At 38.6% G+C, this 116,095-nt stretch overlaps 5 protein-coding genes across 8 annotated transcripts; 3 read left to right on the top strand and 2 right to left on the bottom strand.

Annotated features, from left to right (window-relative positions):
• Window positions 1–10,558: 10,558 nt before the first annotated feature.
• Window positions 10,559–17,388, top strand: LOC131952723 (vesicular integral-membrane protein VIP36). The gene is made up of 9 exons (XM_059315525.1): window positions 10,559–10,802; window positions 11,903–12,018; window positions 12,420–12,534; window positions 12,658–12,740; window positions 13,713–13,874; window positions 13,952–14,066; window positions 14,163–14,212; window positions 14,449–14,509; window positions 14,722–17,388. The coding sequence occupies exons 1-9, from the start codon at window positions 10,667–10,669 to the stop codon at window positions 14,883–14,885; spliced, it is 1,002 nt and encodes a 333-aa protein (XP_059171508.1). The 5' UTR covers window positions 10,559–10,666; the 3' UTR covers window positions 14,886–17,388.
• Window positions 17,389–17,470: 82 nt separating this feature from the next.
• LOC131952722 (uncharacterized) lies at window positions 17,471–64,564 on the bottom strand. Of its 3 annotated transcripts, none has more exons than XM_059315522.1 (10): window positions 64,383–64,564; window positions 51,165–51,856; window positions 48,988–49,116; window positions 48,247–48,399; window positions 47,916–48,050; window positions 46,138–46,315; window positions 24,877–25,035; window positions 20,701–20,852; window positions 20,340–20,450; window positions 17,471–19,790 (listed from the first exon to the last, which is right to left on the bottom strand). In XM_059315522.1, exons 2-10 carry the CDS (start codon window positions 51,423–51,425, stop codon window positions 19,578–19,580), a joined length of 1,491 nt encoding a protein of 496 aa, XP_059171505.1. In that variant the 5' UTR covers window positions 51,426–51,856; window positions 64,383–64,564; the 3' UTR covers window positions 17,471–19,577. The 3 variants fall into 3 exon arrangements, with proteins under 3 accessions (XP_059171505.1, XP_059171507.1, XP_059171506.1); XM_059315524.1 differs by lacking the exon at window positions 64,383–64,564 and adding an exon at window positions 58,429–58,447; XM_059315523.1 differs by lacking the exon at window positions 64,383–64,564 and adding an exon at window positions 54,200–54,409.
• A 5,787-nt stretch (window positions 64,565–70,351) lies between these two features.
• LOC131952747 (polypeptide N-acetylgalactosaminyltransferase-like 6) lies at window positions 70,352–73,767 on the top strand. The gene is made up of 2 exons (XM_059315565.1): window positions 70,352–70,591; window positions 71,154–73,767. Exons 1-2 carry the CDS (start codon window positions 70,472–70,474, stop codon window positions 72,954–72,956), a joined length of 1,923 nt encoding a protein of 640 aa, XP_059171548.1. The 5' UTR covers window positions 70,352–70,471; the 3' UTR covers window positions 72,957–73,767.
• Window positions 73,768–73,796: 29 nt separating this feature from the next.
• LOC131952746 (exportin-7) lies at window positions 73,797–84,918 on the bottom strand. 2 transcript variants are annotated; one of them, XM_059315563.1, is made up of 30 exons: window positions 84,869–84,918; window positions 83,410–83,556; window positions 83,137–83,230; window positions 82,981–83,051; window positions 82,758–82,853; window positions 82,542–82,619; window positions 82,305–82,454; window positions 81,988–82,114; window positions 81,826–81,899; window positions 81,595–81,714; window positions 81,205–81,351; window positions 80,640–80,812; window positions 80,406–80,463; window positions 80,150–80,279; window positions 79,870–79,975; window positions 79,557–79,692; window positions 79,304–79,377; window positions 79,027–79,171; window positions 78,784–78,940; window positions 78,132–78,199; window positions 77,916–78,004; window positions 77,552–77,668; window positions 77,201–77,283; window positions 77,029–77,081; window positions 76,657–76,818; window positions 76,243–76,381; window positions 75,893–76,050; window positions 75,452–75,550; window positions 75,034–75,161; window positions 73,797–74,616 (listed from the first exon to the last, which is right to left on the bottom strand). In XM_059315563.1, exons 1-30 carry the CDS (start codon window positions 84,881–84,883, stop codon window positions 74,520–74,522), a joined length of 3,291 nt encoding a protein of 1,096 aa, XP_059171546.1. In that variant the 5' UTR covers window positions 84,884–84,918; the 3' UTR covers window positions 73,797–74,519. The 2 variants fall into 2 exon arrangements, with proteins under 2 accessions (XP_059171546.1, XP_059171547.1); XM_059315564.1 differs by having other exon boundaries at window positions 77,552–77,659.
• Window positions 84,919–85,384: 466 nt separating this feature from the next.
• Window positions 85,385–93,115, top strand: LOC131952816 (sulfate transporter). The gene is made up of 2 exons (XM_059315675.1): window positions 85,385–85,490; window positions 88,721–93,115. Exon 2 carries the CDS (start codon window positions 88,747–88,749, stop codon window positions 90,883–90,885), a length of 2,139 nt encoding a protein of 712 aa, XP_059171658.1. The 5' UTR covers window positions 85,385–85,490; window positions 88,721–88,746; the 3' UTR covers window positions 90,886–93,115.
• The last annotated feature ends 22,980 nt before the right edge of the window (window positions 93,116–116,095 follow it).

Raw genomic sequence — 116,095 nt, 5'->3', positions numbered from 1 at the left:
ACTAGAAAAAAAGGGCCACCCCGCAAAGAAATTTTTTGGGCCCCATATAATATATATATATATATATATATATATATATATATATATATATATATATATATATATATATATATATATATATATATATATATATATATATATATATATATATATACTAGAATACCCGTCATCCGTTGGATAACTGTGGGTTTCGGGGGTCATCCATCAAAAAACATCACGTCTGTCACTCAGAGGCATAGCGACCCTTCCCGGCGCCCGGGGACAAAGTTTTCGATTTGAACCCCCCCCCCCTCAAACTTTTGATGTGCACCCCCCCCCCCCACTCAAACTTTCAATTTGAACCCCCCTCAACCTATCAATTTATTTTTCCAAACCATTTTGGCGCCCCAACATATGTCCCCCCCCCCTTCCCCCCTCCACCTCCCCACCCCCCCTTCCCCCCCCCCCCCCCGCCTCCCCTCCCCACCCCCCGCCTCCCCTCCCCACCCCCCGCCTCCCCTCCCCACCCCCCGCCTCCCCTCCCCTACCGTCCCCCCCCCCTCCTCGGTACGCTACTGCAGTGTCACTTATCGTCACAAAAAACAGACCCCACATTCAAATATATGTTTTTTATCTTTTAAAAACACCGAAAACACCGATTTCGGACTATCCCTTCATAAACTGACGTCACAGGTGACCTACTCAACTCTACTTCACCTGCCCAGTGTCCTGCCAAGTCTCAGACAACATGTTTTTATCGTTTAAAAAACAATTCCAGCCGAGCATGTATCTGACCACACTATCCTTTCATATGCTTAGGACAAAGAAACAGATGAACTCTACTTCACCTGCCCTGTATCTTGCCAAGTTCAGATAGGCAACGTTATCATTCACATCTAAAAAAAAAAAAAATTGAAAAAAAAAATTTCATTGACATATTGGTCTAGAACCGTGCCTCCTGCATGAGAGCTGACTACGCTACCATTTTAGCTATTTACTCGTGACGTCACAAGTGAATTTTTATACTATACTATGTGTCTCCTTATGCAACTTGATTTACGCGTATAGATTCTAGATCTAGATCTAAAAATAAGTCTAGTAGTACTAACTTTCAAATTAAATTTTATCTTAAATAAGCCAAACAAAGATTTATATAAAATAATTAAGGCCTGAAATAGATTCTAGATGTAGAATTTACATTGAATCTAGTGACCTACATCTAGGCTAGATCTAGATCTAGGCTAGATTCATAAATTTCCTTCGATAGCTGATCTTTAGATCTAGAGAAATTTATCGTAAAACTAAATGAAAAAGACAGTTGAAAATTGATATAAGTGTTGGAACGTAATAAATACAGCAAACGGACGTATTGTTAAAGTTATGACCGACAGAAAATTAGATTTAGAACGCGTTAAACTTTTGAATGGGAACACAATTTTCTTCAATAGACGCCGCCATTTTATTGTACTAAAGAGTAAACAAAAACCTGTGACGTCACTATTCCCACAAAGTTTAGTCAAGGTTTTAACATTTTAAAAAAAAATGGGTTATTCTGCGTAGGAATAAATCAATAAATTAATTAACGTCTTTAAATAAATTTGTGATCAACAGTCTGTCTGCATTAAAAAATTATTCTCTACCTGCATACCATTTTACAGCTTTCCAGATAGAGTCGAACATATCACAATTTTCGATCAGGCAAACAAATAAATATTCAAACATGTAAACAAACTTGACTTTTAGTAGTATACTAGAATACCCGTCATCCGTTGGATAACTGTGGGTTTCGGGGGTCATCCATAAAAAAACATCACGTCTGTCACTCAGAGGCATAGCGACCCTTCCCGGCGCCCGGGGACAAACTTTTCGATTTTAACCCCCCCCCCCCAAGATTTCGATTTTCAACCTCCCCCCCCCCCTCAAACTTTTGATGTGCACCCCCCCCCCCCACTCAAACTTTCGATTTGAACCCCCCTCAACCTTTCAATTTATTTTTCCAAACCATTTTGGCGCCCCAACATATGTCCCCCCCCCCCCTTCCCCCCTTCCCCCCGCCTCCCCTTCCCCCCCCGCATCCCCCCCCCGCCCCCCCCCCCCCCCCGCCTCCCCTCCCGCCTCCCCTCCCGCCCCCCCCCCCCCTCCTCGCTACGCTACTGCAGTGTCACTTATCGTCACAAAAAACAGACCCCACATTCAAAAATATGTTTCTTATCTTTTAAAAACACCGAAAACACCGATTTCGGACTATCCCTTCATATACTGACGTCACATGTGACCTACTCAACTCTACTTCACCTGCCCAGTGTCCCGCCAAGTCTCAGACAACATGTTTCTATCGTTTAAAAAACGATTCCAGCCGAGCATGTCTCTGACCACACTATCCTTTCATATGCTTAGGACAAAGAAACAGATGAACTCTACTTCACCTGCCCTGTATCCTGGCAAGTTCAGATAGGCAACTTTATCATTCACATCTAAAAAAAAAAATTGAAAAAAATATCTTTGACATATTGGTCTAAAACCTGTGCCACCCACATGAGAGCGGGCTACGCTACCAACTTAGCTATTTACTCGTGACATCACAAATGAATTTTTATACTATACTTTTGAGTCTCCGCGCATAGATCTAGATATTAGGCTAGTAGTAGTAACTTTCAAATTAAATTTAATCTTAAATTAGCCAAACAAAGATTTATATAAAATAAAGAAGTTCTGAAATTAGCTAGATCTAGATAATTCTATCTAGATCTATATTCTACGACTCGCTTGCTTAGGTCTTAAGTTTAGTTTTTCTTGCTAGATCTAGATCTAATCATTAGCTACGCTGATAGGCCCGGAGCGAGCATTTCAAAATTACCATATTCCAAACAAAGATTTATATAAAATAATAAAGGTCTAAGATAGTTTAGTATATAGAAAATCATTATTATCTAAATCTAGATAGAATTATCTATATTTTAGATATACGACTGAGCTATATCTAGAGTTTACGTCTATAATTTTGCACACTTAGTGGTATAGAAGCCGCGTATGAATCTTAAGCTACGCAAATAGATCTAGGCCCTGACTCCAGCACTTCAAAATTTGCATAGGGGCCTAGTCAAAACAAAGATTTATACAAAACAATAAAGGTCTAAAATATTTTAGTATATAGAAACTCATTATTATCTAAATCTAGATAGAATTATCTATATTCTAGATCTACGACTGGTTTGCTTAAGTCTCGTTTCTTTTTTGGTTTGTATTAAGATCTAGGGTAAAGGAGGGCGTTAAGAGCCGTGTGGTATTAAGCCCCAATCAACACCCCACCCCCACAAAACCCCCAATAACACTGCTAATCTACTTCTGAGGTAACAACCACTGCTGTTCTTTGATAACAGAGAAGCAGAGGATTCATTTTATGTAATTTATGACCCAATTGGTCCAATAGGGAGAGGATGAGACAGGATTTAATCCCACTGCTCTTTCCCTAAAATTTCTCATCTCCATAAAACCATTTTGTGAACTTTTTTTCCAAATAGACATAACTTGGGAAACTTCACTTTGTAATAAACCAAATGAGTTTTTCAAGCCCATTCTTTGTTCCTGTATTAGAGCATTGGTTGTTGTACATTTTAACACTATTTTTATAGCTATGGCTAGAATAGTTTTATTTTGGTGAATTTTTTTGCACAGTGATTATTGGTGCCAAAACAAAATGGCCGACATTTGTCCCATTTTACCATGCTATAAAGTTTTTATCATTATCAGAGTAAAACTTGACTGATTATTACCATAATGGTTTTATTTGTTAGATAATAACTAAATCTACATGAATACATTAATTTTGTCCACTAGCTTGCCTGTTTAGAAAAGTTATAACAGATACTGTTATGTGGCTCTTGAAACCCTAAGTGCAAGTTTCTCATTTATTAGACCACTGAATATGACACTGGTATAGGAATAGTTAACACAAAATGTATTAATTGTTAAACAGACTTGTGTCTAAATGATAGAAATACAATTCTAACCTGCTAAAAAGTAAAAATTCAGCCATCTGATGTTAGCAAGGTAATTTTTAAAATGGTACACGTACTTATTACCCCTAAGGGGCAATACAGCCGACTCAGCCCCCACCTGTTTCTAACCAACCATAAAACTTCTAATCTCTTTGTAGGTAACAGGAATAAATGCTCATGGGTCTCAGCCAATCTGGGGTGGTATGTTATGTAATTTATGATCCTCATGGTCCAGCAGGGAAGTAAACAGACACACTAATACCACTGTTCCCCCCTTACAATTTCTTACCCCCATGATACCCAGCCCCCACCAGTTTCTGGCCCACTATAAAACTTCATCTCTTTGTAGGTAACATGGATTACAGTTACAGATCTCAGACAATCTGGGGTGGCATGTTATGTAATATATGACCTTCATGGTCTAGCAGGGTGGAGACCAAAGAGGAATCAGTACCACTGCTCTCCCCTCACAATTTCTCACCCCCATGATACCCAGACCCCACCTGTATCTAACCCACCATAAAACTTCATCTCTTTGTAGGTAACATGGACTAAGTTCTTAGATCTCAGGCAACCAGAGATAGCATCTCCTTATGTAATGTATGGCCCTCAGGGTCCAGCAAGGAGAAAAAAGGGGAAACCAGTACCACTGCTCTCCCCTCACAATTTCTCACCCCCATGATACCCAGGCCCCACCTATATCTAACCCACCTTAAAACTTATCTCTTTGTAGGTAGTATGGACTTAGTTCTTAGATCTCAGCCAACCAGAGATAGCATCTCCTTATGTAATTTATGGCCCTCAGGGTCCAGCAAGGAGAACAAAGGGGAAACCAGTACAACTGCTCTCCCCTCAACATTTCTCACCTCCATGTCATGTTATGTAATGTATAGCACACATGGCTTATCAGGGGAAAACATTAAGGCAGATTAGTTAGTACCACCCCTTTTTACATACAAGAATGTTAACTCTGGACAGCTACACACTAGTATACTAGCTACACACTAGGCATACTAATGTGCCTACTGTAAACTACAAACTTTAGGGCTTAGGCCCTATGTACACCTGCAATTGTATCAATTGTAGAATGGGCCCATTGGGGCCTAGTGATAGCTAGTATCAGTTAAAGTGTGTGTACACAGCATTAATTATTTTGGGGTTAAAAATTAATTATTTTTATTGCGGAGTTAGTCTAAACTAGGAGATAATACTTATTGCCCCATTGCCTGGCTCCTTTCACCCCAAATGCTGATTTTGGGGGTATGACAATAAATGTTCAATTAAACTCATTTAAAGTATATTTAATACACTTTGTTATTATTTTTATATTGTGTAAGATATGTTAGAATAATTTTGCCATATTTTCAATACTAAAAAATTCTTAGATTAGTAGAAATCTTAAAAAATGTACAGGTGCTAAAAAGTGTGGCTCTTAACGCCCTCCTTTACCCTATAACTAATAAATTTTTGATTTGACCTAGATTTAGATTCTAGATCTAGATCTATAAATAAATAACTTACTTGGACAGATTGTAGATCTAGAGAAATTTATTGTAAAACTAAATGAAAAAAGACAGTTGAAAATTGATATAAGTGTTGGAACGTAATAAATACAGCAAACGGACGTATTGTTAAAGTTATGACCGACAGAAAATTAGATTTGATTTGACCTAGATTCTAGATCTATAAATAACTTTCCTTTGACAGCTGATCTTTAGATCTAGAGAAATTTATTGTAAAACTAAATGAAAAAAGACAGTTTAAAATTGATATAAGTGTTGGAACGTAATAAATACAGCAAACGGACGTATTGTTTAAGTTATAGCCGGCAGAAAATTAGCTTTGTAACGCGTGAAACTTTTGAATGGGCCACAAAGTCTATGATGGGGTCCGCCATTTTTATTGTACCAAAAATGTAAACACATCAAGGGACGTCACTATCCCCACAAAGTTTATTCAAAGTATTAACATTTTTAAAAAAAATATGGTTAATTTAACTATGAATAAATCAATAAATTAATTAACGTCTTTAAATAAATTTGTGATTAACAGTCTGTCTTAAAACAAAAATTGTTCTCTACCTACATACTATTTTACAGCTTTCCACGATGAGTGCAACCATGCGAGATAGTCGATCAGGCAAACAAACAAACAAATAAATATTCAAACATGTAAACAAACTTGACTTTTAGTAGTATACTAGAATACCCGTCATCCGTTGGATAACTGTGGGTTTCGGGGGTCATCCATCAAAAAACATCACGTCTGTCACTCAGAGGCATAGCGACCCTTCCCGGCGCCCGGGGACAAAGTTTTCGATTTGAACCCCCCCCCCTCAAACTTTTGATGTGCACCCCCCCCCCCCCACTCAAACTTTCGATTTGAACCCCCCTCAACCTATCAATTTATTTTTCCAAACCATTTTGGCGCCCCAACATATGTCCCCCCCCCCCTTCCCCCCTCCACCTCCCCACCCCCCCCCTTCCCCCCCCCGCCTCCCCTCCCCACCCCCGCCTCCCCTCCCCACCCCCCGCCTCCCCTCCCCACCCCCCGCCTCCCCTCCCCTACCGCCCCCCCCCCTCCTCGGTACGCTACTGCAGTGTCACTTATCGTCACAAAAAACAGACCCCACATTCAAATATATGTTTTTTTATCTTTTAAAAACACCGAAAACACCGATTTCGGACTATCCCTTCATAAACTGACGTCACAGGTGACCTACTCAACTCTACTTCACCTGCCCAGTGTCCTGCCAAGTCTCAGACAACATTTTTTTATCGTTTAAAAAACAATTCCAGCCGAGCATGTATCTGACCACACTATCCTTTCATATGCTTAGGACAAAGAAACAGATGAACTCTACTTCACCTGCCCTGTATCTTGCCAAGTTCAGATAGGCAACGTTATCATTCACATCTAAAAAAAAAATTGAAAAAAAAAATTTCATTGACATATTGGTCTAGAACCCGTGCCTCCTGCATGAGAGCTGACTACGCTACCATTTTAGCTATTTACTCGTGACGTCACAAGTGAATTTTTATACTATACTATGTGTCTCCTTATGCAACTTGATTTACGCGTATAGATTCTAGATCTAGATCTAAAAATAAGTCTAGTAGTACTAACTTTCAAATTAAATTTTATCTTAAATAAGCCAAACAAAGATTTATATAAAATAATTAAGGCCTGAAATAGATTCTAGATGTAGAATTTACATTGAATCTAGTGACCTACATCTAGGCTAGATCTAGATCTAGATCTAGGCTAGATTCATAAATTTCCTTCGATAGCTGATCTTTAGATCTAGAGAAATTTATCGTAAAACTAAATGAAAAAGACAGTTGAAAATTGATATAAGTGTTGGAACGTAATAAATACAGCAAACGGACGTATTGTTAAAGTTATGACCGACAGAAAATTAGATTTAGAACGCGTTAAACTTTTGAATGGGAACACAATTTTCTTCAATAGACGCCGCCATTTTATTGTACTAAAGAGTAAACAAAAACCTGTGACGTCACGGTCCCGCCGAGTCTAGTGGCTTTTCAAATATTTTTAAAAAAAATGGGTTATTCTGCGTAGGAATAAATCAATAAATTAATTAACGTCTTTAAATAAATTTGTGATCAACAGTCTGTCTGCATTAAAAAATTATTCTCTACCTGCATACCATTTTACAGCTTTCCAGATAGAGTCGAACATATCACAATTTTCGATCAGGCAAACAAACAAATAAATATTCAAACATGTAAACAAACTTGACTTTTAGTAGTATATAGATAGATAGATATATATATATATATATATATATATATATATATATATATATATATATATATATATATATATGTATACGAAGATATTAACACAGAATATTCATTTCGGGCTTGTTCGAAATTTGAGAAAAATCACTAAACATACTTAGTTTTCATTAAAAAGTTAAAACACGTTACAACAGGTCATTTGTGCGACTGCTATTAGTATATTTTGAAAATCTCTGTTTTAACATATTAATATGATGCCTCCATGAGCAAGTCGGTCGAAATAATATAAAGCATGAAAGCTGTGTATGTGTAATGGTTTCTAGCCTTATGTTTATTTTTATGTTTTTTTTCTTATTATATTATTAGTTTTGAGTGCATTTCCTTTTTATGCTTTGTTATTCTTTATTATGTATTTTTTTTAAAATAATAATTAAGAGAAGTAATTGCATTTTAATTTGTTTAGTGCAATTTTATTAAAAGGTGCTTAAGAGCACACATATTTGACTATTTAGAAAAGGGAAATAAGTCATGGAAGAGGTTTGAACAATTGCGTATCTTTCACGCGATGGGTTTATTTTCAAAAGAATTTTGCCGGCAACAGCGTGTGTTTGATTGTAGGAGAAAGAAGACTTGAGATGGTGTCTATAGAATAAAGATAATCCAACCGCAGCTGCAGTATTCTTTTTACAAAACAACCATGAAGTAAAAAATGAAAGAAGATTATTTTTTTTTAACTGTAAAAAAATTGATTATGGTCGGCTGCGGGCCCCTAAACGTCCCGGCCCCCCCCCCCCCCCCGCAATGCGGGGTCTGGCGGCACTGTAGTTCCGCCCCTGGATTGGGCATCCTGTGAGCACTATGGCGCCTAAGTTCGTTTTGAATAGTGCGATAGACTATGTAATATGTATGGATAAGATGGGTTTTATAGTCGTTCACTAAATCGAATCAGGTGCGTTCGCCGGCGCCCCGGGTTATCATCTAACATTCGGTGATTAAACCGAGCCAGGGGCCGTACGCGGCGCCCCTTCGGTAGTGTAACCGGAGGCTCTACGTCCCTAACACCTGGACTTTCGACGAAGTGCCTTCAACCTCACTATTTAACAGAGAGTGATTAACGTACATTCACAGCTTTCATACATCAAGCCTTGGAACGTGCTGGGCAGTAGAAAGGGCTAACCAGTGCCCCAATAAATATGACCCAAGAAATATAGCGCAGGCGTTGTTTGCATATTCAATTTTAGAAAACAAGGTCACAAGTATAAGAATTATAGGTTTGGTAACGCATTAATGAAACCCTCTTAAAATATTGCGTCAGATTTTCTTCTGAGATCGCGGCAACGCGCGGAACGGGCACGCAAGCAGCATATATTTTAATGGTACACAAAATGAACCGTGCATCAACATCACTGTGTTCAAAACACAAAACCGTTAAAATATGATTTTCACAAAAAAAATAAAAGCATTATAATGTTATAATGAATATTTACTGCAAACCAGTGTGACCTCTACCAGTGGCGTCGCCAGGTCGGGTGTCACCTGGTGCGACACTTCGTGGTGTCATATACACACATATATATATATATATATATATATATATATATATATATATATATATATATATATATATATATATATATATATATATATATATGTGTGTGTGTGTGTGTGTGTGTGTAGACATTATTGTTAATCCATTTTTGATTACTTAAACTTTTTAAAATAGAATAGAATCGCGTAGAAAAAAGAATTGCGCAATATTATTAGTACTTTATAAATTCACACGCGTTTTTTTGAGAAATCGGAAATAGCGTAAATTACTACTTCCGGTCAACGGAAATTACTCAAAATTTGACAGAAGGCAGAGTATTAGATCTTTTAGTTATATGTGAAATTTCATTTATCTATCTGAAATAGTACTCAAGTTATAGGCTTTTGAAAAATTGAAAGTAGATAAAGTTCCACTTCCGGTTATCGGAAATCGCTCAAAAGTTGATACAGATCTACGATTTTGATAAAATACTTATATATGAAATTTCATCAACCTAGCTGTAACGGTACTCAAGTTATCTTGTTTACACACAGACAGACAGACACACACATACACACACAGACACACAGACATATGGACAAGACTTTCTCTATACTTCGTATATACGAGAAAGTAAAAAGAGACTATGATGATCTATCTATGAATGGATTCGTGTTTAAATATTGACAGTTTCGATCAATTTTTAATGGATCATTTTCTTTCAAAATTTTAAGATGTGCATCCCCAATTACAAGAAGAAAATCTAATTAAAAATTTAATTCCAACCACTTAATGACTCTGGTGAGCTATAAATTGACGTCACACTTTTTAGGAGGGGGAGAGGGTGAATGAACTTATGTTGCGTTTTGTGACGAGGGAGTGGTTGGGGGGGGGGGATAAGTCAGTAAGCTATGTCGTCAAAAGGGAGAGGGGTTTGACTTTTTGTGACCGTGTGTGCCATGGTTAGAGAGTTTAAAATTGACAAAAGTGTCAAAAGCGTGACGTCATTTATTGACGACCCGTATTAAGAACGATTGTCTGGGGAAAAATAAAAAACAAAATAATAATGCAATAAAGTATAAGTGTCGTTTGCAAATTATAACATTGGAAAGATTTTTTAAAGCGGTCAATCGTGTTACTTTTATATTTTGGCTAACTAAAATGTAGGCCTATAGCTTATATAAATGTACACAGTATGGCTACACTAGTTTCTATACTCTCTGGTCTATGCACTCTCTAGTCTTCTCGCTATTTCAGCAAAATTGTTTTGTTGCGATAAGCGCTGCATGCGTTTTTAATGGTAGGAAACACGGCCTTAGACGTGTAGAAATCAAAAGTCGGTAGACCTAGGCCTAGTGTCATTGAGCAACAAACTTTATTTATTTTTAGAAATCAAAATGGCTGTTCACGTGCCTAAATTCGTTTTATTTTCCTTTATAATCACAACGTTTTTGCATTCAATTGCCACGGAAGGAGATTGGAATACTAAAGATTTCCAAAGAAGAGAGCACAGTCTAACCAAGCCGTACCAGGGTAAAACTTCAATTAATTTATTTTTTTATAAGAACATTTTATTTACTGAGACAGTCTCAGTGAGACTAGATCTAGATTTCTACTTCTAGTCTAGATCTAGAATCTAGATCTAGATTCTGATTATTCTAGCTAGAATCTAGATCTAGACTAGATTGTCTACTATTAGTCTACTAAGTACTCTAGGTAGTAGCTAGATTCTCTAGATCTAGATTTTTCTAGAAGAGAATAGTTAGTTAGTTAGTTAGTAACTTAGTAGCTGCCGCTGCAGCTAAGTTAGAGATCCAGATTCTAGCGAGTAGATCATAGATCAGTGGTTCTTGACATATATTCACCAAACCCTTCTTAATTATTAATTAATAATTAATAGGCCTAGGTAAAATAAAATTCAAAACATTGTCATAGGGCACATAGGAGGAGCCTAAGATTTTAGTTTTAGTGTATGTTATTCGCTGCTTCACTTTCTCCAGTTGAAATTTTGGATGATATTTTGAATTATTTTGAGTCGTCCCTTTGAATCCCGGTCAGAACGTCCCCCCGTCGTGACCTCAACCAACCGGCGGACTTGTTGCATTGAGTTAAATATAAACTCAAAACAATCTCCTTTCAGTCGGTCAGGCCACATACCACGCACGCATACAAATAACTTAGTGTGTGTAGGCCTAATCAATTCTGTCCCCACTTTTTATTATCAATTATCTTTTGTATTTCAATGAAAGCTGCTAGCCTAAAAGTCTTGAATTCAGATCCTGGGCTCTGAGCCCACTCAGTTCTAATGGGTACCTGACTTACATCAGGGAAAGTAAAGGCCGCTGGGCATACTGCTTCTCACACTATCCCTTATGTGCTGAGGCCATAGAAACAGATGAACTCTATATCATCTGCTCTATAGACTGCCAGGTCTGAATGGGTAACTCACTTTCCTTAAATGTATCTGAGGCAGAGTAATATCTATTATAATAATAAGCATAGGCCCATTACGAAATTATTTGTATATAGTGATTACTGTAAAGCCACTAGTATATGGCATATGATTTAATCAGCTCCAAGAAGTACGCACAACTCCATTGAACTAACTTTCACACTACATTTTTAACACAAAGGATCTGGAATGGGTATCCCTCATTGGGATATGCTGGGAAGTACGATGGTTACCAATAACTACATACGCCTGACTCCAGATCGGCAGAGTAAAATGGGAGCCATCTGGAATAATGTGGTACGCCTAGTTTTAGAAAATTTGTTAGGTTCATTGATTTTATTGAAAATTTTATTAAGTTAAAAAGATCACTTTTTTTTAAAAAGTAAAAACAATCTGTTAATCTGAAATCAATTCTACTATTGTTGCAAATCATTTTTATTCTGTTTTTTTTTAATAGTGATACTTTTTGTTGGTATATTAGATTATTGTTATAGGCTATACTGAATACTGAACTGGCTGTTTTATTATCGATGACCATTATAGTGTTGTTTTACTTTAATGATAATTTCATAGGAAAATGAATGCTGCTATTTATTCAAGATGTATTTTAGAGCTGTATTAAATTTCACTTACGAGTTCAAATGTTTTAAATAAGGCCTTATTATCTTGACAATTCTAATACCTTTAAACTTTTTCAGCCATGCTTTGTCAGAAACTGGGAAGTACATGTCCAGTTTGAAGTACATGGTAGTGGGAAATCCTTGTTTGGTGATGGCTTTGCTGTTTGGTACACTAAAGACAGAATGTTGCCAGGTTAGTAAACCTGATTAAGTTATTTAAATATGATGATGGCCTAAACTTGAAAATTTAATACACTAATTCCTTTTTTAAGCTAAATACACACTTTGATGGAAAATGTTTCTTTTGTTTATGCAGGAAATGTTTTTGGTAACGCAGATCCTTTTGTTGGTTTGGCAGTCTTTTTGGATACGTACAGTAATCACAATGGACCTCACAATGTATGTGGATGTTTTTTATTAAGTTGAATTATACTAAAATGAATAATTCCATTTAGAAGCAAATATGATTGTATGTACGTGGAGATGTAGTGGTAGAAGGTTTTAAAGCATTAGTCACAACAAAAAAATGTGGTAAGTTTTGTAACACATTCCACTCAGTTAAGATGTTGTCTTTGGGTACAGGGTCCTTTTGATCAACCTGACATCTCTTATTTCTTAACCAGCAATATAAATATATCTTTTCCACCATTCTGTCATCTGTTTCAGTTAGGGGTCGGTGTGGTCGAGTCGGTAAAGCTCATGGTTGCTAAACCGAAAAGTCTCGAGTTCGAACCCTCGGGCAGATGAGGCTCGTTAGCCACTCTTCTAGGAGAGACAACTCCAAAATCAAACAACTGCTGCCTTCTAGTTTGTTCTTGGTTGGACAAAGGCTATGGAAGCAAATCCAAAAAGAAAAGCAGGCTGAAATCGGAGTCAATGGCCTCAATGGCGCATAACCAGTTGACACGTAATCCTTAATTGTGATTGAAGCATGGTCGAGTCGGCAAATCTCATGGTTGATAAATTAAAAAAAAAAGTCTTGAGTTCAAACCCTCTGGCAGATAAGGCTCGATCCCTCCCAACACTAAAAATTAAGAACGAAGAAGAAGAAGTTATTGATCAATTGCGAAACAATTTAAAAGTGAAGACATCTCTTTTCTTTCAAATTGTCTGGGAAGTTGATGCAGAACTGTCTTAAATTTACTGACTGACACATAAACTAAATTATTCTGTTTTATATTTCAGTTTGTTAGCACTGCAATTCTCAATATGCTAAATAACTTTTAAAATATTTTGATGATATATTGACATATTTTTCATTTGGTTATAAAAAGTTAGCACATTGCAAAATTTTTAAAAAAGTTTTTTTTAATTGCTTTTTAATTGATATGCTTGTTATATTTTACATACTCCATCAATTTTTTTTGTCAGCATAACCACCCTTACATCTCAGCTATGGTGAACAACGGAAGTCTGACCTATGATCATGACACTGATGGCACCCATACCCAACTTGCAGGATGTGAATCCCAGTTCAGGAACAAGAAATATGACACGTTTCTGGCCATAAGATATGAAGGCAACACATTAACAGTAAGTGACAGTTGGTTAGTGGTACTCAAGATATGCTGAGCTGATTGCGATGTGCTAATTTGTTACTATTTTTGCAGGTGTCTGTTGATATTGACAACAAGAATGGCTGGAAGGAATGCTTCTCTGTGTCAGGTATTAAGCTGCCTGTGGGATACTTCTTTGGTCTATCAGCAGCCACTGGGGACTTAGCGGGTAAACACATTTATTTTTTACTTCATCTTCATAAGTAAAAGTTTATTGTTAGTTATTGTCTTAGTTTTATTTTCTTACCATTTTTGTTTGTTCCAGACAATCATGACATCATTTCCGTTAAGTTTTATGAACTTGCAACAGATTCTGTAAGTATATTTACTGAAACTTATTGCATACTTGAAATAATTTTATTTCCTTACAGCTGCATTCTTTAAATCTTTCAACTGTAATTTGAAAATCAACTGTGGCTCAGATTGTAATTTTTCTAGCCTAGCTTACATTAGCACCCTAATTCAACCTATATTGTAACACAGGTTATAAGTAATTTATCTAGCCTAGCTTACATCTAGCACCCTAATTCAACCTTCAATCTTTTGATCAGAAAGAACAAGAAGCCGTGTATGATGGATTACCAGAGGCCCAGTCTATGGAGCCACCAAGAGGTTGGTATTGGCACACAGCTAGTGTATCTGTCTTATTGTCCTGTTGCTGATATTGGCACACAGCTAGTATTTCAGTTTTGATACACTAGTTATGTGCCAATAGAAGCAACATTACAGTTCTAATGTGTTGTTGTTATTAGGATCTTACCTTTATATTTAGTGTATTTTTGAAAATGCATATAAAATAATTCTCTTAATGTTATAATCAACAGATAGAGTGGATGATAACAAAGGATCTTATCTGCTGGGCAACCTGACGGGCTGGAAGCTGCTCGTCATTATAATTCTGCTCATTATTGGTGTGGGCGTCTGTGTAATGGTTGGAATCATCATATTTCAAAAGCAGCAGGAGAATTCACGGAAAAGATTTTATTAAGGAACAAATTATAACCTGCTGTTTTGATAAGTTTATTTTATTTTTCTTTTGGAAGTTTTAGTCAAGTTTCAACATTTTAGAACCTAGAGTTTTAAAATAGTATTTTCAAAATATTAGCTTTTTCGTTAAAAATGCTTTTTTTTTTTTTCTAAATTTTTATTTTGAAGTGTTTAAACCATTACGAGCTACATTAATAATGTTCAATGTTTTTCCACATTAAGGCTCAATATACATTAATATTTTATACGATTTTTCAAAGACAATTTAGTCACATTTTCATCATGAACATTTTTAATGTCCAAAGGAATTAGAGGTGGTTATGTTTCAATTAAAGCCATCATTGTGATTTAAGTCAGATATCACATATGCTATTGTAAAAGATGTTTCTGCAATAATTGTTGAGGCAACTATTTGCAGTCATGAGAGTTTTTAAAGCGTTAACCTTATTGGACAGAGCAAATGATATTAAGGAAAACAGCTCATGTTTTCTTTGATCACTAAGCCTAAAGCAGTATGTGTTGTTGAGCTATACACAATTTGATGACTTGTTACTTATTGGTTGTTATATTGCGCATATTGATTTTAAGTGTTCTGAAGTATGGAAGCCAAAATGAATTGCGCATAATCTAGTAAATTTGAAGTAACTTATCTATAGTGTTTACTATTGCTACATTCATTACAAGTAACTAATATGAAGTACATTGAGTAGCTAAATTAAGTAAAGTTGATTATTATATCACAGTCAAATTTTATTTGACCATTTTTAAAATGCCTTGCATCTTGCTCTTGAAAAAGGAAATTCTGGTTTTTAATCTCCACCACAAAGAGTGAATGTTAAGAAAATTCTACAATTTCAACACCAACCACTCTTAGGATGCCAGATAAAAATAGGTCATCTCTAAATTATACTGCCTGAGACATAATGGTTAATTCTTAATCAGGTTTTATATTGAAATCAACGAAACAAGTTAAATATGAGGGTTACACTGTTTTTTTAAATGTGTGCCAGAGTGTGTAACCTTTTTTTTCACGTGTTCATTTTTTTACACTGTTTGATTATTAACAAAATTTGTTAAAGATTCTTTTCGTTAAGTATTTAAAATTTTCATTACAAGATTGATTAACATAAACCACATTTTTGACACATGTTAAGTGATTGAAAAATTTGCCAGGCAAATTTGTGTCGATACAAATGAACACATCAGTGTGTTTTAGTCAGATATAAAAACTTAACAGATGTATAGACACTTAACTGTTTGCTGATTATCTTTGCTATCTCTGAATGAATGCTCAACTCCGCTGCGCATAACTTTCTATGAAAGCGGGTTGTTTTATAGTCCTATTGTTTAGCTTATAACCACACCACTGGGTAGGTGGTTACAGTGTGGCAACCTCAACACATTCCAAAATTTATATTTAAGCTAATGGACAAAATTGATTCCCTATTTCTCTTTTTGAAGTACAAGTTTAGAAATAAGTAACATCATATAGTTTAGACTGTTATGACAGTGTCTAAAAAAATTTGAAATATCAGTGAAAATATTGTGTTCTACGTTTTGTCATGACCTGTTGTAAAGTTACAAGTCACTTTCATTCGTTGTCCACTTGTTAAGTATGTTTATTTTAAATTTGTTACTCATCATGTACTTGATGAATAAAAGCCTTAATGTTGACAGTATTATCAATCTGTCAAATCCATTGCCTGAAATATCTTACTTGCATTTATTTCTTTCATAATGTGGGTTTGATAATCATGTGTGATTAACATTTTTGCTAATGTACCCAATATTTTATTCATTGAGTAGCCATATCAAAATTTCTTAAAAAGAATGCAGAAATAGCCTGCTTGTTCAGTATTTCATCTGTTTGGGTTGCTTGTCCCAAATTAAATTTAAAAATGTAATAACAGTAGTAATAACAATTGTAAGCAATACCTTCCTACATACAAAGTGTTTAGTTTTTTCTTGAAACCCTGTTTCTTCTCATTGCTTGTTAGCTTGTTTTTTAATACAAATTTTATCACTGTTGCTGAACAAATGGTTGAATGGATGTAGGCCTACCATATATGAATCTGCAATAAAGTATTTATCTAAACATGTCTGTAGTTTCAGTGTATAAGTATGTATGTATGTGGTTTTAGAAGCCTGTGTGGATGTGGTTTTACTGTCTATAAGCCTTTGTGGATATGGTTTTACTGTTAAGCCTCTGTGGATGTGGTTTTACTGTCTACAAGCCTGTGTGGATGTGGTTTTAATGTCTATAAGCCTGTGTGGTTATGGTTTTACTGTCTATAAGCCTGTGTGGTTGTGGTTTTACTGTCTACAAGCCTGTGTGGATGTGGTTTTATTGTCTATAAGCCTGTGTGGATGTGGTTTTATCATCTGTATAAGCTTAAATGAATTTTACAGAAGTGAAAAAAAAATAAACTATATATCTAGACATGTTTGTAGTTTACTGTCTTACTGATATTAATGAAATAAAGGTTTGAATAAAACAATTGTAAAAAAGCTTTAAGCTTGTACAGTATGTTTTGAATGGCATGAGTTTGGAAGTGGTATGGTCATGTAACAAGAAAACACAAACTCCACTAGTTTCAGATTTATTACAACAAAATCTAATTTGACCAGAATATGAGAGCTTATTGATGTTAAATAGCGCTGGGTAGAGTTAAACAATACTATAAAAAGTTTAACATACACAGCTATAAACATACAACAAAATCATACAATGTAGTGCTAAGTAATAGATTGAAACTGTTAGGATTATTTACAATTAACAATGTGCATGAATATATTTTCTAACAATGCATACAAATAACATGCACAGTTTAGAGAAATGTGTTAACATCTGCAGTTTAGTGTATACATGTGGGCTGAACAATAAGGCACAACTGAAATAACAGTGTACATTATTGGGGAAGAAAATGATACTTTAAATTATTAAATCTTATTGAAATTAAATAAGAGATCTGTTTATTTACAAAAGAAATGACATAAAATTTAATGGAGACAAGCGAGTTGATGAGATTCCTTCCATAGTGTTGTTGACATGGAATAAAAACGTGCTTTTTAGATTTAGACCGTAAAAAAAAATAAAAAATAAAAACTTAAGCCTAAAATTAATTTAGAAATTTTATATTTTTAGAATAAATGCTATAAAAGTTGCAAATCCAGAGAACTTGAAAATAATTTGTTGAGTTTAAGGCTACATTTCTATTTATTTTCATCAAGCCTAAGTTATAACCGGATGTTTCACTTTCGTAAGACAAATATTGATTGGCTGTACAGTAACTTAGCGATCGATGACTATTTGTTTACAAAACTTTGCAGATCAAGTTTTTAAATAACAATGCAAATTTAAAACCCCATGACCTAGTTTTCTATTTTTAGCTTACAATGTGTACAATAAAATTATGTCGGCCTATCCAATAGCAGGATGCCATTGTTTATGTCGCCATTACACGTGAAAACCAAATTGTTTTTGCTTTTTTTTAAATTTTTATTTAGTTACCGAAAATATTAAAAACATCAAATACGTCCAATCTTTAGTAAAGTCCGAAAAAAACCAGACAGACATAATTTTATAACCATATTAATTGTAACTACGACGTGCAAGATTTTTAAATTAATTTATGTACCTCTCAAATACCTTTGAGACTTTTCTCGCTTGTGTCCATTGGGGGTTCAGAAATTAAAGTTTAAAAGGTCTTCTAGAAAAGCAGGTTACATAATTGTTAAGCATCAGTCACACTAAAAAATTTTTTTTAATGAAATAGATTGCAGTTTAGTCAGTAAAATTTTTTTTTTTTAAATTTCAAAACCCCTAAAGAAACCTAGAGAATACAAAGTTTTTGTGTTTTTGTTGAAATACATTTAAATACATAGTTGCAAGTCAAACAAGAAAAAGACAAATAGTCCAAAAAATTAAAAAGAGAAAGACTTAGCTTTATTTTCTTTGGGTTATTATATGCAACATACTTAGGTTCTAGTTTGCCCCAGTTAATTTGTGTGTGTTTTAGTTAACAGTCAAAAGAGACTATGTCTATGACTCTAAGGACATTCTATGACTCTAATGACCTGTGTCTATTGTATGATAATTTCTGAAGTGAACAATTGATTTGATTTACTTGTTTTTATAGCTTTCCATGTTGAACAGGCCAGTTGATTTATTTTTATACCAGGCCTTATAAACGAATGCTAATACATACCACACTAAACCTGCCATAATTCCCAGGCTAATCTATGCTATTTGTTTACTTAGAGATGAGTCATCAGATGAACCAAGAAACAGGTGTAAAGTGATTAATAGCAGTATAAAAATGTGTCTACTTTACAAGATGATACCTAGAGTTGACAGCCTGAGTTAGAATTCAATTGCACATGACTTTGCTGGCTGTTAAAATAAACATTCATTTAGGAGAGAATAAAATGGCTGATAAAATGTCATAAACACTTCACACTGTGCTAACTATGTGGGTTATACAAAAGTGATCTGTACAAAAAAATGTGAGAATAGCTGTAATTGTTCTCCCACACAACTTTGTTACATCTACAATAAATATCAAACACCTGCTATTGGTTGTCAAACGTTCTGTGCTTTGAGTCTTGATTTAGATACTCCATAAGAGCTCTTCCTCAGTTTGTTGAGAACTCTGTGAGTGCTGATAGCAGAGTTGTAAAACAATTCACTTTACTACTGGGCTGGTTTAGGCTTACTTTCTTTCTTTGTTTTCTTGCGGATTTTCCTGGCAAATATTTTGCCTTCGCTTGCAACAGACGTTGAGTTGATTGAGACTTTGACTGGGGTAACCCTCTGGTCCAATGGGCAAGGTCCATCGGTTACACTGACATCGTCAATGGCCATATCTCCTTGGTAACCACTTTCAGTGATCCCCTCAAATGCAATCTGGCAAGTGAAATAGACTTTATATATCTAACATTAATAATGGAAGATCCACTAAAAAATGAATATCTACAAGTAAGCCTCTAGAAGATAAATAAAACTTTGAAAAATATAAAGGTCTGATAAACATAGGAATGCACAGGATTTTTGTGTGTGTTTAATTACATTTTCTGAATAGCTAAATAAATTCACCTAGCCATAGGGACTCTTTAAAGGTTGTTAATTCAATAGCTTTTAAAGTTATGTTTTTAGGTTACCTGATAGCCAGCCATAGCTAATTCTTGTGGTATGGCTAGCTTAGCATTGGTTACTTTACCTGATAGCCAGCCATAGCTAATTCTTGTGGTATGGCTAGCTTAGCATTGGTTACTTTACCTGATAGCCAGCCATAACTAATTCTTGTGGTATGGCTAGCTTAGCATTGGTTACTTTACCTGATAGCCAGCCATAACTAATTCTTGTGGTATAGCTAGCTTAACATTGGTTACTTTACCTGATAGCCAGCCATAGCTAATTCTTGTGGTATGGCTAGCTTAGCATTGGTTACTTTACCTGATAGCCAGCCATAGCTAATTCTTGTGGTATGGCTAGCTTAGCATTAGTCCACACGTCCCCTTGGTTACCGTAGGCCCTCCACACTGACCTAAGGACATCACCCCTCGCCTAGGACAGAACAAATGGTTTTGTTACATTTTTGCAGCTAGATTGATACAACCCCCCTCCCCCAAATTTAAGTGTCAAGATCAAAGAAACAGACAATGAGACATCAGCCAATTTGACCAGCAGGTTGGAAAAGATTTCTTATAATGACCCACCAATATAATTTATTCAATATTCAAACACGTTTTATTTTACAAATTTTTTTTTTATTAAAAAATGGATATGTTGTGTCATTATTGAGGTGTCTATGTACCTGTGCATACACATTCAGCGTCCCTATGTGCTTGCCATACATGTGGTAGAAGAACTCCACACATTGTTCCACCATCCCACGGTACAGTGGAGAGTACAAAATTGCGTTATTTCCCTTTCCTTTGGCTGAAGCCTCGATGTACATAAAGTGACCTGAAAAGATAAAATAAAACTTTAGAAGTTGTGTCCCTTGTTGTTATTTGTTATGTCGCCTTTTACATGCTGTCATCTATCATAGTGAATCGACTTTATTTTTTGTAAAAAAAATTAATTATGTAACCAATAAACACTTCATTGTGCATGTTAATTACGTTTAATTTGAAACAGATAATTAATTGAAGACCTCTAACTTATCCTAACTACCGCCGATTGATTGGAGTAAACATTTTCTGTTTTTCAGACATTATCTGTTAATAATGAAAGAACGATGGATATATGATTTCCGGTGCACTTTTTCAATTTTTCCTATTTAAAAAAAATTAAAATCCAAATTATGAAACTATTGCTAAGCAACGGAGTGCATATTTGAAGCCTAATTTGACATCTTTTGGCATAAAGAACCGTAACTCTTTCGCAGGTAAAGGAGTAATCAGCATTCTCTCCCTTTAATCAAAGCGACATACAGCACTTACCATGTTTTTAAAACACTTTGTACCAGCTAATTCAGTTTATGAAACAATTATCAGTTTAAACAAACAGCTTTTGTGATAGAATTTTTGAGATCAACAACTAGTTTTAGAAGCTGATTTAGTCATCCTTGTGTTTATTAAAACTGGGACGACGCCTTCAGGTCTTTACAAAAAGTAAACACCGCTCCATTTTAAACAAATATTTACATTCCAGTTTAGCCTGTATAAAATTCATTTAAAAAGGCATCTTGAAAATGTATGCGAAACGAAACAAAATCTTTGAGATGGGACTTGGGGCTGCGCCTAAGGAAAGATCCCTGGGCAGGTCTGAGTTTACTCTGTCGTCTGTGTACATACAGGGGCTGCTGGTCTGGCTACTTCTGATCAAACAGATTAGTTTCAACTTTACAATAAAAAAATTATCAACGGAATTTTCTCATGTATAACTGAGAAGGGAGGTATCCGGTATATCATGTAACATAGAAATCAGTATACACGTAGTCTATAACATAACAGTTTAGCTAGACGCTGACAGACTGGATGTACAAATAAAAGCTAAATCCCCTACACGGTTTCGCTAAGCAAGGGTAGGATTTTTGTCCGTCTTTTATGGCTGTTACGAGTTGACTTGACTATTGGAATGGCAGGATCGCAACAAGTTATTTTGTTTATATATTACTGTTAAATACTAACGACTGTTCTGTGTACATTTTGTTTGAGTTACATTTAGGTCTAAAGGGACTGATGATGGATATGAGTTGGCTGTTGGATGATTATATATATATATATATATATATATATATATATATATATATATATATATATATATATATATATATATATATATATATATATATATATATATATATATATATGTGTGTGTGTGTGTGTGTGTGTATTTCACGTGATGTATTTTATTCCCCTTTTTCAACAATTTGTAAATGAAACCAATGCCATATATACGACATGAGACATTTAGGTGGGGTTATCATTACCCGCCAAGTTTCTTTAGAAGGGATTCGTCATCTCTCACCTATTTGAAGAATAGTTTTCTATTCAGCGCGTATAAATATTGAAATACCACAAGACTCTTTTTTTTTTCAAAACTCATGAATGTTCAAAATCTTTAACAACCTTCTGCGATCCTAGCCCTTTATTTGTTGATGATATAAGGGAGGTACTCCATTTACTACGGGGGATAACTCGACCAGATAAAAACTAGCGGAAAGAATAAAGAATATTTTTTTAAAATACATACACACACTAACAATAAAATGTTAAGGAAACCGTATTTTAAATGATGTTGGCAAAAACATAAAACGTCTCAAAAAAACGTAATTATTTTTTTCATAACATTGACGTTCTGTCTTTCAAGCGTGTTTTAATGGGTTCTAGTTATGTTTTGAGTTATCTAACCTCGTGAGAAGATACCCAGATAGTAAGCACAGCAAGGAATTATTAATCTAACGCTCGGGGAAAAAATATCATCGTAATGATTGTTGTGGTGTGAAACTCTCTTTGTGGTTTCTTTGTTGTTACGTTGTGTGGTGATTGGTTAAGGCTTTGTACAATAAGATTTATGGCAGCCAATTAACAAACGGCACAGCTTACGTTAAACCACGTGATGAAAGAGGAAGGTGGAGATTGGATGATGCAAGGATAACATAAAACACAATAATTGGTTTGCTTTTAATTAGTTTTTTTTTTACAATAGAGAAGTGCAAATAGAGGAAAGCTGGTTGGGGATAGACTGCGGTGTAGGTTTGTTGGCAGTTGATGCAGGTTGGCAGTAGAGGCAGGATGGTAGAAAAGTAGGTTGTCAGTAGATGGAGGCTGATAGTTGAGGCGGGTTGTCAGTAGGGGCGGGGTGGTAGGGGAGGTAGTAGCCCTTGGAGTCTACACAGTTTGAATAAATTAAAATATCCGATCTTATCATCTTTAAGTTTCCACTTGACATGTGTTGGTGCTGTATCTGTAGACGTAAATATGTTCTATCCTAAAGACGACAGATGATCGTCTGCTGTGGTTGATCTTAGAGTTACTCCCCTTATTGAGACCTCGCTCCTCAATAATCCCCTCGTCAAAACATAATCAGCTCCTCATTTACCGATCTATGGGGTAACTCGACTAATGACTTAAACAGACACACCACCAATAAACACCGGAACTTAACTAATTTTCGTTTCTTCCGAGTTTTCCCCGTTGTCTGGATGGTCTAGCCAATTTTATGCCGTTAGAATAATTTGTTTTATTGTCTCTCCGAGCGTGGCGGTCAAAGGAGTGTTTTACCAAGGTGAAGGTTGTCTAAGTGCAAGGTCATAACGCCATTGTACCGAACATAATGAAAAATATCTCGGATCAGGGTTAAATCTTTATTGTAAAAGGTGAAGGCTGCAGTGCTTTGAGTGTAAATTAATGATCAGCTCATATTTCTATTTTTTGTATGCAGCCCAAGAACAGCAAACATTTGTTTTACCCCAAACACAACAAAAAAAGGAAGCCGCCCCACTTTTTAAAAACAACAAACACAAAACACACCCGTCATGCCCAAGCTCCGTAACTTGTGAGTTAATAACCTGGTAACCCTTGCACTGGATGCCCGTTACGTTTGGATAGATATGAGGTTAAGCTCCTCGTTTACCAAACTCTGGCACATTTGGATTCTGTCAAGACTAAAGCCACTACATTGTTTTACAAGACACACGCATTAACTAGTCTCATCCCCCCTCCATAGCGCCCCCTTCCTGTGTAAACAAAACATTGCTATAAACACACCATCGATTCATCAGGTGCCCCCCCCCCCTACCCTAGCCACTACATTGTTTTACAAGACACGCGCATTAACTAGTATTATCATCCCCCCTATCGCCTCCTTCCCGTATAAACAAAACACGACTATAAACACACCATGCCTTCATGGTGTCGCCCCCCCCCCTTCACTGTTGTGGTCCTTGGACGGTGTTGTTGTCCCCCCCCCCCCCCCAGAGGCGTAGCGACCCTTCCCGGCGCCCGGGGTCAAACTTTTCGATTTGCACCGCCCCCCCCCCCCCTCAAGATTTCGATTTGCACCCCCCTCAAACTTTCGATTTGCACCCCCCTCAAGATTTTGATTTGCACCCCCTCCCTCAAACTTTCGATTTGCACCCCCCCTCAAACTTTCGATTTGCACCCCCTCACCCTTTCAATTTTTCCAACCCATTTTGGCGCCCCCCTAAGGTCGGCGCCCGGGGACATATGTCCGCCCCCCCTTCGCTACGCTACTGCCCCCCTCCCTCCTAGCGTCACCTACCTGTAGGGCCATCACACGTGTGGTCCTTGGACGGCCCAGTTTTGCCGGACGGTGTGTCCCCCCCCCCCTAGCCCCTAGCGCCACCTACCTGTAGGGCCATCACACGTGTGGTCCTTGGACGGTCCAGTTTTGCCTGACGGTGTCGTCCCCCCCCCCACCCTAGCGTCACCTACCTGTAGGACCATCACACGTGTGGTCCTTGGACGGCCCAGTTTTGCCGGACGGTGTCGTCCCCCCCCCCCACCCTAGCGTCACCTACCTGTCGGGCCATCACACGTGTGGTCCTTGGACGGTCCAGTTTTGCCGGACGGTGTCGTGCCCTGGATCCTCTCCCAGTCGAAGTAGTCAGTGGTGTCGTTGATGTTGGTGAAGCCGCACAGCTTAGGGTCCTCGAACCCACAGAAGGTGCTGGTCTTGGCTGGGGATGAGAGCAGAGGTCAAAGGTTAATTTGAAAGGTCAAACAGTAATTTGTGTGAACTGGATGGAAAGGCAAAAATCAATTTATAAGTGAACTGGGGGTGGGACAAGGTCAAGGTGAAATTCAGAAGGAAGTGGGAGAGAACGAAAGAGGAGAGGTTTTTTTTTCCAAAAGGTAAATTAAAAACATAATGAATATTACAATATTGGAGGAGTTAAACAAATATATCATGCTATGATAAGTTATAACTATAACTTCGTCTTTTTTGGTAATATTCAATTACAATACATATATAGAAATCTTTATAAACCAACTATATTTTAAATAATTTAAAGGAGACAATTTTGGCCTCTATTACAAAAATATATGTAATTAATATCATAAATGTCTGTAACGTAATTAAATCATTAATTGTTAATTTTAAAAAAAAACAACTTGCAGCCTTAAAATAACCTAACAATCCTAACATTTTGGAGATTTTCTTACACCGCAATCAAATAAAAACAAAGATTGAGAACTGCGATTCAACTTTTTAAATTTCCTACAACACAACGAAATAAAAACTTGATCTACGTTTCAACTTTTTAAATTTACCACCCCTCCCAACTGTAACACGAGCGTACTTGTAGGAAAACATGTTGTACAACAGATGTCTTGAGCCGTACAACAAGCTTGTCGGACGTGGGATGGATGTCAGGATTACCTTTCGTCATGCATGACTAGCTTACACTGGCCGGCGCGTGCAGTGATCCCCCTAATTAACCACTGACGTACCTGGTTCACGCGGTACCGTACTACCCTCAAAAACTGTACACTGTTGTATGAAAGGTTAACATACACTGATTGCGTTTTAATTACAGAAAGTTCATTAAATATAGTTTATATAATTATACCAGGAAGTTGTAGTCATTAAATTTTATGACATCATTAAGTCATTAAGCAAGAAGAGGAAAAAGAAAAATTACTGTAATTACAGTTAACATTAGCAAATTTTTAAAAATATTTCAAGCTTTTTTTGTTAATCTTAAAAAACAAACAAAAAAAAAACAAACAAAAAAAACAAACGTGTTTGTAAAGAAAGTTGTAAAGCAAGAAAACACCTGTTTTTAGAAAACAAAATGCTTGTCAGTTTAAACAGGTCAGGGTTAAGGGTATAGATGTCAGGGAATACTAAAAGACAATGGGTCAAATCTTGGTCAAGATGTTCGCAAGAGGATTAGGTCTGTCAAGACTGGACCAACTGACGTCATTAAATAAAAATCGAACGTGAAGTATAAACAAATTTATTCGAAAGTAAAGACGGAAATAGCTTCATGAAACATCTGCGCAAGAGGTCATGTAGATGACCCTTGACCTAGCAGGTAGTAACCAAAGTAAGAACCACCTGCTGCACGTCAGTTGAAAAACTTGAGCATAACCTGGTAGTTAGTGGTAGTTAGTGGTGCACACGGGAGATGTACTCGGTACACTCACCTGACTTTAAGCACGAGGTGTGGGGGGGGGGGGGGGATAGACCTGGTCCTAGGGTGTAGGGATACACCGACCCTGGGGTGCGGGGATAAAACCTGAACCTAGGGTGCGGGGGATACACCGACCCTCGGGGTTCAAGTATCTACCTGATCCTGTGATGTGGGGATAGAACCCTGACACTGTGGGAGAAGATCTTTTGAGACACAATTAACTTCCCTAGCCTCTTTAACAAAAGTGAAAATCTTTTTTAGACAGTTTTAGGATGCAAAGTTTATACCCCCCCCCCTCAACTTAAGCCCACTTCACTCTATTTCCTTAGTTTAATACCCCCATAAAACATGCCCACTTCACTCCTTTGGATTGAATTATTGTTCTAAATTATACCGGTACTTAAAGTAAGGTAAATATGAAAAAAAAGATTGCACTTCAATAGGAACTCTAAGGGCAGCCATAAAAATAGATTTGCCCGATACGCTAGTAGCTCATGGATTTAAATTGTAGTAAAGTAAAAGTTAATAACTGAGTCACGTCATGTCCAACTTCTAAACCATGCCACATAAACGGCAGGATAGAAGCTACCCAAGATCAAGGCAGTCTCGTATAAAAAAACAAAGGCTACCTATATCTAGACCAAACCAAGGCTACACCTTCCTAGATAACACACGGCCAAAGCAAGGCTACCCATGCCTAGATAAGACCAAAGCAAGGCTACCCATACCTAGATAAGACCAAAGCAAGGCTACCCATGCCTAGATAAGACCAAAGCAAGGCTACCCATACCTAGATAAGACCAAAGCAAGGCTACCCATGCCTAGATAAGACCAAATCAAGGCTACCCATGCCTAGATAAGACCAAACCAAGGCTACCCATGCCTAGATAAGACCAAAGCAAGGCTACCCATACCTAGATAAGACCAAAGCAAAGCTACCCATGCCTAGATACGACCAAAGCAAATCTACCCATACCTAGATAAGACCAAACCAAGGCTACCCATGCCTAGATACGACCAAAGCAAATCTACCCATACCTAGATAAGACCAAAGCAAAGCTACCCATGCCTAGATACGACCAAAGCAAATCTACCCATACCTAGATAAGACCAAAGCTACCCATACCAAGATAAGACCAAATCAAGGCTACCCATACCAAGATAAGACCAAATCAAGGCTACCCATACCTAGATAAGACCAAACCAAGGCTACCCATACCTAGATAAGACCAAACCAAGGCTACACACAAACACGGACACAGCAGCCATTTGTTTTGAGATTACTGACAACTAAATGATACTGTCTTTTTGACGGGATATTTCTGGCTGTCATAAAGACTACATACCCCCTCCCCCCCCCCCCCCCGGATCGGGAGACTTCCGGTAGATAACAATAGATGTGATTATCATCAAATGTCAGACACGGGCTGTACGACATCACAAGATGACATTACGTGCCACGTGACATTATATGTCAGTGTCAGGTTCATTTCTGCTGGGCTGGGTATTTCTACATAAAAATATCCTCGTTTTAAAACGGTATTTGTTCAGCTTTTATTTGCTTGGTGTTTTTGCTTTGACACGAAATATGGAATAGAATGTTGTATGGTTTAAAATATGTACACACGCAACAACAAATAATTAACAAATAATCGAAACAAAATTAAGGTACGTTTCGAACAGAATTAAAAACAAGCCAATGCATTCGACTACTTATCACACACATGTGCATCTTTTGCACATCGAACAATCACCGTGCATCGAATTATCATTTACACATAGGTGCAAATATTGCATATCGGAGCAACCAATTGCACATTAGCGCCCCCTAGAATCCACTGCGTTTTTTTAGGTTTTTTTTTACTTAATGCTGGTGTGTGTGTATGTGTGTGTGTGTGTGTGTGTGTGTTCTGTGGAACAACTAAATATTTCTCTACTGAACAATGATTAAATTATTGTTGACAATGTCAAAGTTAAGTGAAGAAACTTCTGTTAGTGTTAGCTTGAAGTAACTTGGTAGTTTGAAACGTCTGTATTTTTTCAAACAACACAGCGACATCCTCAGTAAATTGAATTACAGTGAAAAGTCTGGCTAAAATTTCTCATTTAAACTATCACGAAAACAGAGATAACCTCGACCCCACTGGATAATGCCGAGTTAAAAATGGCGTCACTTATCTGGTACTTACAGAGTTGTCGCTCAAGTAAAGGGGTAGCACACCCCCCCCCCCCCCCCAGTAAAACAGAAACCACATAAACCAATATCTCATAAACCATTATGACGAAAGCAACTATATTTGTTATGTATCATAATTTTCCTTAACTTGATTATTTTACGCTGATCACAGTCCTGATAAATGCTTATAAACATAGCTATTACGTAATGATAGGGGCAGATGAATGGCATATGCCCTACCTATGATGGAATCAGGCATTGTAGTAAAGTTCTCAAATACAGACGTGAATCGAAGGTCAACATTGTTTTTATCTCAAGGTCACCGCAAACCTTACAACAACATCGCATAAATTCAAAATAAATTCAATTTCTGTTCCCTATCTCACCAGCCTGAGGTTTGCAGTTATGTTCGGTGTCTGCCTAGTCTATCTTTAGTCTGCCGCTAGTCTATCTTTAGTGTGCCGCTAGTCTATCTTTAGTCTGCCGCTAGTCTATCTTTAGTCTGCCGCTAGTCTGCCTCTAGTCTGCACAGACGCGTGTACTCTAACAATGGCTTCTGGTGCCAGCTGAAACCATTCACGTCTGCTACATTTATTAACTTCCATCCAAGTCTACACAAGAATGTTAATTAAAAAAAAAACTTTCCTCAACATTAAACACAGACCATGATCCAATTGTTTTCTTCAAAAGTTTGTCTAGAGATAGACTCAGCAAAGTCGCGTTAAAAATAACCGACCTTTTAAACATTTCAACATATTATCGCTTTTTAGATAAAGAAACGAAGATAATAATAATTAGGCAAAAACTATAATGAGAATGTTTTTTAAACAGGTGTATGGATGGAGTTATGTAACTTTTCTCGGTGGAGAATGTAAAACTAGGAATTAAATCATGCTGAGGCGCGTCACGGTGAACATACAAAAAATTATCCCTAGATTTTTTTCCTCCTATTAATTACACTGCGCAACATTGAGAGTTAACTCGGGAAAAAATGGTCGAAGAAGTCGTCAATCAACATGTTTCCACGGGTCATGTGTTCACGCCATAAATCAAATGTTGTGCGCGTTTTAAATGAGATCTGGGGACGTTTCACACATTTGCGAGACAAAAAATAAACCCGAAATGTGTGTCTTCATATAGCGCAGAGATATACGAACGGTTTTGCAGCAAAGTTGATATAAAATATGACGGAGCAAGTGCGCTAAAGGCTTTTGTATTTTCCCACCATTCTAACTAGAATGTTTTCCGTCCTTACGTTATTCACTCATCGGTATAGACACTAGTACTTCGTCGGTCTGGTAGGATGACATATTTATTTAGAAGTGCATTCCATTGGAGAGTACAGTTTGGCATCCAAGGAAACATTTTTAAAACACTGTGAAAATTTCTACGCAGCAGCGCAAATATTTAACGAATGGGGAGTTTTAGTCAGGAGCGATGGTAAAAAAATTAACCGTTAACCTATCATTTATTGGCTTCAATGATCATTTTAAGTGAGATACACTGACCTAACGGTCGCTAGCGAGGTCTTTCTGCAGGCCTGAATAGGTCAATTCTAAGCAACAATTCAAACATTCACTTCCAACTTTTGAACAGTTGGTAAATTAAACACAAAAACAAAGATTTGGTATTAACCTATGAAAGTATGGCACTGTTTAACACAAAAAAAAAGCAACAACAAATCAAATCAGCCCGTCTAGAAATGACGGACCCCACTTTCTAATAATTAAAAAAATGATCTAAAACAATGGATACTGAATAACGAGAGCAATGTTGTAGCATTTGGTCAATAGTAAATACACACTCAATATAAATACAATTCGGCAATGTGTAAGGGAATGCAAAACTCACAGGGAATATAATTCGGCAATTTGTAAGTGGATACAATCCACCCCTAGGATAATGGATTACTTTGTGTTAGCTGCAATACGTTGTGGATGAGCGAGAGTTCAAGTACTTCCCCGCATTATGACAGGGATCAGAACGTTTTTTGCCAATCAATTAACTAAAGCTCCAGAATGTTTTTTTTATAGCCAAGCCATTTGACGTCAGTGTTTGTGTGTGGAAGGGGTGGTGGGGGTGGGGGGGGGGGACAGGTTCAAAAGTCATAAATCAAGGTGAGGCCTGATGCTCCTGGTGCCACAGATTGCTGACCTCCTTTCCGGTGGTGTCGTCATGATACGTCACAGGAGGCTGAACTTTGACCTTTTGTGCTCAATGCCAGGTCGTAAAAGAGAAAACAGCATACAAGAAGTGTGTGACAGGGTGGTAGACAGCAGACGTTCATGTTGGTGTGGGGGTACGGGAGCAGGGTGGTAGACAGCAGACGTTCATGTTGGTGTGGGGGTACGGGAGAAGGGTGGTAGACAGCAGACGTTCATGTTGGTGTGGGGGTATGGGAGCAGGGTGGTAGACAGCAGACGTTCATGTTGGTGTGGGGGTATGGGAGCAGGGTGGTAGACAGCAGACGTTCATGTTGGTGTGGGGGTACGGGAGCAGGGTGGTAGACAGCAGACGTTCATGTTGGTGTGGGGGTATGGGAGCAGGGTGGTAGACAGCAGACGTTCATGTTGGTGTGGGGGTATGGGAGCAGGGTGGTAGACAGCAGACGTTCATGTTGGTGTGGGGGTACGGGAGCAGGGTGGTAGACAGCAGACGTTCATGTTGGTGTGGGGGTATGGGAGCAGGGTGGTAGACAGCAGACGTTCATGTTGGTGTGGGGGTACGGGAGCAGGGTGGTAGACAGCAGACGTTCATGTTGGTGTGGGGGTATGGGATCAGGGTGGTAGACAGCAGACGTTCATGTTGGTGTGGGGGTATGGGAGCAGGGTGGTAGACAGCAGACGTTCATGTTGGTGTGGGGGTACGGGAGAAGGGTGGTAGACAGCAGACGTTCATGTTGGTGTGGGGGTACGGGAGAAGGGTGGTAGACAGTAGACGTTCATGTTGGTGTGGGGGTACGGGAGCAGGGTGGTAGACAGCAGACGTTCATGTTGGTGTGGGGGTACGGGAGAAGGGTGGTAGACAGCAGACGTTCATGTTGGTGTGGGGGTACGGGAGAAGGGTGGTAGACAGTAGACGTTCATGTTGGTGTGGGGGTACGGGAGCAGTTTGGTAGACAGCAGACGTTCATGTTGGTGTGGGGGTACGGGAGCAGGGTGGTAGACAGTAGACGTTCATGTTGGTGTGGGGGTACGGGAGCAGTTTGGTAGACAGCAGACGTTCATGTTGGTGTGGGGGTACGGGATCAGGGACGTCTCAGAACAGTGAGGGTATATTTAGATAGTTGGCCATCATACTAGCGTATCAGAACATTGAGGGTAGTTTAAGGTATTTGGCCATCATACTAGCGTATCAGAACATTGAGGGTAGTTTAAGGTATTTGGCCATCATACTAGCGTATTAGAACATTGAGGGTAGTTTAAGGTATTTGGCCATCATACTAGCGTATCAGAACATTGAGGGTAGTTTAAGGTATTTGGAAATCATACTAGCGTATCAGAACATTGAGGGTAGTTTAAGGTATTTGGCCATCATACTTGCGTATCAGAACATTGAGGGTAGTTTAAGGTATTTGGCCATCATACTAGCGTATCAGAACATTGAGGGTAGTTTAAGGTATTTGGCCATCATACTTGCGTATCAGAACATTGAGGGTAGTTTAAGGTATTTGGCCATCATACTAGCCTATCAGAACATTGAGGGTAGTTTAAGGTATTTGGCCATCATACAGGCATATCAGACGAGTCTGTGTAGTTCTTAACCAATCTCTGGCCATACCCAGGATGTAAGAGAGTTTAAAATCAAACTTTAGGTATTTCATGAACGAAAAACAAAATTTAAAACTTTTACGTTTCAAGCTTTGACCATTTCATGGACGCACCAGAAACATGAAAGTTCCAATAGTTGGCAGTTCGTGTGTGTGTGTGTGTGTGTGTGTGTGTGTGTGTGTGTGCGTGTGCGCGCGCGTGGTGTGTGTGTGTGTGTGTGTGTGTGTGTGTGTGTGTGTGTGTGTGTGTGTGTGTAACACAGAAATTGTGATAGTGATTGTTCTTTCCTGTGAGTGATTGTGTTTCCTGTCTCAAACTTTTTCTTCTCAAACTTTTTCTTCCCGAAGTGTAGCATGTTGTGAAAACTATTATCCCATCGCTTTTATGCACAGTTTTGGAATCTTCCGTGTACATTAAAGAGATCAAGGTATACAGAAACACATTACGGGTATATAATATACGTTTATTTTGTTACATCAGAACTCTGTAAGACGCTGAAACGTTTGCAAATCCTTTTGATGCTGAATTTCTTTTTTATTTTTATTAATCCAAATTGAAGGAAGACAAAGAAACCCCCAACTGCCTTTTGTTTCTAGTTTAATCTTAGATCTAAACATTCAACAATAGTATTGATCTGTTTATCGTAGTTTTATTTGTAGTTTCATAGAACACCGGTTACTGTAGCTGCGTGTAGTGGTTAGCTATCGAACATGTAGCTCTATGTATTTTATGTGCTTCCCAGAAAGATGCGCAACGGGAAAAAAGCGCAACGGAAAAGCGCACAAAAATATGCGCTACGGAAAACAGAAAAATGCGCAAAGAAAAAAAATGCGCAAACAGAAAATTGCGCACACAGAAAACTGCGCAAATAAAAAAAATATGCACACAGAAAATGACACAGATTTTTTATCAATTATGAGTTTGTCAATGTATATATATATATATATATATATATATATATATATATATATATATATATATATATATATATATATATATATATATATATATATATATATATATATATATATATATATATATATATATATATATATGAGTCTGACAATGTATATATATATATATATATATATATATATATATATATATATATATATATATATATATATATATATATATATATACACTCGTAGACGTATATATTTCATTCTCACTCCTCTGTATTTTAATTTAAAAAATGACTTAAGGGACCCACACTTTTGATTTCGGAGTTTTCTCTTCTAGATAGGTTGTTGTCCCCAGTTATCGAGTCTGTTCTGTCAGGCGGTTCGAACTTGCGACTTTTTAGTTTAGAGACCAATCATGTTCCCGGCCCGACCACGCCGACACCAAGCAGATCAACACAAGTTGAAATAAAAAGGTTATGGATATCCTTTTACATCTGATGAAACGAATTCTCACACAATATCTTTATTGTGATGTATCTCTCAAAGATGCTAATGTCCCAAATAACATCTTTATTGTGATGTTCTCTAAATGCTGATGACGCAAATCTTGATTATTCTAAAAGAAATCAGAGGAAAGATCTCTGAGGATGTCGTTTTTTGAGTGCATCATTAGCCCCCCCCCCCCTAGTCGTCAGCCATATTTACAAACAGCACACCTGTTGCTGACGGGATACAGTTGGTGCTCATTAGCACACGCACTGACGTACTCACGCACACACATACACATACGCAAACAATCGCATACTCTCACACCTACATACATAGGGCCTACCCCCTAATTCGGGTACTTACATACACGCATTAAATGATTTTATTTTAGAATTCGCCGATAAATGAACTATGACATATTGTCATGTGAAAAATAAAGAATATGGACTCGAGAGCCCCCCCCCCCCCCCCCCCCCCTCCCCACTTTAAACATCTGCTGTAGAAATGGTTACCTCCAAGACAGCAAGGCTTTTCTTTAGTGAAGATCACAACATATTTTGTTTATCTACAAATTATATGTGGAATGCAGCTGCGCAGCTTATGGAATACTTTTCTCAAAATAAAATCAAAATATTGGGATTTAACTATAACACAATGCCTCTAACTTGCAGTTTGTTGTTGAGACTCTCAGCTTGGCAATGTCATATATTCTAGTAAATTAATGTCGATAACTAATTGTTAATAAAGTCACGTGATGTTTTGGTAAAAAATAGCAGTTAAAATTGAGTATAGCTAGGATATCGATATGAACCAAGAGCAGGTTTTAAACAGGGATGTTTAGAGAGTTCCCCTCAGGCAGAGAGATGTGGAGATCCGATGGTGAGTGAATGCGATCTTACGGCAGGTTAGAGGGAGCTTAGCGGGAGGTTAGAACAGGTGGAAGGAGGAAGTTTACTAACACAACGTTGTAGGTAAGGAGGGAAGTTCAAGTAAAAACAATGTAAATCATGCCCGCCATTTAAACAAAGTTTTGTGAGTGATGAACTTTTAGAAGTTGTTTACACACGATGTGCCCTGATGGTCAACTACTCGTGGTGGTTATGTTCAAGTTTTGAGTAGGTTTGTACTCAAGAAGTTCATATGGGCCATCGTGTGTTGAGAACAGTGGCCATCGTTTGTTGTAAACATAGTCCCTTGTCTGTTTTATGGGGGGGGGGGGTAGATTTTAGATAGCGATATATATATATATATATATATATATATATATATATATATATATATATATATATATATATATATATATATCGCTATATATATATATATACATATATATATATATATATATATATATATATATATATATATATATATATATATATATATATATGTGTGTGTGTGTGTGTATGTATGTGTGTATGTGTGTGTCTGTGTTTTAAACGGATAAAATTGCACTTCAAAGTTGCAAATGTCGTTGAGGTCAGCGCATGAAATAACTGTGAGAACGTTTCACGTAGATTTATGATTAGTGGGCGTGTCAAAGTTCATCGGGGGCGTGTCAAAGTTCACGTTGAGATTTAGCCTCTCTTAAATGGACTCAACTGTTTCAGACTTTGAATATATATATATATATATATATATATATATATATATATATATATATATATATATATATATATATATATATATATATATATATATATATATATATATACCAGTGGCGTAGCGAGGTCGGGTGTCACCCGGTGCGGCACTTAATGGTGTCACCCCCCCAGAGGCGTAGCGATCCTTCCCGGGGACAAACTTTCAAGTTTTCGATTTGCACCCCCCCCCTCAAGTTTTTCTCTATATATTTTGTTTTTATTTGCCATGGTGTCACCCCCCTAAATGGTGTCACCCGGTGCGGTCCGCACCCCCCGCCCCCCCCCCCCCTCGCTACGCCCCTTATATATATATATATATATATATATATATATATATATATATATATATATATATATATATATATATATATATATATATATATATATATATGTATGTATGTATTTAGCATATGTGATTTAACCAAGGAATTAGAGGTCATGGTATGGTGGTTTAGGCTGCGTGAGCGACGGTCAGTCTGACTGAAGTTTTAATGTCACATCTAACAAATGGATACTGATACAGACACTTCTAACACACAGACATTGATACAAACAAACACACAGACGCATCTAACACACAAAAATTGATGCAGACATATCCAACACACCTGTATGAAATACAGACACCTAACAGTGTCGTTGAACTACTTATCTCTCAAGTTAGGCAATGTCCTTCAGTCAGGCAAACAAATGACATAAGCAAACCAACATTCCTACCTGAAAGCTTACTTTCTCACGTCTTCATGACATACACACAAAACAAATACACCACCATAAGTATATCTGCACCCCCACCCTAGACACATGCTTCTCACAACCCCCTCCTCCCCCCATCTCAAACAGAACTACAAACACACAATAAAACAAACATACTAAAGTCATTTATTGCATTTTCATTTCGCGCCCTACATACCAATTCGTTATACCCCCCTCCCACACACACAGAGATACACACACAGACACAGAGAGGGAGACACACAGACAGACACTAACAGTGCCAGAACGATTGATGACGTCACCGACGTTACCGTACGGCTGAGTTAGCAGACGACCAAAGATGACTTTACCAAACAGCTGAATGACATAACAATCTGCTCCCGGGGTGGGAACTACCAGCAGACGTCTAGAAGTGCAAATGTTCTGGTGTCCAGACACTAGGTCACCGAGATTTCAAGGCTGTTCGGTCAAGCCATACTGTGCCTAAAATTACTATCACAGGATCAACTGAACAAGACTCTAGGTTAAACCCCGAACAGCAATAGGTTAGGTTAAAACCCGAACAGCAATATGTTAGGTTAAACACCCAACAGCAATAGGTTAGGTTAAACTCCGAACAGCAATAGGTTAGGTTAAACTCCGAACAGCAATAGGTTAGGTTAAACCCGAACAGCAATATGTTAGGTTAAACTCCGAACAGCAATAGGTTAGGTTAAACTCCGAACAGCAATAGGCTAGGTTAAAACCCGAACAGCAATATGTTAGGTTAAACCCCGAACAGCAATAGGTTAGGTTAAACCCCGAACAGCAATTGGTTAAACAGTACCAGTGTTGCGAGAGGGTTTAAGCTCATGTTCTCGGTCATGAAAAAAAAAGATGAATGTTCCCCTACCAATGCAGCTGTTCCCAAATAATTTTTTACTGTGCCCCCACTAAAAAAAAACTAAAATCCCCTTGTCACTAGTTCTGAATTTCCGAATCCTTTTAAGGAATACAGAAGTATTACAGGGAAGCTGATTGTTCAGGAAAACTGTTAAGAAAAACGTTGGAACTTTTCTGTAGAGCTGTTCAGGTTGGCGAGGGATGTGGTGGAAGGTGCTTTTAATGTTGTACATTTCAGTTCAAGTTTGGGCGCCATCCCCCGCCACACACATACACACACACACACACTAGCACTAGCAGAAAGACAGTTGACGCTAGAGTCACAAAGCTAGCTTAAACAATATTACGTCACAAAAGACACTATTTTTAGTTTTTTTTTTCATCATTGGCAAAACAAAGAGAAGTAGATCTGGTTAATGGATGTGGTACTACTACACTCTAGATTATTGCTGTTGTATATAGTGATTTTAGTTCGTTGTTGTATCACGTGATTTTAGCTCATTGCTGTTTTATCTCGTAAATTTAGTGTACATGAGTGTATGTGTGTGTATGAGTGTGTGTCTGACAGACTGTATGCATCCGAGGGTGTGAGTGTATGTGTGCGCTGGTGTGAGTGTGTGGCGTCAGCGTGCGTTTTTACGTGCGGTATAAAAAAAGACTACAGCATTCGTCGTAATTTGCAAATTTGGATAATCACCAGCAAATATTTGACAACTTATATTTTCTCTCCTCACTCTTGAGGTCTCTTGCTGATAGCTTAATTTATCAGACGGCAACCGCCACATACCTGGCGTAAATTTCTGACCTATAGCAATCACAAACACAAAAAACCATCATAAACAAATTATTTTTTGTAGACGTGAGTTTAGTTCGTGCCACTTTGTTGTTTTACATCAGCGATAAACGTGACGTAATCTTCGCTGTGATGACGTTATCTACGCCTTGATGACGCTATCAAAGCCATAATCTAAACCAGCTTGTGCATGTTGAAACTAAACAATGAAAATTTGTGCTCACAATTTTTCTTAGACTCGGCGCTAGAAATAGTTGGGTGAGTAAAATATTTATTTAACACCCGCGAAAACTTGACATGAGATCAAACACGTCCAGTGCGAGTTCGTTAATTTATCTTGAGTGCGCGAGCAGAGTTCAGGGTCGTGAGATTTAAATACTAGGAGGGTGTCTAGAGTAAGCTGTACTATTGGATGAGGCGGGGAGAGAAATTCAAGGGAGGGAAAGGGCTTGCACTAATATTTACCGCGATGTTATGAGGAACTCGAGCAGTGTTAGAAATAAATGTCGGGCTATTGAGCTAGATGTAAACAGAATGACAGGCTAAAATATCTAAAAGCTACCTGTAGTTTAGTTGGGTGGTAGAGCGTTCTGCTGCTAACCCAAAAATTTCGAATTCGGATCTTGGATTTTAATCTGTTTGGCGTTTTTGAGTTCACTTAGCTTTAATAGGTACTTGGCTCACATTAAGGAAAGTAAAGGCGGTTGTGCATAGCACTGACTAAATCACCCCTTTATATGCTATGGTCAAGATGAACTTTACCTCCCAACAGGTAAAATTTTACTGGTAATATAATCTCTAAAAAGTGTAAAAAGTGCCTTCTAATTTGTAACGTAGATTTCATAAACATCTATCTAATTTGTTCCGTGGATTGCACGCTATAAATTGTACCGTTGGTGTATTATGTACAATCACCCACTAATCTCTGAAATTAACTGTCTAAAACCGCGCCAAATACTGCCAGTCGCACCCACATACCGAAGTTTAAAACAGAGCACTTTCCAAAAACTGAAACCTGTTTCGGCTGTTAACATTCCAGGTTGTTTTTTGTCCACGGGAACCCTTCACCTTTCTGATCTAAACCAGGCCGACTGGTGAGTTTAATGAGCCTCGTTATGGTCCTGCTCGCGGGGTCAAAGGTCAAGGCCCCTGCTGCCACTTCTGTCAGAAGTCTTCCGTTATGAATGTGTTATGTCAACAAAAGGGGCTGTCATTGAACACCGGTCACCCCGTCAATCTTCATGGAGGACTGGTCTAATTGACGAGGGCAAGGGAAAGATGGGGGTCGACCTTTGGACTGGGATGTCATTTGCCCTGAATGGGCAAGTCATCTATGCTGACTTTATGAATGGGGAAGTCATTAGTGTGGAACTTTACGACTTGTAAATTATTATTGTGACTTAACACCATGATGGGAATATCACGTGATGCCCATAACATGGAGCAGATGAAGCTTAACATGGAACAGACGTAAATAGATTTGTAAAAACCTACCAACCCTAGGCACCAGGACACAACGGGCCACCAAAGAAGTATAACAATACACCCCTAGCATATTGCACCCCCTCTGTAAAACAGCCTAACACAAAATGACTAACCCCAAGAAAATGTTTTAAGCCGTCTTTATCTCTCCATCTCTAACACACATCTAGATTTAATAACAAGGGGACGTAATTATACCAAGGGGAACAAGTCATGCTTTATGATCAGCTTCAAGAGGACATTACATTCTCCATACTTGACACGTTCAACAGGTGTATGTCACATGTTAATGATCACATACTGCTGTACTGATGATGCATCAACAGACCACCTGAGTTGGGTACATGACACGTCTGTCCAACAAATACATCCTACATGACACGTCTGTCCACAAATACATCCTACATGACACGTCTGTCCAACAAATACATCCTACATGACACGTCTGTCCAACAAATACATCCTACATGACACGTCTGTCCAACAAATACATCCTACATGACACGTCTGTCCAACAAATACATCCTACATGACACGTCTGTCCAACAAATACATCCTACATGACACGTCTGTCCAACAAATACATCCTACATGTCACTTCTGTCCAACAAATGCATCCTACATGTCACGTCTGTCCAACAAATATTTAAAGAAACTGAAAAAACAAGTTAATTAAAAAGTCTAGTGACAATTTTAGCGCAATTTCCTTATGTTATCTAAAAATAGCTCTGTCGTAGCGTAAATCAAGAGCAGGGTTAGTAAAACCATTGGTTAGTTATTAAAACGTTTTTTATTAAAAAAAAATTTCAGTATTTTACATGTTTTATTTACAATAGAGTTACATGAACGTGATGACGAAGCCATAGAACGTGATGGTGCAGCTATTGAACGTGATGACGCGTGTGGTGTGTTTGCATAAAATGCCTACTTATTCGGTCCTAATTTTAATTAATTCAAAAAATTTTTTGTGACCGAACGAAAGGATATTTTTGAAAACTTTCTTCGGCAATATTGTTCTAAATTATGGCAGGAATCGATTGGTACATTATTCAAGTCGCTAAGTGGTCTGGTTGCCCAGATATGGGCCAAAAACTGCTTTTTTTCGAGGTTTTTTGGCTTTTCCGGGAAATCCATGAAAGAAACCCGGAATTTTTATAGCCTATGTTCATCCTCGTAACTTGCTTAACATAATTGCTTTTGGAACTAGTCATCGATATTGCTTCGTTGAGGAGGAGATACGACTTAAAGCTGCGGACACACATCCATCCATCCATCCATTCATACATTCATACATCCAGAAATGACGGGTTAATAAACGCAATTCTCCAGAATGGAAATTGCGCTAAAAACATTCATACAGAATTTGATGGGGACGTTTATGGGACAAACAGGGAACAAACAGGGAACATCAGGGGAACGAGGCAGAAATGGAACAGCAGCCGTGTGCCAGAGAAGAAGTTGACACCATCAGTGTGAAGTATTGGAGGGTCAGACTAAGTCCAATTAAATGTGACCTTGACTGACAGAACATTCCACATACACTGCTGAGATTAGCAGCCAGCCAATCGTGACGGGAATCACGTGATACAGACCACCCATCAACTGGGTTTTCAATTCACTGTCTTATTATTTTTCGCGACTTTTTCCTGTCACTTTTTCTTGTGACATTTTTTCTGTCACTTTTTCCTGTGACTTTTCTTGTGAATTTGTTTTTGTGACTTTAGTTTCACGTCACCACAGTAGACATGCTAATTAAGCCATTGATGAAGCGACTATCTAATCACTGACTGAATAGTTACTTACGGCTTTTTCACTTTCTAATATAGAGTACCTACACACAACTAATTAAACTATGTTTGGTTGTTATTGCTTAATCATAATGGTTGATTTTTAGTAATGTCTATTTAATCTTATATGTGTATACGTTTTTAGAAGAATACACCAAATGTTTGTCTCCACCAACGTTTGTGTACACCTGTTTGTGTAAATCTAATGTTTGTGTATAGCTAATATATTTCTGTACACCTAATGTTCGTGCATATCTACTGCTCGTGTACACCTAATGTTTATACACACTAATATAAACCAAATGCATGTGTAAATTTGTATTGTCCCCAGCAGTTGTGATAAGAAAACCGACATAAAACAGACGCAGGCTGAGGTTACACAGCAACAGATGTTGGCAGGCGTTAGATGGCTGCTAGAGAAACCAGAGCCTGTAAGAAAATTCCTTCATTAGAATCTAATGGGCTGTAGGGCAAGCGGTTGGTAAAGTTGGTAGGTCAGGAGTGAAGATCTTAAGTCCGCTTGTAGCCTGGCTTCTTCTGTTACAGCTTCTTACGTTGTAGCTCTTGTACAACATTACATTTTGTAGTCCCAATACCCCGCTACATCCACTAACCCCACTACCCCACTACATTAACTAGCCCTACTACCCCACTACCAACCTACTACATTCACTACCCCACTACATTCACAACCCCACCACCCACTACCCCGCTACCCACTAACTTACTACCCATTACCCAATACACGACACACACGTCACATACTTTTGTTCCCGTATCACGGCCATGTAACCCGATCGGCCGTGGAACAGCCAGCTGACAGCTAAAGATGTTCAACTCATCTCTAATTCAAACGTACTCTCTTGACATTTCTATGTCTATTATATAATCCCCGCCCGTCAGTCAACGCTAGACGTCACGTGATTTGTTTGCTAAAATTACACTTTGTTTGAAAGATAAAAGTGTCGCCTAAAAAATATAACTTTACATAGCGACACTTCCTATGGCGCCTGGGTCGGGTATGACGTGTTCGTGCATAGAAAATTAAATTTAAAGGACAGACTGTTGAGAAACACATTGATAGTGAGATATGAAGAGGTTGAATACAGCTAAACGACATGAGAGATTATCAATAGTTTCAGTTACTGTTCCTTTTTGTTTAAAAAAAGATGAGCGTCTAGTTACGTAACTGTTGGACGAATTGAGGGGTGGGGGTGGAAGAAATGAGACTGACGAGTTACAGGTGAGGTCTAAAATACACAACAATATTTGATAATATAAATGAGAGAAGGTGAGAGAAGCTAGACTGCTAACACGAGAGTCTCGAGTTCAAATCCGGGTTCAAATCAGTGGAACGTCCCTGAATCCACCCAGCTCTGATGGGTACCTAACTTACGTTGGGGAAACAAAAGGCGGCTGGGCATAGTGCTGACCACACTATCCTTTCATACTCTGAGGTCTCTGAAGCAGATGAACTCTACTTCATCTGCCCTGTGTGTGTTGGGCACGAATGAAAAATGATGATGTTAGAGATTATCACAGGTTCCAGTTACTGTTCTTTTTGTTAAAAAAAAACAATGAACGTCTAGTTACGTAACTTTTGAACGAATTGAGGGGGTGGGAGTGGAAGAAATTTAGGGTCTTTTAATTGTGGCCATACAATTATAGCTAAATCTTAACAGTCGTACTAATCACAGAGACCCAGATTGTTTTTTTTATCTGCGCGGCGCCCCTCTTTTTTTTAATACGCCCCCCCCCCCCCATGTGTTGCCTAGCATGTAGATCTTAAGCTTTCAGAGAAAACGAAAACGATGTAATTGTGGGGGAGATACAAAGTTTTAAAGAAGATGTCGACTTGATTTTAGAGCTAGAAGATTCTGGAACTATTTAAGGTCTCGATCAATAAATCTCCCACTGAATGTAAGGAGCATGAGATAGCAGGCTCTTCATGCAGGTAAAGGGGTGGGGGTGGGGGTGGGTGGGGGTGATATAATAGCGGTTATAACCTGGAGTTTTTTTTTATTGAACCCGCGCGGTTATGTGGGGTGGTTGTCTGGGGGTGGGGGAGATATCGTGGCGGTCATAACCTGAAGTTTTTTATTGAACCCGTGGGGTTATCATTACCACATGGAGGCACCCTTGACCTTGGGCTGATAAGCCATTCGTCTGTTAACTTTGTAATGTTTGGTTGTTCGGTGTTTAGTTCTTGAATTATGTGTTGTGTTTAACCCTTGTGATGTCATAACATTTTTGGAGCAATAATAGAGCAGCCATAAAGCATACACATAGCAGACATAAAGCATGCAAACAGCAGACATAAAGCAGACATGGAGCAGACACAGCAGATGTAAGGCAGACAAAAGACTTAGTGCCTTTAATTAAGGAACGCTACTGAAGGCATGTTGAATAAACCGGGAGTGATCTCCTCTAAACTTTCTCGAATATTCTTATATAACTTGGAATATAGACATGATTTTTAATTACTTAAACTTTTAAAAATAGAATAGAATCTCATAGAAAAAAGAATTGCGCACCAAGCGAACGCCAAAACAAAATGTGCATAATAGTGCGCAATATTATTAGTACTTTATAAATTTACAAGCGTTTTTTGAGCAATCGGAAATAGCGTAAATTAGTACTTCCGGTCAACGGACATTACTCAAAATTTGACAGAAGGTAGAGAATTAGATCTTTTACTTACATATGAAATTTCATTTATCTATCTGAAATAGTATTCAAGTTATAGGCTTTTGAAAAAGTACCACTTCCGGTTATCGGAAATCGCTCAAAAGTTGATACGGATCTACGATTTTGATAAAATACTTATATATGAAATTTCATCAACCTAGCTGTAACGGTACTCAAGTTATCGTGTTTACACACAGACAGACACACACACAGACAGACAGACACACAGACATACGGACAAGATTGCAAAATTATTTTTTTCCGTATCAGTGAGGTGTAAAACGTCGAGATTTGTAAAAATCTCGATTTTTTTTTGCACGATTACAAGACTTTCTCTATACTTCGTATATACGAGAAAGTAAAAAGATATGACACAAGGTATGTAAGTGGGGAGTGGGGGTTGACTCGTAGTTCTTAATTATGTTGGAGGAAACCCCGTACAACATTACAATTAGGAACGAAGAAGAAGAACAAACATTGCATGTCGCACAATCCAAGTTAGAATTGTATCCGTTCAGCAACGAATTTCCCGAACACTAAGACTAACGTAAACACTGTCAATTCTAAATTAAGTAACAGATCACGTGACACATATCGCAGTTGTCACTGAAGTAATTTCTACTTAGATAAGTAAACAATGCCGCGAAGTAACGTGTTGGTTTGTTTATATTAGTTGACGCCAGTGCTTTTCTGTGCACAGAAATATAAAACTCCTTTGTGGTTAGACGTCCCCCCCCCCTGCGCCCCCACCCTGTACCCCCCCCCCCCCCATCACGGAGCTGAGAAGTGTGACAACGTGCTTGAGTTGTTATAGCTTTATCTGGCCACAAAAGCTAAACCAAGTTTGTTTTCCCTATTGTTGGTCTGTTGTGTATGGCATCTCTGTGTAACTGGTAACTTTGGTACTTGGGACACACTGAATAGTCGATGGACAATAGGAACTTAGAACTTATCGTAAGAACTTGTTAGAACTTGTCATTGAGAACTTAGAACTTGTCATAAGAATTAGAACGTTAGAACTTGTCATTGAGAACTTAGAACTTGTCAAAAGAATTAGAACGTTGGAACTTGTTATTGAGAACTTAGAACTTGTCATAAGAATTAGAACGTTAGAACTTGTTATTGAGAACGTAGAACTTGTCATAAGAATTAAAACGTTAGAACTTGTCATAAGAGAGGACGTTAGAACTTGTCATTGAGAACTTAGAACTTTCCATAAGAATTAGAACGTTAGAATTAGCCATAAAAGTTAGAACGTTGGAACTTGTCATTGAGAACTTTTAAATTGTCAAAAGAATTAGAACGTTAGAACTTGCCATAAAAGTTAGGACGTTAGAACTTGTCATTTAGAACTTAAAACGCGTCATAAGAATTAGGAATGTAGAACTTGAATATTAGAACGTTGGAACTTGTCGTTACGACGTTAGAACTTGACATTAGGAACTTAGAACTGAGATGTCAGTGATATGACATACAGTATGTTTATCAACCACCCAACCATCCACCCACCCCGCCCCATATTCAATTTCGCGACATCAACACCTAAACAAAGGATGTAGGTCACGTGGAATGGGTAGTTTATTATTTTGGTTATTTCAGTAATTTATTTCACTGGAACAATTTCTGCTGAAGGCCAACAGCTAACTATCAGAGCAGACAGAAAAAAGTTCGCGATTTTCTTTCAACTTGGCTAAGACTGAAGTGCAGAAATTCTACGTTAATTAAGTTATCTTAATTAATGAATAGATATGTCTAGAGATTTACTTGACAGTGATGAAGTGACGAGTGATTATTAATGAATGGTTTAGGTTTTGATGGGTGGGCAGGTTACTTTTTTTGTGGTAGTGGGTTTCTTTTAGACATTTTCTCTCTGGATAGGGAGAGGGGAGCTGAAATCAATTGGGGGGGGGGGCGGTTTAAGTAAATATTTTCTATATAACTATTATAATATATGTTTTAAATTTTGTCCGCGTGCGTGCGGTGGGGGGGGGGGGGGAGGGGATACTCCGGGGAGAGGGCAGTGCCCCACCCTCCCAGAGAGATGCATGAAAGAAACCCTCGATAGAAGGTTTTCAATCTTTTAAAACTTAAAGTTATGCAAAAATCTGTTAGAAGTCTGCACCATTTGTGTCTGTGTGTGTATTTGTGTGTGTGTGTGTGGCTCTGTGTGTCTCTGTGTGTCTGTGTGTGTCCCACCTACCTTGGTAGCAGTCGATGAGCTCCTTCTCCCTGATCTTCAGTATGTGTGTGTGTCTGAGTGTGTGTGTGTCTGTATGTCCGTGTGCCTGTGTGTCTCTGCGTGTCCCACCTACCTTGGTAGCAGTCAATGAGCTCCTTCTCCCTGATCTTCAGTATGAACTTTGTCCTCTCGTGTTTGGCCTTGAGGTCGTTGTGTTTGGCCTCCAGTTGCTCGTGTTCCGCCTTGGTGATGTTCAGCTTCAACTGGGCGGTCATCAGCTCCTCCTTCAGCGTGTTCTCTGAGCGGAACAGCTGCAGGACAGACAAGTCAGGGCGTTAATGCTTGCTGCCCAAGCACGTTAATACCAGCACGTTAATGCTTGCTGCCCCAGCACGTTAATGCTTGCTGCCCTAGTGCGTTAATGCTTGCTGCCCCAGTGCGTTAATGCTTGCTGCCCCAGCACGTTAATGCTTGCTGCCCTAGTGCGTTAATGCTTGCTGCCCCAGTGCGTTAATGCCTGCTGCCCAAGAACGTTAATACCAGCACGTTAATGCTTGCTGCCCCAGCACGTTAATGCTTGCTGCCCCAGCATGTTAATGCTTGCTGCCCCAGTACGTTAATACCAGCATGTTAATGCTTGCTGCCCCAGCATGTTAATGCTTGCTGCCCCAGCACGTTAATGCTTGCTGCCCCAGCACGTTAATGCTTGCTGCCCCAGCACGTTAATGCTTGCTGCCCCAGCACGTTAATGCTTGCTGCCCCAGCAGATTAATGCTTGCTGTCACAACACATTAATGCTTGCTGCCCCAGCATGTTAATGCTTGCTGCCCCAGCACGTTAATGCTTGCTGCCCCAGCACGTTAATGCTTGCTGCCCCATCAGTTTAATGCTTGCTGTCACAACACAATAATGCTTGCTGCCCCAGCATGTTAATGCTTGCTGCCCCAGCACGTTAATGCTTGCTGCCCCAGCAGATTAATGCTTGCTGTCACAACACATTAATGCTTGCTGCCCCAGCAGATTAATGCTTGCTGCCCCAGCACGTTAATGCTTGCTGCCCCAGCATGTTAATGCTTGCTGCCCCAGCACGTTAATACCAACACGTTAATGATTGCTGCCCCAGCACGTTAATACCAACACGTTAATGATCGCTGCCCCAGCACGTTAATGCTTGCTGCCCAAGAACGTTAATACCAGCACGTTAATGCTTGCTGCCCCAGCACGTTAATGCTTGCTGCCCCAGCTTTATGCCTCAGCTTATGCCCTAACTCGTGCCCAAAAACCAAGGCTACGGAATCAGTCAAGATGCCTGTAAACGGATTAATTGAGCTCCTGATACTTGCCAAAAAAACCCGAATTTGATAAATTTCTATAAGTTTTCTGTGTATCTCAGCAGCGTTTGGTAAAACTTAGTGAAAAACAGCTTCAGCCCTAGCAGTTTATTTAACGCGTGAAGTAGATTTTCAAAGGGGCTTTAAAATAATTGTTTGGTCACCGAAATAAAAGCACTGACCGACTGACTGGCCAATTAACTAACCAACTGACTGATTGCACCTGACCGGTTAACTGACTGACTGGCCGCTCAACTAACACACTGACCCACTGACAAACTTACCTACTGACCAACTAACCCTCTGACCAACTAACCCTGTGACCAACTAACATACTGACCAACTTACCCTCTGACCAACTAACATACTGACCAACTTACCCTCTGACCGACTGACACTCTAACCCACTGACCCACTGACCAACTAACCCATTGACCAACTAACCCACTGACCAACTAACCCACTGACCAACTAACCCACTGACCAATTTACCCTCTTACCAAATAACCCACTGACCGAATGACCAACTAACCCACTGACCCACTAACCGACTGACCTACTAACCCACTGACCCACTGACCTTCATCATCTCCTCCTGCTGGTTGACGTTCTTGTTCTCACACTCCGCTGCCTTTTGCCCCGAGACCTCCAGCTTGTACGAGCGGTCCTTCAGCTGATTCTTCAAGATGGCTCTCTCTCTCAGCAACATGGTGATCTGCAAGGTCAAGGTCAAACTTTAGTTTACTCTTCTGCGATTGAAATTATAATCGATCAAAGTAAAGCCAACTGTGGGCTCTGGTACTCGGCATGCAAATATTTTTTTTAAAATCCTGGTGACGTCACAAGCTGGTTAGAAAGATCTCACCTATACATGGCTAGTAGCCAGATGTCTACCTGACGGTTTCGCTCACCTGGTTCTCGGCGTTGAGCAGATCCTGGCTGGTCTGGAACTGTGAGAGCTGGACCTCTTGGACCTTGGTGCTTGTCTCGTTCAGTCGGATCTTTGTGTCCAGCAGCTCGTCGCTTTTCTCTCGGATCTCCTTACGGAGTTTGTTGAACTCGTTCTGTGGGGTGTACATCAAGGTCAGGTTTAGGGTGGGTGGTACAAATAGTTCATATGGGGCATAACATTAGGTTAATATGGGGCATAACATTAGGTTGATATGGGGCACAACACAAACATCAGGTTCATTTTTACAATGTGTGGTACAAATACCTAACTTAGTCTAACAGTGGTTGTTACAGCATCGAATATCAAGTTCTTTTGCAGAAACATACATATCATTGACGATTTCAAATACGGGTTCAAGTCAGAAGATGGATACCTAACTTACGTTAGGACAAAGGCGGGTGGGCATACTGCTGACCACACTATCCCTTCATATGCTGAAGTCTCTGAAACAGATGAACTCTACTTCATCTGCCCCACGAACGGGAAAGATAATGATCCATATCATATTTGGTATCACAAAGTATTCAAATCACAATACAAACTTCAGCAAATAGGGTTTTTGAAAATTCATTATACATTAAAGTATACAAATTCAGCAAACAAGATAGTGTACAAACATGTACAGACTGACAAATTGAGTTTGTACATGTTTGTACATTGAGTTAGTCTAGTGACCACTGACCCATTAAATTAGACTTACCTCTAACTTCTCCATTAGCTCAGCATTGTCCAATGACAGGGGTCCTAGTGGCGACTGACCCGTGTCGTCTTTACCCCTCTCTCTGATCTTGTCCAGACCCAGAAGCTCGCGTACCGTGCTCTCCAGCTCCTGGGGTGGGGGAAGAGGGGGGAATGGGGGTGGTTAGGTTAGAGTAGCCGGAGTTATGTAAGTGGGAAGTGGGGGTGGTTAGGTTAGAATAGCCGGAATTATGTAAGTGGGGAGTGGGGGTGGGTAGGTTAGATTAGCCGGAATTATGTAAGTGGGGAGTGGGGGTTGGTAGGTTAGATTAGCCGGAATTATGTAAGTGGGGAGTGGGGGTGGGTAGGTTAGAGTAGTCGGAGTTATGTCTTCTTCTTCTTCTTCTTCGTTCTTAATTGTGAATATGGTGGAGGATTCAGACAACAAGTCCAACTTCGTGGACAAACCGGACTGTGGTCTCCAGTTTGTCAGATGCCCCATATAATTTTTCCCTGAGTGGGGTGGGCTGGGGCCAGTGTCTGCCTCTTGCCTGGCTATACAGAGTACAATCCTGGAGTACGTGCTCCGTGTTTTCCGGGGCCTTGCCACAAGGGCACATCCCGCTACACCCAACCTTTAGTTTTCTGTGCATGTGTTGATTTAGTCTGTTGTGGCCTGTTCTAAGTCGAAAGATTATGTATTGTTGTTTTCGTGTTAAATTATAATAGCCGTCGTCTTTAATGTAGTGAGGGTGTGTGACAGACCACATTTGCGTTTGTTTGTTTTTTAATTTTATGATGGAGTTATGTAAGTGGGGAGTGGGGGTGGGTAGGTTAGAGTAGCCGGAGTATGCTGGTGGCTGAGAAAGTGAAACTATAGTTTCATGTGGGGGTGGGGGGAGGATGGAGGTAGAGAGGGTCGTGAGAGGGTTGCTTAAAAGAGTGAGGAAAAGAAGAAATGTTGATTTATAGGGGGGGGGGGGGGGGTATGTGTGTACGAGAGAGAACGAGAAGAGGAGGGGAGTAAGTAGAGAATAAATAAGTGAGGTAGAGAGGTTTGTGAGGTTGGGGAAAATTCAGTGAGTGATGTGAAGTCACGTGGTAGGTATGCGTGTGTGTGTGTGGGGGGGGGGGGTCAAAGAAAGCTCTATTGTGTTAAAGATAAAAAAGAAACACTATTACGAGCATCAGAATTGTAGGTCAAAAAGGCCCGTCTTTGTCAAGATATTCAACACTATAGAACTCATAACTGTGAGATATAAAAATCATAACTGTGAGATATAAAAATCATAACTGTGAGATGTGTAGCAACATGTAGCATGAGTAAAGTATATTTAAAAAATGGGCAGCCGGCAGACATAAGGTCGGCTGGGGTACAGGAGGCTAATCGGTTCAGGTGTGAGAAAATCTGCTAATTAAGTGAGCGTACGCATGGCCTGCTCACACAAACCAGGTAATTTTTTAGGCCATGGGAGATATTGGGGGGGGGGGGGGTAGATTGGGTGAAAACTAGGACTTGTGGTTGTATGCAGTACCAGAAGGCAACTCACGCAGACGAACAAAGAAAAAAGCTAAACATCATTAAACATAAGCAGTGATGGGGTGAAACTAATTAGAATTCTATTCAACAAACATTAGACACAAACACAAACATTAGAGACGTTCAACGAAGCCTAACCATGAACAACGCTAAAGATTGACTTAATTAACAACGATAACGTTAATAACAAAGTTAACCTGACACTCAACTAAAATATTAATCATTTAAACAACAAAGTTAACAAAACGTTAACCGATGGGGGAAGAGGGGGTAGGATGTACTTAAATATAACCAAGTTAACCACGAACACATTTAACCACGAAGAACTTTAACCGCGAAAAAAGTTAAACACGAACAAAGTTAATCGCAAACAAAGTTTAACACGAACAAAATTAACAACGTGAAGTTAAACCTAAATTTAACTACATGGAATTTATAACAAATTTAACTACGAAGAAATTTAACCACGAACAAAGTAAACCACAAAGTTAACCTAAAGGTTAACCACGAAAAAAATGTAACAACGTGAAGTTAACCATAAAGTTAACCACAAGACAAAGTTAACCACGAACAAATTCAACCACATGAAGTTAACCACAAAGTTAACCATAAGACAAAGTTTACCACAAAGTTAACCACAAGACAAAGTTAAACCTTACTTTAATCCTCTGTTCGTGTTCGTCCCTGAGAAAAGAGAAATTTTTCTCCATGTCGTCCAGCTTGGCGGAGTAATCGTTCTGGGCCCGGTCAAACAGCAGCTGCTGGTCCCTGACCCCACAGTCCCGACCCCCCATGTTGGCCTGGTCCTTAGGGCTCAGGTAGATGTTGTACGTGCAGCCCTCGTAGTCAAAGTTGCAGCCCGTGTCCTCAGCGGTGACCAGCCCGAGGGTGAGGTGGACGAGCAGGCAGATGGTCAGCATGGTGCTCACTTACGGCAGGTAGGGGGTGGAGTTAGTGGACATCCATCATGTACCCAGTGGGTCCTTGGTCATCTAGTGGGATAGCTTATCCGAATGGGATAGTTTATCCTAGTTGGCTTGTTTATCCTAGTGGGATAGCTTATCCGAATGGGTGTGAGTATCCTATTGGTATTGTAATCCCTGTAGACTTAATAATCCTCACGTGCGCGTATATCCCAATAAGTTTGATTATCCTAGTGTGTCTAGTTATCCCTGTGGGCTTGATTATCCCACTGGAAGGTTGTGGTCCACACCTGAACTAGATCCCCAGCGAACAGCTCAGACTAACACAAACACCTTTATAAAAATCCTGCTTACGAAGGCCTATAGAAAAACGTCTGCACGGTGAAGGATGAAGCAGGTTTCAATCAATCACACAAATGTAGATCTACCTGCGATTAAAAAAAAATCAAATGATAACATTGCCACATGGCGAAGCGTGTAAAATTGTGTCTGTTGTAAAAATGACAAAAAAAATTAGTTTTAAAGTCACTGAAACAAAACATCTAACAAGGCAACAAAGCGGATCAAATATATCGAACAAAGCAACAAAGCAAATGAAATATATCAAACAAAGCAACAAAGCGGATGAAATATTTTCCCCCCTCACATCTCAGCCAGCCTTCCATTCAGGCAGTTTTTAATTAAACCCGGACAAACAATTAAAAAAAAAACCCAATAGTAATCTTTTTTTTTTTTTTTTTTTTTTTTTTTTTTTTGAGTAATCTAAGCAATAATTTCCAACGTGGGAAGAACGCCACCACCCCGCTCTCAAAGGCCTTGTCTATTGTCTACATTTGTGAGGAAGGGGGTGCCAATGTTTAAAAGAAATGAATTTTTCTGGGATAAAACAGGTTATAAAGATAGAAATAAATGATAAATGATCACTAGGTAAACAAACTAGGTAAAGATTTTCAGAATAGACAATAATATATAACTGGATTAAAGTGCTTTTTGAAAGTAAAAGATTCCTGTTTAGACCAAGCGTTCTATTGGACACTGGGCAGATGAAGAAGAGTTCATGTTTCTTGAAAGGATAGTGTGGTCAGCCGCCTTTACTTTGGGTGGACTCATGGACGTTCTACTTACTTGAACCTGGATTCGAACTCGTGTATTTCGGGTTAGCAGTCTAGCGCTGTATCGCTTGGCCCCTCCGTCCTATAAAGTGCTTATTTTGCAATCTCGGTAAGTTAAGCGGCCAGTGTGGATAAAACAATGTCAAGTAATGGATCTGATTAAGTTTAGTGGTCGGTACATTTAGCTTTATGTTGTCAGGAACATTTTATAAAACAAAACAGAGTACTACAGCACCAGGCACTACAACATCAAGTACTACAACACCAAGTACTACAACACCAAGGACTAGAACATCATGTACTACAACACCAAGCACTACAACATTATGTACTACAACACCAAGTACTACAACACCAAGTATTACAACACAGAGTACTACAACACCAAGTACTACAACACCAAGTACTACAACACCAAGTACTACAACATCAATTACTACAACACCAAGCACTACAATATTAAGTACTACAACACAGAGTACTACAACACCAAGCACTAAAACATCAAGTACTACAACACAGAGTACTACAACACCAAGTACTACAACACCAAATACTACAACATCAATTACTACAACACCAAGGACTAGAACATCATGTACTACAACACCAAGCACTACAACACTGATCACTACAATACCGACTACCTAGCAGCACCGAGGACTACCACACTGAGTACTACAACACCAAGTACTACAATCCCGAGTACTACAACACCAAGTACTACAACATCAATTACTACAACACCAAGGACTAGAACATCATGTACTACAACACCAAGCACTACAACACCAAGTACTACAACACAGAGTACTACAACACCAAGTACTACAACACTGATCACTACAATACCGACTACCTAGCAGCACCGAGGACTACCACATTGAGTACTACAACACCAAGTACTACAATCCCGAGTACTACAACACCAAGTACTACAATCCCGAGTACTACAACACCATGTACTACTAGAGTGTCCACCATCTATAGAAGTAGTGGTAGATTTTTAAAAAATTAAGTGAAGCGTAGTACTAAAAGTTTGGAGACCTCTAGTCTAAGGAGTGGCAAGACTTAATATTTTTTAAAATCCATGTCAATCTAGATTCTAGATTCTAGAATAGCACAAAGTTCTGTCGTCGAAAAATAAAGACTATCCAAGGTTTCATTGAACCGTCGTCAGTTCTATGACCAGACGGCTGGCAGACGACAACTATATAGTTACTTCCATTGTCGGCGTCTAGGTAATTTCCCCTACTATTGTTTGACTAATGAACTCCCCAAACAATATGTTTGTTTAGTTGTTTGTAGCACTATCATGTCCGTTCACTGATTAAGTGCTTGGGATCAGTCAGTTAACTGATTGAGAGCTAAGGTTAAGCTTTATTAAGTCTGATGGTTTGGGTTAGTGCTGGTTTCACCGAGCAAGATTTAGCCGTCATTTACTTTAACAGCCTAACTGGTTCATCTTAGGGACCAGTTTTCGAGATAACGGCATTGACATTAGTATAAAAACAACTCTTTAAAATGACTAATTTTATACATGTCAAGATGCATATCATCACTATACATCGCTAGTAGCGATTGAATCATGCCAGTATCGATACCGTGCACAGACGACTACCAGCAACAAAAACACATGTATGAAAGGTTAACAGTTACCTGGCTAATTATGCTTCAATAAAGCCCTTCTCTGACACGAATTTTAATGTTTGTAAACAAACCGACCATCTTGAGTCTAGAGTTATGTCCCTTTAACAATGTTGTTGAAACCGTCGCGAACAATTTTAATGAGCTGTCTCAAACAGCGGGCTGTCCTCAAAACATTAGTCCGCCATATTTGTTGATAGAGGAAGCTCTGAACGAAGCTGAAGCCACTAGACCGGAACTGTATCCACAAGTTTTAAGCGGTAGATAATCCAGTAATGGATAAGCTTTCGTTCATCATAGATTTAGCTTCCTCTGGATGTTTTAGCGCACTAATGCTGTGAGTTGATTCAACGTTTGCAACTCATTTATGTTATATTATATTCACTGTAGGAAAAATTCCAATATTTTTGCCTTTACTGAAATGATGGCATAAAAAGCGTGATAATGCCTGTCTATATGGACAGAAGTCTGGGATCAAAACGAGGCTGCTATGAAGTAATAACAAATAGGATACGCGGCAGATAGAAAACTGTTGTTGCCATTTGAAATGAAATTGTAATAGCCTCCCACCGGGCCACGGGAGTTACCCCGCTTGAGTTCTCCCCCAGTTTTTGAGTGGTTTAGTTTCACTCGAGAACATTCGAGATGTTTTAACTGTTCGCGGGGTCTATTAGGGTGGGGGGCATTATTATATAGATATTATTCTAGCAGACAAAAGCGGTGAAATGGTCGGCTGAGGTACATTGAAACATTTGATGCTAGCGAGGTTTCTGTAGTTAAAATATTTGGTAGCACTAAAAGTATGAATAGCTTTATCAACAGTGCGGAACTTCAAAAGCCGGTAGCAGTTTAAAAATGTGAACTGTCTAACACTAACAGAGTAAAGTGATTAATATGCGAACAGACCTGTCCTTGAAGAAATGAAGCTGGGTGGTTATTCTTGCATTTAATGGGGTGAAATTCAACATTATTCGACCAGGGGTTGATTAAATATATATATGTGTGTGTGTTTGAATATCATTCAATGACTCTACAATCGAAATAGTAAAACAACAAACGCTTAGGTTGCGGTAGTTAAGTAGAAAATAAAGATGGCGTGATGCAGCATTAATGGTTACTGGCCTTGTTTTCAGCCATACATGTTCTCCATATTTTAGTTGACATAAATCACATACACATTCTCTCGTAGTTCGCATAAATCACATACACATTCTCTTTGGAGTGGAATACTTAATAAACATTCCTTAATAGTTGATGTATAAACCACACTCCGTGCATTGATTAACACGAATACATACAGTCTCTATTAGTTAACAGAAAGACAAGGACATATAAACATTCTCTTTTGGTTGATATACACATTCTTAATGTATTAGTTGATATGCAACACATTCACATGCTCTACTTGTTTACATGGAACACATACATTCTATGTGATATGGAACACATACACATTCTCTGTGACATGGAACATATACATTCTCTGTGATATGGAACACATACACATTCTCTACTAGTTGACATGGAACACATACACATTCTCTACTAGTTGACATGGAACACAATCACATTCTCTACTAGTTGACATGGAACACATACACATTCTCTGTGACATGGAACACAATCACATTCTCTACTAGTTGACATGGAACACATACACATTCTCTACTAGTTGACATGGAACACAATCACATTCTCTGTGACATGGAACACATACACATTCTCTACTAGTTGACATGGAACACATACACATTCTCTACTAGTTGACATGGAACACATACACATTCTCTACTAGTTGACATGGAACACATACACATTCTCTACTAGTTGACATGGAACACAATCACATTCTCTACTAGTTGACAGGGAACACAATCACATTCTCCATGCATTTGCTGACATGGAACACATCCGGCCAAGGACATGCTGGTGAACATGTCGAGATAATTGGAAGAGAAAGTCGAAGTTGTCGGCACTTGGCGAGAGATGAAACGTTAAGGGAGATCATTCAGTTCATCATGCGAGACAGGTGGTGTTGGGGGGGGGGGGGGCTCATCTATTTAGTAGTTGAGTACATGCTTTAAGTTGACGTGAGGAGAAGTTTGGCGGGAAACATTTAGAGATGTGATCTGATAGATCCGTCTGATACATACGGCAATTAGATAATAACGTACTGCGCATGTCCGTGTCCTCATGTATTACAGCATTACTTCCCTTACAATTTACTTTACGTCATTTCTCATCAGTGTAATTTCCTTTAGCACTAGGGTTACTGTCCTTTATTTTGAGCACCAATTCCCTTTATCCACAGCATCATTTCCCTTACAATTAAGTTGAATTAACTTTACGTCATTCCCCATCAGTGTAGCTTCCCTCAGAGAAGTTACTGCCCTTTATATCGAGCATTAATTCCCTTTATCCACAGCATTACTTCCCTTAGCACTACTTAAAACCCACACTGACCTTTCACCCTTCCATCAGTGTCTCCCCCCTCAGCAGAAAAATTAGTTTCTGAAAAGAATGTTAACATATTGTATTATATTTTTGACATGCAAAATGTTAAAAAATAATCCATCACAGTGGTATGAATTTACGAGATGCCATTAACCTCCCCCCCCCCCATACGAAATGTGTAGAACGTTCTCGCAGCATTAATATAATTTTAAAACCCTGGCAACGCAGTATCAGGTTGCCATCTTGGTGTTGGGCAATTACGGCTAGTTAGTTTTTTTCACTTCTCACTCTACCACGTGATGTACCAAATTTATTTTCTTTTAATTTTAGTTGAACACCTTTTAAATTGACGAAACATTTACATTGGCTAAAATGTTATACTTTACTGCGTTTCCGGCAACTAACCTTGTTTTATTAAAAAATCTAACAAACAACAAAAACGGACGAATGAGTGAAAAATCCCTGGGACTTGTCAAATCAGAAACTGATTTTAAAAAAAAACCCACTGATCATAATATTACCTTCTACTGATGTAGTCTGTATGGCCATATCTAAATCTCGTAAGGCATATATCTGATCCATCGAGATCTTTCTAACTAGTATTGTTCTATATTTAGAAGCGTCACGTGATACAAATTATTCTGGCGTTGGTTCAAGTGCTTCATTTGAATTTATCCCAGAGAATTAGCCGGCATGTCTCCGTCAGCTGCCGGCAAGTAGACTACATCAGATGCCGGCTTTTTGTCCCGGCACTTCACCGAACAGTGCACGTGGTACAAATCCATTCCCACTCCCCCCCTACCTCCCTTCTTCACCGGTGTGACCATTGTGTTTTAGTTGCAATTCGTAAATTCTTTAAACGCTTGAGCTCACAATAGACAATAGGAAACTAGGCGCTGTTTCAGAGAGCTATAGCCCCGTCATCTGATCGGGCTCAAGTTTTAAGGTTAGTTCAGTACAGGCTAAGTTAGGTTAGTCTAGGGCACATAGTTAGCCTAGAGCACTTAGTTAGCCTCAGACACACCCTTAACCTAGAACTTATATAGTTAGCATAAGAGACAATGTTAACCTAGGACGCACCTCTAAATCCTTCACACCTGAGAGTAGTTCGCCTCTACCCCACTCCCCCACCACCACCCCAAAATGACAATACCCGTTTGTCCAAAAAAAAAAGCCACCCTTACCCTTTCCCTTCAGTCTGATATTCACACTGTAAGGTTAAAATTAAATCATCACCACATCAATTCTCCCTCGCTCACATCTATTTGTGGACACGACACGACATCTCCACATCACAACAAACCGCAACATCATATAGACATGTACAGAGGGACATTCTCACACCCAGATCGCCGCAGTGATCCGTAAATTTCCACCAAGTTTTTACAAACAGCCCGGCCAATTTCTCACAATGTTATTTAATATTCTAAAAAATTGTATTCAACAATTTACAAAACTTTAGGTGGTCAAAAAACTGGTTAAATTTTCTAACACGAATCTACCGTCAATGAAGCAAAACAATGAAAAATTTGAAAGTCTAATAGCTGCCCGCATTTCATTACAACACATCAGCCAACAGGTGGCGCTATGGAGCTGACTCAGTCGTCTGCTGTTTGGTTTTATGTTGTACACTATTGTTCGTGGCCGTGTCTGCCATGTTAATTTTAGAAAAATTCTGGTTATAAAATAATTTTACATTACCGCCTGTGTTCACTTAAGTGAGTCTATGTTTTCAACGACAAACAGAACTCGCCTGCCTTGACCTGCAAACAGTTGCCTTGACCTACCTGAAGTTTTTAACAACTCACAGAATGATTGTTTATATAGCCTTGACATAAATAGTTGCCAAATTTTTAAAAATGAAACATCAAAACTAGGAGAGCAAGTGGCTGGTCTAGCGGGTGTGATGTGTCGAATCAAATCTTGAATAGGAGTTTCCTAACATCGGAAACTTGCTGGGTGAGACGATGAAAGGAAAACAAGTTAATAAAAAGTCTAGTGACAATTTAAGCGCAATTTCCTTATGTTATCCATAACAATTTTAAATCGTGATAAATCATATATTAAGCAAATAAATAATGCAACACAGTTTTAATAATTCAAAACAAAATAGAAATCAGTATGGAAATTGCGCTAAAAAAAGACAACTATATTAACCTATATCAACGGAAATAGTTTTATTTTAACGAGTAGGCCTACACGATCCTCAGTTTAAACATCATCCTAGGCCTACACGATGCTCGGTTTAAAATATATTTAAAAAAATTTTGTGACCGAACGAAAGGATATTTTTGAAAACTTTCTTCGGCAATATTGTTCTAAATTATGGCAGGAATCGATTGGTAAATATTTCAGGTCGCTAAGTGGTCTGGTTGACGAGATATGGGCCAAAAACTGCATTTTTTTCGAGGTTTTTGGCTTTTCCGGGAAATCCAGGAAGGAATTCCGGGAATTTTTTTGGCCACAATCATCCTCGGAACTTGCTTAACATATTTGCTTTGGAACTAGTCCTCGATATTGCTTCGTTGAGGAGGAGATACGACTTAAAGCTGCGGACACACATCCATTCATTCATTCATCCATCCAGAAATGACGAGTTAATAATCGCAATTGTCCGTATGGAAATTGCGCTAAAAAACGTCACAGAAAATGCCATAGGAAAAAGTCACATGTCAATTCGTTTACAGTATTTAATTTTTATGTATTGAGTGGATAAAAGTCGGATTATTTTTGTAAACCATATTATCTATACAAGTTTTAAAAATATGTTACTAAAAACACCACATTTATAAACTCGTTACATTTTTCAATTCCCACAAGGTAAAACGAAATATTTCTAAAACATTTTTGTGACTTTTTCCTGTCACCTTATTTCTGTGAATAATGCCCAATAATTGTTTTCTTTGTGAATTTCTTCTACGACTTTTTTTCCAAGCAAAAACTCTGACTTTCTTTCTATGACTTTTTCTAGCAAAAACAGACATTTTTCTAGCAAAAACTGAATTATTTGCTATTAGAAAAAACAAAATATTTCCTAGCAAAAACTGACTTTTGTTTCTGTGAATTTTTCTCGCATACTGTGAGACATGAGACATGAAACCATTATAGATCAGTGCACGTGTTTTAAACCAAACCCCAGCTTGCCCCGGGGGTAACTGAGTTACGTTATCTTTGTCTATAACATTCGTACCTCCATTCTTTTAAACAGTAATTTTTATATATCTGTACACATTCTGGATTCGTCTTTAAATATTCAATCAAAGAAACTTCCGATAAGAAAAAATAAGCGGTTACATGAATCAGTTGCATTATCAAGTAGCTACATATAGACTGTTTATTGCTGATAGGTGGCAATATAAATATATTGAGATGGAACTATTATGTTTGTGTTGACGTCCAAGGGGTGGGGGTGGGGGGGGGGGGTGATTTGGATTCGGTCAGGTAGCAGACATGGGACCAGGAACTACATTTTTTAAAATGACGTCATCAGTGGATGACACCCCCCCCCCCTCCCCCCATCGGCCCGTAGGGAATGTAAACAAAACTAGAGTAGCCTGTCTTGAAACACTCTATGATGTAAACTTCAGAGAGATTCAGATCATGTAGAAAGTCGGTACAGATCACAATTCTGTTTCCGTTTTAAAAAGAGATGAGACTAACACGAACGTGCTTTACAAATATCGCGTGTTCGGGTATTGTGTAGCTATGTGTGTTGTTCACGCATGCCCCAAACATGTCACTCGACATTTGGTGTGTTGGGTTGTGTGTAGCTAGGTGTGTTGTTCACGCATGCCCCAAACATGTCACTCGACATTTGGTGTGTTGGGTTGTGTGTAGCTAGGTGTGTTGTTCACGCATGCACCAAACATGTCACTCGACATTTGGTGTCGTGTTGGGTTGTGTGTAGCTAGGTGTGTTGTTCACGCATGCACCAAACATGTCACTCAACATTTGGTGTCGTGTTGGGTTGTGTGTAGCTAGGTGTGTTGTTCAGGCATGCCCCAAACATGTCACTCGACATTTGGTGTGTTGGGTTGTGTGTAGCTAGGTGTGTTGTTCAGGCATGCCCCAAACATGTCACTCGACATTTGGTGTGTTGGGTTGTGTGTAGCTAGGTGTGTTGTTCACGCATGCACCAAACATGTCACTCAACATTTGGTGTCGTGTTGGGTTGTGTGTAGCTAGGTGTGTTGTTCACGCATGCACCAAACATGTCACTCAACATTTGGTGTCGTGTTGGGTTGTGTGTAGCTAGGTGTGTTGTTCACGCATGCCCCAAACATGTCACTCGACATTTGGTGTGTTGGGTTGTGTGTAGCTAGGTGTGTTAGGTTGTGTGTAGCTAGGTGTGTTGTTCACGCATGCACCAAACATGTCACTCAACATTTGGTGTCGTGTTGGGTTGTGTGTAGCTAGGTGTGTTGTTCACGCATGCCCCAAACATGTCACTCGACATTTGGTGTGTTGGGTTGTGTGTAGCTAGGTGTGTTAGGTTGTGTGTAGCTAGGTGTGTTGTTCATGCATGCCCCAAACATGTCACTCGACATTTGGTGTCGTGTTGGGACACGACAAATATTTACTGACGACAGGAAAATGTAAGTCTTACAGTACACTGTAAGGCTCGGGTTTCACGTGATTTATTCGTGAGATGTTGGTGAGTGATGAGCGGGGGGGGGGGGATGTTAGTGAGTGATGAGTAGTGGAGAGGGATGTTGGGTTGGGGGGGGGGGTGTGATTTGTGATGTTGGATTAATCTGACGGAATTTATGATGGCTGAAGAAGGGGGGGGGGGGATAGTTTTCTGGTGTTATTATTGCTGTTGTGGTGTGGGGTGTGGTGTTTTGGTATGTAAAAATGACAACATAAGCCTAACGTAATGAGCACATATGGCGCAACATGTATCAACTAGAAAATCGACGCGAGTACACACGTGACAATGAGATTACGTGTAGCTACTGAAATACACGTACGACTACGAATTCAGTACTAGTACCGCCACGAATACGATTACCGAAATTGTAATAGTTCAAATACGATAACGATTACCAACAATAAAACAGGTATTCGATTACCAATAATATAACGCGTATGACCAATTCGATTAACAAAATTATACATGTACTAATACGAATACGATTACCAATAATGATACAAGTACCAATATGAATACGATTACAAGCAAAACTACGTGCGAGTAGTTTTACCTTCGGGGAATGTGGGGGAGGGGGGGAGGGTGGGGGGGCGGACTAAATTTTCCGGGGAGTTGGAGGACAAAGTGTATATTTTCTATATAAGTTCCATTTCGTTAGGGGTGGGGGACTTTCTTCTGATGGGGGGGGGGGGGGGACTTTCTTCTGATGGGGGGGGGGGGGGGGACTTTCTTCTGATTGGGGGGGGGGGGGGGGGGGGGGGGGGGAAGAGATGCCTGGAAGAAACTGTGACACCACGTGACAACTCACGCGCAAACACGCGGAGAATCTCTGACTGATGGAGTCAGGTATCACACAGGTAACCATCACACGACATGCCCAAACCTCACCTGCTGACCTCAGCTTGACCTTGTCAACTATTGACGTCTTGTACAGCGGTCATTGACCTCCAATCTCAATGAATGAGCTATACGTAAACGTAAACCAATCAACCTTTTTTTGTTTAGAGTTATCATCTTTCGTTTAGCAGGGTTTTTTTTCGTAACCAGAACAATGTTTTTTGTTTGACGTTCGTTTGGTCCAAGATAGACCATGGACATAAGGGAGGGATGGGTAGGGTGGAGGGAATAGACTATTGGCACCGAGATGGTATTAGACATCAGGATGGTAGGAGGCAGCAATACATGATGGTGGTTATGGACAACATGATATCATGATGGTGTAGGACAAGTTATCATGATGGTATGTGACAAAACGACATCATGATGGTATGGGACAACATGACATCATGATCGTTTGGGACAACAAAATATCATGATGGTATGAGGCAACAAAACATAATGATGGTATGATGATGGTATGAGACAACAAAACATCATGATGGTATGGATAACAAAACATCTTGATGGTATGACACAATATGACATCATGATAGTATGAAACAATATGACATCATGATGCCAGCAGACGACAGCAGATGAAACGATGCGAGCAAACGACATGACCTAGCAACTATTGTTTATTTTGTCTAGCCCGACTCGACGTAACATCCGCTACTAATCGTCTGCTAATTCAAGCTTTACTCATTAACGTTCGTTAAAACACATTTTAATTGATTTTTTTAGCGCACGTGAAGCGGCGATGCCAACCGGCAGCTGTAAATAAATATCTTACCTGGCCATGTCCAGGTATTTCTATCCACATCCGAGTTACGGGCCTTTTATCCCAAATGTTGCTCAGCGTTTAATTAAGACAATGACGTTTTAATGGGTGTTTATATAAAACTCAAATATCGTTTGCCGAGTTAAAAAGACATCTGAAATCTGAACCCCCAGCTAACATTAACACAAACACCTCATTACCCGCTAACATGTTCATCAAACACCAGACACCAGTAAGGTGCCAGACTATACATACATATTAAATACATACATACATATTATAGCCTGTGGTTCTGCTTGCTGCCAATGTGTGATCAGAATACACAAACATAACATGATGGAAGAAAAATAGGCAAAACTATAAATACGGAATTTAAAAAAAAAATTAATGTAATTCACATTTTGCCTCGCTTTCTTTTAAAGAGGAATAGATTTAAAACTTTTTGTAAGATACTTTGCTAAAACAAATATCGTTTGCAAAGGTTGGGGGAGGAGGGTGGATTTTTCCAGACGATATTTGAAAAATGGGTTTTGATAAAAACTTACAAACATTTCTCCGTATCTCCTGTATGTGAGTGGAGCAAGGTAGTTTCTACATATGGTTTGAGGTTAAAGTATCGTTTGATCGTAATCTCTAAACACAGCTTTAAAAAATCCAAAATTTTAATCTCTAAACACAGCTTTAAACAATCCAAAATTACTTGATTGGGGTTAGTCGGTTAAAACATCATAGAATAGTTAGGGTTAGATAGGTCGGGTGTACTAGGTTTGTGTCTAGTTTGGTAAGTAGGTTTGTGTCTAGTTTGGATAAGTAGGTTTGTGTATAGTTTGGTAAATAGGTTTGTGTCTAGTTTGGTAAGTAGGTTTGTGTTTAGTTTGTAAGTAGGTTTGTGTCTAGTTTGGTAAATAGGTTTGTATCTAGTTTGGTAAGTAGGTTTGTGTTTAGTTTGTAAGAAGGTTTGTGTTTAGTTTGTAAGTAGGTTTATATCTAGTTTGGTAATTAGGTTTGTATCTAGTTTGGTAAGTAGGTTTATATCTAGTTTGGTAAGTAGGTTTATATCTAGTTTGGTAAGTAGGTTTATATCTAGTTTGGTAAGTAGGTTTATATCTAGTTTGTAAGTAGGTTTATATCTAGTTTGGTAAATAGGTTTATATCTAGTTTGGTAAGTAGGTGTGTTGTTTGTGGTTAGTTGTAGTGTCATTTCATCTTAGATGAGAGTTAGGTGTATGCCTGTTAGTGTCACGTTTAGTTTATCTATAGGTTAGCCGGTGATGTCAAGTTAGGGTAACTGTTAGTTAAGGGAGACCGAACTTATAGAATGAACTTGGGGAAATGAGATATTGATTAGTATCGATGAAATAGGGAACCAATGTCTGAAAAAGAAGTAAAATAAAAATATATATTTTTTTTTATGTTGTGATGTAACTTACTGTTTGTTATAAAAAAAAATCCGTTCAGAAAAAGTTTAGCTCCTTTATGAACAAAACAGAACACACACGTTCATCTGACGTATCACGCGAGATCGACTGACGTAACGAAACAAGTGAAGATAATCCAAAGCGAATAAGTCGCCGTACTGGGCTGAATCGGCAGCTTGCAGCTCTGCGCCGCAGGGGCGGTAACTCGATAACATGGCAACGCGGGTCGGTGTCGCGCGGAAATGTTGACACCCTCTTGTCTCCCTTGGCTGGCTAAAACTTGATGCGTTGGAGATGAATATCAATAGGTGAGATGGTGCGGATGTGAGGATGTGCTAATGTGGGGGGGGGGGGGGGGGTGTGGGGATGTGCTAATGTGGGGGTGTGCTAATGTGGGTGTGTGTGGGAGTGTGCTAATGTGGGGGTGTGTGGGGATGTGCTAATGTGGGGGTGTGCTAATGTGGGTGTGTGTGGGGGATGTGCTAATGTGGGGGTGTGCTAATGTGGGTGTGTGTGGGAGTGTGCTAATGTGGGTGTGTGTGGGGGATGTGCTAATGTGGGGGTGTGCTAATGTGGGAGTGTGCTAATGTGGGGGTGTGCTAATGTAAGTATGTGTAGGGGCTAATGTGGGGATGTGTGGGTATGTTTGTGCTAATCTGGAGATGTCTAGGGACGTGCTAATGTGGGGAAGTGTGGGGATGTTCTAATGGGATGTGAGGGAATGTATGTGCTAATTTAAAGATGTGTGGGTATTTTGTTTTGTTTGTCAGTATGTGTGTGATTAGATGTGGATGTATGCGGGCCTATATGTATGTGTGTTTAACAATCTATGATTTTGAATTGAATGTACAATTTTCTTCCTCTGCTAAAATTTCTGTTTGTTGTACAGCGGTAAAATTGTCATACAATTTTTTTACCGTAAAAGTTCGCTTGTAATAAATTGGTGGGCCCTTTTTTTACTTTCTCGTATATACGAAGTATAGAGAAAGTCTTGTAATCGTGCAAAAAAAAAATCGAGATTTTTACAAATCTCGACGTTTCACACCTCACTGATACGGAAAAACATAATTTTGCAATCTTGTCCGTATGTCTGTGTGTCTGTCTGTGTGTCTGTCTGTGTGTCTGTCTGTCCGTGTGTAAACACGATAACTTGAGTACCGTTACAGCTAGGTTGATGAAATTTCATATATAAGTATTTAATCAAAATCGTAGATCCGTATCAACTTTTGAGCGATTTCCGATAACCGGAAGTGGCACTTTTCCTACTTTGAATTTTTCAAAAGCCTATAACTTGAGTACTATTTCAGATAGATAAATGAAATTTCATATGTAAGTAAAAGATCTAATTCTCTACCTTCTATTAAATTTTGAGTCATTTCCGTTTACTGGAAGTAGTACTTTACGCTACTTCCGATTTCTCAAAAAACTAATGTAAATTTTAAAAGTAATAATAATATTGCGCACTATTATGCGCTTTTTTATTTCGCGTTCACTTGGTGTGCAATTAATTTGTCTACGAGATTTTATTCTATTTTTAAAACTTTAAGTATTTAAAATGGATTAAAAATCATGTCTATAGCCCGAGTTCCCATCCCCTGTTATTTTATATAAGAATATTCGAGAAAGTTTAGGGGAGATCACTCCCGGTTTATTTTTACATCTGACTCTTTGACCCTTTTCCTGTTAGTTACCCTGTGACCTTGGCCTAGTTACCCACTACACTGACACAGTTACCCCGACCCAGTTACCCATTACCTTGTGACCTTGACAGTTATTATGTTACCATAAAACAGGTACAATTTTACTCCGGCCAGGCATTTTAATAAACTTAGAGGTCAATTTTGTTCATTGCCTGAACATTTTTTTTTCTGTTGGATTGGTGGTCTACCCAAGAACCACTGGTACACCCCCCCCTCCACACAAGAACCACTGATACACCACCATACAATTTGATAACCACTATTACATCACAACTCCACATGAGAACCACTGGTTTATCACCACACCACATAATAACCACCATTATACCACCACTCCATATATAGAACCACCATTATTATACTTCCATTCCATATAAGAACCACTATTATACCACCACTCCACGTTTAGCGTGAGCAAACAGATGTTGCAGCAATTGACATTCAACTCACCCTTTAGTCATGTTGGTGTCTGCTTTATGGTCTGATAGCTTCATTTCCATGGTCTACAACAGAGCCATATTAAAAGCATAGTCTGCAGGTATTTATCTTAATCCTAATCTTGCCCCTAATCTTTTGCTGCTAACCTTTTTCCCTTAACCTTTTGTCTCCCACTCCTGCCTGTTGTCCCTATCCTTGCCCCTACCCTCTTGGCTATAAACCATGATCTAACCTTGTCCCTAACCTTCTCCCTAACCTTGCCCTAAATCTATATGGGTAAATAATCGAATGCAACACACTAATGAATCTGACCAAATGGTAAGTGTGTGCAGTCAAGCACGACGCTGAAGTCAGTGTTGTCAGTTAACATCCAATCACCGGGAACCATGACTCAACCAATAGCTATCAATCATCACTAAAGAAGATATCCCCCAAACAAGTTTCTAACACGTCAGCCTCTGTCAACTTTTGTTTCGTGCAGTCAACAGTCTCGCCCCATGACTTAAGTCAACAGTAGCAAGTCTCGAGACGTGACTTAAATCAACAGTAGCAAATCTTGCCGTGTCCCGCAAAGTCTCGCGAAATGCCAGAACTTGAAAGTTGGTCCACATGGGTCAAGTTTTGTTTGCAGACTAGTCACGTGACAGGGGAGGAAACAGACTGTCTGATTCTTGAAAGTTAAAACACGCAGAGTTCACTAAGGGCAGAGTTTCTTCCAGGCAAAGCCCCCCGAAAAAATTTTACCGCCCCCCCCCCCCCCCGAACGAAATGAAATTTACATAATTTATATAGAAAATATATACTTTTAACAGTGTCCGCCCCCCCCCCCCCCCCCGAAAATTTCAAGTGTCCCCCCCCCCCCCGGAGAAAAAAGTCTGGAAGAAACACTGACTGAGGGACATAGCGACGCCAGACAGTCGATAAAATGAAAGAAAAACATAAAACGAATTCATTCAAAAATGGGAAATATAATTTTCATGCCATTCGAAGTACTCTAAACAGTCGTTTAATTTTTAGTTTTGTTTTATTCGCAAGCTGTATAGGGGCATATGTATTGACCTTAATGTATCTAAGACCTAACTATGTGTTAATTATAAAGTGGTCAGTTAGACTATCAGGGCTTTAGATTTATAGCCCAAAACCAACCTGGTAATTTCCAAAAACATATTGAATTTTTTTTCCCTTTGTTAATAGCCCCATGATACGTTCTTCAAATTGCTTTTGAAAAACAATGACATCAAGAAAGATAACCATGTATATTTTATAAAAACAAAATTATTCTTTATTACTTCCCTTCTAATCGATCTTTTTTTACTTTCTCGTATATACGAAGTATAGAGAAAGTATTGTAATCGTGCACAAAAATCACTTGAAATTTTAACAATTTTCACCGTATTACACCTCAGTCCTTCATCACATCCGAAGTATAGAGGACTTATTTTAATCGGGCAAAAATTATCAATCCAGATTTATCAAAATTAAGAGGTTTTATGCGTAATCCAGTCTGAAAAACTGGGCTTTGCAATTCTGTCCGTATGTCTGTGTGTCTGTGTGTCTGTCCGTGTGTAAACACGATTACTTGAGTACCGTTATAGCTAGGTTGATGAAATTTCATATATAAGTATTTTATCAAAATCGTAGATCCGTATCAACTTTTGAGCGATTTCCGATAGCCGGAAGTGGTACTTTTCCTACTTTGAATTTTTCAAAAGCCTATAACTTGAGTACTATTTCAGATAGATAAATGAAATTTCACATGTAAGTAAAAGATCTAATTCTCTACCTTCTGTTAAATTTTGAGTAATTTCCGTTGACCGGAAGTAGTAATTTACGCTACTTCCGATTTCTCAAAAAACTAATGTAAATTTTTAAAGTACTAATAATATTGCGCGCTATTGTGCACTTTTTTATTTGGCGTTCACTAGTTCACTTGGCGTGCAATTATTTTGTCTACGAGATTTTATTCTATTTTTAAAACTTTAAGTATTTAAAATGTATTAAAAATCATGTCAATAGCCCGAGTTCCCATCCCCTGTTGTTTTATATAAGAATATTCGAGAAAGTTTAGGGGAGCTCACTCCCGGTTTATTTAAAAATATACTCCGTCGTGGTAATATGTGTAGCCTACTGCGCTAGAGTGTGTTGATGGTTCTGTGTAAATTACAAGCTGTCCCAAACAAAACTCGGGTCACCTACAGTTGAGTCAACTCGGGAAACCTCGGACAACTTGTGTTGTTGGAGTTAGGTTACCGATGTGGAAATGTGCGACTAGATATTAATTTAGGATTAACTAATTAACTCAACAGTGTCTAATTATATCCCCCTCCCTCCACCCCTCCCCTCGGGATTGTACGTACAAGGGTGGTCTACCTGGATTAGTATAGGAGAAAAACATTTTTTATTCGTCTAACAGTTTTGACCAGTGATTCTCAAACTAATTGGTGTAAATTGGACACTAATAGGTATATTTTTCAGGGAATGTCACTCTAGTTTATAGCCACTTAGACCTATCTTATTAATCACAATAATGGTATCAGTTACTTTATACTTTATAAGCTAATTTTACTAAGACGTAATTTATTATACGAGCTGACCCGCGTCGTAAGCATACGCCGCTATTTAGATGTTTTATTTTCTACTTTTCAGTAGCTCATAATGTGCGCATTCGACACTACCAATGCTGCCACTGAAAAAAATAATTTTAAAACACTATCGGTAGCTCGAGAAGGACGATTATCCTCACCCTCCTTCCATCCTGTTTTAAGGGTCAGGGCTCAGGGTTGAGACCCAAAGAATCCGTTAGACCCATCTGCTATATGGGTCGGGGCTCTGTTTTAAGGGTCGGGTCTCAGGGTTGAGACCCAAAGAATCCGTTAGACCCATCTGTTATATGGGTCAGGGCTCTGTTTTAAGGGTCGGGGCTCTGGGTTGAGATCCAAAGAATCCGTTAGACCCATCTGTTATATGGGTCGGGTCTCTGTTTTAAGGGTCGGGGCTCTGGGTTGAGACCCAAAATTCCATGTTCGACCCATCTGTTATATGGGTCGGGTCTCTGTTTTAAGGTTCGGGGCTCAGGGTTGAGACCCACCGAAGCCACGTGAGATCCATCTGTTACAATTGATTCAAACCGTTCCGGCTAATCCTTTCTTTGCAAATCCCTTAAGCTCATCGATTAACTTCCAGCGTTTACTGGCCACAGTGGTGGTGGTGGTAGTTGGGGTGGGGGGGGGTTGTCATAGTCCAGCGAGTGGACGAGATAAAGCACTCCACCCCCCCCCCCCCCCCCCCAGAGATCTACCAATGACCATCAGGTCTGAACTTTGCCCCCCCCCCCCCCCTTACCCACACTCCGTAAATATCAAATAATAAACAGCGTGTATGTTTATGAGGAGACCAGATAACTTATCACTAGTGGCGTCACTTAGTTTTTAGTTTTGTTGTTTTATGTGTGGCACGTGTAGACATGGTCCAGTGTGCCGCAAGACATTTTTAAAAATTTAATAAACGTGTGACAAATATGTGACACACGTGTTAAACTTGTGATAAATATGGGACAATTGGGATTGACATTAGGGACTTTGTAAAATTTATGTTTGTTATGTCCTGCTGTTCCCACTCGGATTCGAACCGCACCAACACAACTGTGATGCCGACTGCCGCGGGGCAGCCACAACTGTGACTACATAAACAATTTTACAACGACCGTCTATTTGGTCGAGTGTCTATAACTATTGTTGAGAGGGAAAAATGTATTTTACACTACGCTTGTTGGAACATGCTAGGAAAAGGCGGTGGGGTGGGTGAGTAGGAGGGGGATTAAGGACCAGCTGTCATTTTAGTTCGCCCCAGCTTCTCAAGTCTGCTGTAACAGTTATAGGTGTGAAATGTGCAGACGATGGAAACAATGTAAAAACATTTTCACTTTTATTTTGTTTGGAATGTGCTCGTGATTCGGACTTGAAAATGAGGTTTCGTTTGTTGTCTAAACGCCGTTTTTTACTACTGGTTGGCGTGCTGGTGCTGTATTTACTGAGTGTTTTATTGGTGCTTCACCGGACCGTCACATTTATGGAACACTCAAAGGTATTAAACGTTTTTTATTCTTTAAAATTAACCTGCGCAGTTCCCAAACCTACGGTAGGCAAACACAACCCGTGGGCAGTGGTTCTTAATCTGGGTTCAATTGAACCGGGCGTGTTTTGGGGCTAGATATCAAATAGTGAATGATGTCCGGTTAATTAGTTATGACATCATAAGGACACTTGTAGCGCCCCAACGGTCCTTCAAAACTAGAGTAGGGCCTACAGATTATTAGATCATAGGCCTGAGATACATCAGGTAAATATCAAAGAGGTTCAAACAGCATCTGCTGACCTACTTCTGATCTACTCAGTGGTTCAGTTCTACGCCTACGTCTAATTGAGCAGATTTGTATGCACTGTTTATTTTTATCTAACGAAAAGAAAATATTTTTGACATTGTAAATATACATTCAGTAATCCCCCAGTAGTACCTCACAAAATCAAATGCTCACTCAGACAGGGAATTAGTCCCAGCTGGTCGCACCTGCTTGTTACCCCCCCCCCCCTTCCCTCATAACCTGTATACACCATTTTAACTCCCCCCTCCCACTATATTTCCACAGATGATTGAACAGGAGACAGCATTGCTCCCTGTTTTAGTGACGTCACTACGTCAAGATGTAGATAACTTCAGTCACGTGATATTGGGCAGTACGTCCTTGAACCTGACATTCGATAATGATTTAGATCAAATCAGACCTCCGCTCCAGTTCTACAACAACACAGAGATCCAAGATGGCGGCCAACAGACGTGGGAGAAAGTGGACTGGAACGATTACGATTTGATGGCCAGAGAGGCCACGCGTCAGGGCCCGGGAGAGCACGGCCAGGGCTTCCCCACCTCACGGCTCCAAGAGCCGGAGAAGAAGCTGTGCGAAGAGCTGCGGGCCAAGTACAAGTTTAACGCCTTCGCCAGTGACCGGATCGCATTTGACCGGTCGATTGGCGACATCCGGACAGACGTCTGCAAGAAAAAACTCTTCATCAAAAACATCCCAGAAAACTCCGTCAGCATCATATCCATCTTCTACAACGAGAAGAACTCCACGCTGATTCGAACCATTCACAGTTTGGTCAACCGGTCACCTAAGAAGCTTCTCCGGGAGATCATTCTTGTGGACGACTGTAGCTCAGACGAGGAGTTAAAGGCACCATTGGACGCCTACCTGCAGACAAACTTCCCGGCTGTTCGACTCATCAGGAACAAGGACAGGATTGGCCTCATTAAAAGCAGGATCGTTGGGGCAGACGCTTCCACCGGAAGTTTCCTACTCTTCTTAGACGCCCACACGGAAGTCAACTACAACTACCTGCCTGCTATGCTGGAGCCAATCGTCATGGACTACCGAACTGTCGTCTGCCCAATGATAGATATCATCTCGGATGAGAACCACATGATCCGGCCTCTAATAGAGAGGGAGAGGGGGGCGTTTGACTGGAGCATGTCCTACCAGCGCCTGCCGGTGTTCCAGGAGGACCAGAGTGAGCCCCACCCCGTCCCCACCATGGTGGGCTGTGCCATGGCCATTAGCAGACAGTGGTGGGAGGAGCTAGGCAAGTACGACTCAGGGCTGGACATCTGGGGCGGGGAGCAGTACGAGATCTCCTTCAAGTCGTGGCAGTGTGGGGGTAAGGTCGTGGACGCGCCCTGCTCCCGGGTGGCGCACCTCTTCCGTAAACTTCCCTACGCGTCGTTGCTGATGGATAAAAAAATTGACGACAGGAACCTGCTGCGCGTTGCCTCGGTATGGATGGATGAGTACAAGGAGTACCTGGTGCAGCGGCGGCCCGTCATGAAGACCATTGACCCTGGGGATCTGACGGAACAACGGGCCGTCAGGGAGCGACTCAAGTGCAAGTCTTTTGACTGGTACATGCACGAGGTGGCGCCTGATATCCTGCACTTCTTCCCGCCAATTGACCCACCCATCATGGCGTCTGGTCGTCTGATGAGCAAACACAACAGCGACCTCTGTGTCGTCACTAAAACCCAAGGATTTAATCTAGATCTGTGCAACAAAAGTGTTGCCGGGCGATACGAATACGACTGGCGATTACATATCCGGACCTACGGACAGTGTTTCGCCAATCCGGGAGGCCGTTACATCTTCATGTACACATGTCTGGTGTTCGAGCACCGACTGACGCAGGGGTTCGTCTGGAACCAAACATCCGGTAAAATCGTCAACGTCTTCACACACAGCTGCATAGACTACGACCCCGCTACACTTGATCTACTGATGGCGCCGTGTAACGCTAGCTCCCCCACTCAGAGCTGGACGTTTGACCACTTCAACGCTACTCTAGTGGACAATACCTGGGAGGCGAACAAAGCCTCCCTCGGACTCAATGCCACCAATGTATAAGTCCCCGACCGAATCTTTCATCAGGGATTTGTTTGCGTGAGTGTCCTGTTGCCACTACCGATAGTAGGCCTACTTAGGGAGAGTTCACCGAAATCGGAAATGTTCATACCGGAAGTAGCCAACTTATGGAAGGCTGTCTTTATGGTGATTCATGTGTGGGGAATAATGAATGCTGTCAGGATAATCGTGTTGTGAGGGTAGGAATGTTGTGTATGTAGAGATGTGACTGAGGGTAGGAATGTTGTGTGTAGGGCTATTGTGAGGCTCAGATTTTATGATGATAAGGGCACATTAGTGCTATAACTGAATCCTTGTGTGTTAGGTTTGCTAAAAATCTGTATACTTTACTGAAGCTATTTTTGTATTAAATGTAGCAAATGAAGTATAGTTTTTATATAAGAGTCTCCAGAAATTGCTGAAGTAAATGATTTGACTATGAATGTATGATGACCTTAACAAAGAATGTTGTATTCAGTTGTCTTAATATGTTAGGCCTGGCCTAATTTGAACTGCTGCAACAGCGTAAAAATGATCACATTTTGCAGTTAATGTTTTTTTCTTCTTAAATTAACATATTGTTAATTAAGTCAGGAACTCAATCTAAAAAAATAAAGAAGTGCATAGTATTAGCTAAATACCCCCATCCATTGGACAAGTCTGGCCTAAAAAAAAAACGCCGTGGACCTGCCAACCCCATCAAGAGACATATAGACTATAGACAAGTCTAAAATAACATCAATGACAGCAAAGAGAAAGAGTACAAATATTTCTGGTCCAAACTTGACCCATTTTCTTCTATACATTCTACAGCCAGTTATAAACCAAACAAAGCCATTGCTAGTATGTTAAACAAATTGTATTGATCAATTCTTGGGCCACAACAAACTTCACTGTATCATCTGGACGTCTTCCAACAAAGAGTAGGAACAAAATAATTCCTAATTAAAAATATTTGTAAGAAATTAAAAAAAAATTTAAAACCCAGTCAAGGGTAATGTTAATTTTTTTTAAACACGAGATCAAAGCTAAAAAATGATTTTCTCTTTCTATCCAACCAGTCAAGGTAAGTAACAAGCTCATCATAAGACATCGCAACAGAAACTCCTTACAACATTGCCAGCAGTCATCATCAACATTTTACTTTTTGACTTTCAGAGTTGGTAACAAAATTCTCCATTTCTAGATGAGTTGCTCAGTTGTACATTCAAACCACGACCTCACTGAGGGCAAAGCATGTCTACATCACGCTAACAAGCAGGAAAAATCCAAACGCAATCACAGTAAACATTGATAGATGGAAGAAATACATTGGAAAATTCACCGTACAAAATACATAAAAATCATTCACAAGAAAAATTCAAGTGGTACAACAGGGTTCCTTATCTATTTAATCTGATGTTTCAACTGAACAACGTTGAGTCATCCTCTTTAGACAAGCAAAGCAGTCAAAACCTCAGCCAAAATATTTACAACCATTGACTTTTGCACTAATTCAGACGGAGCAAATTTACGACTGGAATATCTGATTTGAACATAACATCCTAAAATAACAAAGATCAGCTGCTATCCATAGTTCATCATATCTGTTGTAGGACTGTTGCTAGGGGCCTTCAAGGAGTCGTTAATGTCTCGTCTAAATACCGAAAGATTTTGTGTAAACCTGAAAAAAAAAATGATTGATTTAAAAACTAGCCCTACTGCTGAATATTCACTTAAGTACCTTTCCAGATCTGACAGTCAGATGAAGCACAGATAATCTGTTTCTTATTTTAGCATATAAGGGATTGTGTGGTCAGCATTATGAACAGCTTTATTTTCTTTCCCCAACTAAAGTCAGGTACCCATCAGAGAATGGCAGATTTGGGGACATCCAATAAGGTTGAATATAGGCCCTACTGATTAGTTAATTTTACAGACATACTAATGGTTTTCTGCCCTCAGATATAGAGTTTAGTTTTAATACCAAGTGCAAGATATAAATTTAGTTAACTGTACTAGTTATACTACTAACATGTCCAAGAATTAAATGTACTCAATATGATCTGATATAAATACCAAATTACTAGTGTTGGCTCACCTGTCTCTATTTTTAGCTAAAAGTGATCTCTCCACGCCATCCATCAGATTCTGGAAACAATTTGCCATTGTTTCCTGTTTCTCTGCTGGCTGGCTTGTTATAATATTGTTTCTAAGTTTGTTGAAGTACTAGACATTCAGACAATTTGTAAAGTTAGTTCAAGAAAAGGGGATGATAAATAATAAAATGAAAAAAGTTGCTATCACAGTAATGAAAAATTGTTTCTAAAAATAAAAAGGTGAGTCTGCAAAATGAGATTTAATAATGAAACAGACTTTTTATCAGGTGTATATATTTATACATTAAGAAACATTATTTCCCTAATAAGATATGACATACACAATATAAATTAAAGAAAATTCATGTTTTTTGTAAAATCATGAAAATAATTTAAATGAGATATGTATAAAAAATGTACCTCTTCATTAAGAAGTATTAACCCCAATAGGGGCCGCGACATGGACCATTGATTTCTGCAATCTTCAAACATTATTATATTTAATACTGTTGACAGCATCTGCAAAACAAACAGGACACAAGTTATTTAAAATTTATCATTTAATTTTGATGGCATAATAATATATCTTAATTCTATACAGCCACAAAACAATACACTTAGGTAGACCATATCCTACTCTTGTAAAAAAAATTGTTTCATCCACACAAAAAAAAACATTATTGATGACTTAAAAAAAATCTGTGGTATATTCTATTTTACATATGGCAATAAAAAGTTCATACCCTGCCTACAAATGATTTTATCTATACTATTTACTAGATCACCAATACATTAAATAGTTGATTCTCCACTATTACATGACTACATGTATAGACTTGAGTTAATCTTTGGACAGTTTACCTGTTGCAGGATCTCAGGGTGGACTTCTAATATGCAGAGGAATGCTTCACTGTCTGGCACTTGGTTGGGGGTCTGTTTCTTTTTGTTGATGAGGCGGCGGAACAGGTAGGTGATGATGTTGTCAAGAGTGGCACAACATCCTGTACACACCATGGTATCTGGGGACAGAAAAGGTAAGTGATGATGTCAAGTGTGACACAATGTCCCACACACACCATGGTATCTGTGGAAATGCAGCAAAATATCTACCATAAAAAAATATTATTATTTTAAATGCACAGTAATCTTCCATTAGAGAGATGTTATTATGCTGGAGTTTAAAAAAAAAACATATTTGATCACTGACTTACCTAATGCTGTAAGCCCCTCACTGATTGATGACAACAAATAAAGAAACACTGGTGGTTCTAAGTTACTAATAAATGACATGTGATCTTGTGCTAGACATTCCAACAGCCCGTAGTAGTTCTGGCTAAGTTTTGGGTAGTCCTTGGAAATAAAACAAAACATTATAGGTAAGAGATTTGACAGGGAAAATCTTAATACACACCAACTTCTAGGAAAGTTTACCCTAGCAAGCATATCTATTTAAACCAGGGCAGAATAAAAAATATTAAAAATTAGTGACAGCTAAAATACTGACTTCTTGCCAAAAAAAAAAAAAAAAATCAAAGGCAGAGTTAGATTCAAGTAAACAGAGATATTTCACCAACAAATCACTTTGTAATCCACAGAATTTAATATTTAATAAATATATATCTTACCAACAAATCACTTTGTGGGACAGACAGCAGCAGCTTAACAAACATAGACAACACATCATCCAGAGCGCTGTCTCCATACAAGCGGAAAACACCAAAGTTGACATAGTTGCCACACAATGCTGCCTTCAGCATGGAGAAACATATAGAGATTCCCTTTAACTTAGCATTGGTTAAGGCCTCATTTAGTCCACAGATGGCACAATAAAGTCAGCTAACTAGTTACCACATACCACCAAACCTTATTAAAACATTTTTTAAAAATGGTATTTTGGAGCAATGTTTACATTTCATATTCGACTGACATGATTTCTTTATGCCTAATTTCTGAAACATTAAAATTTAATTAAGAAGAAATAACTGAAAAGGATATTTCATGGGGTAGATTCTGTCTTTTGGAATGTCACCAATTGTAAGGATCCTAGAGCCTGGAAAAACATGAAACAAAACAATTGCCTCATTAGCTAGAAAGAATTCTTTAAAAAATCTACTGCAGATATCACCTAGCTAAAATAATATAAAAACTGAATAATGATTACAATCTTACCGTAACAAACAACCATTTTGCTAATTTCCCTGAACAATAAAATTCCATTTGGAGATGACACATCAAATTGGAGACGTTGAGACCTGTAAATTAAAAATTTTCAGAAGGTTATTAACAATGTTTTCTTTATCAGTTTCTGGTACTCTTATTTAACCCTTTTGGGATGAAAAAACTGAGACGTGTCAAGTCATACAATATTTCATTTGAAAATAAGTTCACTTAATTGGAACCCATATTATGAAATCTTAAACATAGTAAAAAAGTGTCATCAAAATATACATTTTATATGTATAGCCAAGAAAATCTAAAAATAGCAACGCTGTCATTTTCTAAGGTGTAATTTGTGTGTACCTGTTCTGTGCCAGCTCTGTAAACAACTTGAGAATGGGCGTGGTCACCATGGGGTCATGGTACCACAGCTCCACCGCCCTCTGCAGCACAGGTGTAAAAGATGGATAGCTATACATTCTTGTTAAGTCGTAAATAAACTAACTTGATTTATAGATCAAATTTGTAAATGTATCAACAAGTATATTTTTAAACAAAATGTATCAGTATACTGTAGAAAAACGTTTAAAAAATTCACGATTCACCATGTATCAAAAACAAAACTTGTAATTTTTTAAACGACACAAGGAGTTTTAGCTAGTCGATCAAAAAATGTTCAACTAAATTCTCAATAAAACCAATCTAGCAGTGTGTACGTAAAGGATACATCCAATCAAAAAGCATCATGTAGCTTGTTTTGTTACTGAAAGCAAATGTTATTCCCCTCAAGTCTCTAGCCAGGCCAATCAAAGATCTCTGTAAACCAATGAAACATAGAAGACAGTTACATTATGTACAATGTTCTACTCAAAGTCTGAAATAAAAATAATTTTTACCCTGCACAAAAACTGAAATATTTTAAATATCTTCAAGCTATAAATACCTTTGCTTCTTCCATATTTATTGAGATGTTGACATTAGCAAGAAGACCTCCAACAGTTTCAAAATGAGCTGTTAGGGAAAAATATTTTTCTTATAAAGAGATTAAAAATTTAAAATGTAGTCTACAATTTGAATGAGCTAGATATCTTTGTTTTAAATAAAAGACAAATTATTTGAATATGAACCAACCCTAGAAAATGATTCTCAAACTGTTTATAGTAAAGACCCTAGTTGAAATGCGCTCAAACCTGTACTTGCATGTCAGAGGTATGATGTACTTACACGTGAAGGGTATGATGTACTTACATGTGAGGGTATGATGTACTTACATGTCAGGAGTATGATGTACTTACATGTGAGGATGATGTACGTACATGTGAGGGGTATGATGTACTTACATGTGAGGATGATGTACGTACATGTGAGTATATTATGTACTTACATGTCAAGGGTATGATGTACTTACATGTCAAGGGTATGATGTACTTACATGTGAGGGGTATGATGTACTTACATGTGAGGATGATGTACGTACATGTGAGTATATTATGTACTTACATGTCAAGGGTATGATGTACTTACATGTCAAGGGTATGATGTACTTACATGTCAGGGGTATGATGTACTTACATGTGAGGATATTATGTACTTACATGTGAGGGGTATCATGAAGTGGTAAAACCTCTCCTCATCCTCCCCCAGGTCCACCAGCAACAACCTTCCTAAAGCTGTGTAAAAGGTCGTCCTACATCTCATGTCACCTGCTGCACCCGATCCCGCGTTGATCCCCAGGAAAGGGAAATGTTCGCTCTGTAAAAATAGTCAGTTCATGAATATTCATTATAACATGATTGTGTAATTACAGTGTACAAATAGTGAATGTAAAGTTTAATTACCGTGTGATTGTTTAGCAAGAACTGTACAGCATCCAACTTGACGAGTTTCCTGACACTGCTGTACCCAACAGACAGGTCACTGAGCAGCTGAAGAGTTTTGGAGATGATCTGCTCACTCATACCCCAGTACTTCAAGTTGGTGATTCTGTCAGCGCAACAAACATTTTTTTTATTCATCATTAGATGTAGCTTATCATGAATGCATTGTTTAAACTGATTGTTATTAAAGGTTTAAAAAAAATGTTAGCTGTAAAATTAGAGTAAAGAATGAGCTTACATTTTGCCAATGAAAACACTGAGCACCATCGACTCGTCACTTAAGCCCAACACCTCAGACAGCCTCCTGTACACCTACAACATCAATTTCAACATTCACATTATACAAAAAAGTAATGCTATAAGACATACTTTATTTTTAATGTAATGACAGACTAAGATAAAAGGTCATATTTTACATCAACAAATAGTCACTAAATATGCCACAATGACTGAAGTGTTAACAATGGTTAAAATAACAACATAGCACTCACTTTAGAAGTTTTTTGAACTTGGTCTCCAACATAAATTTTTCTAAACTGTTCAAAAAAACTAAGAATGGCCAGATCAAGTTTCTCACAGCCACCCTGGGACAGGCGTGAATCTGTTAAATTCATTAACTGCAAAACCCTGAAAATAGGAACATCTGACACTAAATACCATGCCATGCATTACACACCACTTGGAATTACTTCCAATAAAATATTCAAGGAAAACAAAAATACCAGAAAAAAGAAAAATGTTAGAAAGCATCAAAATTATTCCCACTGAGCTAAGATATAGTTAAATAAACAAAAAAAAGTTCACCTGCACACAAGTTCCCCATCCATTGCATCATGTTCATCTGTACTAGCAAAGGAAACTCTGCCTCCAATGACAGAACCAATTATGTACACCAACCATGTAAGTCTGCCTGAATCACCATAGCAACAATGTTAAAACCAAGGAACAGACTTCTTAAAAATATTTATTAACTAAAACATTAGCATTTAAAGATAAATGCTCAGATTTAAGCCCAGCTGAGTGCACTTTGCAATAGTGAGCTTTTAATAAATTTAAAGTGGCGTGTATATGACTAGCCAAGTACCTTCTTCAATAGCCAGCTCTACTGTTGGCCCACCAGAAAGCCTCTCCTGGTATCTTTGAGCAGATTCATCAAAAAGTTGGACCAAGAGAGAACAAGTTTTTTCATATTCACATCGGCCTATTGTTGACAGCTGAAATTATTATTTGGTAGAAAAAAATTAACAAGGGAGAAGAAAGGCAGTTTTAAAGAGGGAAAATGAATTTTATTTTCTTAATGGTTGATATTTAAAAAAAAAAAGATTAAAAGTTTGACCAACCTGTTCCAACTGCTGTGCTATCATCCCATGGTCATCTAATGGATCTTCTAATTGATCCCTAGGAAAGAAAAACAAAAGCTACTAATGCAGGTGAAGTTAAACATGAATGACAACAATGTAAACTGTACAAAGTTTTACTGATTAATAATAGGTAAAGCTTTGTGTTATTGGTGAAAAAAAAGAAAGCTTATAATTTAACATTAATCACTAAAAAAAAAAAAAAGATGTTTATACCTGACAATCACATGTACTGATTCTAATCTAGATGTTATATACGACTTGGTGACCTCAGGGGTGTATGTTTCAAGCATATGGGGCTCTGTGGCTTTGACATATGGTACAGACGCCACCATACGCTGCCACAGACTAAGTAGATAATGAACACTGTTTGGTGCAAACTGCCACATCTACAACAAACAAAATGATCAGCACAATTAACTGATTTATTATTTTTATTAATTATATTTCGTATAATATTTAAAAAATTATTTAAAAGTATTGTTCAATGGAAAACAATGGATTGAAATCATTGTAACACACAAAATTAAATAAATAGCCCCCCTATTATTACTGAAAACTATGTAATACAATAAGATTTAGAAAACTCATTGAATGACAAAGTGGTTAATTCTACTTAGACAAGGTGTTAAAACTGAGCAGAAAAAATAGCCAGTGTAGCCTTTGTATTTACAGTATTCAGAACATACCCGTAGACTAGTAATGGAAAACTCATCAATAAGTTTGATGACATACCCGTAGACTAGTAATGGTAAACTCAGCAATAAGTTTGATGACATACCCGTAGACTAGTAATGGTAAACTCAGCAATAAGTTTGATGACCTCTGGGTAGTTGTCAACTTTGACCAACTCCCCTAACTGGTAGTTGGACTTTAACCGTGCCAGCAGGCGACAAAACTCGTGGTAGTTGTTAGGGTCAGCCAGGCTCTAAAAAACATGCCACATCAAATTTTTTCACTTAAGTGTTTCTCATCTTAACCATTCAATGAAAACAAAGACTGGGAGAAGCTGAATTTTACACTGTACAGTGCAAAACTAGTAGGTATGGGCTAACTAACAGCTAATAACTTTACTTACTTTTCAAATGAAGCACTAATTAAATATGAACGTTTCAATTACAAATCAATCTATAAATAAAAAACAAAAAAAAAGGAGGAAACTTATATTTACCTGAGGATTATCCAATATACTACGCACTCCCATTACCAGGTGATTTATAAATTTGGCCCTTTCTGTGTTATTGAATAAAGAGCGCCTCACAGAAGCTATTTGCACCAAACACGACAAAGCCTAAAAACAAACAGTAAATAAAGGTCAAAAACTGTAATATTGATCAAACTCAATGAAATAAAATAAGTTAGAGTGGTTTTAAAAACCAGTACCAAGTGAAGAACAACTCACCAAGGGAGACAATGAAGATGGCAACCCACTATACAGGTCAAAGAAAAGCTCCAAGGTACCCACATCCAGAAACGCTAAAAAGAGAAAAACAAAACCTCTATCAATTTGAAAACACGAAAGTCTTATGTCAAACCTATTGAAAAAAAAAACAACAATATTAACCTGATCTCCAGCTGGTTGGTATCTGTACAGTGCAAAGGTCATCGGAGGACTCGTCAGTGGATGTGCCAATAAAATCAAATGTCAAACAATTGTGTGCAAGCCTCAAAGAGTGAGATAACAGGCTATGCTAAAGAAGGAGGAAATGGAATAATCACTATGACACATAGAAACTTTACAATTTTTTTTCCCTAAATTATGTTAAAAATTTAAAATAAAAACAGTGCTTGTGTTAAATATGCTGAAAATGCAGGTACTAAACTCTTAGTTTAATTATTAATTAAATAATTATATAGAATTATGTTTTCTGTTAAACGTACTTGATTGTTATCACTGAAGTCTAGAGACTTCATATTCCCAGCAGCAGATCGTAACAAAGAACAAGACAACTGAAAAATCTCAAACAACTGTGTGTCACGGAATGATGAAGCTATTTTCCTGTGTTTGGTTAACGAACGGCTTGCCTCAGACTGTAAAGTAAATTAATTTTAAATAAATACATCTACTTTTTAAAAAAAATCAATAAACCATATAGAGATAAATCTCTTGTAGCTTACCTCACTGACTTGATTCATCTCACAAACTAATTGAGACAAGAGTTGTACACCAATCATAACATGATGAGTAGATCCACTCTGTAATGTATCAAAAACAAAACAGAATGATTTTGTATTTAACCACAAGCCTAATCAGTGAGAAAACAAATTTTAGGGTATTATATCTAAAAAGCTGCAATGAAAAAAAAAAGCAGTAAAAATTTAAAGTAATGATACCTGAATAAATTTTCCAACATCTGCTACAACATTGCGGAAAACAAATTCTTCCTTGTTGACATCAAACCAACCATATTTTGTAATCCTTGCAAACAGCTAACACAAAATAAATTTAAAATTGTAATAAGAAAAACATGCTTTTGATAAAAACACATTTTAACTCATATTCTTCAACAACTACATAAAAACGAAATAAAAAACTATACTTAAATGTTACAAGTACCTGAACAAGTGATTGTGAGACAAAGTGGGTCAATTTTGTTCTGGTGGCAAGGTAGTTCAAAACATAGTTACCTGTAAAAGAAAATTAAAACATTTATTTAATAAAAATTTACCCTACAAGTCATTCTTCTTTCAGAAGCCTAAAAATAAAACTTACGGATATCTACTCGTTGTTCCAGGGGCAGAGTCACATTTGGCCTGTACACCATCTTTGTCAAAGTTGTGGCAGCCAATAGTTGAGCATATGCAGACTAAAAAAGTTATGTGTATGTTAATATCTATCATTTTAATTTATTGAAACATGAAAAAGGTATTAAATTCTTTAAAAAAAAAAAAACAGGCTAGCAATAACAAAGTACCTAGCAAAAAACTCTTTGGTAAATTGTTTCTTCTAAACCACATCTAAGCAACAGGCACACGAGTAACTTACACTTCCCCTCTCCAGAAGCAGTTGGCATTTGTTAAGGCAGTCAGGAGAGTTAGCAAAAGATACCAGAGCCTTCTCTGCCTCAGCACGAATATTCCCATCTGCCGTCTCATAAAGCTGTTTACACAGATTCTCAAGTTGAAGTAACTCCTGAAACAAAGGAAATTTTGATGTTTAAAATAATTTATGATAAAAAAAAATTTTAACAACTGGGAATGTCTAATTTACATAACTAGCTAACAATATTAAAATGTTAAAAGACTATTAATTGATTATTAGTAAAAAATTCAATTTATTACTATTGAATGTATTTTTATAACTAGAACAGTGTGAACTTCACTTTAAAATAATGTTGGTATGGTTAATCTGATTTGGTTGCCAACAATTTTGGTCTGTTTAGCCAAAAAAATTTATTTAACTTGGTTAGCCTACTTAAAATATAGATTTGTCTATTAACATATTCAGGGTAATTTTCAGATTGATCTTTTATCATATGAATGTTGCTAATGCTATTATAGGCTCCTTGAAAACGGAGAAATAGGTAAGCAGGTTATGTAACTAAAAAAAAAGATCCTGTGGAGTCTTACAAGAAAAAAAGGAAAACAGCTTATCTGACTAAAATTTTCATTGTGAATTATTTTATGAACACAAATTTTAAATTCCTGGGCATGAAGGATGGGCACGGGTTACTAACAAATACTTTTAAAATCAAAGAGACAGACGACACTAGTATATATAAATTCCATCTCGTTTGGGGGGGGGGGCTCTGCCAATCATGCTACATCGCGCCTTAAAACTAACCCACCTTGTCCCACCAGGATTTTTTCTAGTATGCCCATCTGATGAAATGTTTAGCCCAATTAATTCAGTGATTATGCTAACTATAAATACAAAATAGTCTAAGCGTTAGGCCAATAATTCATAATATGTTGAGAGTTGAGAAAAAACTTGATAATAATAATGTCTAAATTACTTTGTAGGCTATTAGGCTAAATCATTTACTAGCCTAAAAATGCAGCCAAATAGGCCAAGCTAGACTATCAAATTTAAAATTAGGCTCTAGGCCTATAGTATAGATTCTGGCTCTAGCTAGATCTAGATCTAGTTTCATTTAGAATAAAAACTGAAAAGCACCACCATTAAGATCTAAAATCCAGAAATTAGATCTGGATCTATCTATGTCAACCGTTGACTCTGCAGTCTACACAGTACTACAGACGCATGCGAGATTTTTCGGTGCCCTGTTTTAAGTGTTTTTTACTTGTCTTCACAATAAATTTTTGACTGTCTGTCATGCGGTTTGGAAAAGCGCTTCATAAATATTGCTTTAGCAGCAATAAATATTTAAGGTACACATTACCATAAAATCAGTTTATAGGGGTAGTAAAATATTTTTAAAATTTAGTAAGTAATTTAGGAAATAATGCTTTATGGGGTTTATTTGTTTTCAAACTCTTATCACCTGTTCGTCCGCCATTTCTGTTTTCTCCTATTCCAATTTACCGCGAGATGGCGCGAGTACGCGGTTGAAGATTTATTTAAAGCTTTCTTTCTATTGGTTATTCTATGAATAAATAGGAAACTCCCTACACTTAGAATGATGTCAGGAAATCTCCTGACCCTGTGAGATGCTAACCGGTGCTGATCCAATTTATCAACCCAAATAAAATAAGTTGAGTTTCGGCATACTTAAATAAATTTAAAAAATTATAGGCCCATTTGTAGGCCTATAAACTCTGTAGTCTTATTCTATTAGTTTTATTTCTAACCGCTAGCTGCAATCGTAGGAATGGCATCCATAGTTTTTTTTAAATATGTAGATATTAGATATGACCTAATTCTCTGCAACCCAATTTAATTGTCTTTATTATGACACTAATTTGTCTATTAATATCAACCAACCATTTCAGCGGGGTTTATGAATAGATAGGCACACTGTTGATTTTATCCTATCTAGTTACCCTAATAGTTTTTCCCCCATGGTTTCAGTTGCTTGGATTAGATCTACAATCTACAGTCTGATGTGAACCTACTGTACTCATTGTTCTTAAAAGCTGGAGCAGTTGTGGAAACTGCAAATACCGGTAGGCTCGGTCGTCTTAGGTAATGTGTAAAGTCTGTGAGTAAATTGCTAAATCTGGGCTAGAACTCAAGATAATTTTATTTTAATATAGAGAAGTCTACTTTTTTCTTAGGCCTAACTAAACTTAATAACTTATAAATTAAATAAACCACTAGACTAGGCCTACTCTTCTACTAGATTCTAGGATCTAGAATCTAGATTCCACTTGATTTAGAATCTAGTAATTTTATAATTCTAATAATACTAATTTACTATAAATAATCGGGGCTAATCTACTATCTAGATCTAGTATCTATTGAATCTATTCTAATCTATCATTCTATAATCTATGGCCTAATGTAATTATTACAGTAATAATGTATTAATTTAGACTTTTTATAGTTCATAGTCATAGCATAGACTCAGTCTATACCATAATAGGAATCTATAGGCTAGTCTATAAGTAGGCCTATATTTTTTATTATAAATAGTTAATAGGCCTAGATCTTGTAGTATTATAATATTTTAATATATGCTTATTTATAGACAGCTTATAGACATCATAGTCATGATAGTGAAGTGACATCAGTGTTTCTTCCAGACTTTTTTCTCCGGGGGGGGCACTTGAAATCTTCGGGGGGGCGGTAAACTTTCTTCGGGGGGGCGGACACTGTTAAAAGTATATATTTTCTATATAAATTATATACATTTCATTTCGTTCGGGTGGGCGGTAAAAAATTTTCGGGGGGGCTTCGCCCCCCCGAAGAGATGCCTGGAAGAAACTCTGAGTGACATATAGACCTTCTAGATCTACCAATGTGAATGTCTGATCAATACATCAATAATCATAATTGAATGTTCTTAAAAATTTAAAAAGTGTGTTAGATTACTGACTGGTAGTTGAATAAAACATGATTTATAATGACTAAGTCTAATGACGTACTTAATAAACTATACTAGATCTAGATACTTAACTATTACTATTGTTGTCAACTACATCAGGCAACACGGTCACCAACTCTATCCCAAACCCTAACTCAAGGAAGTCCTACCTTGACCCTAATTTCTGACTATAACAATATACTTAAAACTCTTATTTATAACTATAAGAGCACCACTAAACTACAAAGAACCTAATACATCTTTTATGATGAGTCAATTGTCAGACATCAGTAATACCAATACTCTGAGTGGTAAGACTTGGGTTATGACCAGAGTTTCTTCCCGGCAACTGTTCGCCCCCCCCCCCTCCCCCAAACGAGATGGAATTTATATATAAAACATACTTTTACCAGTGTTCGCCCCCCAGAAAATGTTGTCCGCTTCCCCCCCCCCCCCCGAAAATGTCAAGTGCCCCCCCCCCCCAGCCCACCAAGAAAAAAGTCTGGAAGAAACACTGGTTATGTCTGACTGGTCTCTTCTTAAAAAAAACTGTCTATTTGCAAGTGTCACACGGTACAATAAAATTAATAAGTTCCCTTTCAAGACCTAACAATTCATAGGGCAGATGAAGTAGTAGTGTTGATTTCTTTTCTTGACCTTGACATTTATAGGGATGGTGTGGTCAACAACCTTTACTTTTCATATTGTGAGTCAGGTGTCCACCAGAGCTGATGGACTAGGGGATGTCCATCAGATTCAAATTTGAATCTCAATACTTCTGGTTGGCATTCGAGTGCTTTAACACCCGAACATGCTGTCTCATAAAATAATGATAGGCACTAAGTACTAAGAAAGTAGAGTTTTGATCCAGGGCTTGAATCCATGAGATGTCCCTGAGTCGACTCAGCTCTGATGGGTGCCTGACTCACAATAGGGAAAGTAGAGTAACAATGGCTGGGCAAAGTGTTGGCTACACTATCCCTTCATTTGCCGTGGTCACTGATACAGGCAAACTGTACAGTACAGTGTACTTCACCTGCACTACGGACCATAGGGTTGGAAAGGGCACTTTACTTTTTTACGTACTAAGATAGGCCCAAGAGAAAGTAGGCTATAGTATGATTACTTAAGTTGGCACACTGTAAGTATTCATGAGTTAAAAGTTAGCCTTGAGTTGAGACAATGGCTGTAAAACTAATCACTGTGTAAATAGGCCTGTTAAAATGGCTGTGTATGTATTCAAACACTGACCTACCACACACATTCTACTTTTTAAATTTTTAGTTAGGCCTTTATATAAATTCTATGTTTCCAAGGGTATTGTGTCATATCATCTTAGAATCAAAAATTGATTTTTAAGTTCCATAAAATACATTTCTTTCTCTGTTAGCTACTTTAAAATTTTTTATCGATTGTTAGAAACCAAAGTTTTGACTTTCTACTTTTAAAACTTAAGCCTTAAGTTTTCACCTTGAATATATCATCTTTGTACATAAGTAGTGTCCACTGCCTTCAGTGCTGATGGTTAAGGTCATTGTCTGATAGCAATTATGTGTTATCTCATTCAGATTATGGAAAAAAAATGAAATGTTATGCACTTTGTATGGGGTAGATACTCCAAGAGGTAGGCTTATAGATTATTAGAGTATCAGTATGTCTGCTTTATAGTAGAAAGTGCTTAAAGCATTCATAAAAGAATGTATTATAAGCCTATAATTAATTATGAATATTCATGAGTATGACAATATTTTTCACCAGCATGTAAAAACCTTGTCACATTAATTTATTTACTTAATCCGCATAGCTCCATGGAGAGCATAAGGCAGCAACACAACCCACTCTACTGGGTGTGTAACCTGAATTCTTGACCTGTGGTCAGCACCCCTTCTTCCACCTCTCTCCTCCATGTTCCCCTCATTCCAGGTAGAGTACCATAGAGTCCATCTCAGAGCTATGTTCAGCAGCCCATTTTTTTTCTAGACCCAAGCAAATCACCCACATAGTTAAAATGTCCTATTGACTGTGGGGGTGATTAGCTATTCAGTTTGTTTTATTGAACCATATCAAGTACAGCTTGCATTGTTGCTTTTGAAATATGTAGTGAAAATTGTTACTTTAGAAATAGGTAGTGAGTACTGTTACTTTAGAAATAGGTAGTGAGTACTGTTACTTTTGAAATAGGTAGTAAGTATTGTTACTTAAGAAATTGCTAGTTAGTATTGGTACTTTTGGAATAGGTAGTGAGTATTGATAGAGTAAAAAGTGTACAAGTTAGAGCTTGTTTTTTAATGATTATTTTGAGGTGTCTGCTATTGTGTTGTTAAATATTAGATTTGTAAGAAACGTTAATTTTTAAATACATCTCAACAGGTAGCTGAATAAATTATCTAAGAACAATGGCAGCAAGTGATAGTCAGCTGGTGAAGTACCCAAAGCTTGTTGACTTTGAGAACAGCTACCATAACCCTGAAGAGAAAGCGCCAGTGGTGACCAGACTAAAAGGTGCCGTCAGGAAACGGATATCCAGGTTTAATGTCAAGCATTGCGTGTTCAGTTACCTCCCAATTCTTGAGACCATTAGAAAATACAAAGTGAAAGAATACCTGCCCAATGACATCATCGCAGGCACGACAGCTGGTGTCATGATGATCCCGCAGGGGATGGCCTTTGCTGCGCTGTCCACCTTGCCTACGATAGTTGGCCTGTATATTTCCTTCTTTGCTTCAATCACTTACGTCATCTTTGGTACCGGCAGGCAGTTGTCGTGGGGATGTATCGCAATTCTGAGTCTTATGGTAGCCAATATACTGGACAAGTATGAGAAAAGTGTCAACGGAGACCAGGTGACCTGCAGCAATGGAACTGGGATGCCCTTAGTTTACAATGATACTGACCCTGTTGCTACCAATGGCTCTGCTCCAGGTGAAGAACAAGACACATTGACAGAAGCAAAAATTGTAGTAGCAAGCAGTGTGTCTGTTATTGTGGGCTTTCTGCTGATTGTCACATCCCAGCTGGGCTTGAGCCGCATCACAAACCTCATGTCCAACTCTCTCATCACCGGCTTCACTGTGGGGATATCTTTCCACGTCGCTACTAGCCAGCTTCAAACTATGCTGGGGGTGTCAGTGCCAAGGTCAACTGGTTTAGCTTCTATAGTTCAAACCTGGGTCAAAGTCTTGATTAAAATACCACACACCAATGTGGCAACATTGATCACATCAGTTATATGTATAGTTTTGCTGTATCTAATAAAGACTTGTATCAATGATAGGTTTAAAAAACAAATGAGGGTGCCTTTTCCAGGGGAGCTGTTTGTTGTTATAGTAGCAACTCTCATCTCTAAGTATGCCTTTCTGCATGACGAGTTTAAGGTTTCTGTTGTTGGAAGAGTTCCAGTTGGGCTCCCTGGTATCAAGTTTCCAGAATTTGTCCTAGTCAAAGACTACATCGCAGATGGTATTGTTATCATAGTCATAGCTTATGCTCAGACGTTAGCCATGGCCAAGACAATGGGGTTAAAGCATAACTATGTTGTAGACTCCAACCAGGAAATGTTGGCCTGTGGTATATGTTCTGTTGTATGTGGACTGTTTTCTGGTTACGTCAGTGCTGCCTCGGTTTCCCGCTCAGTTGTACAAGATGGCGCTGGGGGTCGTACACAAATCGCTTCATTGTTTGCTGCTGGGATTGTGTTGCTGGTCATCATGCTGATTGGCCCTTACTTCTATTTCCTGCCTAAGTGTGTTCTGGCAGCTATTATTGTCGTCAATCTCAGATCCATGTTTCTAAAATTACTGGATATACCGAAAGAGTGGCGCAAGTCAAAATATGATTGCGCAGTATGGGTGTTTGCTTGTGTCGCCACTATTATATTCAATGCAGATTATGGTTTACTTGCTGGAGTGACCTTTTCCTTACTTCTTATAGTGCTGAGAACTATGCTAACCCCAGTGGTGGAAGCAGGACAGATCCAGACAAGCCCCCTCACTGTTGAACTTAGATCTCTTGACAATTACTCTTCAGTGAAGAAGATTAAAAATGTTGTAATAATAAAAATAAAAACCCCTTTATACTTTGTAAATGCAGATATCTTTACTAGCAAAGTATTTAGCAAGAGTGGTATCAACCCAGCTGAGGTCAAGAAACAGTTGAAAGAGAAGTTAAAAAATGGTGTTGTGGCTTCAGAACAGGGGGAGAGCAAGTCTTTAGAAGTAGCCAATGGGAAGCTGCTGACTGAGGACAGCCTTACACCAGAGGTCAAGGTTGTGTTGTTAGATGCAGCTGAGGTGGCCTTCATAGATTTGATGGGGGTCCAAGCTCTGGAGTTTGTCATCAATGAACTGACAACTGTTGGCGTGGAAGTGCTTATTTCCTCCGTGCCTGAGAATATTTTACCTATGTTGAAGTCTACGGGATTCTGGGAGAAACACGGAGAGCGCCTTTTCTTGTCTGTGGAGTCAGCTCTGGCATCTGTTGTCCTGGCAGTCTCAAGTGTAGAAGAGATGAAAGTAGAGGAGAACTTTGACTGCTGATACAAGTTGTTAGACAGCAGTGCTCCATACTTTGGCCCACTTTGACTCAAACTTTGAGACAAGATATCTGATTACGACCAAATCCAGACACTATAAAAACTTAAGTGTGAATGTACTTTTTATTTCCTAAGTATTTATAAGCACACCATGCACATAAATAGGTTATCATTGGAATAACCTTTCACCTTATAGTGTGACGAGATGCATGATGTTAAACCTGTTGACACCACAGGGTCTAGGGGTTACAATATTATGTTTTCAGGTTATTTGAACTTAAGACAGTATACATTATCAGTTTATACGAGTTGTATAGTTAAATGAATCAGCATTTTTAGTTTGTAAATTATGTTGTTTTTATTGCATTCAGTGATAATTTGCAATTTAGCTGGGATTAAATTGTGAAAGATTAATTTTGAAATTTAAATTAATCTATCTCGTAAAATGTAATGAATGATTATACTCTTGCGGATAGTAACTTTTTAGATTTAGTGACTGCTAACTTATTTTCTTTTAGTATTTAATGATAATGTCATGTTTGCACAGAGATAATGCGTCGTTTAAATTGTTTCTTGGTAGATGATACCCTCAGCAAAGATAGAAACATTTATATACAAACCTGTCATGTTTGTTTCCTATGTAAAATATCATATACATGACATACTTTACAGTATAAAGTTACATACAGGATACGGGTCTTATGAGAAATTTTACAGTTTTACAGTTCTGTTTGGTGTTTATAGATTAATTGGGAGTATTTATTAAGTTTTAATTATACTTGTCAAGGGCACTAATATTGTAAATTTTTTGAATAATACACTTACCCTTTAGGTCTCAACATTTAAAAAAATATTTCCCATTCTTTTTGGATTGAATGCAGTTATGACTTGTATATCATATACAACACTGAGACAATATTTAATTTGATTAGTGATGATTATATTTTTTAAAAAGATTCTGTTAATGTAGTAATGGTTGTTTAATTATTGTTAATTGTATTCTGTAATAATAATAATTTGATTTTTGTAGTGATTATTTTATATTTTATTGACAATAATCTACATACAACATTTTCCCATTTTATTTTCTGTTTATTAATTGAAAATGGTGAACAGTTTGTTTACATTGAACATTGGTGCTGAAATTTGTTTACTTTGTCCAATGTTGCCTGAAGTTGGTTTATATTGTTTAATGGTGCAAGAGTTTGTTAAGACTGTACATATGACAACATATCCCATCCAAAATTGTATACATGTATCTGTTTAGCTTTATGTCTATATCAAAAAAGGTATACAATGGCATCTGTTTAGTTTTATATGTCTATAACAGGGGTCTCCAAACTTTTCAGTCCGAGGGCCGCATTGACTATCAAATTTCAGTTCGGGGGCCAGTTTCTTCCGGGCATGTCTTTGATTTTTCTGGGCAAAGTTCCTCAGCCATCACCTACAAACGTTTTTTCCGTGGACAAAAAGATCTCCGCGGGCCGTAGTTTGGAGACCCCTGGTCTATAACATGAGATTATTAGGTGACATACAATGTTGTCAATTGTGGTCATTCCTAGAAACTGCTAAAAATGTTGGTCTTAAAATTTACAAAAACTGTGCTCATAAAATTCTAACTTAAATTTTACTTAAGTTAGTCTAAGCCAAAATGATTGATTATCACATTATATGTGGTGACTGTACCACATTGATTATTACATAATTTGTGCTGACTGTGTAGTACTGTGTACCACATACATAATCAGCCTACATCTGTTATCTATGTTAGGTTGCTGTGACATTATCTTAAGCCTTATATATTTTAACAGATTTAATACAATAACACTTTTTAAAAAAAACTTTTATTCATGGTAATGAGTGCAAGAAGTTAATTAACATAATTACTGTGTTGTTTTATCATGCAATAATCAGTGCCAATTTGTTTTATCAATGAATGTCCAGACTTATCACATGACAAAAACATCTTTCATCATTTGAAGGTACTGGACAATATATTTGAATGCTGCTTTAATGTCTCAAGTATATGATTATTTATTTGCTTGAATGAGATTCATTTCATGTAGCACTTGTGTAAGTCATGTAATAAAAAACATTTTTGTTATGTATATGTTATCCTAAAGGCATTGTTATATTACAGAATTTGGCCGTTTATGTTTTATTATTTATAAGAATCGAGATTAAACTTAGTTTATAAAATGTACAATAGTTTTGAATGGATAAGCATTCAGACAATGGAATATTATATTTATTAAAAAAATTAATTTTAACAAGATCTTTGTTGTTGGTTTGTGTTAGTAATCTAAAATCATACCTGCTGTATAGGTAGATGACACAATGTTGTGTTTATAATTATAATTGAGACCTGCTTTATAGATTTTTGGCACAGTCTTGTGGGTTTGTGTTGGTTATCTAAAATCATACCTGCTGTAGAGACCAGTATGACAGTTTGAAACCCTGTATAGTGGCTATTCATACCTACAGGGGGCATTCAGTTGTAGCGAAATACTGTTTGAATTAGTTGAGAAAAAAATGCTCCTGTATATGTATATATATATATATATATATATATATATATATATATATATATATATATATATATATATATATATATATATATATATAAATATATACACGCATATACATATATATATACACGCATATACACACATATATATATACACGCATATATATATATACACACACATACACACCTAAATACACCATAGGTAGCAATGGTAACAAAACGATGGATATAGGCTGTTATGCAGTTTTTTTATGTGAAATATCAAAAAGTCCAGTCTAGGTTGATAACCTCCCCTGAAAAAATCACTGTGTCTTTAGGCTTCCCGTTGACTTTAATTTGTTGTTGTGTTAGCTAAATGTCATAAAACTGGTGCACACAGTCACTGATGTTGCACCTATAGACCATGTGTGAGGGCCATGATTCACAGTGGCCTGTTACATCAACATCCGACCTACATGGGCCATGATGACAGTGGCCTACAACATCTGACCTACATCGGCCATGATGACAGTGGCCTACAACATCTGACCTACATGGGCCATGATGACAGTGGCCTACAACATCTGACCTACATGGGCCATGATGACAGTGGCCTACAACATCTGACCTACATGGGCCATGATGACAGTGGCCTACAACATCTGACCTACATTGGCCATGATGAAAGTGGCCTACAACATCTGACCTACATGGGCCATGATGACAGTGGCCTACAACATCCGACCTACATGGGCCATGATGACAGTGGCCTACAACATCTGACCTACATGGGCCATGATGACAGTGGCCTACAACATCTGACCTACATGGGCCATGATGACAGTGGCCTACAACATCTGACCTACATGGGCCATGATGACAGTGGCCTACAACATCTGACCTACATGGGCCATGATGACAGTAGCCTGTTACATCAACATCTGACGTACATGGGCCATGATGAAAGTGGCCTACAACATCTGACCTACATGGGCCATGATGAAAGTGGCCTACAACATCTGACCAACATGGGCCATGATGACAGTGGCCTACAACATCTGACCTACATGGGCCATGATGACAGTGGCCTACAACATCTGACCAACATGGGCCATGATGACAGTGGCCTACAACATCTGACCTACATGGGCCATGATGACAGTGGCCTACAACATCTGTCCTACATGGGCCATGATGACAGTGGCCTACAACATCTGACCTACATAGGCCATGATGACAGTGGCCTACAACATCTGACCTACATGGGCCATGATGAAAGTGGCCTACAACATCTGACCTACATGGGCCATGATGACAGTGGCCTACAACATCTGACCTACATGGGCCATGATGACAGTGGCCTACAACATCTGACCTACATGGGCCATGATGACAGTGGCCTACAACATCTGACCTACATGGGCCATGATGTCAGTGGCCTACAACATCTGACCAACATGGGCCATGATGACAGTGGCCTGTTACATCAACATCTGACCTACATAGGCCATGATGAAAGTGGCCTACAACATCTGACCTACATGGGCCATGATGACAGTGGCCTACAACATCTGACCTACATGGGCCATGATGACAGTGGCCTTCAACATCTGACCTACATGGGCCATGATGACAGTGGCCTACAACATCTGACCTACATGGGCCATGATGACAGTGGCCTACAACATCTGACCTACATGGGCCATGATGACAGTGGCCTACAACATCTGACCTACATGGGCCATGATGACAGTGGCCTACAACATCTGACCTACATGGGCCATGATGACAGTGGCCTACATCTGACCTACATGAGCCATGATGACAGTGGCCTACAACATCTGACCAACATGGGCCATGATGACAGTGGCCTACAACATCCGACCTACATGGGCCATGATGACATTGACAGTGGCCTACAACATCTGACCTACATGGGCCATGATGACAGTGGCCTACAACATCTGACCTACATGGGCCATGATGACAGTGGCCTACAACATCTGACCTACATGGGCCATGATGACAGTGGCCTACAACATCTGACGTACATGGGCCATGATGACAGTGGCCTACAACATCTGACCTACATGGGCCATGATGACAGTGGCCTACAACATCTGACCTACATGGGCCATGATGACAGTGGCCTGTTATATCAACATCTGACCTACATGGGCCATGATGACAGTGGCCTACAACATCTGACCTACATGGGCCATGATGACAGTGGCCTACAACATCTGACCTACATGGGCCATGATGACAGTGGCCTACATCTGACCTACATAGGCCACCATGACAGTGGCCTGCGACACCACCGTCTGACCCCGTGTAAAGCCCATGATCAAATGAATGCCACCGCCCTTTTTACGTCCACACCAAACCACGTGTCATCTTCCCGCCGTTTCGTGTCGTCATATCGTGACACATTCATTGCTTCTGTTTCACCGAGGTCATTAGTATTTTTTTTTTAATGAGCCGGTTTTTAATTTTAGCAGATAATTTTTTAAGCACATCTCATGTTATAAATAATTTAATACTTTTAATGCCAATGATAATTAACGCCTAATTGATTGCTAATTTATTCTAGTTAACCCGGAGTGCCACAATATAAGCGTACTTCAGTAACATATGTTGCTGAATTTTAAAAAATCAACGTGAAAGTAAAATTGTTTGAAGTACCTTGTTGGTTAATGGCGTGTGGTGAAACGGAATTAATCCATTCGCGTGGGTTTTTCACATTTTTAGTTACAGTCTACCAAAGTGATAGTTTTCGTGTCGGCGTCCCTTCTCAATCTCTTCTCAATCCCTTCTCAATGATTAGCTGTGCCATCAGAGTGGCATGTCCAGTATTTTAATTTAGGCCAATCCAAGTGATGAACATTTTGATGCTGGTCTATGGGCTAATGAATCCCGTTAAGAAAGGACCTTGTCAAATGGACTCATGCCATATAAGGCTCCCGGCTATGAGGCTCCCGTCGATACGACTGAGGATAAGATGACCCCCGTAATAATGGCTTAGCAATTAAACGGCTCTAGTTAATACGGTCCCCCATTCATTAGCGTAACATCATAGGCTACTTAGCTCCATCGTAGAGCTCACATCTATTTGATCGCCAAACTGCAGTTCACTCTCATTCTATCGGGAAAATTAGAGCCATAATTTCGAGAGACCAAACACTGATTTATTCTAACCGTGGCTTTATATAAATTATAGGCCTACATTTTTTAGATGCTTGAATTAAATCGACCACTTGCAGATGCGACACAAACATGATATTTGGTAAGGATAAATCTCTGTAAGGTAGTCAACTGGAAAAATACCAGATTTTCAGTTTGTAATAGGGCTTAAAAATTGACGCACTTGATTGCTGTTTTACCTATTAAAGGGACGAAACTGCAGCAAGAATTTAACCTTAATCTAGGGCTTTGCAAAGTTTTTTTTTAACATTACTATATTAAGCAGATAAAAAGAGGTTATTTGGCAGTAAGCATTAATTAGAAAACTCAAAGAAAGAGGAAAACAAACAGTCTCGATCTAAGCTATTCGACAGTTAAATAGATTGCAATAATTGATCTTCGAAAAACTTGTGAATAGTTGCTTAATAAAATTAAAAAAAACAGTTATGTGTTCCTCTAGATTTATTACTGTTTCAAAATATTTTGCGCGGATCTCTGAATCCCATTTAATTACACATTTGCATTTTTAGGTTTTAAAAAAGATTGTAATTAATACCTATGTAACATCCATGATAAATGATCTAAGGACAAATGGTCTCAGACAAAATATCTCAGACAAAATATCTCGGCAAATGACATCACAACGAAATATATCAGGACAAATGATCTCAAGTAAAAATGATCACCCGGAAAGATTTTTTTCTTACACATAATAATTGTGAGAAAAGGTTTGTCGCATAGGTTTGTCACATTACACTAAACAAAAATTGCAATTAGAAATATAATATTCGAAGATTAAAACTAAGTTTCGATAGACAGTTTAGGTGGGCCTGCCGAACATGAGACACTCCCACCCACATCAGTTGGACGAAACTAGATTAAAGGGTTAGCTCATCTACTGTGGAGACATACCCTAAGGGAGAAGATGTCCGCTCTCCGTGGCCTATACAGCTATCATTTAAAGTCAATAGTGATATTTCTGTCACACTCCGGTGATCACGTGACAAATACTAATGTAAAAGACAGTGGTCACTGCGGAGCAAAGTTAATCTTAGTGTACATGCATACCAACAGTATTACTGGCGATTACTGAGCTAATGCCTTTTTCGTTACATCATAGAAAGGCATTGGCACTTTTAAGATGTCAGATTTACGCTAGACAACAGCCAGCGAAGAAATGCTAACGTTACATTTGTGTTGATGATGCACTAAACATATAATTTTTACATTAAATCCTGAAGATTCAATCACCTTTTTGAACATTGCTTCACTTGTTTTGAACATTAATGTGACAAGGCTTCCACCATTTTATTTGTTCTATGCATTTCATATAAAATGCTATTTAAATAACGTAGTTTAGCTCATTCATTTAGTATATTTCACAGTTATTTTGTGTAAAAGAAAATCCACCAGACCGAAAAAATGTTAAAATTGACTAAAAATCTTCCTAAATACAAATAAATATTTTGCTGTGAGATATTTTATTTGAGATATTTTGTCTGAGATCATTTGTCCGTGAGATTATTTGTCCGTGAAATAATTTGTCTGGGGTATTTTGTCTGAAATAATTTATCCTGAGATCATTTGTCCTGACATCATTTGTCCTTTCACGAGGAGGGGGGGGGGGGTGGATTGGGATTGAGATCATGGTAAGGTAATGAAATGGTAAGGGTAAGGCCTAAATGTTTTAAAAAATGTAATGGATATTGTTAGCTTCGATTTTTAAAAAGTAGAAATAGAGTATGTTGTGTGTATGCAATGTTCTGTTTCTTAATTATTTTTTTCATTCTTTTTTTTTCCGTTTACAACAACGTTCGGCTTAGCGCTGGTTAGTTACGGCGGTGTATAAAGCTTATTGTAACAAACGGTTTCATTGTTCCCCATGAGAGTGAAAGTAAGTCATTGGCGTTTTTCTGTGGAACGAACTGTGTAATCGATGATTGGTAGGTGCTGTGTTGAAATTTAGCAAATCTGCACCTGTTTCTGCTTCAGCGTATCTTTGTGCTCTGCTATATACATTGGTTAATTTAAATACAAATAAATGTTTCAGTAATCATTTAGATTTACACTTGATTATAAATGGCTGGAACAAGGCCTAGCCCATAACGACTAGTAAGTTATATTTTTTTTTTAAATCGAACTACCGCTTCACAAGTTCTATAGCAAAGTTTGCTTTACCAGCCAACAGAAAACACGATGAGTTAATGAATTCAGCTCTAACTCATAGCAACTCAATTGTAGTCCAATTAGCTTTAAGCTCGATGTAAAATATTTGTAGCTTCATAGTTTTGGCCCTCTTGGTATGAGTGTGTGTGTGTGTGGGAGGGGGGGGGGTTCTTACTAATATTAAATAATCTACTTTAAAAAAATGTACTGCACTTTTATAATTCAAGAACAGTTTTTACCTTTTTAATTTCTGCACCTAACAGCTAGTTTGTGTTTATTCACATTGATTTCTAATTATTCATTGTGGATGGAACCATATGAAATTTAACTCTCAACAAACACAAACTTATTCTACAAAAAAAGATATTTGTGTTCTAAATTTTTATTATATTTAGATGGTAAATCATTGGCTCAAAGGCTTAATAAAACAATTGTTTCATTAAAAAAATATTTGATTTTTTATATACACCGTAAACAAAAATACAAACATCCGAAATCTTACAAAAGAAAAAGAAATATTGAAAGGCATTTTGCCTATTTCCGAATAACTCGTCACACACAGAAAGCTGCATCTAAAACTCACTTATCTCCCCTATAACCTATGTAAAGATTTTAACCAGTTCAATCTTGGATAGTAGCACTTCAAAATTAACTGTAGCAGTATATGATAACCGTATTACTTAGACAGTCACTTGATAGATATTAATTATTATTTCAAAGTTATACTTTTAAACTAAACGTATTAGTTGTGTTACATTTTATCTATGTATCCTGTAGCATCTTTCTCTGGCTAGCTCAGGTACCGTACATATAAATACATATAGGTACATATAGATACATATAAGTGCATATAGATATCAGTTGGCAACGAGTCTAGTGTTGGCGAGCGCTTGGAATAGCATTAGTCATGTTGTATTTAGTCGCCAAAATGACGTATGTGTGGTCCAGTTAGCTATAGAAGTACCAAGGGAGGTAACTAAGAATTCGACAGAAAAGGGGAAATAACCTTTAAAATAGTTTCTCCAAGGGAGATAACCAAAACATTAATCATCATCATGGTGGTGCGATTCCGATTTGAGGGTGAAAATGTGTGTGAGAACACGGACCAAGTACAGAAGAGAGAGAAGAAACATGCTGATCGGCACCATTTTTACTGCCGTCCCGAAGTCGAACGAGGGTAAACTGGTCCATGATGATTCACTGGTCGCCTCCCGCTCCGAACGCGGCACGGCTCTCCTCATGCCGGGATACGACGTCGGCGGCCGTCTGTGTGGACAGTTGGCGCTCTCGCTCGAGTCCACGGCGTCTTCCCACGTCGTCGTGGACTCCCGGGAGTCGCGGCGCCGGACGCTGCGGTAGTCCGTGACGTGTTCGCTGGCTATGGTGTTCACGTCCCATTCCTTCCTCTCCGCCGTCACGTCCCGCTTGATGATCGTTGAGATGGTCTTGGAGGAACACGCGATAGGTCTCAGGTGAAACGACGCGGCACCAGCCTCACACGCAGTCGCCTCCATCTCAGCCATCTCAGTCTGAGTGTGAATTTGTTCACATACCCTTTCGTTCCTTGCATCGAACATACCAGGCGGAGCAAAATCTCCCTCTTGAGAGTATTGTTCGTTTATTTCAGAAATGACTGTGTGTTGTTCACCAACTATAAATTTAGTCTGTCCGAACCGCTCCACGCTGTTGGTGTTTTCTGGCTTAGGCTCTCCAGAACCTCCTGGAAGAACGATGTGTGCTTCCTCTACAGTGATGCGTCCAACTTGCCTCTTGGACGGGTTGACAGAAACCCTGATTTTAATCTTGCGTGTGTGTGACCTGGTGCCGCGCACGCCCATGGATTCTATAGATGAGGTCTGGTTCATGACGGAGCACGACTTGATTTCCTGCTGCTCTTTGGCGTTGACGACCGTATCAACATTCACAGGGGACGTTTCGTTCACTGGAATGGCGTGCATTGCACTTCCGGTTGTCATAGAGAAATCTAGATTTGGAGGCAAAGTGTCCGTGTTAGAAATATTTCTGGACGGTTCTGCCCCCTGTCTAGACGGAGAGTTAAGCTTGGAGAACTGCTCTACGAGGCCTTTGACTAATTCATTGAGCGCGGAGTTGCTCTTGAGAAAGTTGACATGCTCGGATTGACTTGTGTTTGTGGCTGTGTCTGTTTGGCTTCCGTGCAGAGGACGAGCGCCCAGTTTACTGGATGACCGGCGTGTTTTTGTAGATGTGGCTTTATTCTTCACCTGCACTGAGCATTGCGTCTCCACCGCCCGACCCTCCCCGGCGTCACTAATAGTTTCCAACTTCACTGAACTGCCCCTTTTTTTTAAGAGCCGGGAGGAACGGCGCTTCTCTACAGGTTCAGAAGACTTATTTGGGCTGGAAGATCTTTTCTTTGATGACTTCTTGAGTTTGAATAATTCGGAGTCTCGCCTCAAACTCTGATGGTTCATGTGTTCCCTAGATGAACGACCTTTGTGGCTCGGAGCTTGAGAAATTTCAGAAGAGTCCCGCTTTACAACACTATTTGACCTACTGTTAACTGATATACCTCTTTGTTCAATTTTCACTGTGATGTCTCTCTGATTATTGGTCGCGGGTTCGATTATTTTTCTTTGTATTTTGCACTGTCTAGACATCAGGGTTGTTTTTGTCTCCATGGCTGTCATCCACGTGGAGGTATCGCTGTTTTTGTCAGAGTTCGTCTCCCATATCGGGTCTATATCTACTTGGTCTTCAGCGCTAGAAGGTTCTTGAACCCAATATTTCCTGGAGTTCTTGACCGCGTTCGGCAAAGATGTTTCTGCGCCTGTCGTAGCCTGGGAGCTGTAGGGGCTCGTGTAGGATTCTTTTCCATGTTGGCTAGGCTTAGACTCAACAGACTGTATGTGTACTTTCTTTGGGGGCGTCTCCAAAACATAACGTTTCTTAGTGGGTAGGTCATCTTTCATTCTAAATGTTTGAATACTGCTACTACTGCCCTGCGTGTTCAGCGTGCTCTTCTTGCCTGTCTGGTAATCGTTGAACTCATTAGGCGAATTCTGCGACATTTCTGGGCTAATCTTGACTTTCTCCAAAGAAAATACTGTGCTTGCATCGAGGGTGTCTTTAGACAGTGAATGTAGAGGCGCCGTTGAGTCCACGCCCCCCTTTGAGAGACCAGTAAGACTTGGGCGAATAATGTACCCTTCATAGCCAGTCGACTCATCCTTGTTGCCCTCGGGTCGGGAGGTATGTAATCGTTTGTTGCCGTGGAGGCTGGTGGTGACTTCTTTTGCGGCGTCGTTGGCCTCGTCGTCTTTATGCTGCACTTTAGGGCTGACAGCGAGATATTTGCTGAAACCACCGACCGTACCTGCAGACCATGAGGAGCTGGTTGGTTTTAGGGCTTGGCTTCTCCTGGGTTTGCCGGATGATATTCCTCCATACGAGTCCGTTGCGCTGTTATCCGTTGTCTCCACAAGGCCGATGATCTTTTTGTGCTGTGGAGATTCAGAAATAAACAGTACCTTGTTGCACAAGAGGTGATCGGAGTGGTCTGTGTCTTCCGCGGATCTTTTGGTCTCCGGGGAGTTGTTCAAACTTTGTTTTTCAGATTTTTTCACGGATCTTTTCAGCGAGTTATCCGGCGAAATGGCCTTGTGGTGCCACTGCTCAAAGCTGATTTGTGGATGGGCACTTGAACTCGCTGCTTTATCTTTATTTTCCTTTGGGGCTTTTGGTTTCTTCATTTTTTTCTTGACGACCGTTTCTTTTTTAATCAACCTCTTAGGTGTGACGGACGATCTCCGTGTGATGACAGTTCGAGTGGATTCTTTCGTTTCTATTTTGGCTACAGCAATTTTATCGGGGATAACTTTTTTAATGACGGTTTTTTTGAAACCTTGGGATGGTACTTTAAACATAGAAAAAGGCAATGGTTCCCGTAACTCGACACTTATTTTTGTAGGGTTCTGTTGACTTAGGCTATCACGTTTGGATGAGGTGGAATTCGTTTGTCGAGTAAGAATATTATTTTGGGTATTTTTACTTGCTATGAGTTCCCTGGATGGCGCAGAGGTCGCTCGACGTTTCGAGTCCCGTTCCCCCGAGTTCTCTCTCTGACGCCCGCCTCGAAATCGATTTGGCAAAGTATTTACAGTATTTTTTTCAGTATTTTTAACTGGTTTCTTTTTCACCGCTTCATGTTTGCTGTCCCCCCACGAGTTTAAGCTGGCCCAAAAATTACTTTCCTCCTTCTCGTTTTGGAAATTGCCTTCTTCTCTATTTTTTTGATTCTTTGTTTGATTGTTCGGCTTGTTTCTTTTTACCCGCGGTTCTCTTAATTTAGGTGTACCTGAACTCATTGCTTCAAACTATGACTAACTGGTTTTTGTACCGTACGTTTTGTTTCATACTACTGCGAAGGACGTTGGGGCGAATACCCCCCGAAGGTGTCCGTCAACCTTGCCAATTTAAACGATTAGGCGCAGCTTTATTTAAAAGCTGTCCAACCTTATTCCAGCACAGAAGCTATCTCCTGAGTCAGATGCCAAATTTTGCAGGAACATTAGCAACTGTCAATTCCCATGATACTGGACAGCAGAGCTTTTAATTACTGAAGAGCTCATTAAAATGAACAAGCCTCTTGATGTTATCAATATTCATTATAATTACCTTTCTTAGTGTGCAGAGAAGACGATCAATTAATGTTTCGATTTTTATAATAGGACAAGAAGTTCGGTATTATTTAGATGAAAATAAAAGTTCTACTTTCATATTTGTTTTACTACTGATGTCTTTATACAATGGCAAAACATTCTTGATGTATGTTTTTCGTCATCAAGAAAAGTTGTGGTGAAGCGAGTCTCAGCGTTGGTTTTTTACTTATCGGTGAAAATATTTCTAGTTGGAATAAGACAAAATCTGGGCGATGTGGGGGACACGATGAAAAGCAGCTCCCGGTGTCTCGACTGAAGACAGAGACAATTGAACTAGGGCCTCACTCCATCGCTTCCCACTGGGCTGACATTTTCTTCTCATCTCTGCCTCGCGTCTTTTGGCCATGCACTTTTGCGCCGTGGGAAATCCCGATTCTTTGTGTTGAACATGCATGCGCAAAAACTTAAGGATAATCTGCAGATAGTGGCATTCTAAGAATTAATTAAAATTAACGTAATTAATAACCACAAGACTACAAATCGGTTTAATATTAACAGTTATTTGAATAAATCTTAACTAATGCGTAAGCTGTCGAAGAAGACTGTTGTTTAGACAAACTTCGTGCATGTGATTAGGCTTAGACTACCCCTGCTATGTGATATTTCGTTGTTTGGCCTTTAATCCGGGCTTAATATCTTCACACCCGGGGTGGGGGGGGGGTGAAAAGTAAAAAGACGGGTGCTAAGTGGAGGATGGTAAAGCCAACAAGAATTGTGCGACGTCATTTATAGATGCTCCCTCCTTTGCCACCCCCCCCCCCCCCCCCCTTGATAAAAATCCTGAATAATTTATTGTGAGTATTTTAAACTATTTACTGGTAACAATCAAAGTACTGATTATTATGTCGTCATGTCTAGTGTATCAGTCGACACCCCTCAAACTGAATGGTTGCAATCACTTTAACTATCCAGTTGTAATCCATCGTTCTCTCATCTTCCCCCCCCCCCCCCACTCCCCCACCCCTCCATTGTTCACGAGGAAACCAGTATACCGTACCAGCACCAGAGAGAGGCCGGCGCGAGGCGCTGGCTGGGAATTCAAACCGGCGTGTCACAGAAATCTTTGCCGTCTGCTGCAGATCCGAGCAGACGATGGGGACCGCGACTTCCGGCTAAGCACCGAAAGAAACGATTAACAGCTGACATGAAACAAGAAGTGGATAATTTTTATAAGTTCACGTAAGTCACATCTGAACGTTTATACAGAGTAGTATTTATTTAATTCTCGATTTTAATGGCCTTTATTTTTTGTTTAATTTTTGTTGATTTAATTAGTAAAAAAAAAAACGGAAATTATAAATAACAAAACAATTAAGTTGCAAACACCAATAGGCGTTGAAAAACCGCTCGGAAAGTAATTTAAAATGGGAAGCTTAATAACTATTTAGAATATTTCTTTTCTAGAACGTTAATTAAAAAATAAGCAAAATTAAAAAGCACATATTTTCAGAATAAATTTAACATTTAAAATTGTTCGTCTAGTAGTGGGGGGGGGGGGGTTTAGAAAAAAAGCACTGTAATACACACATATATATGGGTGTATATGTGCATACAGTCCAGTTTTAATGGTTGCACTAGATTCACCAAGTTAGACCAGCGTCCAGATGTTCCGGGATGGAGCCAGCACGTGCTTACTGCCGTCATCTGTTTTGATGTTTTTATCACAGTTTATTCCCTGTACAACAAGGCGATCCTGGTCTACCTGCGACGTCACGTGCTATTTTTGGTGGCCGAGTAATCTATTTTTAGGTTTAGAAATACAAAACAACCTATACATATTCATAGACCACCAAACTAATGTAATATTTTTGTTATAAATCACACCACAATTGTGTATAATAAAAAACTTTAATAGAATTATACTCTAGTAAAAACTTAAAATAGTATGATTCAATATTGTTCAAATAGTTTTACCGTCTGTGTTTGTGTTTGAAAAATATTTGCACGACGGTGATGTCAATTACTTCTTTTTATCTTTCAAAATTAAGAATAAAGAAAAGAAAATACTGTTATATAACAAAGTACAATCAAATAATTATAATACAATATAACAAAATGATGTATATCTCCCATACATTTACGTTATATAATATATCTATACAAACACAATATGACAGAATGATGTACAGCTATATGATAAAATGATGTATCACTATATAACAGTGTACAGCTACATAACAAAATGACGTACTGCTTGAAATCTATCCATCCCTCTTACATGCGGGTTCCATTAATAAAGTTATTTATTAAGTGACGTTTCTACAAAGTAAATATCATTTAATTCACATAGTTTAAATCTTCAATGCTTAAGTCTGTGTACCCTGAGTGTAAAGTTATAGATCTATCCATTGTTTACTTCTAACGAATAGCACATTTCTTTTGTTTGAATGGTCATTCACATTGTATATGTGTACCCTGAGTGTAAAGTTATAGATCTCTCTATTGTTTACTTCTAACCTTTTGTTTGAATGGTCATTGTTTCTGTGAAGCTTGAGGGGGGGGGGGGGGGCGGTCGACTTTCTTCGGGGGGGGGGGGGGCAGGGGCTTAAGTTCAATCTATTGTTTAAACTTAACGACTTGTACCTTCTTTTGTTTAATTCATGGTTTCTGTGTACCCTGGGAGTAAAGTTCTATCTATTGTTATAACTTAACGACTTGTACCTTGTTTAATTTATTGTTTCCGTGTACCCTGGGAGTAAAGTTCTATCTATTGTTATAACTTAACGACTTTTACCTTCTATTGTCTGAAAAACAAAGCCAATTTGTGCCGAGTCAACACATATCTGGCATATTTTCTACACCCCCAACTACCCGGTGTTTCCTGACATCTTGCTATGTGTGTACAGATTTTGAACTTGGAGTAGTTTCCCCTGCCAGGGGCTGTTACTCTCGTATTCTGTAAACGTCTGTAGTTGTTATTGACGCGAGGAAATTGGGTCGGGCAGACGGTGGAACCGTTAACTACGGCGGGAGTGGAGACTACGTTACGTAATTGTATCATCGTGTTCTTCTTCTCGAGTATTGCGAAGAATACAAACGGTAGAAATTTTTTGGTGCGTCTAAACAACAATGGAGCAGAGAAAACTTGATGGTGTATCCGAGGTTTGGAATGGAACATGAGATATAAAAAACAACCAGAAAAGTTGCAGTGCCTGCCCGCAGAAGTCTGGGAATTAGCATAATGCGTGACCCGTTTTTGTATAGGCATCGTAAAGCGTCGTCCATGAATGACGTCACACTCCGAAGGGAAAGGAGGCTCCGAAAGTTTGACAGCGTGATATAAGCGGTGCGGGAGGGTGGGGATAAATAAATGTGACGTTATATTTATTTTTTATTAGAAGAAATCATAGACACGATTAAAATATCAAAATAAAAAGTTTTTAGACGCATTCAATGTAGGAAAATGAATAAAATTGTCTTTAGATATGATCGGGAAAAATAATACGTTAACATTTTAACCATAATCTGCATTAGAAAAGGTTTAAGTTGACATTTTAGATTTTCTTAACATAGATACATAAATACCAAGACCAGTGGCATTAATATAATAGTAAAGATAAAATATATTTTTCAACCAACGTTTTAATTATTTCAACATATCTAAAGATTTTTTTTTTTGTTTTCTTATTTTGTAAGCATTTATTAACTTTTTATTTTTAGGTTTTATGCTTGCTTATTATTCCTTAAAATTTTAAATAATTGAGAGACCTTTAGACAAGCATCATTATGGAGCTCCATAGTAGGGATTTTTTGTTGGTTTCACATTCCACCATTCTCAGCAGTCTAAATGTTGGTTTCTCAATCATACAGTCCCAGCAGTCTAAATGTTGGTTTCTCAATCATACAGTCCCAGCAGTCTAAATGTTGGTTTCTCAATCATACAGTCCCAGCAGTCTAAATGTTGGTTTCTCAATCATACAGTCCCAGCAGTCTAAATGTTGGTTTCTCATTTCAGTCCCAGCAGTCTAAATGTTAGCTCCTTCCTACAATCCCAGTAGGCTAAATGTTGGTTTTTCGTTCCAGTCCCAGGAGTCTAAATGTTGGTTTCTAATTCCAGTTCCATCAGTCTAAATGTTGGTTTATCATTCCAGTCCCATCAGTCTTAATGTTGGTTTCACATTCCAGTCCCAGCATTCTAAATGTTGGTTTCTCATTCCAGTCCCAGCATTCTAAATGTTGGTTTCTCATTCCAGTCCCATCTGTCTAAATGTTGGTTTCTCATTCCAGTCCCAGCAGTCTAAATGTTGGTTTCTCATTCCAGTTCCAGCAGTCTAAATGTTAGCTCATTCCTTCAATCCCATCAGTCTAAATGTATCTCACATCAAGTCTGTTGTTCCCCCTCCCTGCCAACATCAGTCTGTTGTTCCCCCTCCCTGCCAACATCAGTCTGTTTGGTCTGCTAGCGCCCTCTGCCAATCAGCTCACAGAAACAATGTAGGCGAGTCTTGTACCTTGTCATCTCGGTAAACAGATGGCAAAGAAAGATTTCTCAGAGCTTAACATTCCAACTAAAATAGATTTACCTCTAAAAATAGCTTATCAAGTAAATAGACACCCTAAATTGATGTACCTTTAACTACCAATAGTTAAGAATCACATTAAGATACCAATTTAAAAAGTCTTAACCTAAATTGACGTATCTTTAACTATCAATAAAAAACGGAATCACGTTAAAATAAATTTACGACACCAACTATAATAAGTATTTATTATTATTTCATTTTCTGTTTGCACGACTAATTAAGCAAAAGATGATTGCTGACTGTACAGAGTGAAAAAACCGTTGACTTTATTAATGAACATATTACAGGGTCCAAGACGTATATCATCAATTAACCTTGTCCGCCAATTGTGCACAAATACGGCTAGTTTGCTCTGGAGTGTAACTTCATCAATATTTCTGCTTTATTTTTTTTTCTTCTTGAGTAATATTGATTAGATTTTACTAGCTTTTTTTTTTCCTATCTAGACTACAGTCTGGAAGGCCTTCTATGTTCCTTATAAAAACATCACTTAAATGTCAGTAGCGTATCATGAATTGACGAGGGAAAAGTAATCCGATTCAGGGGAAGCAACGCACTTGCATATACGTAAAATATATGTGTATCTGTTGGTGAAGCTGTATCTGCAGATACTAATGAATTTTGTTTATATATATATATATATATATATATATATATATATATATATATATATATATATATTATATATATATATACACGTGTGTGTGTGTGTGTCTATAAAAATAAAATGTTCTTCGAGTGAGAAATGAAGAGGAGAGAGAAGCACTCGCTTCTATTTAGTTACACGCTAAAATTGATTTGACATCGAACACCGGTATGAAGGTCCACACAAAATCTATTTTAGATTCTCACTCTGAGTGTAGAAACCACGAGATAGCAGGACGCGCTACTGGCTTATCTTTAGTGCAACTAAAACCCTAGCTTCTCTATTCAGTTCTCTCCCTTGTGAGGAATGTACACAGTTACTTCCCTTACAGTACAAACTGTACCAGGCTGTTCTTGTATTGACAGACAAACCTGTAACAGCCAGAGGCTAATGCACTAATGAATGTATATATAGAGTGATCTCCCATTACACTCGAGACTCGTTGTAAGCTGGTATTACCTCCCTGTCTACCAAAATATTTGCGATTGTCGGACTTGAAGCGTGGATAATGCTATGAGGAGAGCTTGGAGCTAGTCACCGCAGTCTAGTAGTTTTGTGTCGCGTACATGATTGGTAGCTTGACCAGGAAGTCACTGTAACAAGTCTAGTCTTGACTGCAGTCGTTCAAATAACGGTATACCAATGTTGATGCTGATGTTTTGACTAGTATATAAATATACAAAAAACTTTAAAAATGTTAAAATAGCAATCTCATAGCCCGGAATGGAAACGACATTTTTGTCCTCTGTAATAAATGTCTTGAACTATCGGCCTCGACATATAAACTCATGAATATTCAAAACTCATGAATAATTGAGTGGGGTTTTGATTCCTTTAATCTCCGATAAGTCTGAACACATTTCGGATAATCGGCCACGATTTTTTTTTATGGCTAGCAGAGGCAAGAGCGGTAGCAACAGGTAGCTAAAAGTAGCCAGATTCAGCTAAAGTAGCCAGTGTCAGCCAAATGTAGCCAGTGTCAGCTAAATGTAGCCAGTGTCAGCTAAATGTAGCCAGTGTCAGCTAAATGTAGCCAGTGTCAGCCAAATGTAGCCAGTGTCAGCTAAATGCAGCCAGTTTCAGCTAAATGTAGCCAGTATCAGCTAAATGTAGCCAGTGTCAGCTAAATGTAGCCAGTATCAGCTAAATGCAGCCAGTAGCTGTTTGCATGTCTGGACGATTAAATATAGTAAGCTTTAGTACAAGCATCGAAAAGATAGTGTAAACAGCTTTACACACTTGTGTGTAGCCACATCGATGTTGTAAACAGCTTTACACACTTGTATGTGACCACCACATCAGATAGTGTAAACAGCTTTACACGCTAGTGTGTGATCACATCATCAGATAGTTTAAACAGATTTACACACTTTTGTGTGACCACAAACGATAGTGTAAACAGCTTTACACTTGTGTGTGTAGCCACCAAAATAGTGTAAACAGCTTTACACACTTTTGTGTGACCACATCAGATAGTGTAAACAGCTTTACACGTTTGTGTGTGACCACCATCCACATCTTAGCCTTATCTACACGAGGGCTATTGATTCACTTACACTCCATACATCATTTCATTTACTGATGGGCAATGTCGAGGTGGGGGGGGGGGGCGCTGTTGCTATGGGCGGTGAGGGAGGGGGTGCCGTTGCCACGGGATGGATGACACTAATCTGTAGACATCGAGCTGGGAATAAAACTTCTGCGTCGTTAAATTCCTGGCTTTCAATTCTTAAATCAGAGAGCTTGGCAAATGGTGCGGTTCTAGAATGGGATGCGTCAACAGTTTATGTGGGAATTTGTGAAATGGAAGCACTTCCGGTTGGATGGCTGAAGACATTAACAGGGTTTAGCTGTGTAAGGTCAAGAATTTGTCAGCTGTTGCAAAGATTTTACTTTATTTAAAGGAATATTAGACCAAGTTCGTGACTGCCTACTGTAATTCCTCTAAAATAGGTTACTGTGAGTTCTCTACAACTGGTTACTGTAATTCCTCTAAAACAGGTTACTGTGAGTTCTCAACAACTGGTTACTGTAATTCCTCTAAAATAGGTTACTGCGAGTTCTCAACAACTGGTTACTGTAATTCCTCTAAAATAGGTTACTGTGAGTTCTCAACAACTTGTTACTGCAATTCCTCTAAAATAGGTTACTGTGAGTTCTCAACAACTTGTTACTGCAATTCCTCTAAAATAGGTTACTGTGAGTTCTCAACAACTGGTTACTGTAATTCCTCTAAAATAGGTTAATTAAGTTCCCTTAACTTGGATACAAGTTTCTGTAAAACGCTTCTCGTCATTTATTTTTTACATAGGAACGGAAATCTTACAATACTAGAGATTTAATCTTAAATCTCTCTTTCACGCGCACTCACACACCATTCTCATATTATTGTCACGATTTGGTGGTATATTCAAAATCTTAAGTAGTTAAAAGTCATTTATTTTATTTGTATTTTGTGTCCCCAGATTCTTGAACGATGGACTAGGCTTTAAATAACAGAGTTGGTGTCAACTTCTTCATGGCCTCATATACCGGGAAATCTGATCCCATTAACCGGCTATCCTGATGACATTAACCGGCTATCCTGATGACATTAACCGGCTATATTGATGATATTAACCGGCTATCCTGATGACATTAACCGGCTATACTGATCACATATTCTGTCTGCAGATGCCCACACACTAGTACAGATCCACCAAGATCCACCAAGATCCACCAAGATCCACCAAGATCCACCAAGATCCACCTAGATCCACCAGCCACCATCATACCGGCAAGATGATTCTACTTTCACCCAATATAACGTCCACACATGACCCTGAACTTTCCACCAATGACAACCTGTCCGTTCAGTTTTTCAACTTCACGGACACAGAGGTCAACGTGACCAACTCGACAGTTAAAAACTCCAGTTCTAGCACCGATATTGAAACGCTGATCGATGACGGTTCGATCATCGCGAAGATCTCGCTTCTTCTCGTCGTCACCGCTGTGGTTCTCATCGCCTCCTACAAGTTCGTCGTCCGGCTTTTCTTGGGCTACGCCGACCGGAAGGACGAAGTTGTGCCGGATGACTTTTCTGATGACGATGACTCGGCTGTGGTCAAGAGGGACACGGGTCCGTGCGAGGATATGGGTCCGTTTGGCTGAGGGTCAAATTGTTTGATTTCTTGTTATTTTTCTTCTTCCTACCCAAGTATTTCTTCATGTTTATTGCTAATGCAAGTAATCTCTACCATCATGTGTACTATCGCAACTACAACATCACACCAACCATTACAGCTGCGTTCCTTCCATAAAAGTTCGACGAGACTGAAGTTGTTCATGCTTTGTTGGATATAAAAGATGGTGTGTGTTGCAACTTTTGAAAGATATGAAGCTGGACATACTATGTTGGATATTTAAAATCAGGTCGTCATATTTATGGGGGTCTGAATTTGATCATGCCATGTGCTGTTGGATTTCAAAGAAAGGTCCAACTTTACAAATCCTGAGTTTGGCAAAGTCAAGTTAAACGATAAAAGTGTACATAAAGCTACCCAATAGAGACGCGGAGTGTACAGTGACGTCATTAGTGAGAGTACACTAAGAGCGATGTTTTTTAGGGTCGAGTAGCCGAGATCTGATGGGCAGTTTACTGGACTGTGGTGTTGAGATGGACAATATACCAGACAGCCATAGCAAATGGGGTGTAAAATGTGTAGAATGTGTTGTACCGGACAACCTCCACCCATGTAATTTCTTTCAACATTTTATTTTTTGTTATGAAACAATGCAAATGTTAACTTTGAAAAACTCCATTTCGCTTGCTTGTAAATTATGTTTTATTATGTAAAAAATTGTTTTATTGTGTGAAAAAGTTTAATGCTGTATATAGATCTACATGTAAGTACTGTCAGTGGTAAAACATTATTTTATGAATCTGTTAGAACGGTTAAACCTCCTACAAACTTGAGCTATACAAAAACATTTTTCACAACAAACTACTCATAACCCGAAACAAATGAACACAACCTAACACAACCTACACATAACCTCCACACAAATCTACTCACACATAACCAACACAATCAACACACAAACTACACACAACCTACACACAGCCTACACTAACCCCCACCCAAATCTACACACACAACCAACACACACCCAACACAACCAACACACAACCAACACACAGCCCACACACAGCCCACATACGCGAGGCGTCTACAAATAACGTCGTACTCTCTGGTGAAGGACTTGTGGACGGGGAGGGGAAAGTGGAAGCCTGAAATGTGACATTTTTGTGACAATGTGTGATGATGGGGAAGGTAAAAATATATAAAAAAATATTTGATATTTGAGGATGACCCCACGCCCACCCACAGCAGACAAAGCCTCGAATTTCATGCAAAACTTGTTGTGACAGATAACACTGACGTTCAGATTTCGATAAGAATTGAGCAAATTGATGTTTTTTTTGTCCGTATCGTTACGTAAAACCTGACCGACAATTCAACGGAAAAATTAGGTGTTTATTAGGAAAAATTAGAAATTAATTAGAGATAATTAGGTATTTATTAGAATTTATAAAGGGTGTAAGGTTACGAACTAAACTCACGCGGGACCTCTCTTATTGTGTATCAGCATTGTTTACGGTATCAGGGCAATTGAGATAGACACTAAAGATGGTCTCAATTGTGTTGTTCGTTGTTGTGCGAGGACCCAAGTCGGTACCCAAACCCCTCACAGATTGTCGGACCCAGGCCCCGCACGGCAAGTCGTATTCCTAACGCAGCCTCCGCTGACGTCACCGATACTAAAAGCTTGATCAGATTTATAACCTTGTCGACATCTCGACAGTTCAAGGGTCAGGGGTCACAATGGTTGGACCTCGGCCAACTTCCACAGCTAGAAGCCAGACTTCTAATGTGTCCAGCTTGGCTGAAAGACTGCTACTTAAGCATTGATGGACGGGGCGGGGGCGGGGGAGGGGGGGTGTTGGGTGTATCACGTGATTGCCTTAACTGTATTGTTGTCCCGTGAGTAGCGCCAGTGTGCCCTGTGATTACACCAGGATATTTATGATGACATGGATGATGTATCCCTGGACGATGTATCCGTGGATGATTGACCTGATGACCAGGTCCTATTTAAATCTGAGACACTAGGTCCCATTTAAATCAGAGAGACTAGGTCCCATTTAAATCAGAGAGACTAGGTCCCATTTAAATCAGAGAGACTAGGTCCCATTTAAATCAGAGAGACTAGGTCCCATTTAAATCAGAGAGACTAGGTCCCATTTAAATTTGAGAGACTAGGTCCCATTTAAATCAGAGAGACTAGGTCCCATTTAAATCAGAGAGACTAGGTCCCATTTAAATTTGAGAGACTAGGTCACATTTAAATCAGAGAGACTAGGTCCCATTTAAATCAGAGAGACTAGGTCCCATTTAAATTTGAGAGACTAGGTCCCATTTAAATCAGAGAGACTAGGTCCCATTTAAATCAGAGAGACTAGGTCCCATTTAAATCAGAGAGACTAGGTCCCATTTAAATATGAGACACTAGGTCCCATTTAAATCTGAGAGACTAGGTCCCATTTAAATCTGAGATACTAGGTCCCATTTAAATCTGAGAGACTAGGTCCCATTTAAATCTGAGAGACTAGGTCCCATTTAAATCTGAGAGACTAGGTCCCATTTAAATCTGAGAGACTAGGTCCCATTTGAATATGAGAGACCAGGTCCCATCTACCGATACCAAACGTGAACGACGAGTTGACAAGACTGCACTGAACACATCCAACGATCCAGTCCAAATATACCACACCCACCTCTGACGTAGTGTAGATAACTCAGCACCAGAAAGTGCTAGTCTCTGTTCTACCACTCAGTATTACCACTAAACGTCTCAATTTTAAATTGATTACCGCGTGCCAAATCTACAGAATAAGTAAAACATAATAATACGTGCCAGTTTAATTGAATAGTGTAGTGTATTTATTGCCTCATCATTTTGACTGATGTACTGCATTCCAAAATAAAAAACAAAATAAAGAGGTGTATGAAAAGATGAAACTTTCGATTTTTTAAATTTATGGATGTGAAGTCTTGTGCCTTTCAGTGAATAGGTGTATGGGTTATTATGTATCATATTTGTTTAATTATCTCCCTGTATCATTATAGTTTTTTGAATAAACATAGTTTATTTATCTCCCTTTATAATTATAGTTTATTATCTCCCTTGTATCATTAAAGGTTATTTATCTCCTTGTATCATTAGAAGTTATTTATCTCCTTGTATCACTAAGGGTTAGTTATCTCATTGCACCACTGATGTTTACTTATCTGCCTTTACAACTAAGATTTATCTCCCTCTACCACAAGTATTTATTTGTCTCCCTATATCACTAGTATTTATCTATCTCCCTGTTTACTTATCTGCCGTTACCACTACGGTTTACCTCCCTGTATCACTAGTATTTATCTATCTTCCTGTTTACTTATCTGCCGTTACCACTACGGTTTACCTCCCTGTATCACTAGTATTTATCTATCTCCCTGTTTACTTATCTGCCGTTACCACTACGGTTTACCTCCCTGTATCACTAGTATTTATCTATCTCCCTGTTTACTTATCTGCCGTTACCACTATGGTTTACCTCCCTGTATCACTAGTACTTATTTATCTCCCTGTATCTAGGTCTTATTCCCCCTTGTGCCATCACTACGTAAACATTCTTCAAGTTAGTGAACGAGCCATTGATTTCTGCCCTCGGCAAACTTTCTTGCTGATTACCCTCACAGCTCAGTTCAAAATGTGATTTTTTTTTTACGGGTGATCGTCAACACGAGTTTCTTGTGGGTTGAATAATATACAATTGCGTAGCGCGCTCAGCGCAACATGGGTAATCCAATTTCACCGCCATTTTCCTAGCGGCGGAAATGAAAAAAAAATTAGCATTTTCATACTGGATTAGGCATGTCAGACAAGCTAATTAATTCTGTTTCAAGAAGTTCCTTAACTAGACAACCCAGCTTGATTGAGTAGAAAATAAATGATTGATTTTATCTTGAATCAAAATTTGCTGGTTTCATTAATTTTCGTTTAAAATAAAATAAAACATTTACGTGGGAGACATAGAAAAAATTCTGTTATTAAATCTTGATTAATCAATTTACAGTTATTTCACCATTCCGTTTTGTTTAACCATTGGAATTAATTTAAGTTTACTTGGATAAAGGCTAACGTTAATTAAACAAAACTGTTGTTACCATGGCAACCTCAGTCGAGACCTTCAATACTAATTGGTTTTCTTTTTACACGACATGGCAAATGGTGTTTTTGTTGGGGTTGGTGTTATGCCACGTTGAATGTATTCTCACGAAATTCAGAGCTATTGTCACGTCGAGGTCCATGCAATGTCATGTGGTTTATAGCAGTTGTCACGGCAATGTTTATATAATCTCACGTAGTTGAGTGACGTTGTCACGTCAAGATAC

This window comes from Physella acuta, unplaced genomic scaffold, assembly GCF_028476545.2.
Source record: "Physella acuta isolate Inbredline_101_S28 unplaced genomic scaffold, ASM2847654v3 ptg000890l, whole genome shotgun sequence".
Classification (NCBI taxonomy): domain Eukaryota; kingdom Metazoa; phylum Mollusca; class Gastropoda; family Physidae; genus Physella; species Physella acuta.
Note: the sequence above shows the minus strand (reverse complement) of the source record. Positions and strands in the feature narration are given on the sequence as shown.

What these genes read in the sequence shown, in the direction of transcription:
- LOC131952722 (XM_059315522.1), bottom strand. Translation starts at nt 51,425, where the DNA reads ATGCTGACCATCTGCCTGCTCGTCCACCTCACCCTCGGGCTGGTCACC. An exon ending in AACACGAACAGAGGATTAAA is followed by an intron (nt 49,117 to 51,164) that starts GTAAGGTTTAAC and finishes CCCCCACCCCAG; the next exon opens with GAGCTGGAGAGCACGGTACG. An exon ending in AGCAGGAGGAGATGATGAAG is followed by an intron (nt 46,316 to 47,915) that starts GTCAGTGGGTCA and finishes TCTGTCCTGCAG; the next exon opens with CTGTTCCGCTCAGAGAACAC.
- LOC131952747 (XM_059315565.1), top strand. Translation starts at nt 70,472, where the DNA reads ATGAGGTTTCGTTTGTTGTCTAAACGCCGTTTTTTACTACTGGTTGGC. An exon ending in CATTTATGGAACACTCAAAG is followed by an intron (nt 70,592 to 71,153) that starts GTATTAAACGTT and finishes ATATTTCCACAG; the next exon opens with ATGATTGAACAGGAGACAGC.
- LOC131952816 (XM_059315675.1), top strand. Translation starts at nt 88,747, where the DNA reads ATGGCAGCAAGTGATAGTCAGCTGGTGAAGTACCCAAAGCTTGTTGAC.
- LOC131952723 (XM_059315525.1), top strand. Translation starts at nt 10,667, where the DNA reads ATGGCTGTTCACGTGCCTAAATTCGTTTTATTTTCCTTTATAATCACA. An exon ending in TCTAACCAAGCCGTACCAGG is followed by an intron (nt 10,803 to 11,902) that starts GTAAAACTTCAA and finishes TTTAACACAAAG; the next exon opens with GATCTGGAATGGGTATCCCT. An exon ending in ATGAAGGCAACACATTAACA is followed by an intron (nt 13,875 to 13,951) that starts GTAAGTGACAGT and finishes CTATTTTTGCAG; the next exon opens with GTGTCTGTTGATATTGACAA.
- LOC131952746 (XM_059315563.1), bottom strand. An exon ending in CATCTTCATTGTCTCCCTTG is followed by an intron (nt 81,715 to 81,825) that starts GTGAGTTGTTCT and finishes GTTTGTTTTTAG; the next exon opens with GCTTTGTCGTGTTTGGTGCA. An exon ending in TCAGTACATGTGATTGTCAG is followed by an intron (nt 80,464 to 80,639) that starts GTATAAACATCT and finishes TTTCTTTCCTAG; the next exon opens with GGATCAATTAGAAGATCCAT.